Below are 103750 nucleotides of genomic sequence, written 5' to 3' on the forward strand. Positions count from 1 at the left end.
CACTAAAATAAAGCACTCGGTCTAGTATTCATTGCTTACACATGTTTCTGTCTATTATACATTGTTTGCATATGTTGAAACGCCACACTAGACTCCCTAAGTATGTATACCACATCCAATTACTAGGTGTCAATAAAAAGAAGATCAAAATATGATTAACCTGCATGTTATAGCATGGAAAAGAATCCCAGTTCACATTCGTATCTACCATGGCAGTTAAGCTATAGAAATATGTAGAAACTCCCTAGGTGGGTAGTTAGGACTTTTAAAATGTCGATTTGTTCTACTTCTGTTCTCTTTTACAATAGTTCTTTTTTTGTGTGTGTGAAATAAAAATGATAAGAAAATCTAGGTGCCTCAGGTTGGAACTGAACACAACTTCTTTTCCGAGTTTTAAAGGAATGGAAACTCCCCCTCCCTGTAGCTCCCCTTAAAAGAATTCATGGGGCTGCCATGAATTAAAGTCTCAAGATGGAGGGGTTAGAGGTATTTTCACTTTCCCAAGTACTTTTGTCTTTTTTGAGACATGGTCTTGTGTAGCCCAAGCTGGCCTAAAGCAGTCTGTGTAACAAGTTCAGGGATGAATATGCTACTAGATATGGATTATGTAGTGCTGGGAACCATACACACCAGGCAAGTACTCCTCCAACTAAGGTACATCTGAAGTCCCATGTGCTTTAAAAAGGTCCCCAGTTCTCTGTGTCTGTCACTTTTCCAGCTGCTCTTCAACCCTATCGGTCTGATCTACAGTAGATGTTCAATATTCACAGCGTTAGGAGTGTGGTTGCAAGTAACAGAAAACTCAACGGATTGTGGTAGAAATAAGGTCCACCACCCTCTTTAAAGCAGGAAAGGAGTGGGGGGTTTATGCAGTTTCCTTAGTGTGCCATAAAGAGGCAGGTTTCTCTGTCTTGTATTACATTTATAGTAAAGTCTTCCTCAAGGTCTCAGAATGACTGCCATATCTCCTGGCATTGTATCTTACCATAGTTCAATCAAGAAGTAGGGGAAAGTGGAAGGACACAAAAGTTTCCAGGACTTCCTTCATGTCCTAGGTCTCCCTTGGAACTTTGGCTTATACTTTATGGACTAGAACTCTGCTTCACTGGTACGCTGTCAAGCACTTTGCTTTTTAACCTCTGTAGTGTAGAAGTGGGAAGGAGAGGTGCTTGGAATAGTGACTGAATTTGCTAAAGCATTTATCAAAAACTTTGTTTAATTGAACTCTATTGTCTCATCCACACACTGTCCTGATACACTGTTACCCACCCTTTCCCCTCTTCCTTTAGCTACTTTCCTGGGGTAGGTGAGGTTGTGGTCTTGAAGAAATTCTTGTTTTATCTCTTATAAGAGGGCACCAGTTTCTTCTTCATTCCTGCTTGGTTCATGATCTCTTCTGAGTGTGACGGTCACTGTTTTTCTGCTTTCCACATGAACGTGTTCTTTGCACAACCTAACACCCTAATCCCTCCATCTCTAAATTCCAAGGTCAGTCACAAGGCCAGGCCCTCTACGAAGCCGTCTCCAGCCCTCTTTCCTCTCAGCCTGATACGTGGGGAGTATGACTCAAATGTTGTTACTTTCTTCGTGGAAGTTGAAACTAAATTATTGACAGTGGTACTATTTCCAAAACGACTGGTGCATTGCAGGTGCTCGAACTTGTAGTTCTCGCTAGTAATAGCTTATCTCCTAGATCGGATTCAATTCGTTGATGACAGGTTCTGAATCATCTTTTGAAAGCATACCAGGCCTGGCGAGGGCATTGCCCATATTAATGCTGCGCTCATGTAATACGGGGCTGGGCAAAGGAAGAGCTACAATGCTGTGATGTGAGACATTCCTTTAGCCTGAATGGTACCAACATTTCAGAGAAGCCCCTTACTCTTCTGCACTAAGAACAAACAGAAGCTAGATGGCTTCTACAGCCTGCAGCGGGATGAGGTAACTGCTCACTTTAGTCCTTCTTCTCCACTGGAGCCCGAAAGGGGGCGATGTGGGTAATCGCGCTTCGCGCGGCCCTCTGGGACGGCTGCGCACGCGCAGCTTCCGGCTCCAGGCTTCGAGATTTATTTGACGCTGTCCACTCGGTTCCATCAGAAGTCTCGGGTCAGACGCGCCGCGCAGGCGCAGTGGTCCCTTCGGCTGGGGAATTATTTGACGCCACCGCCCCTGGCAGTCGGAAGTTGCTTGAACGGAGCTCAGCCGGCCGGCCAAGCGACCGGTTTTCGTCGTCTCCTGGGCGCCCTGTGAGAGTCACTGACGGGTGGAAGGACTGACCGCCAGTGGAGGGCCGGCCGGGGCAGTGGCAGCGCGGGCCGGATGGCGCGGGTCGCGTGAGGCGGCAGGCCGAGTGCGGCCCGCGGTGCGCCCGCCCAGCGATGCGGGCCCCGCCCGTCGCCTCAGGTACGCGGCGGCCGGCGCGGTGCGGCCGGACCCTCCCCTCTCGCCGTGTTGTTTTTTTTTTTTTTTTCCCTCAGCAGCCACTGAGGCGGGGGCTCTCTCCACCTCCAGTGCTCCGGGGGCCGGGCGTTGGCAGGCGCATTCCTGGGCTCTGAAGTGGACGCACCGGGCGCGGGAGCACAGTCCTGGCCCGCGGCTTCTGCCGGGTGTGAGCGAACCCAGGAGGGTCGGACTGGCGGAGCGCTCCCCTTGGCTGCCTGGGGACAGGGGCGGGTCTGGAGTGGTGACCGCAAATCCGGGGAGAATGCGGTCCACTGAAGGGGCTGGTGGAGTTGCTGCCGTCCGGTGAGGATGCTCTTGCCCGGGGCACGGTGACGCTTGGAGAGTAAACAGCCACCCTCCTTAAGCGCTTGCAGTCCGCCAGGCCCAGGCCAGATGGGGAACTTCAACACCCTGCACGGCAGGACTGTTACCCCATTCTACGGACCAGGCAACCGAGGCCCGGAGCGCTCGGGCGCCTTTGGTGCCCAAGGTCATATAGCTGGGTAATTTGAACTCAGGCAGCCTTGACAGTCCAGTCCAGGTTCTTAACAATTAGGTCATTGGATCTCCAACTTTGATGCAAAGTGAGGTAAAATCACTTGGAGTTTTGAAAAGATTCCTGGTTCCATAGCACCCCAAACTAGTTAAGCCACCATGCCTAGAGGGTAGGGGGAGACAAATCCCGGTATCTTTCTAGTATTTGCCTTTCCGGAACTCCCCTAGTGGTTCTGGGGTATAGTAAGGTTTGGCAGTTGTGAGAGCGTGTAATCTCAGAGGTCCGAGTGTGTCTCTCCAGCTATGTGTGCAGGAGGATGCTTGTTAAAAGTGCGGATACCACTGGCAGAGATTCATATTGTCACTCCCTTCCCCCCAGCGCGCTCTTGTTCTATTGCTGGAACTCTCCATTTTTCTGCCTCAGCCTCCTGAGTGCTGGGATGGTATCTGTTGTCAGGAGAGAGCTTTTCCTTAGGTCCACTGACTACCACCCCTTTGATAGGTAGGCCTCCTTGAGGGTGAGATGTAATTAGGGATACTTAGTCAGCTGAGCTTTTAAAAAATGTATACATCCCTTGCAAAAACTGTTGGTTTGCAGTTTTCCTTAATATACAGCACTCGTGGTTTCTCTAGCCTCTGGACTTTTGCATGTACTATTCTTTCTTCAAGACTGTCCTCCGTGTTTTCTCAGCACCCTACCCAAATACATACACTTTCTCATACGCATCATTTCTGTCTGCTGCCTAGCTCTCAACCTTCCCTTCAAGAACCTTTGCCACCCGTGAACCCTGCCCACCTTTGCGTTATCGTAGAGTAGCTCACATATTTTATTTTTCTGTCTTGTAGTTCTAGCTCTTCTATAATGTTTAGATGTCAGGGACCATGTTTTATTGGAGTACTTTGACACAGAGGCTGACAAACCTTTTTTTTTTTTTTTTCTTTTTTTTGGAGCTGGGGACTGAACCCAGGGCCTTGCGCTTGCTAGGCAAGCACTCTACCGCTGAGCTAAATCCCCAACCCCTGACAAACCTTTTTTAAACACAGTGTTTAGTCCCTTTATGTCACAGACCTCATGCTGCAGAGACATCTGTTTTCTATTTTTGTAAAAGGTATTTGATGTTCTTAGCCTAAGGGTTTTTTTCCTTAGGAATACTCTGGGTAGATTTATTCATTTATTCAGCAGATGAATAAAATGTTGAATTCTTACCCGTGACAAGGTGCTGTGTGCAAGACTATGTTCTAGCAACATTGATTGGTTTAGCTGGGTGAGGTGGCACATACCTTTAATCCCTGCACTCAGGAGGTAGAAGCAGGTGGATTTCTGTGAGTTCAAAACCAGCCTGCCCTGCACAGTGAGTTAGTACCAGGATAGCCAGGGTTTCATACAGAGGCCTGTCAAAAAAACAAAACAAAACAAAACAAAAAAAAAACAAACCAAAAACCCCTCCACCCAACCAGTCAACACACACAAAACAAAACAAAAACATTGATAAATTTTCATGTTAACTTCCATATCAGACAATCAGTTCTATAGTGAGAGACTTTTTACTGCCATTGGGGTTTTGCATGTAGTCTTTCCTCATTGTGTAAAAGGAGTATTGATTGTCTAAATGTTATTGCCTTGTGAGTATGTATCAACACAAGCAGATGGGATAGCTCTCATTTACAGTTCATCCCATTTGACGGGAGACAGTAAAACTTTATATCAGAGCAACTGACAAACTAGATATAGTTTATTACATAATGTCTGAGCTGCCATTGCTGCCCATGCTTACCAATTTTTTTTTTTCTTTTTTCTTTTTTTTTTTTTTGGAGCTGGGGACCGAACCCAGGGCCTTGCGCTTGCTAGGCAAGCGCTCTACCACTGAGCTAAATCCCCAACCCCATGCTTACCAGTTTTAAAGGAAGTCAATGCAATAATTCAGACTGCTTTTGTTTTTAGTACCTCCCCTTTTTTTGTTAATTTATTTTTATGTGTATGGGCATTCTGATTGCGTGCATCTATGTGCACTCTTTGGGTGTCTGGTGCTTGCAGAGGCCAGAAGAAGGTACCACATCCTTTGGAACTGAAGTTACAGAGGGTTGTGAGCTTACATGCAGTCGCTGGAACTTAACATGGGTACTCTGCCAGAGCTGTCAATAAGTGCCCTTAACCACTGAGTCAGTTCTCTAGTTCTTTATTCTTGGTTATTCTTTTTTTTTTTTTTTTTTTTTTTTTTTTGGTTCTTTTTTTTCGGAGCTGGGGACCAAACCCAGGGCCTTGCGCTTCTTAGGTAAGCGCTCTACCACTGAGCTAAATCCCCAGCCCCTATTCTTGGTTATTCTTAAAGCCATAGTAGACTAATGAGATTAAATATTATAAGGTCATTATGAAGAAGTTTGTCGACAATGAAGATTCCCCCATTCCTGTCTTTTTATATTGGTACTGGGGGTTCAGTACAGAACCTTCTATACAAGTGTTGTACCACTGTGTCTTCATTCCCATTTTATTTGTGTGTGTGTGTGTGTGTGTGTGTGTGTGTGTGTGTTTCTTTTTTTTTTTCTGAATAGGGTTTCACTTTGTAGCCCTTGCTACATAACCTAGAAATGGTTATGTATCTCATGATGTCCTTGAACTCAGAAAGGTTTATATGTCTCTACCTCCTGAGGGATTAAAGGCATGTGTTACCATACATGGCTATATTTTTTATTTTGAAACAAAGTCATAAAAAGCTACCTGGGTTGACCTTGAACTTAGATTATAGCTTAAGCAGGCTTTCAACTTACGGTTCTCCTGGCTCAGCTTCCTAAGTAGATGGGATTGTAGGCCAGTACTAGCATGCCTAGATGAGTTATTTCTCCCTAGTTGAATGTCAAATATGTAGATTGAATAAGTACACATTTCATAAAGTAATTGTTACAGTATAATATTGTTAGAGGAAGATTCTCCTGTCTTATTCTTATATACGGTTTGCTTAGTTTTTAGACTAAGGCTAATAGAGAAGGTGATGGGATGAAAGGTGTTAAATTCAGCCTCTCGAGAAACTTGCCCTTGTTCTCTAATCAGATACGAACAGAGTATCCAGTTCTGGTCTTAGCATATGGAAGAAACTCAGTTTTTTTTAAGCTTGAAGGTTAAAGTTAAAGTCTTTAGTTGGCTTTAACGTCTCTAGTGTATGTGTGAAAATGTTCACATGTTCAGTTAGTGACCAAAGTCACAGTAACCTATGACTTTGGCAAGAATTCTGCCTGAATGGAGGGACCCGTCAGTATTGTTCTAGACATGTACAAAGGTCTTTTAGACAGATTGAGCGATTCTTGTGATATAAGATAAAGTTTTAAGCTGGCTGTTGTGCTCACACCTATAATCTCCGATAAGGCAGGCAGATTGGGACAAGTTTGAGGCCACCCTGAGGTGTATAGTGAGAGCCTGTCTTACCTCCTTTTCTAAAGATGTTTTAGAAGTAGTGTCTACACAGTTTAGTTTTAACTTTTTATAGATAACTCGTGCCTAAAGCTTCTAGTATACTCAGGACTGGAAAAACAGACCTTTTTCCTCTAGACTGTGTCCCTCATGTGACATTCTTTTGTTGGGAGACAATTGGGAAAGCTGAACTGTATAATCTGTATCTAAGTATGTAAGATTAGAACTGTAAGATTAGAACATTTGGTATGTGACGTCCATTTTGTTACAGAACTGGAGGTATTGAGTGTAGGATACAGCTTCTGAACTTAAGGAGTTCTGTAGCTAGGATTGTGATAAAAAGTATATAGTATCTTAAGCATCCCTGTGAAATAGAATTTTCTGTCATGTCCGATGAGTCCAGTACACTGTGTACTAGTTTTGTGTGCCTACTAAGCACTTTAAATGCAGTAAAGGAACTGAGTTCTAAATGTATAGTTAATGTATAGTTACCCATGCCAGTAGATATGACAGATACTAGGAATATCAGTTCCGAACAGTTGTGATAGTTCTGGCTGGGGGCTAGGAGTATATTTACATTTCTTTCATAGACTAGCAAAAACCATCTTTTTCTTTTCTTTTTTTTTAAATCTCTGGGAAGAAATGCAGGCAGAACTTGTCTCTCTCCTGTAATTCAAGAGCTTGATAGGACCCTTAGCAGTTACAGTCTAGTGCATAGGAGACACCATTTCCTCTCCTTTTTTTTTTTTTTTAAAGTGCCAGCTTGATGGATGTTTGCCTTGTGGAGTCATTAAGACCACAACAGAATTAAGAAATGTGGTCCTTTGGTCATAACATTATATGGATGAGTTCAGATGCACTTGTACTTTAAGATCTAATGACACTTTATTTATGTGGCACACTGCTACCCTTTACTGTTTTAACATATACCTTTGTATTTCCTGAAGTATGTTGTTAGACTGTTTATTTGAGCCTTCTCCTTCTCGAGTCACTCGAGATAAGCACTGAGGTGCTCACCTGGTTTTAGAAACAGGGAGACTGTGAAAGTAAACGTAGAGTGACTTGTCCAAGGTCATATGTGAGACACAGAGTCAGAAGCATTGGACCTTGAGGCGAGAGGTAGAGTTTCTTGTCCCAATGTTGCATTTACCTAATGTGACCCTGAACGAGTTGTAGTCTTATTTGTGTCCTTTCCTTTTTTTTTTTTTTCGAAGCTGGGGACCGAACCCAGGGCCTTGCGCTTGCTAGGCAAGTGCTCTACCACTGAGCCAAATCCCCAACCCCTTTGTGTCCTTTCTTAATGGCTAGTATGTCTTTCTAACTTAAACAGCCTAAGGTAGTTGTTGGAATAAAATGAAGTAACCTGTGAAAGTTCTTGGAAATTGGTCAGTAACAGTTACACAAAGGCACATTATTATCAAGTCAAGATCTCTGGTAGTTCTAATCTGCTGCCTTGTAGCTGATCACATCATTGATCATATTAAATGTTATTTTGTTATGATGTCTCATTGGTTTCTATCTTAATCATTATAAAACTTTCTCTTGGTCATTGTGTTCTGTTTATATCTGCATACCTAAATCCTAGGACAAACTGATAATACAGGTGTTTAATGATATTTGCTTAGTGATATAACCGATATCTAGATTTATTTCAGGAAGTTTGCAAACAATTGTTCTTATAGTGTGACTTGAAGCTCCTTGGGAATAGTTTGTTACTGTGGTACTCACTGTGTTTGCTGTATACAGTACATATGATGACTATTGTTTGAGTCAGTTGATGTGACTAATATTAGGTTGTGGCCTTTGTGGGCCACCACTGTATTGATTGTTTTGGTTATTGTTATTTAGACTGAACTTACATATGGAGTGCTTATGAGCTGTAAGCTGGTAAGCCTCACAAGGTCAAACAATGACAACCTTTAGAGAAGGTACTTGGAAAAGGGTCCATGTGGAGTAGAGAAGGAAACTAGGGATCAACTGGTGCACTTTATCTTGTTCCTCTAGTATTTACTTCTGGCACAACTCCCACAGCTGCACACTCTAATATCAGATCATGTATAGAGGTGCGGTGACAGTCTTGAACCCACATGAACCCCCGCATTATCTCTCCATTGGTATTTAGGAAGTGGATTTACTGACTTCTTCCCAGATGATTATTCAGGCCCTGTATTACACCCACTAGTTCTGACAGATAAGGTGTGTAGAATCTTCTGGAACATTGTACAGGGATGCTGGTGGTGTGATTGCATAAGGGGAGATGCATAGTACCTCTAAGTATATCTTCCTGGGAGGGTAGCTTCTGGTTTAATTTTCTGTATCCCATATCTGGGACTTTTTTTGTTGCAAAGTTTTAGTTCATGTGGACACAGTCTATTCCTAGTTTTCTGCTTTTATTTTTTAATTGTGTGAGTGTATGCTATTGTGCATGTTTGGTTAGAGGACAACTTGTAGGAGTCAGTTCTCTCCTTTCACCACGTGGATCCTGTGGGTTGAATTTAGGTCCTTAGCCTTGCTGAGTCATCTCACAGGCCTTGCCTCCAGTTTTTACTGAATTAATTATAATCCTGCCTTTCAAAGTCTTTCAAAATTGGGCATTGCTTATGTTTTAAAAATTATTTAAATTAATGGAAAAAAGTATTTTTTTCTTGAGTCAGGGTCTCACTTCAAGCCTGGAATTCACTATGTAGACCAGGCTGGCCTGAACTCACACAGATGGACCTGCTTCCACTTTCTCAGATTAAAAGCATATACCACCATGTCTGGCCTTTTTTCAAATAAAATTCTATTACTGTCTACAATATAATCTTTTCCCCGTTCTACTCTGAGCATCTTGTTCCAGATGTGGATTTGTTTTAAAACATTAGAAAAAGTGTGTGTGCGTGCGTGCGTGCGTGCGTGCGTGTGTGTCCGTCCATCCATCCGTCTGTCTGTCTGTCTGTTTGTCAGTGGTTGTATATGCTGTAGGCTGCAGGTACCCAGGGAGGCTAGAAGAGAGTATCAATGTCAGATTCCTAGAGATTGAGTTACAGGCAGTTGTGACCTGCTTAATATGGGTGCTTGGGTTTGAACTCAGGTCCCTTCGAAGAGTGGTAAGTGTTTTTACCCGCTGAGCCATTTCTCTAGTCCTGTTTATTTTTTTCTTATTTTTTAATTTTTTTTTTTAAATAGAAGGATCTTACTGTGTAGCCTATGGTAGGTTTGAACTTGCAGTCTTTGCCTTGGTTTTTGAAGTGTTAGAATTACAGGTGTGGGCCATTATACTCTGTTCCCTGTTCTTACTGTCTTTTTTTTTTTTTTTTTTTTTTTTTTTTGGAGCTGGGGACCGAACCCAGGGCCTTGCGCTTGCTAGGCAAGCGCTCTACCGCTGAGCTAAATCCCCAACCCCTCTTACTGTCTTTTATGGTTGACTTTCATTCCTATCTACCCCCTTTTCTTGTAATCAGTATCCAATTTGTATGCTCCATATCCTTCTTGTACCCTGAACCTACCAGGCTTTCAGTTCACTCTCTTTGTATCAAAAGTAGTCTTTTCCCTGAATTTTTATGGTTGCTTATAATTTTCACATCTTGTGCCTTAATGTCCCAGTTTGCATCATAGTTATTATGTGTTAAACTACAACCTAATTGAAAACAGGATGTGGATCTCTTAGTCATCTCCTTGGTGTTAACACTGTCTATTGTATGTAATAGATGGTTAATAACTATTGAATGAGTCAGCTTGGTGATCTCTTTCTTTTGTTTGTTTGTTTTTCTCTATAGGATTTCACTGGGTAGTCCTGGCTGTCTTGGAATTCACTCTGTAGACCTGGCTTGCCTCTCAAACTCACAGGGCTCTGGCTCTGAAGGGCTGGGATTCAAGATGTGCATAATCACAACCTGACTCAATTTGGTGGTTTCTATGAGTGACTGAATTGTCACAAGTAATCAGGATGCTGACATTTTTATTAATTCTCTGTCATGGAGATTAGCATAAATTTATTGCGTTAATTATAGTAATAGTACTACTTTCTTTCATCTTTCATAGTACCTCTTACCTTTCATCTTTATAATCTGAAGTCATACATGTTCGCCTAGTTGTTATTATGATATATATTTTGCTCCAGTTAATAGCAATCATTTATTGGTTCCTTACTATTAACTAGGACAAGCCCCAAATATACTTCTTAATTCTTTAATTCTCCCAACACCAGTGAAACAGGCTATTCTCCCTCGAGGTTTTGTTTTTGTTTTTGTTTTTACAGTTTTGGGTGCTCAGACACAGGGGACAAGTAACTTTTTAGGGACAGAGATAGCTTAGGTTAAGAGCACTTGGAGCTTTTATAGAGGAACCATATTTGGTTCTTAGCACCACAGAGCTGCCAACAACCATTTGTAATTCCAGTTTCAGAGGACTTGACACCCCTTTCTATCCTCTTTGGGCATTGCATGTACAAGCTGTATAGACAGACATACATGCAGGCAAAACAAACAAGCATATAAAACAAAAATAAATCTTTAAAAAAAAAATGACCTCATGTTCTAGCTTAAACCTACTGAATCAGAATTTCTAAAGTTGAGGCACAGGAAATTGCATTTTCCAGCCAAAATGTTATAGATAATTTTTATGTGTATATGAGATTTGATAGCTATTATAACTTTTTGAAATTAAAAAAATTGCCTTCTTAAAACTTTCATTCCAGCCAGGCATGGGAGTGCACACCTTTAGTCCCAGCACTCAGGAGGCAGAGGCAGGCAAATCTCTGTGAGTTCCAGACCAGCTTGGTCTACAAAGTGAGCCCAGGACAGCCAGGGCTTTTACACAGAGAAACCCAATCTAGATAAACAAAAATAACACCCCTCCCCCCAAAAAACACCTTTTGTTCCTTGTAATGATAATTTGTAATATCAATTTTAACTATTTTCTTTTAATATTTGGAGATGTAGTTTTATAATAACTTAGCTTGAAGTATATATAAAATTTGAAATATATATAATAGTATAACATTTTGGACATTCTTTAGTAAAACAGATGGGATATTTACTAAACTCTTTCCCTGCTGGTGCAGCAAACCTTGACATTCTCAAATATCTAATATGCAGTGTATGTAAGGAGTTGAGGTTCCCACTGAAGACTGAAATTACCTGTGGAGAACCTATGCATAACTATTGAGTAGTTGAATCTCTATAAGCAGATCAATAGAGTCTCAGAACAGGGAGGAGCTGCTTTTGGAGTCAAAATTTTAGCAAAAGGAAATATCTGGGCTGAACTCTGAAGGGTGAAACTTCATCAGATAGGTTAAAGTTACCAGTAGGAGTGGCAAAAACAGTTGTAGAGAGTTGGTGGAATTGGTAGACGAGCAGTTATCACTCGTCCTTTGAAGCTGTAACTTGGAGGCAGGGAGTCACAATGCTGTAAGCAAGTTTCAAGGCCTGGCATTGTGGCTCAGTGGTAGAGGAGTTGCCTAACATGTACAGAGCCCTGGGTTTGATCCCTAGCATAGTATGTAGACAATTTCAGTTAGATTTCTAGCAAGTTTTATTTATACATTTTTTTGAATTAGAGAAAACCCATACATTCTATATAAAAGGACAATGCCTAGAATAGCCAATAAATACTTTAAAATGAATGATGGGGAGATGTTCTTTGCAATTATAAAAGATTCTGTAAAGCTACTGGAATTGAATCATGTTATTGGCATAGTACATGACAAAATGTTACTTCAATTTAATGAGATAAGGATTTTTTAGATTGAAAATTCATACAATGTATTCTGATTATGGTTCCCCTCCCTCATCTTCCAGATCCTCCCTACCTCCTGATCCATCTAACTCCATGCCTTTATTTTCTTTCTTTCTTTCTTTTTTTTTTTTCTTTTCTATTTTTCGGAGCTGGGGACCGAACCCAGGGCCTTGCGCTTGCTAGGCAAGCGCTCTACCACTGAGCTAAATCCCCAACCCCTTTATTTTCTTTCTTTAGAAAACAAACAGACAAATAAAAAAGGGAAACACACCAGAATATAAAAGGCCAAAACAAAATGAGAAACCATAAGAAACACAGACACAAATAAAACCTATAAAACACAAAATCTTGCTTGTAATATACAAGCAGAAGACTAGTAGCATAAAAATGCCCAGTCATAGCAATGAGACAAAAACAATTCCACACAAACATCATTGGGTTGGATTTTGTTTTGGACATGGGGCCTACTGTTGAGTGTGGTTAATACACCTTGTGAGACTCCATTGGAGAACACTGGTTTTTCCATTACAAGCTGTTGATAGTTGGAGAGAGACACCCACTTCTGGTCAGTGTGCAGAGAGTGAGAATCTTTGGGGACACTCAGTTCTAAATGGGATGTCTTCATTAAATCCTCTCCTCATCATTTATAGAAGTAAATTCCAGATGAGCAAAAAGCTTGAGTGTGAAGAATGTTGAAGGAAAACCTCAGAGACTGTAGCACACATAAAGTTGCACTTAGCATCTTAGACACTCCATCTCACATTCACTTTGTCTTTGAAGGGGAAATGTCCTTATGTTGTGGGAGAGTCTGGCTCTGATTTTTCCTCTGTGTGTGTGTGTGTGTGTGTTGCGTGTATATTTGTGTGTGTGAGCTTTCTTTCCAGTACTGCTGTTTTAAATCTAGGGCCTTGAGCATGCTAGGCAAGTATTCTATCACTGATATATAGTCTCGGACTCTCCCTGTATTTAAAAAAATTTTTCTGAGACAGGTCTTGCTAAACTGTGTAGGCCAACCTTGAATTTACCCAGAAGCAGGGGAGCTCTGTAGTGAAGGTGCTCATACAACTACCTCTCAGGAGCTATCTTGTCACTTGATCTCACCATGAAGCCTTTAGGTAGCTCAGAACACTTAGAAATGTTTTAAAAATTACTTTTTAATTATACACTTTTGTGTGGGGTATGTATATAGGAATGCCAGTGTTGTGGAGGCCACCAGAGGGTTTACTTAGATTCCCTTGAAATGGAGTTATAAGAAGTGAGCCACCTGCTGAAAGTGTTGGTCCTCTGGAAGAGCAGCAAGCACTCCTAACCTTTGAGTCCTTCTAGTTACATCTTTTTTTTCTGAAACATGTTTTCTAGAATCAGTGTGTTGCTACCCATTTTATTATGCTGCCTAGTGTAAATCTTTTTTATTAGCAATAAACATAATTTAACATGTGTAACTGTTTTGTCTTTTCAGATGCCATTTGGATAGTACTTTAGTGGCACAATGTACTCTGAGTGGCGGTCACTACATTTGGTGATTCAGAATGATCAAGGCCATACCAGTGTGCTACACAGCTATCCAGAAAGTGTTGGACGAGAGGTGGCGAATGCAGTGGTCCGTCCTCTTGGGCAGGCATTAGGTACCTCTTCAGTGGCTGGTAGTGAGAGTTTGTTAAAAACTGACAAAGAAGTAAGTGTTTCTTCATTTCATTCTATTGTTTGAAAATATGCATTGATTACTAAAAAAACTTATTTAATGTGTACTTTTTAAAAAGTAATAAAAGTAGTTTTATTACGCTTAAGTCTGTATCTGTATATAGTCTGTGTGAGCATGTATGTATACATGGGTGCTTGTGAAAACCAGGGTTGTTGGATTCCTGTGCAGCTGGTGTTAGCAGCAGTTGTGACCCATCTGGCATGGTTGATAGGATTCAGACTTGGGTCCTCTGCGGAACACTGTGCATTGTTACAGTGTTGACTTTCTAATGATTGCTGCCCGATGTAGTAGTGAAAGTTCTGTTTTTATCTCATTTGCATTCTGTGCTGGGACTCGGGCCTATGGGAGATAAAAAGAAAGGGTTGTGCCGTTTTTGCTGCTACGGCTTCTCATTGGCCCCTTCCATGTGAGCTGACTGGTTGAGACAGAGAATCAAGTGTCAGACCCGTAAGTGCTAGGCTCAGTTTTCAGATTTCCTTTTCTGTTTCTGTTTGGAAGTCCCTGTCTTAGTTAGGTGATAAAACACCATAACCAAAAGCAGCTTGGGGAGGAAAGAGATTATTTAACTTGCATATCCAGAATCACAGTCCAAGGGAAGAACTCAAGCAGTGCAGGAACCTGGAGGCAGGAGCTGACGCAGAGGCCATAGAGGGGTGCTGCTTACTAGTATGCTCCTCATGACTTGCTCAGCCTGCTTTCTTAGACTACCAGCCTAGGGTAGCACCACCTACAATGAGTTGGGCCCTCCCCATCAGTAATTAAGAAAAAAATTTCAACTAAGGTTACCTCCTTGAAGATGACTATACCTTGTGTCAAGCTGACATAAAACTAGCTAGCATAGCCCCCTTCCCTGCTTATAGGTAGACACTGACTGAAAGCCTCACTTATGTCAGATTTTCCAAACTACACATATGTGCTGAGCTTGAGCTCTCCTGTGTCCCTTACTCTGCCTGTTATCTAGCCTAGCTTCCACGTTTAAGGGGGATACAGAACAACGATGCCCTTCTGGTTGTAAGCCAGGGTAGTTGGAATTGGGTTTGGAATTGCTGTTCCTAAATTTGCTGTTCAAAGGGTTTCTAGAATAACTTGTTTTGGAACTGGTGTTCTGTTCCTGGGGTCAGGGCAGTTAGTTGACATAAAACCTCAGTGGGAAGTTGTAAAGGAATCCTGAGAATGGCAGGATTCTGTGTAGGGTTAGAACTCTGTTTAAGAAAGGTCATGCTTTTTTTTTTTTTTTTTTTTTTGTAGCAGGGTTTCACTGTATCCCTGGCAGGCCTAGAATTCACTTTGCAGGCCATATTGGGCTTGAATTTACAGAGATCCTCTTGCCTCTGCCTCCCAAGTGCTGGGATTATAGGTGTGCCTTACCCTACTATTATTGTTATTATTATCATTGTTATTACTATTAAAGATAAGGTCTTATTCTATAGATCAGATTGACCTAGAGCTCACTCTGTAACCAGAATAGTGTCAAATTTGCAGTCATTCTCCTGTCTCAGCTTCTCAAGTGTTGGGATTACAGGGGTAAGCTGCTGTGTCTCGCTCTTCTTATTTTGATCATTCATGAAGCTTCAGATGTGACTGAAACTAAAGCCTACAGCCGCAGAGGCAGTTTGTTCATCCTCCCTTGCCCAAGGATCGCTAAAGGTTGAAGTCCCTCAGTCTTGGTAGTTTTCTCATTAAAGGACTACATAAGCCCTGACACCTTCTCTGGCTTTAGTTCTGATCTTTTGCTGCCTTTTCTCTAGATGAGATGGCATATACAGAGATAGAAAGTGACCTAGTAACGCCCTTGGTTATTGTCCTTATTGCCCTCAGAAGATTATGGGAAGGTACTTTGTTTTCAAGTTTTATTTATTATTGTTTATGTTGGGGGTGGGGGACAGGGATGCATGTGTGCCATGGTGCACATTCAGAGATTAGAGGACAAATTTTGGAAATCAGGTCTTTTCTTCTACTTCTGGTCCTTAGAATCAAACTCAGGCTATCAGATACATATCAGCAATGGTTTTACCCTTTGAGTCATCAAGGGTATTTTTCCTTTAGTACAATTATAATTTAGAACAATTTAGAACAATTTAACTGCTATGACATTATCCCAAAGATAACTTGTCTTTTTTCTTTCATCTAATAATGAGGGACCTATAGCTCCTTTAAGATTTCTTTTTTGGGCCTGGGGAGATGACTGTATAACTCGGGTTGCTTTGAACTTGAGGTCTTAGTTGGTAAAGTGTTGTGCAGTCCAGCTGTAATCCACCGTGGTCTACATAGAAAGTTCTAGGCCAGACAGAGCCACATAGCGGAATGCATGCAAAAACAGAAGCAAAAAAAAAAAAAAAAAAAAAATCAAAACAAACCAACCAACAAATAAACAAAATCCGTCAAAACAACCTAAAACAGTATAGTGGCATGTACTTCAGTCACTGTTATGCCAGCACTGGGCATAAAGAGACAGGAGGATTTCTGGGTCTCACAGCTAGCATAGCCCAATCACAAGCCCCAGGTCAGTGACACACATGTCTCAACAAGCAAGGTGGTCAGTACCTGAGCAGTGAAACCTAAGGTTGACCTCTGGCATCTACACACAGGCACAGGCACACATGCATGTACCCACGTGTACATGAACACATCCACACTCTCTTTTCTTGTGTGGCTTAACATGCAACATTTCCTGCTCTGAGTATGTCACAACCTCAGTGTGGTGACAGTTACTTGTTGCAACTAACCATTCATTTTCTACCTTTAGTTTTTTGTAGGTGTTTTTGAGCTAAAGTTTTTAAGCTTTGGCAGACGTAGGCAAGAGAATCCTGAGTGTCAGGACAGCTAGGACTATCTAACAAGACACTGTCTCAATTCCACATATCTTCTACCTCCAAAATTCAATATATGTATATATTTCATCAGATTCGTATCTAGCAAACCTTTAAAGTATTTTTGAATCCTAAATTCTTTTTTTATTAGATTTTTTTAAATTTACATTTCAAATGTTCCCTTTCCCAGTTTTTCCTGTCCATCCCATTGCCTCTCCCCCTTCTTCTTCTTCTTCTTTTTCTTTTTTTTTTTTTTTTTTTCTCGGAGCTGGTGACCGAACCCAGGGCCTTGCACTTGCTAGGTAAGCGCTCTACCACTGAGCTAAATCCCCAACCCCTCTCCCCCTTCTTCTATGACGGTGTTCCCCAATAACCCCTCCCTTCCCACCTCCCTACCCTAACATTCCCCATTCCCCTAAGGCGGGGTGCAGCCTTTGCAGGACCAAGGGCTTCTCCTCCTATTGGTGTCCAACCAGGCCATCCTCTGCTACATATGCAGGTGGAGCCATGGGTCAGTCCATGTGTACTTTTTGGGTAGTGATTTAGTCCCTGGGAGCTCTGGTTGGTTTGTAAGTCCTAAATTCTGTCCAACAAACTGACTATACTTTTTGTCTTTATGTTGTTTACAGATAATTGCCCGTTGTTGTTGTTGTTGTTGTTGTTATTGAGATAGGATCTTTGTGTTAGTTCAGGCCGTCTTAGGCTCATTGTGTAGCTCAGACTTTCTTGAACTTGAGATCTCCCCGCCTTAGCACTTGGGAGTGCTGGCAACATCAACCACGCCTGGCCTAAATAAAAGCTTTGGCAAGGTTGGCTGGTATATCTCAGTAGTTGAGTGCTTCCTTGTTGTGTTTAGCACTCTGGGTTTAATCCCTAGTACCACCAAATAGCAGCAGCAACAACATGAACTTGGTATGGCCTTTGGTAAGCCAGTACCCTTTCCCCAAATAATTTCAGAACCTTCATTCTGTTATTGTCTTGTGTGGTATTTGGGCCACTTATAAATCTGGCCATTCTATATCCTACAGACTGTTATGTCTTCATCTTTGTCCATTAGAATTTCTTGCCAAATTTCCTGTTAAAGATAAGATACCCTGATTCCAAAAACACCTGTTAGTGGTTTAGTGAGACATTTCAAAATTTGTGGTTGGAAAACTGGGTTCATGTTTCTCATTGAAAGACAAGGTTCATTTTCAGCTTCACTATGTATGAACCAATAGTGGACTGAATTACTGAAATATGCTAAGTTTTATTTTTCGGATGTACCCTCTCATTAGGGCTATGGTGATAGTGGCTTTTATGAAGGTACTTTTTAACCTGCAGTGACTGTACAATTGTCAGCTCTTATCATAATGAGCCTGCTAGAAAAGCTTATCTGGCTTGACTTAGTCTGTTTGAGCAGCCTGGTTCTCAGTGCTCACACAGCCCCTTTTATTATTAAATGTTTACTGATAATCTGCTTAGTATTTGCCCCAGAATTATATCTAGAATTCACATAAACATCTAGGCTTTGGTGTCTAGACTATAGCTTCACTTTTCTTTTCCAAATTGGGAGGTTTTTTTTCCCCTTTCTCTTAGTATCTTATTTCTTGTAGCACTTCAGTAAGTGGTCAGATGAAGTGTGACTAGATGCCTGGTTAAGACCTTTTCCATTCGGTCCCTCACCTCTGTGAGTTCTCACCTGTCCATTGTAGTGTAGTGGTTTTTTGTTTTGTTTTGTTTGTTTTTTGGCAGAGAAAACAAGTTATATAATAAGTTGAATGATTCATTTTCCTGTCATTTGTTCCTGTTTCATAATCTGAGAATGGAATATAATTGAAATGATTTCTTAAATGATACACATTTATATATGTAAATTGAGTAGAATAAAAATCCTGTATTTTCTTTTTTAAAGATGTATTTATTATATAGTTTTTATGTATATGGGTCTTTTATCTGTATGCACATTTATAAACCAGAAGAGAACATTGGATTCCATAGGACCATAGTTACAGATGGTTGTGAGCCACCATGTGGATGCTGGGAATTGAATTCAGGACTTCAGGAAGAGTAACCAGTGTTCTTAACTGCTGAGCCATTCCTCCAGCTCCTGCATTTCCTATTTTTCTATTTCCAATGTCTACAAGAAATTGAAAGGATCATTTTACAGAGTGAATGGTAATGATATCAAAGAGGTAAAACATACATAGGCATAATATTTAAAAATAATAAATTTAATTTCTTCTGAAATTTGCTTGTCAAAGGCAACATTGATATGTCTACAACATAGTAAGTATGTCTATATTAAATTTGATGTATATGTTGAGATGATCGTATCTTCAATTCTGGGCACTAAAAGATGTTGAATTTTAAATTAATCTAGTGAGATACAGATAAAGATCTATAGTCTTTTCGAATGTTTTCTTTTGCTTAGGTAAAATGGACCATGGAAGTAATTTGCTATGGACTGACCCTTCCATTGGATGGAGAGACTGTAAAATATTGTGTTGATGTATATACAGATTGGATTATGGCTTTGGTGTTGCCAAAAGATTCTATTCCATTACCAGTTATTAAAGAACCTAATTTATATATTCAAAGTATATTAAAACATCTACAAAATCTTTTCGTACCAAGGTAAGTTGGAACTAACTATCTGGTCATCATCAAGATCATAAAAAATAATATTTATAGTTACTTTATTAAGTATAAAAGCCGATTTTATTGTTAGTCCTTTGAACTTTATTCATTCACTTATGGGTTCTATAAAAATGAATAAAAGAGGTAGGCTTACGAGATCATGTAACGTTTACCAAGAGGTTTTTCTTCGTTTGTTTTTGAGTTTGATGGCATCTCACTGCATAGCCCAGACTGGTTATGAACTTGCCGTGTAGCCCATGTTGATCTAGACTCATTATCTTCCTGTTTTAGTTTTTTGAGTTCTGAAATTACAGTTGTGTAATCTTGGATTTAGCACAAGTTTTAAATAGATGTGTCTTTATTTTAAATACTTTTTGGCCTTGTTTCTGAGATGTTGGATATTAAAATTTGGTGATGGTGACATATTTCTTTTCCTGTTTAAACATTTTTTGGGGGTGGGGCTGGCCAGATGGCTCAGTGGGTAAAGGTGCTTGCCACCAAACCTGGTGTATTGCTGAATGAAGTCATGGCATTTGAGGAAATCGCGCTTTGGTTTTTACTTTTCTCTCTTGAAAAGTATGATTGTAAGTTGTTTTGCTGTTTGATAGTTTTTTCCTCGGGGTGTGGGGGGAGAAAGGGAGAGTGTGTGTGTATGTGTGTGTGTGTGTGTGTGCGCGCGTGTGTGTACACAGGTCAGTGAAGTCTGAAAGGCACTAATTCAAGTATTAGAGTTCTCTCGACCAGTGATAATATATGAAGACTAGGTGAATGTTTTCAATGCTTTATATTGGAACTTCTGATTTAATCTTCTGTTACTAGAAGTTTCAGTTTACAATTTTTAGATAGTCATCAAATTGTCATTAGCGCTTTCTTAATTAGTTGTGTTTACATAAACTGATTCTCAAAGTGGAGGAAACTGCTTTTATCTTTTGTTAGAGATTGAGTTAATATGATTTTCTCTTTTGCCCATTAGTTTATTTTTTTATAATTGAATGAAAAATGTATTATCTGTTGAAACTGATTGGAGTTTTAATTGCTTAGATATATTACATTATAAGAAATGCAGTATCTATCTTTTCTGGTCCCTGTGTACATGTCTCCTAAAGCAGTGCTCTGCTTTTTTTTTGTAAAAAGCTAGCTAATAAATGTTTCTCCTTAGATCTGTGTTAGAGCAGGAAAGCAGACATTACATTCCTACTACTAAATTAAGAAATAAGAATTTACTTACAAAGGCAGCTGGGGAGATGACTCAGCAGTTAAGAGCACTGGCTGATTTTCCCACAGGACCTGGGTTTGATTACCAGCACTTCATATGGTGGCTCACAACTATCTATATAACTCTAGTCCAAAGTATATCATGTGTTTTTCTGGAATCCATGGGCAAGGCACACACTTGGAACATAGACATACCTGCAGGCAGGATGCCAACATAAAAATTAAACAAACAAATAAACGAACAAATAGAGTGTTACTAAGGCAGGTGCTAGTCAAGTTCTCACAGGTTTACTAGTGCCCATTCTGAGGTTTTTCTGAAAACCACAGTCACTTTTGAGATGGAAGAAAATCTCATTTATTTTTTATATAAAGACTACCCTATTTCTTCTAGTTTTAGGAACTTGAATTCCGTTCTTGAATTTAGGCTTTTTGAGTGAGGCTAAGGAACCAGAGGATACCTGGAAAGAGTTGCCACTGTGGGGAGCATGCACTGTAATAGCCACCTCAAAAGAATGTCAGCTCCAGAGCTGATTTCATATATATACAGTTCTTTTTTCTTTGCTCTTCCTCGAGTAAGGCAGAACAGGCACATGCTTGAGCTGTGTGGCATTTTATGGATGGGCTTCAGCTCTAGATGGATGCAGGATGGACACCCCCCCTCCCTGTGTATGTCGTCCTGATCCATGCACACATGTAAATGTGCCCACATGCAGAGGTCAGAGGAGGAAATTGGGTGTCTTCCTCTATTGCTTTCTGCTTCACTCCCTTGAGACAGGGCTTTTTGTTGAACCAGAAGCTTGCCATTTCAGCTAAGCTGCCTGGGAGTTGAGCTTTTAGAACCCACCCAGCTCTACCCTACGATGCTGGGCTACAGGTACACACAGCCATGCCCAGCTTTTCTTTTCTTTCTTTTTTTTTTTTTTTTTGGTTCTTTTTTTTTTTTCGGAGTTGGGGACGAACCCAGGGCCTTGCGCTTCCTAGGCAAGCGCTCTACCACTGAGCTAAATCCCCAACCCCATGCCCAGCTTTTCATGTGAGTGCTAGGGATTTGAACTTAGGCCTTACATGTTTGTACAGCGAATGATCTAATCTATTAAGCCATTTCTCTGGCCCAGTTCTGACTTCTTGCGGGAACATTTAGTTGGTTGTGTGATTTGTCTGTAACTTTAGGGTAAGGTCCAGCTTTCTGGGTCATGACCCAGGTTTGAGGAGTGGAAATTCTAGGAGTAGATGATTTGCTGATATTACTTAAAATTCTCCAGCTTTTCATGTCAAGTCACAATTTATAGAAATTTGTCTTTATATTTTCTATCAGTATTGTGTTCGGTTTCTCATGGGAAATCTGGAGCCCATCTGACTAGTCGTTAAAACTGTCCTTTAAATTCTCAGGTTGTGCATCTTGGAAAGAGAGACAAGGGCTAGGTCCTGGATCTCTGGCTTTTTCTTCTACCCCTATTTTATTGAGTAGTCTTCTCTTAAGGAGCAAACATGTCTAAAGAGAATTTTGCAACTGTTGTTTGAGGAGTCCTTGGAGCCCTTTGGAATGCCTGTGTTTTTATTAGAGCAGTAGTAGCAGGTACTCCTCTCTGAGGAGATGTTCACATGCTCTTCCAAGTTTGGATTCACCATTGGGCCTCTAAACAGAGGATACCTTTGGGGTGACTGTGAATACTGTAAACACTTAATTCTTGTGAATGTATGTTTCAGAAAATTGAAAAAGAATATAAGGGCCTTTTCTGCTCCAGGGTGAAGAGCAGACGTGACTAGGCATGTACTCATGTATCGGGAACTGGTTGAATATCTGCTATTATATGTGGGACACATTTCAGAAAGGAAATCCAGAAGTGAAGTCTGCATTCTAGCTCTTCTGTTTCCTCACAGAAGATAATTTTTCACAGAAGAGGTGGATGGATATCTCAGGGTGCTGAACTAAGTAGTGGGGGAAATTAGCTGTAAAGTGGGTTTTGCTGTCCACTGGTGCTTAGGCAGTGTCACTGGACCACTGTTCTGCTTCAGTAAGTTTCCTGTTCTTTGGCTGTTGCTGTCTCTCTTCCAGGCCTGTCAGTGATATCTGTCTGTCTTCTTCAGACAGGAACAGGGCTCCAGTCAGATCCGACTGTGCTTACAAGTTCTGAGAGCCATTCAGAAACTGGCCCGTGAGTCATCCATCATGGCTCGAGAAACCTGGGAAGTCTTACTGTTGTTCCTTCTACAAATTAATGACATACTTCTGGCCCCACCAACTGTTCAAGGTTTGTTGATGAATTTTACCCATATATTTCTGATCTCCAAATACAGTTTACATTTAAATTTAGTGAATGATAGACTCTGGAAATTTAAAGTTCAGTAAGAATGTTGAGGGGTTGGGGATTTAGCTCAGTGGTAGAGCGCTTGCCTAGGAAGCGCAAGGCCCTGGGTTCGGTCCCCAGCTCCAAAAAAAAGAACCAAAAAAAAAAGAATGTTGAACAAACCAAAGTTAGCAAGTTTTAGGCTGGAAAGATACAATATGGGTTGGGGGCAGTGGCGCTGCCCTTTAATACCAGAGCTCAGGAGGTTCAAGACCTGCCTGTCTACAGAGTGAGTTCCAGGCCAGCTAGGGTGACATAGTAAGACTGCCTTAAAAAGAGGTTGGGGGTTGTGTATGTGTGTATGTTCGTGTGTCTTAAGTTATTTTACCTTTGGTGATTATTTTTGCTAACGTAGAAAAGTTAACTGTGAGCTTTTCCACCCATGCCCCACTTCCCAAGTAAGTTCTTGGAGGCTTATTTATTTATGACTTAATCTTTAGGCCATAAGCTTTGGCTTGTTCCCCACCTAGCTTATAACCTATTAAACCATTTATATTAGTCTCTATCTGTTACAAGACTCGTTACCTCCCCCCAGTTTCATGCTCAGAGTCTGGGTGATAAATCTCCCTCGCCTGACTATCTCAGAGTTTCTCCCCCCCCCCCCATCTATCTATCTCTGGTTGTCTCACCTTCTAATCCTCCGCTCATTAGATTTTTATTGATAGGTGATGCTTCTGCACAGTACATAAGAGATTGTCCCTACAGAGAAGAAACTTGTAATTAAGCATGTTGGAGAAGGATAGGAACAATAGTTTGTTTTGTGCAGTAGTATAGAACCTGTCTAGGAAGCATCAAATGCTAAATTAGACTCTATGGATAGTGTTCTGAATGGCAAAGTTGTTGTCAAAGTAGAGTCTCTAAAAACTGGATAGTGATGATATCTTGCTCTTGGAAACAACCCAGGGCCTTGCCCTTGGTAGGCAAACACTTAACCGAGACTGGGCTCCACCTCCAGCCCAGAAAACATCTTGTTTGGCAAATAAAACCTCCAAAGTCTTACGGTGTTTGATTTGGAAGTATGACATTCATTAGCAGCCCATAAAGAGCCTATATCTTTGTACAGTTTTACAGTGTATTTCAGAAGCCCGGCTTTGTACGTTAAAGCAGAGTATACATGAAGTATAAGTTGATAGTTGAGTCCCGGGGTTTGTTCTTATTTTCTATGTATTCTAGCATGCTTGTGTTGTCAGATAGATGCAATGCCCAAGGAAATGCCTGGAAGGAATCATGGAATTGTAATGTGGGAAAGGACCTGTGATAGGAATACAGCCTGGTGCTGACAATAGCTTGCACAGTCAAAGCACTTGACACATTGGTTCTCTGTTATTGGTTCCCCATGCTCGTGACTGATCTCAGCAGTCTGAATCTGGCAACCTCCCCCCCACCCCCCCACCCCCAGGCTCTTTATTATTGGACCTTTGATTTTGCTTATTTGATGTGCACATTTCAATTACTTTCCCTTCTAGTCCCAACTCTTATTTTCTTGAGCTGTGCATGTTCACTGCCCCTTCTGGTTTTGATTACACCAGACCAGACCAGACCAGACCAGACCAGACCAGACCAGACCAGTACTTTGACTAGAAGGATAACTTTGCCTTCTGTTTAAGGTTTGGGGCCTTACCTGGTACTAGTTCTTAGCTTTCTCTAAGTCCTTCTCCACTGAAGGGCAGCTTTAAGCACCTGAAGCATTTTGTGGCAGACTTTGGAGTCAGGAAGACCTGGGTATTTGTTCTGAGTTCTTTTTTATTAGCTAAGTAGAGTGGAAACATACTGACATTGGAAGTTCAGGGTTACCCTTTACAACTTAACTTCCAGGTTAACTTGAGTTACTTGGCAGGACAGTGTCTTTAAACAAAAACCTAATAGGTATTTATGAATATCTGTTCTGCAGAAATAAATGAGGATTATGTGGCACAGAAGTTGATTTATAGTGGTCACTCATTGTTGGCCTCCATCTTTTTCTTTCTTCCTGGTTGTCCCTAGCTAGAACCTGTACTAAATCTGTACTAAAACTGAGCAAGGCAGTTTGAAAATTTTCCAAAAGTGATTCTTGATGTTCTCTATGGTTCAATAAGTGTGCCAAAGTTAATTCTTTTCATTGCCTAGGTGGCATTGCTGAGAATCTAGCGGAGAAGCTGATTGGTGTTCTCTTTGAAGTTTGGTTACTAGCTTGTACCCGGTGCTTCCCAACACCTCCTTATTGGAAGACAGCCAAGGAGATGGTGGCTAACTGGAGGCACCACCCTGCAGTGGTGGAGCAGTGGAGCAAGGTCATCTGTGCACTGACCTCCAGGTAAGTCATTGACTTCCTCATCCATCTGACAGTGGGGCACCTCTAGTCTGGTTCTGTTTTTATGGGCTTCATGGAATATATTTGAAAAGTCTGGATCCATCGTTATTGTTCTTTATGGGCTGTGCCAGTTTAAAAGAAGCAAAGTCAGGGAGATGGTTCATGGTAGAGGTACAAGTTTGGGATAGTATTATTTACCTGTGTTTTTCGTTTGATGTTCAATTCATGTATTAATTTGTAAATAATTCTTGAGGTTGCATCTTAGTAACTTTATAGTCTTAAATTATTTAATAATTTTTATTTTGATAAAATATACTTTAGAAAAAATTTTGAAGGAATACTTTCTACAGTTTTATATATATTATGATTGTTTTATTAAAATAAGATCCCTAGATACAAAGTAATTGAGTCAAATGGCTTTGAAAAGTCTCAATACATATAGAATATTACTGTTAGGTAAATAAGTTGTTGAATTCAGTTAGCTGTTATGGTACATCATAAAAATGCACTGTATTCTAAATATACATACTAAATTCTGAACTTCATGTAAAGTTGTTATAAATAAATTATACCTTAGTTTTATTGAAGGATTTACAGTGGTGCCACTTTTTTAAAAAAAATAATAGGAAGTTGGGTGTAGTGGTACACACCTTTAATTCCAGAGTTCAGGAGGAGGGAGTAGGCAGAACTCTGAGTTTGAGGCCAGCCTGGTGTATGTAGTGAGATTATTGCCAGCCTGGTTTCATACTGAGTTCCATGCCAGCCAGCCAGAGCTACATGTTAAGACTGCCTCAAAATGGGTTGGGGATTTGGCTCAGTGGTAGAGCGCCTGCCTAGCAAGCTCAAGGCCCTGGGTTCGGTCCCCAGCTCCGAAAAAAAAAAAGACTGCCTCAAAACAAACACAAAAATTAAAACCATCCAACCAAACAAAACAACAGAAAAGAAACAATGTATATGTAACAAAATACATAACTTATTACTTGCAAGATATATAAATAAGCTAACATAATTAGTTTGAATATTTTTACAAAACTTTTTTAAAAAATCTGGAAATCCCTTGCAGTTTATTGTTTTTGCAAATCAGAGTTTTCATATAGCTTCTTTTTTACTTAGGTAAGGTGTTGCAGGATGTTTGATCACACTGTGAACTCTGAGACTGTGTTGTTTACTGGAAAAACCTGTTACTAGGGCTGGAGAGATGGCTCAGTGGTTAAGAGCACTGCCTGCTCTTCCAGAGGTCCTGAGTTCAAATCCCAGCAACCACATGGTGGCTCACAACCATCTGTAATGAGATCCGATCCCCTCTTCTGGTGTGTCTGAAGACAGCAACATTATACTCATATACATTAAAAATAAATAAGAAATAAATCTTTAAAAAAAAACAAAAAAAAAAACAAAAATAAAAACCTGTTACTAGTTGTGGTGAGGCTCAGCTTTAGCACACACCTTTAATTCCTCTGACTGGAATACAGACATGTCCTTAGTATGCGCCTTTAATCCAAATAGTGAAAGTAGTTAGTGTGTAGAAAGAAGCACCCGTGTTTGCAAGTGATGTTTAATTGTGTGGCAGACAAAGTGATGAATCAGAGAAAGATTTGACAGACTAGGATATGTCCAGTTCTCATGAGAATAGAGAAAAAAGAGAGGCTACTTAAGAGAGAGCAGCGTGGAGAGAGGAGACAGTTTTACAGGGACAGTTGTTTAGAGGCAGGTAGCAGAGAGAGAGAGAGAACAAGCTAGTCACAGGTGAAGACAGAACAAGCCAGAGAGTGAGAATGAGCCAGATTAGAATATATTGCCAAGGATAGGATGATGACAAGTAGAATGATTCAGTGAGAAACAGAGAAGCCAGATTGAGCTATGTAATAGTAAATAATTAAAAAATGGTATAGGGCACCATCTCATGCTAGCGCTGGCACCAGCGGGCCACATGGCCCCAGCAGTCTCATTCAGCCAGCCAGACTCAGCAGACCCTCTGGCCCAGAGCTCTCAAATCATCTCCATCAGACTTGCTAAGTTCCCTTGGGAGGTTGCTTCCACACCAGCCCCATAGTCATAATTCCCAGTATGTTGGTAAAAACAAAACTCTAGAAGCTTGTAATTTATCAATCATATTTATATCAGTAAATTCTCACTCCACAAAATGTCCACACAATAAGCTCAGAGCCAATTGATATTGATATAAACTGCCTACTCAGAAAAGACAAATTATCCTATAATAATCCTTCCCTTATAAGCTATTTATACCTCTTATAGGATTAGGGTGGGGTCATCCTCCTCCACCTTCTCTTCCCCTCTTCCTCTTCCTCCTCTTCTTCCTCCTCTTCTCTTCTTCCTCCTCCTTCTTCCTCTCTCTCTCTCTCTCTCTCTCTCTCTCTCCCTCTCTTTTCCTCCCTCTCGCTTCCCCTCTCTGTCTTCCCCTCTCTCACTCTCTTCCCCTCTCTCCCCTCTCCAAAACTCTGTGCCTGCCTTACTTTGTCACTGCCCAATCACAGGCCTTGCCTTATCTTGCGCCTGCCCTCATCTGCATATAGACATCAATCCACAGAACCAGTCCAGACTGCAGGTGACTTTTAAGCCAAAACAACTGAGTTGACCATCCAGAATTCAAGAAGGAGTGACCTTATTCAGTAGTAAGTCTTGGAGGCCGAAAACATTCTAGACCTAGATAAGATTGTTCAGAAGCTGCAAGCTTCTAGGACTAGGCCTCAGTAAAAAGACTGAGTGATATGCCTTAGAGATGATAATTAGAGCAGGAGAACGAAAGTTACTTTTCCGTTAAAGCATGTGTAATCTATTTTCTTAAATAACGCTTGAATGTATGTTTAGTTTGTTAATAATGGACTTGGTAGGTAGACCTGGTGGTAAAGACTAATCTTTATTAGTCAGGAGAAACAGAAGTTCATAGCCACCCTCTGCAACTTAGATCTTTTTTCAGAATAAAAAGTTAAAATGGACTGGGATATATCTCACTGTCTTGAATGTGTGAGGCCTAGGTGCAGCCCTCAATACCATCAAAAGAGAAGACAACCTGAAAGAAAGAAGTGAACTTAGTGGTGTGTGGTGTTTGCTTTCCAGATTGCTCCGCTTTACATACGGTCCTTCATTTCCTCCATTTAAAGTTCCCGATGAAGATGCCAACCTGATCCCTCCAGAAATGGACAATGAGTGTATTGCACAAACATGGTTTCGATTTTTACACATGCTAAGGTATTGTCATTTTATTCATGGCAAGCACCATACTCTGTTTCTGCTGGAATGCAGCATGTGTGCTAAGCACAGTCCACTGGAAGGTGCTGAATTTGAACAGCATGCGCGTCTGCATCGTGCACCTCCTGTTCTCTCCATTCCAGGATGCTCCAGTTGTCCTCAGCTGGTTTGGCCATCCTTTCTAAGAACTTGTTTTCTTGCTTGTTACTGTATCTTTGATGATGTGATCTCTCCCAGGACTTTGTCATATTCTTTGGGGATTTGAGCTCCTTTCTCTGTCATCAGTCTACTAGCCATTTCATTGGCTCAATAAAATGAAATTTTTAGAAAAGGAACCCCTACAAAATATAAGAAATGGTTCTCAGGATCTACTTTTAAAATTAAAAAGAATTATTTTTATGTATGTGTATGTGTATCTCTGGGTGTGAGTGGATGCTGTGCATTTGGGTGCCCTTAAGTGGCAAAAGAGAGCATCATATCCACGAGATTGGAATTAAAGGAGGTTGTGAATCACTGGATGTGGATGTTGGGATTCTGTATTCTGGAAGAGCAGGGTGCACTCTTAACCACTTAGTTATCTCTCCAGCTCCATTTAGACATTTTTTTTTTTTAAAGATTTATTTATTTATTATATATAAGTACACTGTAGCTGTCTTCAGATACACCAGAAGAGGGCATCGGATCTCTTTACAGATGGTTGTGAGCCACCATGTGGTTGCTGGGAATTGAACTCATGACCTCTGGAAGAGCAGTCGGGTGCTCTTAACCGCTGAGCCATCTCTCCAGCCCCATTTAGACATTTTTATTTGGTGCTAGAAAGTGCATTTGAATTTAAGCATGTAGTTTACCACTTAGACATACTCTCCTCCTTTAATGGTTTATTATTTGAGACAAAGCTTTGCCATGTAGCTCAGACTAGCCTTGAACCTACTGTCTTAGTTTCCTTAGTACTGGAATTGAGCCATTGTGCTCAGTTACCCCAAAGTCCCTCTTTTAAGAGTCTTACATAGCTGACAAATGTTTTTTTTCACAAAATTTGCATATTTTTTATATCATTATTTGTAAGTATTGCTAAGATAGTGGGAATCTTTGTTATTCCTATATTCTTATATGAGGCGGGAAGATCACAAGTTTAAGCCCAGTATGGGCTGTGTAATAAGTTTCATGCTAGTCTATAACCTCAGTGTAAGACTTTTGTTTACAAAATTTTTTTTAAATTAAAATATTGTTGCCTAATGTTTTCATTTTTTCATTCCTAATTAATCTCTTAGGCTTTAATCTTTGTTCTTGGGATAATAATGGTGTTAGTCAGAGTTTGTTAAATTATAAATACTAGAAACCTGACTAAGCAAATGTGTGCTCTATGTGTGTGCTCTGTGTGTGTGTGTGTGTGCTCTGTGTGTGTGCTCTGTGTATGTGTGTGTGCTCTGTGTGTGTGTGTGTGCGCGCATACCAAGACCCACACACACACACCCCTGCCTCCCACCTCCCCCCACACACACTATTGCCACCAGTGTGAGGGAGGTTACAGTGAATCCATGGAGAACCCTCATTAAACTTTAAGAAGCAGTTGGGGAAAGATCAAGCCTTGAATTGTTGTTGAACCAAGAACACTTGATCTTCCCTAGCTCAGCTCCTTCCTTCTCTTGTACATACATACTATCTCTCTGGTAGACTGTTTCCTGTTTCTTATTTCCTTTCAGGACTTTCAGGACTGTGTGATTTAGTGGCATGAACAGCTGTGAACAACATTGGCTCTTTTAAGTTACTGGGGCTTTCCCTCAAAAGAGATATATTAGGCCAAATAATTTTTGTTAATTAGGCTAAAATGGTTATGGATTTTCTCACAGAAATTTGTATGGATTCTTTTTGGATAAATTTTATGTTTTTATTTAAGTGAGCTGTGGGTGGGTCAGAAGCAGGACTATGAGGATTACTCAGAAGGGGCAACTCTGTCCATTGGCAAATTTCCTGGGAAGAGAGCTGAATGTGATGTGTAATATAAACAGAATCTGGTCTAGTATGGTAGCTTCATCTTTTTTCCTGGAAAACAACAAGGCTCCCATTGATTTTTTTTTTTTTTTTTTTGACTAATGCTAGTCTCAAATGTTGTCCTTGTACTTGTTGGTAAGTCTGTACATAGATAAATGTTTATATTAAAATTTTCTTCATGAAACTCTTGTTAACTTTATTTTTCTATTTTTTGGTTCCAAACATTAAAAAAATTTTTTTATTCTTTTCCTCCTCCTCCTTTTATTGGGGGTGGGGTGGGACTGGGTTTCTCTGTGTAACAGCTTTGTAAACCAGGTTGGCCTGAACTCATTGAGATTTGCCTGTCTCTTCCTCCTGAGAACTGGGATTTAAAGGCATAAGCCATGATGCTGGGTGAAAATATTCTTTAAAAATCAAACTTTTAGTCTAGCTTGATTCTCATTCTATGAGGAAAGTAGGTTTTTTTGTCTTTGTTTTTGTTTTTTTGTTTTTTGTTTTCTTTGTTTTGTTTTTCAAAGAAGAGAAGAAGAGCAGTCTGGGTATGATGGCTCCCACCTTTAACCCAGCACTTGGGAAGAGGAGGCAGGGGAGGCAGAGTCTAGGAGGCAGGCAGAATTGGATATCTATGAGTTCTAGGCCAGCATGGTCTGCATAGCCAGTTCCAGACTAGCCTGGGCTACGTAATGAGACCCTGTCTCAACAAACACAAACAAAAAAAAACATAGTATTAAATTCTCAAAAGAATTAATCAAACCATTATTAAAAAGGCAAATGAACAAATAAACATGCAGGCCTATAGAGAAACATCCATGTTTGAGTCCCTAGTTTATCAAATAAAGTCATTCTCCTCCACATTAAAGACACAGGCACAAGCAGTCCTATTCTTTTTCGTTGTTGCTTTGTTTGTTTGTTTGTTTGTTTTTGAGACAGTGTCTCTCTAGATACTCTCAGTTGTCTGGAATTAACTCACTGTGGAGACCAGACTGGCCTGAAAGTCAGAGGGATCTGCCTGCCTCTGCCCATTGAAAGATGGGACTGAAGGAAGGTGTGTGCTACCATCAGGGATAGTCCTAATTCTTAAATTGCATTTCATGAATTTTTGTATTGCTATAGACATCTCTAAGTGTATAATCAATTCTTTTTCCTTTTCAATAGTAATCCTGTGGATTTGAGTAACCCAGCCGTTATAAGCTCAACCCCCAAGTTTCAGGAACAGTTCTTGAATGTGAGCGGGATGCCACAGGAGCTCAGCCAGTATCCCTGCCTTAAACATCTGCCTCAGATATTCTTCCGTGCCATGCGTGGAATCAGCTGTTTGGTGGATGCATTCTTAGGTGAATTTTGTGTATGTTTCTTAGATGTTTGAAGAGCTGTGGGTAGATAGTCTATAGTTTAATGCTGGAGCCTCATAGGGAAGCCCAGAGAAAGGAACAAACTTGGTAGCCTATGGAAAATTATTTTCAGCAAATAGTGATAGCTAGAATGTTACTGTCTTTCTGTAAATCAAACAAAAATACCAGGAAAAAGGCAGTAACCTAGTAGATAGATGGAGACATTTTACACATAATTTGTGAAACAGATTGCAAATTGTAAAACTCATTCCAAAAGTTACCCATGAAATTAGTTTAAATTGCTCTAGCAACTGTTTTCATGGATATCATTGGTAAACTGTACCTTTTTAGTTTTTCATATGTAATATACATGAAAAGTCAAAATATTTTTAATCTCTTAAAGAAGAGTGATATTTAATAGCTGTTATTTTCTAAAATAATTGTTATGTATATGTGTTAAATGTATCACACAATTGTATGTTTTTCCTCTGTCACAAATTTGTTTTTTGGATGGTGGATAAGTACATAAAAATATATTTGATAGTGAAAATGAAAAATAGAGTGAGAGGCTGAATGGTCATTGAAATGTACAGACTTTAGTTTCTGGGTAATTCTTAGGTTTTGCTTGTTTTGTTTTGTTTTTGTTGTTTAAGTTTCTCTATGTAGCCCTGGCTGTCCTGGAACTCACTCTGTAGACCAGGCTGACCTTTAACTCACAGAGATCTGCCTGCCTCTGCCTCCTGAGTGCTAGGATTAAAAGCATGGGCCACCACCACCCCATGGTGTGTGTTGTCATAGTGTGTTTATTTGCCAGTTTTTAAATGATAAAGTTTATTAAAACGTTTAAAAAATAGGAAAACAAGTTAATAGAGTTGTTCTGATTAGATTGCTGCCACACAACTGTCTTGAGTTCTTCATGGTTAATCATTTGTTTTCACAGGCCAGACAGTTGGCTACTCCATTAATTTCCTGTCAGGGATCAAGACCCTTCTATGGCTGTCCATTTTGTTTTGCACTGCCTTATACATATATAGGGTTCTAGCAGCTTTGTCCAGGAGTCAGGAAGGACTGGGAAGCCCGCTTGTCTTTTGTAAGGTTTCTTGGGAGGTGTATCCAGTCGTAGTCTGCTTCTCTAAGCTTAGAACATGGCCACACCTTGTTACAAGGGAAGCTTGAAAACAGACATTTCTTCTGGCTTCCTATCCAACTGAAATAGGTTCTGTTACTTAGGAAGAAAGGCTAAGTGGATCATGGGGCAGCTTTGTTTTTCTTAAACAAAACTTTTGTTTTTTAAAAGGCATTTCTCGACCTCGATCAGACAGTGCTCCCCCAACACCCGTGAATAGATTAAGTATGCCCCAGAGTGCTGCTGTGAACACCACACCACCACATAACCGGAGGCACCGGGCTGTTACTGTGAACAAGGCCACAATGAAGACAAGTACAGTAAGAGCACTCAGCATTGTTGTTTTGCTTTATGGGGGTTAACTTTTAAAATCTTACAACTTTAACTTTCTCTAACTTTTCATGTCTGTGGACACTTGTATTTTTCTGGTAGGTTACTACTGCTCACACCTCTAAAGTCCAACACCAGGCATCTTCCACTTCTCCTCTGTCAAGTCCAAATCAGACTAGTTCAGAACCCAGGCCTCTGCCTGCCCCTCGAAGACCAAAGGTTAACAGCATCTTGAATCTCTTTGGATCGTGGTTATTTGACGCAGCATTTGTTCATTGTAAACTCCATAATGGAATAAACAGAGACAGCAGCATGACTGGTAAATATGCCCAGGAACATGTACTCATTACCCCTTTTCTGTTTCTTTCTTTTTAATCTTTCCTACCTGCAAGATTAATACAGATCTTGAAAAGCACCCTGTTTCTAACCAAGCAATATGTTGTGCTTAACCCCTTCCAGCTGAACTAGTAGAATTGTGTTAAGATTTCTTATCTATCCTTTCAATGTGTATTTTATGAAGCTTGGCCCTTTGTCTGGTGGTATTAGGGACACTTCAGGTTAGCCACTTTCTGTTGAATCAAATTCTGTTTTGTAGGTGACCTGGAAATTCTCTTTATGTCAGCCAGGATGATAATAGATATATGAATAATTAATGATTTTGAGTGAAAATTTACTCATTGAAATGTTTTCTTAGGTTTTTCGCAGCCATTTAATCATCGGTACATGTGAATATCAGGAATATTCTGCTTGCTTCATGGTAGACTTTAACATTTCAGGTTTTAGTTTAGAGAAAATATGATCTGCCTTGTAGCTCCGTAAGACTTGTAAAACATTAACAAGCCAACCCCAGTATCTTTATTAGAGTTTACTATAGAATGAAACTGTCTAAATGAAATTGAATTTGTCATCTTACCAGTATGCTTGTGCCAGATGGATGGTGAGGTAGTGCAGGATGTTTTGATTGGTTATCATCTGTCCTGCGCAGTTGAATGATAATAATGGCTGGCATTTATTGAGTTACTGTTAGTATGTGCCAGGTATCATGTTTTTGTATTAATGAGTGTATTAGTTGTTTTCTGAAAAGTACTATTCTACAGGCACTGGAGACAGACTGAGGTAAAAAGATGTCTGATAGTATTACTTTCTGATAGTTTTATTTTCCAGGAAGAGTGTTGAATCCAGAGATAAAGTCAACAATGTTCATAAGGAATTCTTTTTTTTCTCAGAAGCTCATTTACACCTGGGTGTATGCCTATGAATAGTTTATAAGTGTAATTATTTTGGATGTTCTTATGAATCTTTTAAATGACTTAGAAAAGATTTTTAAGTATGAAGATGTTATGGGATATGAGGCTGCATGAGTGAGTTAGAAATTCTTTTGCTTGCTTTAGTTTGTTCAAATTCAGTCACTTTATATTTTACCATTTCCTCATTATAGTTTTATACATGAGCTTGAGTAAGTGAAGATTTTAAAAACCATTCATGGGTATATTTTCACTATGTTATGTGCCATGTATTTGAGTTTTTTGAACCATGTTTATTAATTTATATGCTTTTGTCCAGAGTCAGTCAGCCATTTATTTATTTATTTTGATAAGGTATAATTCTTGCAACATAAACTAACTGTTGAGAGGCTGTTGGCCTTGACATCTTTGAATCTAGCATGGCTTAGTCTGCTGCTTTGTGGAAGGCTTGTATAATGAGAATCTAGAGCTTTCTCTCTGGAGAGTTTGTAACAGCTTGGCTCACTGCACTAGAAAACAACCAGAGTTCCAGTGACAAATGAGCAGCACAGCACTTCCTTCATTCTTACCCTTCTGCTTGCTTCCGAGATGAGAGATGTTCCTCCTGGCTGTGTCCAGAGGTGCTAAAGGCTGTTACATTACCCAGGAGATTCGAGGTGTCCGCATAGTCAAAGTGGACTTAGAGTGCTCTCGGGTGCCTCCAGAAGTCTTGGATGGGAGGTGCAGGCTGGGGTGTCACGTTTTCTAAGTACTGGCTGCCATCAAGGGATTCTGCCATGCGGTTCACCTTTAACTCAACTATTTGCTTCTTTGAATTGTTAGCTTTCAGTTTACCTCATGCACTGTGCTTTGTAAAAGTGACATTGAGCTGGGAAGGGTTAATAAACTAAAAACCTTAATGCACGTTATGGCCAGTTCAAAACCTCAATTCTTTGTAGCTGTGTAATTTTCTTTGTTCATTGTTTTGCATGATACAAAAATCATAATTTCGGACCTGAATGCACAATTTCCTATGTTTTTGAATTAGCTTGTGGTATCGTAAAGCTTTAAATCTAACTTTGAAAAAGCTAAAAAGCTTCTTAATTTATTGTAAATTTCACCATCTTTAAAGTATTTTTATAATTACTGCTGTCCTTTGATTTGTTTCCATTTATTTCTATTATCTTGCAGCATCTTTTATCCAAATTCTTCTTTCTTATAAATCTTGTAAGTAGGAACCAGAAGCTTCTCCTTAATTGCAGTCATGTTTTTATTTTTTTCCATAATTCCATTAAAATTTTTGATTGTCATTGTCTATTGTAGTTTTTGCACTTGGGAAGAAAACTATTTTTTCTGTGTTTTGAATGGGGAAGATTGTTGGCAAAAGCAAATTAATCTGCCTGAATCAATCCCATTATTTCTGTATACTAGTCTGGTCATGTCATGAATTCCAGGACTTTGCACTAACTGTGTTTTGGCTTTTTTTTTTTTTTTTAATTTTTTTTTTTTTAGCTTTAAGCTTATTTTTATACAGATTTAGTGTTTGATTTGTATGCATTCTGCATGGAGTGTTTTCCAAATGTATTACTGCTGGATAGCTTATTCAGGACTAAAATGGCTCATGGGAAGTTGCATAAAGATTTATGCTTGACTCTGCATCTATTAAGCCTTCTATCATTACAATACAATTTAAATATTTTATGTAGAGTAATAAAAGATTTCAGAGTGATCTGTGTGCTATGAAATCTTTTGTTAAAAGCAACTTTCGAAGGGCTTCTGTTTTGTTGACAGCGAATGACCATGATAATCCTCCTTATCAACCCAATTTTCTGATTTATCAACCTCAAGTTTGCTGCTGTCTGTGGTTGTTAAAATTCATTCTCATTTGCTTGGTCGGGCAGCTCTTTGGTGTGTGTTTTGGAGCTGGGTGGGGTGTGGGAGTGCCCTCTTTGCCTTCCTTACTCAGTTCTTATCCTACCCTGTCATGTCATAAAGTACTCAGACTGGCATGCACTTGTCCCCTTAATTACTTTGTCCATTTGGATTAATTGTATAAATTTTGATTGCTACTTTTCTTCATGGGTAAGCATCATTCTCTAGAAGGAGGAAAAAAAAACCAGAAAATAAATAATAGAAAAGGCAAATTCTGTATATATCTGTATGCAGATGTATACAATTATAGTCCTCTGACCAGAGATTCAATGAAAAAAATAATTTTTGTAGAATCTGTTGACGATGTTATTGTAAATTAATTGCTATCTATTTCAAAGAAGATATCAGAGAGCCCTTTAAAAATAAATTACGATATAGTTGCTAAACAAAAGCATTATTGGATTCTATTGAAGTAGTTATGTAATGAAACCAGTATTTGATCTTTGTGTCCAGGGTCCCATGAGCCTATTTGGCACTTTGATAAAAGTAATAAAATGCTCCTTTTTTCTCCCCAGCCATTGCAACACAAGCTAGCATGGAGTTTCGACGGAAGGGTTCCCAAATGTCAACAGACACCATGGTTTCCAATCCTGTGTTTGATGCAAGTGAATTTCCTGATAACTATGAAGCAGGAAGAGCTGAGGCTTGTGGGACATTATGTAGAATTTTTTGTAGCAAGAAGACTGGAGAAGAGATTCTGCCAGCTTATTTATCCAGGTTTTAGAATTTTGTTGTTAATTTTTGCATTTATATCAGTTGATGGTGAAATACTATTGTGGCATGGCTTGGTAAGCTAAATCAATAAGCCACTGTTGGTCTGAAATGCTTGCCAGTGTCTTTATGTGATTGAAATCTGCTTGAATTCTTTTACCTGCTTCATCAGATCTGGTAAAGACTTAAGGTTCTATTCTAGAGCTATTGTTATTCTATCATTTGTAAGTTCTGGAGAGATTTGGAAGTACCACAATAATTCGTTAATAGATTTTTGAGACAATGTTAGGTTCTGTGTGCAGTCCAGAAATAAATCAGCTGTGAATTTTACTCCCAAGGAGTTTAATGACTGTGGTGAATAGATTGACCAAAATCACAGTGGTTCAATAGGAAGCGAAAGTTGGCAGGAGAGAGACATGATGGTTTTGAATGTTTGAAGGGAACAGCAGCCCGTACTTAGCCTACAGGGTTCGGGAAAGAGTTGTGGTATGTTATTAGATGTGTATACTGGATTTAGAAAGATGGGTAGGTAGTGTTCAGACTGTTGGAAGGTTGGATAGGAGTATCTTTTCCAAACCTCTGGCTTCCACCATCTGTAATTGCCTCTGCCATCCATCCAGCTGCTCAGACCACAACCTAGGCATTGTTTGCCTCTCCTCTTTCATCATGGGTTGATTATTCAACTCCTGCCTTGTAGCACTTAGCTCTCCTATTTGTCTCTTCACTCTGCTCTTACCATGACATTTCAGATGTGTTATGCTTTGGAAATTTATAATTCTTGGTTCTGCTTTGCTCCTCTTCACTGCTTGCTTGCGTGGTTGCTAAGGTGGGGTTACAATCGAGTAGAACACTGAGATACCTATATTGCTAGGTGTTTTGGAAAGAGGGAGCCAAGTCTGAGACACAAGTCATAGGAAAACATGGTATATACGAGTCAGAACAGTTCTAACCATAGGCTCTTATCTTTAAATCTGGTTTAAGTCAAAGTGAATAAATGATGAGTTGCTAGTGATACTTAATAAAGTTTAAGGTCAAGCAATACAGTAAGGCATAAAAAGTAGGAATCAGGAACTGGAAAGTGTTCACGGACCAGAACAACTCTCCTGCTTCCTGGGCCTCTGTCTCCAAGAACTGCTTCATTCTTCTCTGCAGATCATTTTCCTTCTACTTCAGTGCTTCTAAGCTCCTAATTGTCATAGCCTTTGTCTAGAAGTCCAGTGGGGTAAGTTAGCATCTCTGAAATGTGAGAGTCTTGGGAAAGAAGATCTGATTAACTAGGTGTCTGCCTCCCCTCTAGCTACACATAGCTGTGAAAGAAGGTCTCTGAGGGAGACCTCGGGCTGGCGAGTTATTTCAAATTGTATCAGCAGTTGGAAGGGAAAAGGTTATGGACGTGAGCTTTCTATCTAGTTCAGAAGACTGGGGGAGGGGTCATCTGACAAGCTCACAGCTTTGTGAGAGGACAAATGATGTATTTAAGTTTCAGTCTAGCATTTCAAGGACGTGTGGGCTATTTATTGAGAACTGCGTATTACATGCCCATTTAATTAAGTTCTGGATACGGAAGATGATTGAAATGAGTTGACTAGGCACTAGTGAGTGAGGAGATTTGCAAAGAAGGAAGAAGTGTCCTGTGCTGAGAAGAGTGGAGCAGTGTGCTTGCTCTTGAGTAGCCAGGCTGCGGGATGCTTAGTGACGTGGTTATAGTTGGAGGGTGTAGGAAAGGAAGACATGTTCAGGCAGATTCCTCAAGGGAATCTTAGTGTGATCTTCATACTATGACGAGCAGAGTTGCCTGGGGCTCCTTTCTCTCTAACCACTCAGAAGCAGTGAAGGAAGGGAAAAGATACAGACTCACTCCTGTTTCTTAGGATTGTGAATGCTACAACAATTTACTACTTTAGAATTTGACTCCACCAGTTAATTCCACTAGATAAATACCCAGACTTTGTTTTGGTGTGGGTATCTCATTTGTAGGCGCCTGTAATTTGATGTACAGAGTTAAAACTTTTTTAGAGGGTATAGTGGTCATGGGTTGTATGATTTGAGTTGCTAACTCCTAGTAGTTCCTTAGAGTCTGGAAACTAGAGTGCAGAGGGGACAGGGGCTTTTCAGATAACTGTGTAGAAAATGATAATAATTTGGAAACATTTGATCAGCAGTTTGTTTAAATTTTTTTTTCTTGCTTTCCTAGATTTTACATGCTTTTAATTCAAGGTTTGCAGATAAATGATTATGTATGCCATCCTGTCTTGGCCAGCGTTATTCTAAACTCCCCTCCTTTGTTCTGCTGTGACTTGAAAGGGATTGATGTTGTGGTTCCTTACTTTATTTCAGCTCTTGAAACCATTTTGCCTGACAGGTAAGTTGTCATTCTCTACTACTGTGTCAGTTGTCTAGCCCTTCCTCCAGTTTGCTAGTTTATCCTCTCTAGCTGTTTTCACAGCCCAGTGGGACCTAGGCTGCATTAAATTGAGTACAGAGCATTCACACACTCTCAGTCCCTGGGTACCTTCATCTCTCATATGCCCATGGGCTTACTGGATCCTTTCTGGCTTGGATCAGACCTGAAATCCTACTGTTATAAAGTATGCCTTAGATTTTCAGCTAATTCTAGCTTTAATTCAGTAAGTGTGTAACATAGCAGTTCTCATATATACAGTGCTTGGATTGTGGGAAAATGGTTATAGCATAGTATATGCTAAAGTAGCTAAAAATACTCTTTAGTTGAAAAATGCTAATAGTTTTTAAAAATTTTTTTTTTGGCAGAGAACTCTCAAAATTCAAAAGCTATGTAAATCCAACAGAATTGAGAAGATCATCCATTAATATCCTGCTTTCTTTGTTGCCCCTCCCTCATCATTTTGGCACAGTCAGATCTGAGGTAATGTTTCTTTAATTACTTCTTTTTCTGTCTCCTCCCCCTGACTGCCCCCTCCCCCCTTCATGATGCATGGTCTTGCTAGGTAGCTCAGTTTGTTGCAAACTTAAAACCCTTCTGTCTCAGCATCCTGCCAGGCATCATCATTAACATTCTTTTGTATTCTGTATTCTGGTTTTGTATGTTAATTTAAGTAAAACTGCACTTTTAACAAAATGGAGCGGAGCTTTTAAAAAGTGGTTTTCTAGCCCTGCATAGTTACACAAGCCTTTAATTCCAGCACTTGAAGGCAGAGGCAGGTGGAGCCTTTGTGAGTTTGAGGCTTTCCAGGGCTATATAGTGAGACCCTGTCTCAACATTAAGTAAATAAACAAATATTTAAAAATATACAATATCAACCAACCAGACACCCCAGCGCTCCCAGGGACTAAACCACCAACCAAAGAGTACACATGTGGTTCCAGCCACATATGTAGCAGATGGCGGCTTTGTCGGTCATCAGTGGGAGGAGAGGCCCTTGGTCCTGGGAAGGCTTGATGCCCCAGTGTAGGGGAATGCCAGGGTAGGGAGGCAGGAGGGAGTGGGTGGGTAGGTGGGGGAGCAGAGGGAGGGGGGATGAGATATGGGGTTTGCAGAGGGGAAACCAGGAAAGGGTATAACATTTGAAATGTAAATAAAGAAAATATCCCAAAAAAAAAAAAAAAAAGACAACCCCTCCCATTTATGTCATGGCTTACTGTTCATGTGTTATAGACTAATAATGTTAAATATTCTTTCTTTTTTTTCTCCAGGTGGTCCTAGAAGGAAAGTTTAGTAATGATGACAGCTCTTCTTATGATAAACCTATAACTTTTCTGTCCCTGAAGCTGAGACTTGTGAATATACTAATAGGTGCCTTGCAAACAGAAACGGACCCTAACAACACCCAAATGATACTAGGTTTGTGTCCAGACAGTTTTGTTTTGTGTTTTGGTAAGTGAAACCCAGGTACTAATGATCCTAGGCATGCTGTGGAGACAGGTGAGAGGAGCCAAGCCTAATGCCACTGTTACTATTCTGATTCAGAAGTGGAGGTGTCTTGGTTTTGTATTTTTGCTTTTTATAGAAGAAAATTTAAGGGGATCTGGCAAGATAATTCAGTGGTTAAAGATGCCTGCCACCAAGATGACACGGACCTGAATTTGATCCACAGGTCCCACAGGGTGAGAGGAGAGAACTGGGTCTTTTTAGCTGTCCTTTGACCTCCACACACATGCCATGGCATGCATGTAGCCTTTCTCTCCCCAAAGAGGCAAGTAAGCAAACAAATGTAGTAAACCATTTTTTTTTTTTTTTGTTCTTTTTTTCGGAGCTGGGGACCGAACCCAGGGCCTTGCGCTTCCTAGGCAAGCGCTCAACCACTGAGCCAAATCCCCAACCCGTAAACCATTTTTTTATTAAGAGTTAAGGCGATGAGGGTGAGCGTTTAGTCGTCTTGGTTATGCTTTTTTTCCCTCCCCTGTCCCGGCGTTTTTCCCTCTCTGCCCCTTTCCTTTCAGTACTGTACTGAGTGCTTGGGAGGTATGGCATGTTAATCAGTGAGAAGGTGGACTCCGTAGTAAATAAATGGTAAGTTGTCAGTTTGACAAGGAGCTGCAGGAACAGGGGATAACACACCTTTTCACGTTACTGTTGGTATGGCTATAGAAACAGAAAAAAGGTAAGAAAAACTAGAAGCGAGAGAATTCAGTTGTTTAAATTCTGTACTTGGGAATTGCACACAGTTTTACATGTTAGAAAAATATTTTAAACCAGAGAGAAAAACCAATAATGTTCACATGGAGGGATTGTCAGAAATAAAAGAATGCAAAAAGTTTAGTCCAGTCCAGGGGTTGGAGGGGTAGGATGGGTTGGTTGTGGGGGTAGGGGAACCATGGAGGCGGGCAGCAAGAAGTTCATTGGGTTAAGAGTGCTCACTGGGCTAAAGGTGCTTGCCTTATAAAACTAATGACCTGAGTTCCATACCTGGACCCTAACTTGGAAGGAGAGAACTGATTCCTGCACATTGTCCATGTACATATGCTGTGGCATGCACTTGTGTGCAACCAACCCTATCCCTATAAATGAAAGTATAAAAACTTGGAAGGCATATCAGAATATGGGGTTTTCTAAAGCATTGTTTGTTTTAACCTATCAACGTATTTATTTGTAATCTTTAGAGAATTTCAGGAATGCTTTACCAAAATTTCCCATTTCTTTCTTTTTTAGAGGGTGGGGAGGAGACACAGTATCTTGTCTATGTAACCCTGTACTTGCCTTGTAACCAAGGTGGCTTCGGCTGATAGCAGTTCTTCTGCCTCAGGCCTCTGAATGCCAGGGTTATGAGTCTGACCAATCCTGGCTCCGAATTGTACTCTCTGCCCTGTCTGAGCCATCGCACTGTAATTATATATCATGCCACTGCTTTGTTTCTTTTGCTGTTGCAGGGGCAATGTTAAATATTGTTCAAGATTCTGCACTTTTAGAAGCCCTTGGTTGCCAAATGGAAATGGTAAGAAGCTAACATAGTCTGTCATAGAATATCTGCTTCTGATTTATGTAAATTATATCCAGCAGTGCTGCAACCGAACCTAGAGCCTCAGTGCAAGCTGAACAAGCTGTCTGCCACCGAGCCGTGTCCTCAGCCCTTCGTCTTTAATTTTTGAAGCAGTGTCTCATGTAGCCCAGGCTAGTCTCAAACTGTGTATGAGGCTGAAGATAACCTTAAACTCTTGATCTTCCTGCCTCCACAGGTTTGCACTGTCACCCCTGGTTTTAAAGCCAATTTGTTTGCTTATACATTTCAGCTCATAGACTTAAAGGATCCTATTTTCAAACATCACATATATTGAGATTTTTCTTATTAGATCCTTGAGAAATCCTACATGAGAGAAACACCAGTTGGGATTATTTTGAAGTACCAGTCAACTAGTGTGAATATTCTAGGAAAGGCCTTTTTAGTTTCTGTTATTCCTAACAGATAGAGACTACCGGTAAGATGTGCTGTCCTGTTTGTTGTTCCTGTAGACTCTTTAGAAAGCTCCCAGATATGGACAGTATCCCCAAAGATACATGTTATACTTGTGGTACAGACTGGGCTATGGGGGAAATAATAAGGTATAATGTGTTAGCTGCTCTGGATACAAGTTCTGTATATGGGGAAGCGTACAAGGGTCTTTAACCAATGGGTTTATGTGCTCCTGGGTGTGTGGGAATTTAGTAATACTAATTATAGTATTTTATTGTTTGTACTTTGTCATGCAGCTACATTTAAAAGTTGCTCTTTTATGTGTGTTTATACCCAAATGGATGTGGCTTTTCATGTGTGTATAGATACATGCGTGGGTATGCGCTTGCTCGCTCATGTGTGTGTGTGTGTGTGTGTGTGTGTGTGTGTGTGTGTGTGTGTGTGTGTGTTAGGGTATGGGTGGGTGTGAGCATGGAGGTAAGAGGATATTACTTTGCCCTATTACCTAGAGACAACATCTTTTAATGAGCATGGAGCTAGACTGGCAGCCAGCAAGCCCAGCGGTGCGTCTGTTTAGACCCTCGCTCCCAGCACTGTTGTTTTAGGCATGTGGGTGGCCATGCTCAGCTTTAAGTATGTGTTAGGGATTTGCACTGAGGTTCTACTGTTGTGTAGTAAGTGTTCTTACCCATAGCCATCTCCCTAGGTCTTGCCTCCTCCTGGCATTTTTTTTATTTAAAGTAGGTTCTGGGGATCAAACTCAGGTCCTCATTGTGAGTGGCAAATATTTGTTGAGCTCATTTCCCAGGCCCATGTAGTCTTCATTTGAAGATTATATTCCTGTTCTGAAGTCTTGCTGTGACTGCACTTTAAGGTATTTTCCTTAGTGACTCGAAGTTATTATTAGTTAGAGAACTCTCGCATATGTAAAGGGTTCTAAGGTGACTCTTTGAAAACCAGCACAGGAGACCTCAGTATGGGTATTTATTTATAGTTATCAAACCCTGTGTATTCACAGTGATTTGAATCCCTTGTCTGTGTATCTGTGTATCATCAGTGCTAGTTAGCCTGTTAACTGTTTCAGTACTGGGGATGAACCTAGGGCCTCCTGCATGTGAGGCAAGTGCTGTACTCCTGAGCCACAGCCCCAACTCTTAACAGACTTGAATAATTACTTTTGATGCCTGTAAACTGTTCATCTTGGTTCATCTGTCCAGGGTGGTGGAGAAAACAACCTGAAGAGTCACAGTCGCACCAACAGTGGCATTAGTTCAGCAAGTGGAGGAAGCACAGAGCCTACAACCCCTGATAGTGAGAGACCTGCTCAAGCTCTCCTGAGGGATTATGGTAAGCTGTGCTTAAAACAGTCTGTTAGCACTTACACGTGTGTTAATTCTCAGAGTTAGGCAGACTAAATCAGGTAGGCAAAACTAAAACTTTTCAAGAATTGAAAACAAAAATAAAAATTCTGTCTACTTAGGTTTAGGTATAATAGAAGATGTTAGTCAAAAAGAACTAAGGAAAAAGTATTTACATGATTCTTTTTTTGTAGATCCGTTTTGTAATTTGTTAGATCTTACAGATGTTTATGATGAAAGGTCTGTGTTCTGCACCAGGCAGTGGTGATCCAGGCTCACATAAGAGTGGCCTTGCTTCAGAGCTCTCAGAACACTGGCAGAGATGGTCAGTGAGCCAAGAAATTGCAGCTGTGAGGGAAGAGATGGAGGTTGACTAGAGGAGACCCAGAGGAACATGTTTTTCCATGTTAAGACTTACTCAGATACTGTGTTGTTAGGCTCTTCAGTTACGAGAATAAAGAGACACTTTTTGCCCTGCTAAATACAGTACTTGTCCCCAAAGCATCTTGTGCAACCGTGCTCTTCACACTGAGCAAGTATTTTATGGACTTGGTGTGAACACTTTATAATGTTCTTATGCACAAGTGCTAATAGTGATTAAATCTATGAGTGTTTATTCCATGAGATTAGCATATCTAATTCCCTAGATGTGAGCTTGATTTTTTTTAGTCATCTGGAGAATTTTGAGCTGTGTCCATGGGGGACGCTTTCAATTGAAGTTTATGATACAGTACCATCAGCATGTCAAATTCATAGTCATCATGTGGATATTCAATACATGTAAATTGTTACTTCTTACGTAGACTTAGGCATTTTGTAGGTTGAAGTGTTCTTTCTCATACTTTCTAAGACATTTCAGAACTAAAGATAACTCTGCATACAGCATGTGTTGTATCTAAGTGTTTGAAGTGATTGTTTGTCCCAGCATTTTCAGCTGGTGTTAGTGAGCTCTGCTTGTTATGTCATATTTTTACTGAGAAATCCAGATTTGTGTTAGTGTCGCATGACTGTCTCTCTTTAATGATCATTCCTTTTTCTGTTGTCACTGCCCTCTTTCTGATAGGATCCACAGGTATAATGCCCCTAAAGCTTCCTTTATAATTAGAATTTATCATTGTTTAATTTCTTAGAATTCACTCTTTAAGTAATAATTACTTTAAATATAAAATTGAAGTCCAAGTAAAAACACTGGCTTGGTTATTTTACCTTTATAAAGGTGTTAAAGTAGTGGTAAAGAGCGAAATGTAAACGTGTTTGAAAGGCATTGCATGTGGGTTTTACTGCCTTAAACCCTGTCATTCAACAGATGCTTTAAAGTAATTCCTAGCCTCTGAGGCGGTTCTAAGGCTGAATTTTTGCCTCTGTAAAACTCTAGGAAATACTTGGATGCCTTTTCATTCTTCTTTTTGAAGATTAAACTCTAAGATACTTACTTAAGAATATAAGATGTCAATTTTCTTTATAAGGATTTTACTGAAATTGCCAAGTCCATAGTGTTCTTTGTTAAAATGTAGACTGGGAGCTAGAAGCTGCCCAGCCCCATGTGTGCCTTGTGCGCGGGCCGTCAGTCAGGCCTGGGGCTCAAGATGGTGGGTGGGGAGCATAGCTCTGTGTGGGTTCCCATTGTGTTCACTGTGGCTGCTGTGGTCTGTGCCTGGTGGAATGCTGTGCTTCTGTTACTAATGCTTAGTTGTTTTCCCTCCCTGTGGATGTGGCATTGGGTTATATCCTAGCTCTTAATACAGATTCAGCTGCTGGGCTCCTGATTCGCAGCATTCATCTCGTCACTCAGCGACTCAACTCCCAGTGGCGGCAAGATATGAGTATATCCTTGGCAGCTCTAGAGCTCCTCTCTGGCCTGGCAAAGGTGAGACAGCCTTTAATTTAGCCCAGTACACTTTTGTCATTTTTTCTTTTTTTTAATTTTGACACACACTCTTTCGTGTGGGTATTTTAGTGTTATCAGTGTACCTGCATATTTTACATTCAGAGTATACAAAATCAAGCCTCCAAGTGAAATTTGCAAAATGAAAAAATAGGTCAAAAGATAGGAGTCTTTCTGTTACGGTACAGAAAATATTTCAATACTGGCGATTATTTGCACATAGTAATAGTATATAGTGTATTTTTTGCTTTTATAAAGAGTTTATTATAAAGTATTTCTGTGATTACCATTTTCTGTTATCAGTACTAAGCAAAAATTGACTATATATTTATTTTTTCCTGTTATTTGAATTTTATGGAACTTTAGAAGTATGGGATCTTTGCCCGTACCTCTCTCTCTCTCTCTCTTGTTCTCTTTCTCTTAAATTTATGTAACATAAAACTGACAACTTTAAAGCACGTGATTCAGTGGCCGTTAGTCATATGCTGTGTAATACAGCTCACCAACTACATTCGCAATGTGGTTTCTGTCACCTCAGAAAGCCTCAAAGCAAGTGCTCTTCTGCCCACCCTTCCAACAACCACCTCCTCTAACAGCCACTAAGCTTTTGCTTCCTTGGGTCAGGGTCGTTCACATCAAGGGTTCAGGATGAAAGTCATGTTATGAGTGTCATTTCAAGAGTGCCTGTCCCCTTGATGTAATATTTTAGTTTACACAAGAGTGTCTCCCTTGATGTAATATTTTAGTTTCAGCCCCCTTTTATGGTTGCACAGCACTGGGCTGAATGTAATTATCGCTGCTTGCTTACCTGCTCATCAGTTGAGGGGTATTTAGACAGTTTCCATCCTCAGCTCTTACTATTAGAGTTGCTGTGGATGTATGTGTATTTATTTGGAATATCAGTTTCAGTTCTTTGGGATATATACTGAGGGATAAAATTCTTGGGTTTATGATAATTCTGTTTAGCTTTTGAAGAACTACAGATTGTTGTTCCTTAGCATCCAAGGGTTCCAAAATTTCTACATCCTTGCTAGTATCAGAATACCTTTTATTTAAAAATGGAAAAGAGGGGCTGGGGATTTAGCTCAGTGGTAGAGCGCTTACCTAGGAAGCGCAAGGCCCTGGGTTCGGTCCCCAGCTCCGAAAAAAAGAACCAAAAAAAAAAAAAAAAAATAAAAATGGAAAAGAATATTTTTCATATACCGGTTGGTGTTGTGAGGATTAGGTGAGCCGAAAGAATAAAATGCATTGTGGTCATGTAGTGATAAGTCACCACAGAGTGGTACTGTTTGAGATGATGACGCCTAGGTCTTTGTGTCAGAGCTGTTGTAGAAGCTATGAGAAACAAAATAGACAAATATATTGAGTAATATTGAGTGTGTTGTCAATACTACTTGGAACTTTACTCCAGAAATCCCCAAATATAATAGATATGTGAGGAGCAGTTACTGATATAGAATGTTAGGATAGCTCCCCAGGAGATACGGTGGACCATACAGAAAGTGAGGTGCTGCTCCCTGTGACTTGTAGTCCACTTTTGGTTTAAGATGAATTAGCTTGGATGGAGCATTGCTTGGACCATGTCCTCATGTACAATGGGCTAATACTACCTATTTCATAACTCTCTATAAAGATAAAATGATTAAAACAGTCTGGTGTTAGAACAGGGTTGAATGAATAGACCAGTTGTCTGTAATTGAGACTTCATTACCACAGTTTTGAAAAAGGTGCAGAGATAACTCTAAGGAGGAAGGTTAGTCTTTTTGACCAGTAGTACTAGTAGAAAACTTGGTTTCATACCTGTTTGGTGTATGGTAGGTATAAATATCAGCTAAAAATTGATTATAGACTTAAATGTAAAGTGTATTAGTCACTGTCTCATGCTGTGACAAAATACCCTGACAATATCAACTTAAGGGTGGAAGGGTTTATTTTGGCTCACAGTTCAAGGGTACAGTCCATTATGGCGGGGATGTCAAGGTGGCAGGAGCTTGAAGCAGCTAGTCACGTTGAGTCTACAGTCAGGAAGAAGAGAGCAGATGAATGCTTGTGCTCAGCTGGCTTCCTCCTTTTTATGCAGTCCAGGACCTAAACCCAGGGAATAGTGCCACTCTCCTTTAAGGTGAGTTTTCCTACCTCAATATCATTAGTTGTTAGGGAAATGTAATTAGATTCACATTGAAATACTTTTACATAATCATTAGAATGGCTAACATTGAGGACTAGGAGTATAGCTCAAGGCAAGAGTGCCTGTTAATTCAAATCCCCAGCATCTACTTAAAAAGAGCAGGCATGACCACAGGGACCTCAGAGTGGCAGGTAGAGAGAGATAGGCAGTTTTCAGGAGTTTACAAGTCTGTCAGCCTAGCTGAAACAGCAAGTTTTGGTTTTATGAAAGACCCCCATCTAAAGGGAATAATGTAGAAAGCGATAAGAGTAGTGGTTCTCAATCTGTGGGTTGTAACCCCTGTGGGGTCAAATGACCCTTTACAGGGGTTGCCTCAACCATAAGAATACACAGATATTTACATTATAGTTAACAACAGTAGCAAAGTTAAAGTTATGAAATAGCAACAAAAATAATGTTATGGTTGGGGGTCACTACAACATGAGGAACTGTATTAAAGGGTAATGAGAACCACTGTGTTAGAGGAAGACAGCCAGCAGTCCTCCTATGGCCTCTGCATATAGACTTATACACATACATATACACCACATATACACACATGAAAAAACAAAGACAGACTAAATTTAAAAAGACTTGACTTGTACCAAATGTTGATGAGGAGATAAGGAAAATGTTAATGAGAATGTTTCTTGTAATAACCACTTTGGAAGAAAGTTTGGCAAATCCTAAAAATTTAATCACATGGGCTGGAGAGAAATGGCTCAGCGGTTAAGAGCACTGGCTGCCCAGTGCCCACATGACAGCTTACAATTGTCTGTAACTCCAATTCCAGAGATCTGTCACCTTCACACAGACATACACCAACGCACATGAAGTAAAAATAAATTATACAAAGAAACCCTCCAAAACAAACAAACAACAACAAAGAAAACATTTAATCACATGACCTTATGACCTTGTCATTCCAGTTCCAGTATAAGAGAACATATCCATTCAATGACATGGATGTTCATAGCAACTATATTTCCACAGGATGGAAATAACCCAGATGTCCATTAAGAAGCTACTGGTTAGACAGATTGTTCTATATTCATGTACTAATACAGCTCAGTAAGAAAGGATCATTACAAAATAGATACATCTGGAAGTAATTAATATGCTAAATAGAGCAAAGAAGCTAGCCAGATAGCCCTTTAAAGTAGATACTGTAGAAGTTACATATACTTTAGAAAATATAGTCTGATCAGTTATGGTAGCAGAGAATGATAGCAGTTCCTCACAGAGGGGGACAAGAGGAGTGGGAGGAAGCTTACAAAGGTGCATGAGGAGATTTGGGGATGATATGCGTTTGTTATCTGATTGTACTTAACAGTTCTTTGAGGTTACATGTTTTGAAAATGTGTAACTTGCTGTAACTGATAATTGAACTTCTGGGCTGTTTCATTAGACTTTGTGTAGAGCAAAACCCATCACTGTGAGGTTGGGTTAGGGACCTTAAAGTATGCACGTGTTTTTTTTCTGGCCATTCCTGCATATTTTGCAATATGAGTAAGAGCATCCAAGAACTTGGGGTTTTAAGCTATGAACAACCATGCTTTGGGTTTGAGAGTACCACTTTTTTTGTTACATATAATGGTATATCTAGAATATTCTGTTCTAATATTTAAATAATATTTTTTAAAAAGGCCTCTTGTATATCACATTATCAGATAGGCACAGTCAGGGCAAATACTTGGTGTAGTGGTTCCTGACTGATTGGTTTTATTCCTTAAATGGACATGCTTAGGTGAAGGTGATGGTTGACTTGGGAGACCGGAAGCGTGCCATCAGTTCTGTGTGCAGTTATATCGTATACCAGTGCAGTCGGCCAGCTCCTCTTCACTCCCGGGATCTGCACTCCATGATAGTGGCAGCATTTCAGTGTCTCTGTGTCTGGCTGACAGAGCACCCTGATATGCTGGATGAAAAGGTGAGCTTACTTAGTCTTGAAACATTAAGCAGGAAGCTGGATGTTGAGAAAATACCTTTGAAAAGAGAATATCCGAATTTAAATACAGAATCACATACTTTGAATTTACTTGTTTGTTTTTAATAGGACACTTAACTCTTTTGAGGAAAACTTGAAAACTGTCATCATGCTTAGATTTGCTTCCAAATAATCCCATAGAGAAATTCTTCATGAAGAGAAGACCTTGCTTAATTTATCTGAACCAGCAAGATCTCTTTTATAAAAAAAAATATTTTCACTAATATTTGTAAAATTTCATACTGTGTATTTTGGACATTCTTGTCTTTTCTCCAAATTCTACCCTCTATTCTCACTTTCTTACCTACACAATTTTGAGTGTTTTTTCCTTCTGTTGAGTCTTTGTGTTTCCTAGCTACTATTGAGAATGGGGCCTACCCTGGATTGTAGTCAACCTACCAGTGATCACGGCATTGAAGAAAGTTGATTCTACCTGTTGTCATACATGAGCACACATACCAGTAGCTCCCTAACTAGTGGTAATAGTTTTGGCCCGTTTTTACCATCTCCATGCTGGAATTTTATTTAGCTTGAGCCTTCTACACTGTGTACACTTTCACAGTTGTTATGAGCATAACTGTTGGGTCTGGAAAATTACTTTTTTTGATAGTGTGGCAGACTGGAGATAGCTATTGAAGCTATTTGGTTTCCTATTGTCAAACAAAGAAAGACACCTAACTGTGACTCTGGAATGCTAGTGGAACAGCTTGGCTATAAAGTAACTTTCATGGAAACATTGTATTCCTCACAGGTTTCTACACTTTTAGGTGGACTCAGATATCTGGTCTGTTTTCTCTGCCACTGTACCTTATAGGGAAGCAGGCGGAATGAGCTAGGAACATAACAGTAAAGCCTTTTCAGGGTCCCTGGATATTTATAGGGATCTTCATAAGTAATATTGTTGATAAAATCTGAATTAGTTTCAGTGTGGCTTTTAAAGTTATGATATCAGAAATTGTTTACGGGACTAAACTTGTAGCTAAGTTTAATAGAATGCCTACTTAGTGTTTGATCTCTAACACTCAGTTTGATCTCTAACACAACATAAACCAGCTGTGATGGGGCTCATTCATAATTTCAGGTGCTTGGGAGGTAGAAGAAGAGGGACCATAAGTTCCAGGTCATCCCTGACTATATAATGAGTTAGAGGCGAGCCTGGGCTCCATGAAACTGTTACATAAAAACAATTTTAAAAAGAAATTATTTAAGATGTCTGTCATTGGAGTTGGGGATGGTGTCACGTGCCTATAATCCTACCATTTAAGCAGAGGCAGAGGGTTCTAGGATCAAGGCCAGCTTGGGTGGCATAGTGAGTTTGAGACTCTTCAAAAGAATAAGTAATTCTCCTTGATATATTAGGTAATCTGATGTCTCTTACACCACCTAGGTTTGACTGAATTACTTCTGAATCTGTTTTACTTAGCTTTCTAGGGTTTATGACCGTCCACGTTAATTATGTGAGCTCTGCAACTACTAAAATTAAAACCTGTCTTCAATTTCCTTTGAACATATAAATTTCTTTTAAAAGAAATTTAATGGAGGTTTAAGTTTATTATGTTATAATACAAACACATATCTGTTAACGAGCATTAGAAACTGGAGCTCCACCTCCAAAACATAACCACGGTTATGGCTTCCTTGTCTTTTGGTTTTTTTTTTTCGGAGCTGGGGACTGAACCCAGGGCCTTGCGCTTCGTAGGTAAGCGCTCTACCACTGAGCTAAATCCCCAGCCCCTCTTGTCTTCTTTTAAGTAAAACTCACCCGGGGTTGACGAGATGGCTCAGCACATACAACTTCTTGTCTAATGACTTAGGTTTGATCTCTGAATCCCAAATGGTAGGAGTTGAGAACCAGCTTCCAAAAGCTGTTCTCTGACCCTGGCTTGTACACAAACACACATATTTTTTTCTTAAATAAAATAATGTATTTGAAATATTTTTAAAAATCATTCTGTCTTTTCCTGCTTCTAGGATTGCCTTAAGGAAGTCCTAGAGATTGTAGAACTGGGTATCTCAGGAAGCAAATCCAAGAACAGTGAGCAAGAAGTCAAGTACAAAGGCGACAAGGAGCCGAACCCTGCGTCCATGAGGGTAAAGGACGCCGCAGAAGCCACGTTAACATGGTATGGAGGAGCTGCTGGAGACTGAGTTGTAACAGACAGGGCCGCAGTGGCCTCTGCTGCTTTGTCTTCCTTGTTCAGCACAAAGTAACTCAGCCCCTGAGGGGTGCTGCATCTCCAGACACAGAATGGAAAGGAATAATTCTTTTTGTACTCAGCAACAGGAAACCAGAGAGTTGGGGTGTTTGTCTTTCTACCCTGGCTGATACTCATTCAGGTCAGGTCATGTTAGCGCCAGGAGTCACTTGGAGCTAACTTCATCCCTTTCTTTGATGGCTTAGCCTAGAGCTGAGCTGTGTCACAGCGTCAGATCTGCTGCCCAGTGATTACATCTTTATACTATATTCAGTTAAGATTTTTTTTTTAACTCCGTTGTAAAAGCTTGGTAATGAATCATATAGATAAGTTAGATTCAGCTATTACCACGAATACCATTCTAGTACAGTCGGGAAGATGAACTAGAAATGCAAAGTTCTTCAGTATCAGGTGGATGGTTAGTGCCCCCCAAGAAGAGATACAAACATGTCAGAGAGCTGGGAGGAGACAGTGAGTCCTTTGAGATAAAATGAGAGCAAAGGAACATGCTTAGGGGTCACTGCCCCAGCCTGAGGACGGGGAGCGCTGCCCCAGCCTGAGGACGGGGAGCACTGCCCCAGCCTGAGGACGGGGGTCACTGCCCCAGCCTGAGGACGGGGGTCACTGCCCCAGCCTGAGGACGGGGAGCACTGCCCCAGCCTGAGGACGGGGGTCACTGCCCCAGCCTGAGGACGGGGAGCGCTGCCCCAGCTTGAGGACGGGGAGCGCTGCCCCAGCCTGAGGACGGGGAGCGCTGCCCCAGCCTGAGGACGGGGAGCGCTGCCCCAGCCTGAGGACGGGGAGCACTGCCCCAGCCTGAGGACGGGGAGCACTTGAACTGTGAGCAGCGCTGTGGGCAATTAAGACCGCATGTCACGTGGAAACACGAGGTTCTGTCCTTGAGAGAATGGCAGGAAGAGTTGAGGAAGTCCCTTGTGCCTGCTGGATTGGGGACCGGAAAGATTGTGTTTAGGCACATCTACAGTTTGAAAGGACTGAATAAGTAGAGATTACATAGATTCACAGAATTTGTAAAAATATGGTTGATGTGAGGAAATGGGTGAATGAGAACCTTGAGAAACAACCGCAAGAAGGAAGTGTCGGGTTACTAAGGGCTGGCTTGAAGACCTGTGTGTAAGCAGCCCAAGATCCTCATATCTGTGTGAGCGCAGTGCCCTTTGCTTTTTGGGTTGTATTCAGATTAGTTGGATTTGTTTCTGTTCTTCTTGGACTTAGGTGATGATTTTCAGAAGGATACTTGCTTTTGTTTAGAGCTGTGCATTGTGTTAATAGCTAGACTCTCAGTACCTTCGTTGAGGTCTAGCTAGAAAACTGGTGAAGTATGTGCTTGTACAACATCTGGGCTGGTGTAGTCATAAAGTGCCACAGAACTGAACTTGCTCTGTACCAGGAAGAGGAAGAAGGGGAGATAAGCAGGGAGTTCTTCGTGCTGCAAGAAGTTTGTTTTCCTCCAGCCTGATTGTTCCTATGAGAGCTTAGTTGCTGTCGAGGACTGACTGTGTGCTGGGGTCTTTCTCCCTCAGACTGTAGCTATCCGAATGGCTTTTTCTTCATTTTCTGCTTTCTTGTCTCTGTTCACAAGTCCATCATGAAGTCTTTAGTTTACACTTTTCAGCAGAACTCATCCAGGAGGGACATGCACCCTTTGTCACTGTTGCTGCTGTTTTTTTTTTTTTTTTTTTTTTTTGGTTCTTTTTTTTCCCGGAGCTGGGGACCGAACCCAGGGCCTTGCGCTTTCTAGGTAAGCGCTCTACCACTGAGCTAAATCCCCAGCCCCTGTTGCTGCTGTTTTTAATCACATCACTAGTTGTGTGTGTGTGTGTGTGTGTGTGTGTGTGTGTGTGTGTGTGTGTGTGTGTGTGTTTTGTTTTGTTTTTTGAGTGTTTTGGTTTTGGTTTTTTGTTTGTTTGTTTGTTTTGTTTTGTTTTTTGGGGAGGGTTGTTTTTTGAGGCAGGGCTTCAGTGTATAGCCCTGTCTGTCCTCTAGCTCACTAAATAGAGAAGGCCAGCCTTGGACTCACAGAGATCCACCTGCCTCTGTCTCCCGAGCACTGGGATTAAAGGCATGCACCACTGTGCCCAGCCGTCGGCTTTTTCTCTGATGTATAGCTGTCATTCCTCATGAGGCCATCAACAGAGTCCCATAGACCGTCTTTGTAAGGTCTTCCCACTATCCCCTGAAGCCCCAGGCAGTGTTCTGTAGTAGATGATCTCACTTTTTGCCTGATTTTTGTTTCCAGTCTCTTAACTCTTCCTGTTTGTCTTGTATTCTGTGGCTAAACTCATCATCCTTAAACATTATTTCATCCTACTGTTTGAGTGATGAAAAGCCTTGTTTCCTGTGAAGTCTGAGTTCCAGTGGAGGGTCAGGGAGGTGATCCGATTTCTCCCCACCATTGCTTTTGAGCCCCGCCTTGCCGAAGCTAGGCCACTTGTAGTGGTGAACTGGGCATGCTCATACTTGCTTATATAGTTCTCTTGCATCTCAGGCACCAACATAGACTGTCCATGCTCACAGTAAATCTAGCTACTTGTAGGTGCCTCCTCTATTACTCTGTTTTTGGAAGTTTTGCACAACTCTTTTTACTATTTCTGTACTCACTGATCTGTCTCACACAGTGTGGGCGTCCATACTGTCACAGTCATACTGAGTTTATTTGGTACATGCCAGTCTGTCTTTGATAACTTTTACAATGTACATATTAACTGTTTGGGTTTTTTGACCTTAACATACAAGAATAAATCCAGAAGTCATTTCAGTGGTTCCCTCTGCTAAGGTATATTTCTTTACTAAATGCTTAGCTTTCAGTTGTGGTTTAGAGTCTAGTCCCCTAAGCTTTCCTACTTTGTTTTAATTATTAAAAGCTTGGTATTCTGTATCAAACTAAAAATCTCTCATGTTAAACTTATTCTCCTCCACTCTTGCTCAGACTTTTGGTAGTTAAATCCGTTCTGCAGGCAGCAGCAGTACACAGGGACAGTGTGTGTGTAGCTCTGTTTCTCTAATTCCTTCATGTGGCTTTCATAGTGCATGGATTGAGTGTCTTTATTATCCTGTCACTCGATGGTTTAGCTTTGACCATGTCTCGCTCTCAGGTGTTAACCAGTGCAGTGTTCTCTGTGAGGTCTGACTGTTTTACAAACAGTGTACTTGAGCAGCAGCTGCTGGGAGACGGCAGCAAGACTTGCAACACTGAGAGTCTCATCAAGTTAACTGGACTCTTCCAGTTTTTTTTCATGTTTTCTTTTCATGTTATTCTCACCCTATGCTTATTTGTTTGGGACTGTTTAAATTCCTTTTTGTAAGATATTCCGCATTATCTGTAGTCTGTTTAAATCCCGACCTTTACTCTGTTATATGATTTTTGCAGATTAAGTTCTATTCTGTTGTGGGTTTTTGGGTGGGTTTGTTCGTTTTCTTAATTATTTTGTCGCCCGTCTCATTATGTAGCTCTAGTTGTCCCAGAACTCACTGTGTAGAGCGAGTTATCTCAGAGATGACTTTTGAGAGTCTTTTCTCTCTCCTCCGTGTGAGCTTCAGGGAACCCAGTTTTGGTTGTTGGGACCGACAGCAGTAGTTTTGTACCTGCCGAGCCAGCTTACTGGCTCCTGTTTATTTTTGAGGCAGGGTCTCACTTTTTAGCCCAGGCTGGCCTCAGATTTATAGCAGTCCTCTTGCCTCACCTTCCTAGGTGTTGCTGTTACAGGCATGAACAAGTTTTATGGGCTTGTTCTGTATGTTCTTATCAGAATACTGCTTATAGAAAGCAGAGGTTGAACCTCAGAGCATACCAAGAGAAACTTCCAGAAGTTCACAGGATTTTTAATCTTTAGCTACAGGTTTAATTTTAAAGATGTTTGCTCACCATTCCATCTAGTCAGTTCCATGAGGAGAAGAATGTGCTGAGGCTGGTAATGACTTCACCTGAGTGACCTAATCCTTGCGGCAGCCTATGGGATAGCATTGGACAGGGACAGGCAAGCTCGCCTGGTCTGTGTGCTTCGTGACATCTGTGTTTGCTCTGTGGGAGAAAGCCAAGGCTGTATTTTCTCAGTACTAGGCTCTAGGATGTCTCCTGTTTCTCAGAGTCTTAGAGTGCCAAACTTACTGAGGGGTTCTCTTGTTCTTAAATTGAGGCAGTACTTCTAGGAGGAGTGGAAACTGCAAGTCAACAGTGCCTTCCATCTCAGAGACCTTAGACCACACAAGCTAGAGATTGAATGATAAAGATGGCATTGAGGCTGGAGGTGGCTCAGAGGGTAAGAACACTTGTTACACAAGCACAAGTACCTGGGTTCAGGTCTCCAGTGATAATAATAAAAATGACAATAATGATAGTACCTAATTCATATGGTTATTATGAAACTATATGAGAAATATGTATAAAGTGCCTAGCCTAGTACTTGATACTTAGTGAGAGCTAGGTGAGTTTTAATTTCTTGCATAGATGCAGAAATCTTTCTTCCCTCACTTTATGTATAAGCGTATACATACCCTCTATATACATACACACAAACATTTCTGAATGGTAAGTCTTGATCAGTAGAAGTCTGCTTTATGAAAGCATTTCGTGTTATATGTTTATTTATGATAGTTTTTTTTGAGATTTAACTCTTGAAGTTCCTTACTTGAAATGAGGATATATCTTTTCCTTGGACATTTAGGAGGAAGGCAGCAGGCTTTGGGTTTTGGCCTCTTAACAATCATTTAGCTCTTTGGTTTTAAGTTTCCTTATCTGAAAAGTGAGGAGGTCTGGCTGATTTTTATGTCCTTTTCTAGATCTAACATATTTTGGCTATTCTATTATAATCCTGAAACTTGGAGCACACAAGCACAGTTGTAAATGTGTCTTTAGGAGCTTCCTGATTTGGAACTGCAGTCAGCCGTATTCCCTGGGTAACAGAGAGGAAATTTGCTTGCAGTGGTTGTTGGGAGGAAGCAGGACTGGGCAGGTGGAGGGACAAAGATGCTGGACAGTGAAGGTAGAGTTGCAACCAGTGCTCAAGCTGACTTGACCTTAAGAGTTCTTTCTTATTGGGCGGGAATTGGGACCTAGGACCCTTGTACTAACCTGTAAATATGGCCTGTCCTAGAAAGAAGCAGTGGTCCTGGGTGAGGCATTCATGACCGAGGGCAGTTCCTAGGCCAGTTGAAAGCTGTGATTGCTGTTACCCTCCCCAGGAGAGTGGCTTTCCTTATTAGGGTGCAGGTTCTACCCAGCATCCCACAGGGAGTAAATCTGGCTGACTTATGAAGAGGAAGCATAGCTGTATCAGTAAATTCAGAGAGGCAGAAGGATACAGAGATCTAAGAGGTACAGTTAGATTTTCTGTGGGAATTAATTGTTTTTTTCCATCCTTTGTAGTATCATGCAGTTGCTTGGCGCATTTCCTTCCCCCAGCGGTCCTGCCTCTCCTTGTAGCCTGGTGAATGAGACCACTCTGATCAAATACTCCAGGCTGCCAACCATAAACAAGCATAGTTTCCGGTACTTTGTTTTGGATAACAGCGTCATCCTGGCAATGCTGGAGCAGCCGCTTGGAAACGAGCAGAGTAAGTTGTAGCACTCTTAGGTTTCTCTCCTGCTCAAACCGTGTGTTCTCCGTTCTTTCAGGGAAGCAAAGACTGTGAGTTCTAAGTAACTATTTGTCAAAAAGATTTTTTTTTTTGGTTCTTTTTTTCGGAGCTGGGGACCGAACCCAGGGCCTTGCGCTTCCTAGGCAAGCGCTCTACCACTGAGCTAAATCCCCAGCCCTGTCAAAAAGATTTAAAGGTATAGGATAACCACCAGAGAAACTGAGGTCAGAAAATAGAATGTGCATATGAAGTAGAACTGTTTAAAGATTCTTTATGTAGGTCTAAAATATCATAGTGTGTCAGACTTTTATATAAAGCTTACTTAGTGAGATATTTTATATTTATAATTTATAAAAATTATTATCACACTTCCTTTCCGTGTGAAGTTTGGATCCTGCCCCTCTCCTTCCTTTGCCCTGACCCATCATTGTTGTGTTTCATTACTACTCACACAGGGAGAGATTTGAGAAGTAGTCTTTGCTTCCTCCTGCTGTTACTTCCTTACATGATTAGTCTCTGTGACTCTTGAATCTTTCCTTTATCCCTCCCAGTGCATCCAGAGGGAGGGCCTTATTAATTTCTTGCACTGATTTGTTGCATTTTCTTTCTACCTGGTCTGATACCCCTTTGGTAGTGTAACATCTTGCTTGCCCTTACCACCTCCTTCCTCACCATACTGCTTGCTCCCCCTTAGCATGTAGACGTGGTCTGCTGAGAACACTCGACTGATTGTTCACTGACAAGACATACACAGAAGACATACAGTTATGAGGCTCACCAAGGGTGTGTGGTTTGCCTTCGGTAACATGAGACAAATATAACTAGGATTCAAATTCAGGTTTTCCAAACAATACTATTTTCTGTTGTTGTCCCACCACAGTAGGACTTCCTCAGTGACTAAAGACACATGCAAAAGTAACCAGAGTCTTTGAGTCCTGTACAACTTGTGTTGACTATAAGCAAGATGTCATAATTCTACAAAAGGAGAGAGCCAGCCCTGATTGCAGTACGATACCATCACATATTTCTGTCCTGTTCCTCGTAGGTTTACTGGCATTACTGTGAGATAGAATGGCACCATTCATCACTGGGCAGTTACCTTCCTTATCCCAGAGCTAAGGCTTGCCTGGCCTTTTCTTCCTGCTGCCTACTTTTCATTATCCCCACACTAAGCCATCTGTGAGCAGCCTGCAAAGTCCTAGTGCCCTTTCAGGCCTTCTGGTTCTCTTGCAAGTTTTTTTTTTTTTTTTTTTTTTTTTTTAAAAAAGGATTGCCATACTCTTGTTCCAAGTAAATTTACTGCATAGATCATCTACCCCAAAAAACCAAAAAACCAAAACCAAAATGAAAACAAAGAACAAAAATAAAGCAATTTTACACAATTATAAAGATATTTTATTTATTGAGATAGTTAATAACAGAAGAAATGAGAGCATTCGAACCAGTTTTAATTCCCATACCTGAGACTAACTGGCCTTTTAAATACACCTCCATCCCTGAACATCTGCTGGGAGGACACAGTGCCTGCCTACAGTATATACACCATAGGAGCCCCATCTGAACAAGTGTCATGTCAACACTGCAGATGTCCAACCTGTTTTCTGGGTGTTTAAGAGTGTTTGCCTTGATAAATACCATCTTACCGAACTATGTATCGAGGGATGCAAGGATGTTAGAAGAGTTAGAAGAGTGCTTGGTACAGAGTGGGGTACTGGTACTCAGGCTACTTAACTGTGGCATTGCGATTCAGGAGGCACTGAGCTAGGACTTTAATCATGAGGTGCCCTGCAGGTGATAGCAGGTTGTATATTACATGGTTGTTATCTGGAGTAAAACTTTTACACATACACTTTATTCTAGATGACTTTTTCCCCTCTGTCACTGTGCTGGTCCGGGGAATGTCTGGAAGACTCGCGTGGGCTCAGCAGCTTTGCCTTTTACCCAGAGGAGCAAAAGCAAACCAGAAGGTACATGAGAAGTTACCGTGTGTGAGTGAGTACATATACATGCGGTTGTGTGTGCATCCGTGTGTGGGCGATTTAAAGTCATAATATTCTAACAGAAAGTCCCAGGTTACATGAATGTTTCCGGTCCCTAGCCGGGTCCTCTGTCACTTAATTTATTTTTGAGTCATCTTAGGAACTTAGAATTCCAGGTCTACTGAACTCCTCACAGGAACCTTTAAAGTAAGGAGAGTTGGCAAAGCTCTCCTGCTGATCCTGATGCTCAGTTGGGATAAGGACTGCTGGTCTAAACCGTCTCAGACAGTCTGTGCAACTTTAAAGTCAGATGCATACTGGACATCAGAGAAGCTTGGATAGACCTTTGAGAGGTTTAACATTGTTTTGCATGATTCGTTCTGTATAATTGCTAATGTGCTATAAAATTTACTGTATTATTATTATTATTATTTTGGTTCTTTTTTTTCGGAGCTGGGGACTGAACCCAGGGCCTTGCGCTTCCTAGGTAAGCGCTCTACCACTGAGCTAAATCCCCAGCCCCTTTTTTTAACATTTAAAATTATGGGGCTATTACTTACTTGTTGGAAAATTCAGATAAAAAAGAGGAAATGTTAAATCACCTTTAGTCACTTTTCAGAGGGAACTAGACAGTTTGTTAGACTGATAATACTAATAATTTTACTCAGTTTCTTCAAATCACTTTTCTTTCTGTATAAGGTTAATAGCTTAAGGAAATATGCGTTTGGTATAGTACTTTGTAAATTATTACTTTTAAAGAATTTACTTATGTTACTAAAATTATTTTTAAATATTATAATGAAATTCCTCATCATTTGGCTTCTCTCCAAATTTAACACCTGAGATGTATCTGTTCGTGAGCTGAGCAGATTGCATTCTATTAGTAGCTCTGTAAGACTCAAGGGAGGGCAGAATAAGGAAGGAACTGAATTCTTTGAAGGTTCAGTGAGTGCAGTGTACATATTAGGGTAGTGTGTTGGGGTGGTGCAGATCTGGATTTGGGGTCATACTCTTAATTAAGCCAGCTAAGGTTCTGATCAAACACACTTTCTAGACATCCATGGAGTGACTTGAGAGGAAGTTTGGGTCTTTGTTCTTTTGTTTGTTAATTTGTTTTGTACTGGGGGTAAAGCCTAGGGCAACAGGGCAGAGCCTGGTAGGGCAGGGCCTGGTAGGGCAGTGCCTGGTAGGGCAAGCCTTTAGTCCTGGAGCACTCAGGAGGCAGAGGCAGGCGTAGCTCAGTGAGTTTGAGTCAAACCTGTCGTACAGAGTTCTGGGACAGCCATGGCTACACAGAGAAACCCTGTCTCAAAAAACAGAGCAAAAATCCTAGGACAATGTAGATATTAAGAAGTTTGAGTCTTAAAACTTTAAACTGCCTTAATCATTAACTTAAGAGTTGTGTGTGGGGCTGGAGAGATGGCTCAGAGGTTAAGGACACTGACTGTGCTTCCAGAGGTCCAGAGTTCTGATTAAAGCAGACCAGGAAACGGAGAGAAGACGCATCATTAGCAGTTGTTGTTGGAGATGTGCAATGCCCATAATTTCATTTGTGCTATTTTAACAGCTCTTTGTGCCTGAACCTCGCCCAGTTCCTAAAAATGATGTTGGATTTAAATATTCTGTGAAACATCGGCCATTTCCTGAAGAGGTGGACAAGATCCCTTTTGTAAAAGCAGACTTGAGCATTCCAGATTTACACGAAATTGTCACTGAAGAAGTAAGACAAGTTACTGTTCACTCCTTCTGAAAGGATAGATGCGAACATTCTTAGGGGGTAAATGGTCAGACATTGCCTTTCGTATAGGGAGGAGGGGAAGAAGGTGTGATTACCATCAGGAGGCTGGCATGTCAAAGGATGGCTGTGTAGATTTGGGCCAGTTGTTAAGAACTAAACATCTTTTAGAGACAGGCTGCCTGGGCTGTTGACAAAAGGTGTGATAACATGATCAAAATCGGATAGTAAAGGTAGATATTCAGATAGTGTAAGAAGTGGGGTTGGGATTGGAGAGGGAAATACAACCCTTGAAAGGAGCTAACATCTGAATCTCAGAACGTTTGCTCATGCATGGTTGTATTATTAAACCAGGTTGTTTAGAGATATCATGATGCATGACGGGGTGAAACTGTAATGTAGAGTTGATCAGAAGGTAAGGAATCCATATGGGTAAGTACTTTAAAAAGATAGGTACTGCAGGGCGAGGATAACCATCTGGGAGTCAAGTGAGAAAACAGCTCAGAGCAGAGATAACAGGAGACAAAAAAGCAATTGATTATGTCCTGGGGAAGAATTTTGGGGTATAGGTCTGAAAGACCCTCAGACAGAGGAGACTCTCGCTCCAGTCCTGAGGACACCCACCACCCTACAAACACATGGGACTCAGTCTTGATGTAAAAACAAGAGGTTTACTTTGGGATACTAATGCATTGGAGCTCGACATGGTCCTCACGCAGGAGGGATGTGAAGAGCCTGGAACAACAGAAATGTACAGCTTAAATAGTCATTTAAGATTACACAGTTTCATTAGCTCAGCTGTTTCAGTCCCAAGGATAACTAGGCAGATGTTTTTCGTCCTGGAGTTCCTGGGACAAGGCTGTAACCATATCAACACAGCCATTTCAGTACCAAGGACACCTGATTTGATATGTTTTCCTATCCTGGGGTTCCCAGGACAAGGACCAAGGATATCTCCAGATGTTTCTCTCCTGGAGTTCCCAGGACAAGACTATAGCTATGCCAGCACAGCTATGTCAGTACCAAGGACATCTAACTTGATATAGATTTTCTCATCTTAGGGCACAATCTATAGTGGTCAGTCAGCTTCCTGGAGATGTTTCCTGTCTTGTAATTGCCCTGCAGTAAATATGATCTATACCATCTGTTCTTATGGTTGGGCAGCTTCCTAGAGAGTGGGTGGGAATGTGCTTTCTGTACTTTCTGATCTATTGTCTAACATCTAGGGGCTAAGCAAGGGCCAGCTTAAAAGATTCTCATTCTTAAGAAATGGCTGCACTAATATCAAACGGGGATCCTTCGGGTCTAACTTTGAACTGTGTTGGCTTATGCTCTATGTTTAACTAAGACAGCAGTTAATCAGCAGAACTTACCATTTTCTTTGTTGTGTTTTGCTTTATTTTTGTTTTAAAATGGAAAGAAACTTCATTTTGGGGAAATGCTTTAAAAGTACCTGTCTTATTTCAGTTAGAAGAGAGGCATGAAAAGTTAAGAAGTGGGATGGCACAACAGATCGCTTACGAGATGCACCTGGAACAGCAGAGCGAGGGAGAATTGCAGAAGCGAAGCTTCCCTGACCCTGTCACGGACTGTAAGCCCCCACCTCCTGCCCAGGAATTCCAGACAGCCCGCCTTTTCCTTTCTCACTTTGGATTTTTGTCCTTAGAGGCATTGAAGGTAATTTTTAGAAATCTCTATGAATAAATATATCTACAAGCTAACCATCAGTTGATGATATCTATAAACTTTTGTCAAAATGAAGAAAGGTTTAAAACTAATGAACAAACAAAAAAACCAAGCTTCTATCCTGTTATCTGCTTTCAAGTCAGTGGGATTCTGGGCTGCTTTTGTGGGTTCAGTATGGGCTCCAGGACAGTGCACCCATGAAGGGATTGCTTCCGTGGTAAGCTGAGCTTGGAATTGGTTCTTTTCATTTTTTCATTTAAAAGAATGAAGTTAATTCTGTAGTAAAATTTTTCATTTATTATGTATCTGGGCTTCGGTTTGTGGTTCTAAGAATTGAATACGCATGCTAGGCAAAGCACCCTACCAGTGAGCCACATCCTCAGCCCCAGATCTGCAGTATTCCACCCCAAGCCACACACTCTTATGTTACACAGTTGGTAAGATTAGCTGGTCATGGTGACTCGTGCTTAAGTGGAGACAAAAAAGTTCAAGACCAGCCTGGTCTACATAGTGAGATCCTGTCTTTAAAAGGGGAGGGCCCTATACCCTAGTGTTATAGGTAGGTAGGTAGATAGGTAGATAACTTGCCTGAAAAGTACCACAGACCTGGACATGTGTCATTTAATTTTTTAGGAAAGCAGAAAGATGTTGCTAATTGATTTGGATTGCAGCATATAGAGAGAATATATTTTATACTGTAGAAATTATTTTGAGATGTGGAATGTAAGCATAAAACCTCTTAAAATGGAAAATGAAAGAACCTGATACGATAGTGCACGCCTTTAGTCCTACGCTTGAGAGGCAGACACAGGAAGACAGATCTCTTGAGTTAGAAACCAGCCTGGTCTACAGCGTGGGTTCCAAGCTGGCCAGGGTTCATAGCGAGGCCCTGTCTCTAAATAAATAAATGCAGAGTGAAAGACCAGAGAATGGGAATAATAGGTGCAGAAGATAACAAGGAAGGCACAGAACAAAGATCTAGCCTACAGTGATTAATGATGTTCCTGGTAGGTAAGTTACATAGCAGACACGTAAATCGAAATATCCGGGATGAAAATTACTTCATCCTTCACTAGTCTTGTTCCTGAGACTGCAGGGTGTGTCTCTTTTTAAATTAATTTATTTGTTCACTTTACATCCCAGTCAGTTTCCCCCTCCCCTGTTAGTGCTCACCCCCTTCTCTGAGAAGGGTGACACACCCCTGGGGTATGGCCAGCCTAGTCTACATAGTTGAGTTGTGGCCTAACAAAGACTACATAATGAGATCCTATCTCAAAAATAAACAAATACATATATACACACTACCCAAGGAATGTGAAAATACCCCAGCCGCCACTGAAATAGTAACACAAATTACATTTACCCTGAAAAACTTTGTACAAGAGCTACAGAAAGAAACAAGGAAAATCACAAGTACGTGAACACTGCTCACGTGGCATCTGCAGCATGCAGCACTCACAGTTCCTCATCCACAATTCAAAGTAAAAGTAGAAAACTAGGAGGTCTGACTATATTTCAAGAAAATTCACTGAATGGCAAAAATCTGAGCATACCTTTACTCCCAGCATTTGGGAAGCCAAGATAGGTGGATCTCTTAAGTTCAAGGCAGAGCTTAGGTTCAAAGCTTAAGAACAGAGAGAGTTCCAGATCAGACAAAGATCTATAATAACTCCCCATCCCTGAAAAACAAAACCAAAAAAATCCATCCTGAATTGTCATTGGGACTATTTGTAATCTTCTACTGTGACTTCCGTTTTATATCAGGAAGATAATGTCTGTGGTCAGTATTTCCCAACTCTTAATAAATCAAATTAACATGTCAAGTTCAGAATCCCCCTGTGTGAAAAAGGGTGATTCTTAGCACCCCTGAAAGTGGCTTTCCTAAAACAACAAAAACAAATACCACTGCCAACAAAACCTTGTTTTGTTAAAATTTTGTTTGACAAGATCAAAGAAGATTAGTGATTAGAAGAAAAATGAAGCAAAAATACAATTCATTTATCTATTGTGTGTGTGTGTGTGTGTGTGTGTGTGTGTGTGTGTGTGTGTGTGTGTTCTGTTTTAATGTAACCCAGAATTGGGCATCGGATCCCATTACAGATGGTTGTGAGCCACCATGTGGTTGCTGGGAATTAAACTCAGGACCTCTGGAAGAGCAGTCAGTGCTCTTAACCACTGAGCCATCTCTCCAGCTCCCAAAATGCATTTAAGTTAATGGATTTTTTATCTTTCAAGAGTTTATAGAGTAGCCAAGCAAGAAGCGTGGGAGGAGGGGTGGAGGGGTCCAACTACTCTGTAGACCAGGTTGGTCCAGCTTCCAGACTTTCTGTGGTAGTGACTTCCATTGACGTGGTGTGTTTACTACAGCAGATAAGCATATAGCTGTGGATTATTAACTGGAGTTTCTAATCTGCATTACAGTTCATTATTGCAACAGGCTAGTAAGTTCTGACAAATTGTATGAGACATGCCCACCATTGCAGGATTTAAAAAATACTACGTTACTTGTGTGTGTATCCATGTATGGACACATGCATGTTCTGTGTGCAGAGTTCCCACCGCCACCACAGATCCCTGTAAACACTGGTCTTTGTGCTATTTCTGTGTTGTTGTACCTGTTCCCTAATGGTATATGTTTAGAGTCGTGTACAACACAGTCTCACACTGTTATTTTTCCACTTAGCAACAGGGAACTTAAAATTCGTGCATGCCTTTTTTTAGGACTTAATACGTCATTTATTTTTATTAATAAGCAGTTTGTTTATCCATTTACCTATTGAAATACATCTTGGGTTCCTGTACATGTTGGCAGTTATGACTGAAGCCGTTATATAAACATCCATCATTTTCTGTGGTTATGTTTTTCTTGTACTGGGAAAAATACCAAGGTGTACAGTTGCTGCATTGTATTGAAGACAGTATGTTGGCAAGAAACTGTCACTTATCTTCCAAAGTAACTGTACTGTATTGTGTCTGTATTAGCAATGGATAAGTTTTTAAAATACATTTTTTTAAAAGTTCTGAAGGTCCTGGAAAGATGGCTCAGCTTTTAAGAACACCGTCTGCTCTTAGAGAAGATACAGATTAAATTCACAGCACCCTTGTGGCGCCTAACAACTATCTGTAGCTCCAGCCCCATAGGAGGATCCTATGTCCTCTTCTGGCCTCTGTGGGCACCATATATACACGCAGAGAAAACAGCCACATGTTGTTGCAGTCTACAAAGCATTATATTCTAGAGAAAAAAGTCCTCCGACTACATATACACTATTACCTCAGTTGTCTGAAGCAAATAAAGTAACTTGCAGTATGAGAGTCCCAAGTGCTGCTTTATGACTGGAGTACTGCAGTGATAACAATTGCTCCTTTGTCTTTGTGTGACAGGAACCTGCAAATAGTCGCCTACCTCCTCACCTTATTGCACTCGATTCTACCATACCTGGGTTTTTTGATGACATTGGGTATCTGGATCTCTTGCCATGCCGGCCTTTTGACACAGTTTTTATTTTCTATATGAAACCAGGTCAGAAAACAAACCAAGAGGTAAGGATTCTGAACTTTCCTCCTCCTCCTTCTTTCTCTGCTATAAACATAAAGTTGTCATGTCAGCTGTTTGTATTTGTACTTGCCGTGAGAATTTTATATGGATGCTTTGGCTTGTTTCATTTAGAAACTGAGTGCTGGTAACTCTGAGCCCAGTGTCCTGAGCCTTCCTACCACCAAGAAGCATGGCTAGAGGAGGAGTCATCATGGATTCCTTTTTCCTGAGGAATTCATACCCATGAGGCAGGCAGAGGAAACTAAACCACCTGAAGGTTAGCTACAGGGGGCCAGAACTGGGCCTCAAGCTTCAGAGTAGGACACGAGTCTTAAATGCTTGCTGCCCGTCTTCCTGGGGCTCCTGCCAGACAGACGTGAGCAGCAGGCTTCCTTACAGGTAGCCTGACAGTAAGCTATTTCAGTTGAGCTAAAGCATAAGATATGATGAAGTAAGAAAGGCACGGTTGGATGTGGGTAACAGAAAAGACAACAGGAGCATTGATGGAATGTGTGATATGAGAATGAAGAGCTGAGAGGAATGATGGGAAACGAGATTGAAACATGGACTAGACAGTGGCTGTGACTAGGAGAGGGTCAAAGGAAGGTGTTACAGTGTTGTGGCTGAGTGTGATCTTGGAATTGCCCTATCATTAATCTGTCATTAAATTAACATACCTATAGAAACTTCCTGAAGTGACAGAATGTTTCCATAAAAGCACTGTCTCAGATTGTGTATCAGTGAGCTGCTGATAAGAAAGTCCTCATTTCTGTTACTGACTCAGCACACCCTAAGTTCCTCCTTTCTGTTAGGCTCCAGGATTACAGGCAAACAGTATCTAAAAGGCAGTATCACTATCTAAAGGGAAGGCAGACTTGGAAGACAAACTGATAACAGAATGTGTTAATGGGGTATTAATTGTGCCTTAGGAGCCCGAGAGACCTAACCTGATCTTAAGGTTCTGAGACAAGGCCATTTCATCAGTGTGAGCGTACATTCCCCAGAGGTAAAAAGAGCATTATTGCATCCTCATGAAATTCATCAGGGCACCGGTATGCTTAGAGGTTTCGAGAAGGGAAGATGGTGGCAGCCAGAAATGAGACTTTGTCCTTTAGTTTGTTAGAATCCGAGTAAAATCAGATTAGTAAGATTAGGGTGTTGCTCACATGAAAGTATGGGGCAAGTTTTCTCCTAACTGTAAAAGACACAGGCCCTGAGGCACTTCCAAATCTATTCAGTTTTCTTGGGCTTCTGGGAGCTGAGCCATGAAGTTTTCTGAACACTTCTTGAGAATATTTGAAACCTCTCCCTAGCCAGTGGAGATTAATTTCTGGCTGCTTAGCAGGTGAGCTTCAAGGTAAATTCGAATCACTGCTTCGTGATTAAATTTTCAGAAGTTAACTACTACAGTTGTCTCATCTAGTCAGGCTGCAGGAAGATGGAAAGTTCAAGGAGAGCCGGGTTATAGAATGAGACCCTGTCTCCTAACTCACGTGAGATGGCGCCTCCGGTAAAGGAGCCACTGCTAGCCACATCTGGTGGTCTGAATTGGATCTCTAGAGCCACGTGAAGGAGAAAACTCACTCCCAGAGTTGTGTTCTGATCTCCACATGCTATGGCAATGTGCATGCTCTCACACTCCTTTTTTGGTCTCTGGCTGTCTCTCACATGTTAGAAAGACAGCCAAATAAATAATGTTTAAAAAGAACTTGAGAGCTATGGGTGGATAAAACAAATATACTTCTAGAGACTGATAGCTGTAATTTCCTTTTTTTTTTTTCAGGCATGCAGGGTTTTGCCATCAAATAACATCACATAAATGACTAGAGATTTATAGACTGGCTGCTTCACTCATTTGAGTGGAGCCTTTAAAATCATGATTTTTAAGATTTTGCTTTTGCTAACACTGTAGGCCTGGGGCAAGCTAAGAGAGTCTTATTTTTAGAAAGTTCTCCATATGGTTTTGGCACACTGTCCCTGTCTTCTTTTTGTTTCCATTTGGAAAGGAATTCCATATTTTCCTTCCTGTAGAACTGAGTGGTTAAGAGCAGCTGTTTCTTTTGTTGTGGGAGCTACCCGGTGTATTTCAGACCACTGAGCAGCATCTTTGATTTTGGGTCCCAGCATTGTTCTATCACTGTGTCTTAGTTTCTTTTCCAGTTACTGTGATAAGATACTCTGACAGAACCAAGGTAGGGGAAAGGGCTTATTTAGTTTATCATTCCAGATCCCTTATGTCAGAGAAACCAGGCAGGAGCTATGAGGAGCTGCTCACATCACACCCCATACTCAGGGAGAGCATGCAGGCTTGTATTCAACTCCCTTTCTTTCTTCTTTACATCATCAGTCCAGAATTGAGCCCATGAATGGAACTACCTGCATTCAAGGTGGTTCTTCCCACCTCAGTTAACTCAGTTAAGAAAATGCCTTATTGGGGGATGGTGATGCATGCACACCTTTAATCCCGGCAATCAGGAGGCAGAAGCAGACACATCACTTGTGAGTTCAAAGCTAGCCTGATCTACATAGTGAATTCCAGGACAGCCAGGGCTATATAGTGAGAAGATGGATGGACAGACAGACGGACGGGTGACAGAAGAGAAAGGGAGGGGGAGAGGGAGGGGAGGAGGTGGGGAAGGAAAGAAGGAAAAGAAAGAACCCTCACGGACATGCCCATAGATACCCTCATCTAGACAGTCCCAGATCGTGTCAAGTTGACAGTAAATACTAACCATCATACTGTGACAGCCAAAATATCTCCAGACTTACTGTTACCTGGAGGTCAAAATGGCCTCCAGGTGAGAATGATTGCTTAAAAATTTCCCATGTTTTCATATCTATTTGTATGTTTGTACTCATCCACACGCCATGGTATGTAAGTGGAGGTCAGAGGGCAACTTGTGGGAGTCAGTTTTCTCCTTCCACTGTTATATGTGGGATTCTGGGATCAAATTCACACTATCAGGTTTAGTAACAAGCTCCCTTACCACTGAGCCATTTCGCCAGCCCCCAAAACTACTGTTTAAAATGAGGGTTTGTCTTCTCTGTGGACAATTGAAGAAGAGAGAAACTTCTGGTTACTTTGTTTTTCTATACTGCCTATATTCTCTCCTTTGCACTAAGGAAAGGGTGTTTTCATGTTTATTAATTATACCTAATCTTTAATGATTTGTACTAGGCTTGTAGTTTTATACATTTGTCAAGGTTGTGAGCACACCCCTGTTTAACATCTCATCAAACAGGTTTGGCTCAATAATTGTTTGGCCAGAGGGAGAGTTTAGGATTTTGTTTAAATCATGCCCTATGGTCTTCAACCATCATTAACCCCTCTTTGCTCCAGAGGCAAGGGCCAGCCAGCCAACCAGCCAACTCTAGAACATGCATTTTTCACTATGGTGATACATCCCTAAATTCATGCTCAACTCTGGACCTTGATTTGTCAGAAGCTTCAAAATTCATCAGTCTTCAGGTGTGTTTATTTTAGTATATCCTTGTATTACCTTCATAACTCATGCTTGCTGTGTATTTCAGATTTTAAAGAATGTGGAATCTTCCAGAAATGTTCAGCCACATTTCCTAGAATTTTTGCTCTCGCTGGGCTGGTCAGTAGATGTGGGGAGACACCCCGGTTGGACGGGACATGTGTCCACCAGCTGGTCAATTAATAGTTGTGATGATGGTGAAGGGTCTGAACAAGGTAAAGCTTGGAATAGCTGTTTGCTGTTTTCTTGTTTGGTCATTCTTGCCCCTCCTTCCCCTTTCCTGTGAACCTTTAGTGTTTTAAACAGATGATCTCAAGGGGAAGTCTCCTTTCCTCAATGCTAATCTTTTTGGGGTCATGTTGGGGTTTGTATATTTTCTTTCTTTTTTAATTTATGTCTTTTATGTGGGAGGTTTGAGGAAGGAGGGATATGTATGTGCTCGTGGATGTAGAGGGCAGCCTGGGGAGTGTTCACTCTTTGCTCTGTATGAGTGCAGGTGGAAACTCAGGTCCCTGGGCTTGGAGGCAAGAGCCTTTACCTACAGAACCATCTTGCCACCCCTAGTTTGTCTAGTTTTATAGATGTTTCCTGTGTGTGTGAAAGATGTAATGATAGAGTAAGCCAATACAAAATTAACTACTTAATTATTACTGTGCTGTGTTGCTTTTTGTACGTGAAGAAACAAATACAGCTTCCTGTAAAAATACTTTTTTTTTTTTTTTTTGGTTCTTTTTTTCGGAGCTGGGGACCGAACCCAGGGCCTTGCGCTTCCTAGGTAAGCGCTCTACCACTGAGCTAAATCCCCAGACCCGTAAAAATACTTTTAATCTATCTAATAAACAACAGTTTCTTTCTTCTTCTTTATTTATCTATTTATTTATTTTTTTCTGTTTTGGTTGGGGAGCGTGTTTCAAGACAGGGTTTCTCTGTGTAACAGCTCTGGCTGTCCTGGAACTTGTTAGGTGAAGCAGGATGGCTTTGAACTCAGAGATCACCTTGTGTATCAGGCTAACCTGTGCTCCCAGGTGCTAGAAACAAGAATCTTTGATAGTCACCCGTCTCCGGCTCCTCCCCATCTCCACACACCTGAGAATAACTAGAATAACAAAGAGCGGCACAGATTAGCGCTTGAGGCAGAGTCTTAAGTGTTCTGGGCTCCTGAGGTCTGAGGTTATTCTCAGCTCAAGACCATGCTGTCTTATAGTTCCTTCAGCACCGGTGTGACCTGACCTCTAGTTTCTAATTTTTACTCAAGTTGGAAGAAAATATTTTGGGATATACCATAATTTTAATTTCTATGTACCCATGAAACATATGCTGGATTATATGTAAACCTTAAGTTTCTATAAGCAGAATTGATAAAAGATATGCACAGTTTTCACTTTTATAAATATGCCATCGAGCATAGTGGAGTTTTTGTATATATGGTGCTGGGAATTGAACTTTATGGCCTGACATGTGCTAGGTAAACTCTACCACTGAATAGATTTTTTTCTATACCACTTTATAAATAAGTCTTTTAAGTGCTTATGGTTTTAAGAAACAGAAACTCTGAATGAAACTGACTGAGATTTTTATTAATTTTATATGTATTATTATTGGCTATGTGTGGTTGCTCATATCTTTAATCCCAGCATTTGGGAGGCAGAAGCAAGTGGATTTCTGAGTTCAAGCCTAGCCCGTTGGTATAGAGAGTTAGCCAGGGATACATAGTTAAGACCTTGTCTTAAAAGAAAAAGTGTATGTATATATACAATACATGTGTGTATGTGGCAGGTGTGTGCATAGCGCACTACACATGTAGGTACAGAGGACAATTCTCCCCTTCCACCTTCACATGGAGTCTAGGGATTAAGCTCAGTTTTTCAGGCCTTGCAAGCACTTTTACCCACTAAACCAATGCCACTGGCCCCGGCCTAAGTTTTGAAGATCATTTATTTCTCCTATGGAACAAGACATTCCAGAGTGGTTAAGTTTGTGTGTGTGTGTGTGTGTGTGTGTGTGTGTGTGTGTGTGTGTGTGCGCGCGCGTCATCAGCACCCTTACTTTTTTTGCAGTTTTCTTTTAGATCTGTTCTCTGCATTCTTGCTTTCTGCCTACTTGCCTTCTCTCACAGGAAAAAAAGGCTGGTTCTGACTTTGCACCACACTAGCCAGAAGAAGAGAAGTAGCTGGGCCGGAGTCCCTTTTCTCCCTAAACCCTGACTCTGATAAAGAGGATGTATTTAGAGTTAGTCCACCTATGCTTATCTTCAGGCCTGCCCCACAGTGGAGACAGGCAGAGTAGATGTTGGAGCAGTGACCATAATAGATGCGGGTGCCTCCCTAGAGTTTCAGCTGGGGCCCATGTCTAGTTTTGTAAGTAGAATGTTACTAGAACTTAGCCATACTCCATTTATGTTGTATATAATTGCTCTGGTCCTACAGTGCTAGAAGTGGATAGTTGTAGCAGAGACATACTGCCTGCAGAGCATCAAGGATTAATATCTGGTTCTTGGCAGAAAACGTGTGTGAACCTCTGCTCTAAACTTCTTATGTACGACATCTTTACCAGCATGAAGTCATGTAATGTTAGGTAAAATGATAGGAAAGTAAGCATGTTTTTATATATTTCCTTTCCTGGAAATCTGTGCAACATCCTGTGAAGGTCCTGATCTTTTATATCACATTGGTTTTGAATGTGCATTTTAACTGAGACTTGGAGTAGTTAGGGGTGTTTTAATTCATTCTTTCTGGTGTAGAGCAGATGCTTCCCTTGTATGTTTTTACATCACTGACTGTCGGAGAAGGGAGAGCAGCTCAGCTGAGGAGCAGTAGAGAGTCCAGGTCTACTCTAGAATATTTTACAAACTGGGGAATTATGATCCAAAATTACCATAAGGACACTTAGTCAACACTCATGGTTTGTTCTTCTCACCTACAAATTGGTTCTTGTTAAAAAATGTTATTGCTTTATAAAGTGGCTAGATTTCATGAACAAGAAGATGGATGTGCCCAACTTTCTGAAGTAGTGATATGTTGTTTCTTATTTGTAGATGAAGTAACTTCCTCTGAAGATGTTGGGGCTAGCATTTTCAATGGGCAGAAGAAGGTGCTGTATTATGCTGATGCCCTAACGGAAATAGCTTTTGTGGTTCCTTCTCCTGTGGAGTCATTGAGTAAGAACATGTTTTGCACAGTGCTGTTTTACCATCTGTTCACTCCTTGGTGTGTTGTTATGCATTGGAGGAGATTTTGAAGTCCCAGAGGCATTATTTAGCTTCTAAGCAAAGCTGCTATAACTGTAAATATGCACACTGTGAAGTTCGGTCATCACTTAGCCTTCTGTAGTGTGTGAGTTACTTTTCTGGTTCTATTACTAGTTTATTCTAAAACATGGTTTCAGAAGTTTCAGGCCATCAGATGGAATAGACGTGGTGGAGTGGCATAGTCCCTGGTAGTGGGAACTTAGACAGCTTCTTACATCACTGCAAGCTAGGAAGTGGGAACCAGGGCCAGAACCAGCAGTCAGGCCTCAACCTCAAAGGTCACTTCCCAGTGACCTATTTCTGCTACCTGTACCACTTCCTAAAGCTTTTATGGTCTACGCATAGCACCAATAACTGGAAAGGAAAGAAGTACTTAAAATATGAACCTATAAGGAATTTCTCAGATACAACTTTAATACTCTGTATATAGCCCCAGTGGCTTGAAGCTGTCTCATAATACATAATTCATCAGTCCAACTCTCAAAGAGTTGCCACAACTCTAACAGTTTCCACAGCGCTCAAAGCTGCCAAGTCTCTCTCTCAGACTCAAGATAGCTGTCACCTGCAAGCCCCTGTCAAATAAAAAGAAGGTCAAAAACATCTGATACAGAATGGCACAGAGTAAAGCATTTACTTTCCAAAACCAGGGAGTAAGAAAATAGCTAAGAAAGATGGGACTGAAGCAAAACTAAAGCCCGGAAATCCAAATGTTATTCTGTAACTGTGTCTCTGGCAATCTGGGAACATTGTTATGTGATATGAACTCATAACAGACCTGAACATCCTGTCCCTGTGCCCTTTGGAGTTATAATGCACTGTCAGGCCCATCTTGGTTTAATTCCACTCCACCTACAGCTTTCTTTGACAATAGGGCGTTAACGTCTCTGACACATTGTAATCTCCATCACAACTTTGGTTTCATCATTAACATCTTCACACACAGCCTGCTCTGAGCCTTCTTGCAAAGTTTCCACCCCATGACACACTACCTGCCTCACAGGCTTTTTTTCTTTTTGGTAGAGGGTGGGAGGAGTTTTGATATGGGTTTCTTTGTAGCTCTGGCTGTGATAGAACTCACTCTGTAGACCAGGCTGACCTCAGACTCACAGAGATCCACCTGCCTCTACATCTTGAGTGCTGGGATTAAAGACATGTACCACCATGCCCAGCTTAGTCCTTTTATTTAATGTCAGCCTCGTTGAGTTTTTTTTTTTTTTTTTTTTTTTTGGTTCTTTTTTTCGGAGCTGGGGACCGAACCCAGGGCCTTGCGCTTCCTAGGTAAGCGCTCTACCACTGAGCTAAATCCCCAGCCCCTCGTTGAGTTTTTTAAAACACAGATAAAATGTAGATAAATTCTTTTGTCAGTCCCTAGTAAAATCATTGTCTGAAACTCAATGAGTAGTCTTTACTGTCTGAATCTCTGTTGGCATGTCTTGTCCTAATAGAACTGCCCATTAAGCTCTGCTTACAGCATTCTAGAGCTTCTCTGGCCTACATCTCCACACATCCCCCTGCTGATCAGTTCTGACGGCCTATAAACACATGGTTGAGTATGGTCACAGAAGCAACTTCACTTCCTTGGTACCAGTTTTCTTTAATAGTTACTTTTGTGTTTGACCCAGTTTGCTTTCTATGGCTATGATATAACACCAAGTCCAACTTGGGATGGAAAAGGTTTAATACGCCTTAAAGATTAAAGTCTATCGTCAAGGAGAGCAAGGGCAGGCACTCAAGCAGGAGCCTGGAGTCAGAAGCTAAATTAGCAGAAACCATCAAGGGGCACTGCTTACTACTCAGTCCCAGGCTCCTGTTCAGCTACATTTATTAGAGGGCCCTGGCCTATCTGTGAAGTAGTAACATTCACAGTGGGTTGGGCTCTCCTGCATCAATTAGTAGTTAAAAAATAGCCCGAAAGACATACCCACAGGCCTTCATTTGAGGCTCCCTCTTCCCAGGTATGTCAAGTTGACAAAACTAGACAGTGTTGGTTACCAAAATATCTGACAGAAATAGGGATGAAAGGTCTGTTTTGGTTGATGGTTTTAGAAGTTTTCATCCTCATTGTAATAATGCCATGGCAGAATGCCTAGTCCATAGCTGTGGTAGCATATGGCAGTGACTTCTCACCGTGGCAGACAAGAAAGTGGATGCCAGGGTCAGAATCAATGGCTAGGTATTTACTTCACAGGACCTTTCCCAGTGCCTTGTCTCCCAGGCTCTACCCACTAAGGCTCCCCAGATCCCCAGAGTAGTGCCACCAGCTAGAGAAGAAGTATTCAAAGTAGGAGCCTGTGAAGGCAGTTTCATATTGAAAACACAGCAGGACATACTTAAAAGAGAAGTGGGGTAATGTTAATTCTGCCCTCCCTTTTTTTGGCTATCACATTTTCATGTGTATATGTTGTACTGTGTCTATATTTCTCCACTAGCCTTTTGCACACCCCTCTGTATATACATTGTTAAATTGAAATTCAGCATGAAAGAAAACATGCTCTAGCTTACCTATCATCCCCCCTGCTCCAGTTGTTCCCTTTCACGTCAGGCTTATTCCTCTCCCTTCTTCCTTCTTATCAGATATTTTATGTATATCTAGATTGCATATATGAAAAAACGAGAGGTTTGTCTTTCATGGTCATTTTATTGGGCACTGATCTCCTGTTTGATCCAATTTCCAGCATTTGACATATTTTTTTTTTTTTTTGGTTCTTTTTTTCGGAGCTGGGGACCGAACCCAGGGCCTTGCGCTTCCTAGGTAAGCGCTCTACCACTGAGCTAAATCCCCAGCCCCGACATATTTTTTTCTTTATGTGCTCATCTAATGAATCTTTGAGTAAAATCCCACTTCAACCCTAGATTTGTCTTTTCATCTAGCGTAACTGAGTACAGGCTGTGGTCAATTCTTTCACAATGGTGAGTAAAGCCTTCCTACCTTTAGATGTGAGAGTCTTTACTTGGAACCCCATATAAACCTAGAGCTAGAGGCTCTCAGGGTGCTACCATGCTCACCTGTAGACATAGGCAGAAAATCTTGAGCAGCCCAGAAAAGATGGCACTGTGTTTGCAGATTGAGTATGAATACTCTTTCTTAATCTAAACTCACGAGCGTATTTTGCTTAAAATATTGGTGTGGCCTGGAGAGTTGGTTCAGCAGTTAAGACCACTTGTTCTTCCAGAAGACCCAGCTTCAGTTCTGAGCACCCATGCTGAGTGGCTCAATCACCTATAACTCTAGTTCTAGATCCCACAGCCTTTTATAGGTGTGCACACCCCACACACACACTTAAATACATTTGAAAACTATTGGTCTTTTGCAGATTAATCTCATTTTTTGTCTGGGTAGACAGTAAGTGGAAAAATCACCTTCACAAGTGTGAGATACGATACATCACACTTGATGGCCTCATCTCCACAGTAAATACGTTTGCTGTGTATAGCTTAGCAGCTTCTCTACCTTTGTACTTGCCCCTATTACACTGTAGGTGCCTATGATTTTCACGCTCTGTATTATTTTTGTTTCTAGTAGAATGAACTTTACGTGATCAGTATCATAGTATTTATTTGCCTTCCCTTCAAAGCTGTGGTCTGCCTCCTTATTCCAGAGATTAAGGCCCAGCTGTCTCTGTAGGCCGAGTACCTGCCTGGTTTCTCTGCTTGAGTAACCTGCACTAGCAAGTCTTCGGAGACCTAGAGGCTTTGGCTCACACTGTGGTTCCCACAATTGAGTCTTAGCCTACGATCATGATATATGCCTAATGCCACTTCCATTGCATGCTCTGACTCAACCTCTGTTGATATTTATTTATTCTTTCTTTTTTCTTTTTTTTTTTTCTCTTTTTTTCTGAGCTGGGGACCGAACCCAGGGCCTTGCGCTTGCTAGGCAAGTGCTCTACCACTGAGCTAAATCCCCAAGCCCCTCTGTTGATATTTATATTCTGGGGCCAGAAGGACAGCTCTGGTTTAGAGTATTTGTTACTCTTCCAGATGATCCAGGTTTGACTTCCTATACCTACATGGTAGCCTACAACCATCTGTAACTCCAGTCCCAGGAATCCAGTGCCCTTTTATGACTTTCTTGGGTACCAAGCATATATGTGATGTGTTTACACACGGGCTGCCAAACCATTTGTTTACATAAAATAAATGTTTGTATTTTTCTGGGGGTTTTGCTCATTTGTTTAGCTTTTACTGCTACCAAATTGTTCTTTAAATTCAGACTAGGTCCTTTGGGTGTCTCAATGTCTACTTAAATGGGTTTTTTGATTGAGTATATAATATAAATATTTCAAAAAATAACTGATAGCTTTGAATTTATTTCTGGTCTTACCTCAGTTATTCTGTAGAGCAGGAGATGACAAACTATAGTGCACAAGACAAATCCAGCCAATAAATTTATGGCTTTTAAAAAAATTTAAAGTGTTTCTCTTAGATGTATGAATATTTTGCTTGCAGATATGTGTGTGCATGACATGCATGCCGTTGGTGCCAATGAAGGCTAGAAGAGGGCAGGGGATTCCCTGGAACTGAAGTTACAGATGGTTATAAGCCACCATGTGTATGGTCCCCTACAATAGCAGCCATTGCTCTAAGCTGCTGAGCTGTCTTTCCAGCACCAACCTTTTACATTTTTTTCAAGTTATAAATAAGATGCAAAGAAGAGTATTCTGCAAAGACCTCTATGAGCAGCTAATTCTGTAATAAGGTCCCCTGCTCCTTCACAGGATGTCTGTTGGACTTGCTGTGGACACGGTGCTTTGTTTAAGTTACTTAGGGTAGTTAGACTTCTGCTCCAGAAAAGTAGCGGATTCTTATAATCTTTTTTCTTTACCTTGTAGCTGATTCATTGGAAAGTAACATCTCAGACCAAGATAGTGACTCAAATATGGATCTTATGCCGGGAATTCTGAAGCAGCCACCCCTGACGCTTGAGTTGGTCCCCAATCACACAGACAGTCTTAATTCCTCACAAAGGGTAAGTTGTTTTATTGACTTGCTGAAAACTTTGTGAAGTGACAGTAGTTGTAGAATCACATCTGAAAGTTTCTTAGTTTTTTCAAAGCAGAGGTATAAGTATAGCAAGAATACTGATTCATTAACTTAAGTGTTTTAAAATGAATTACTGAATTTTTTCATTCTTTTTTTTAAAAAAAAGATTTATTTATTTATTATATATGAGTACACTGTAGCTGTCTTCCAGCACACCAGAAGAAGGCATCAGATCTCATTACAGATGGTTGAGCTGGGATTACAGATGTGGTTGCTGGGAATTGAACTCAGGACCTCTGGAAGAACAGTCAGTGCTCTTAACCACTGAGCCATCTCTCCAGCCCATTTTTCATTTTCTAATCTATATAAATAGTTGGTTCTGAGACATCGTTTTCCTTGTTTTAACATTCTGATGCCATGGTTGGTTCTCTTGCTCACTCCTGTTTAAGTGGAGGCTTTTCTTTGTCCTTAATAATATCCACTGAGCAGACTTTCCCATCATTCAGCTAAGAACTGACTGTATAATGGTGACAGATTCCGGAGGCTCTAAGGACTGCAGCTCTCCCTTGGCTGTTGCTTTGCTTTCAGCCATTTTGTGACCCAGATTCAACTCTGATCTAAAAACACTAAAAGGAAAATTGCAGACATAAGCAATAAGTAAGTTTAAAATACTGTAACATCCTAGAAAACTTGGAAAAGCTGCCTCTTCCAACCTAGAATGTTGATCGTCCTTTTGTTCAGTGTCTGTCAGTGTACTGTGTGTGCTGCCCCATACTCACTTTATTGGTTTGTGTCATGAAATGTAGAGCTGCGATGCCTACGTTGTCACAGTGCTTTACTGTATCTTTCGTGAGGCATCGCTTCACATTACATCATCCCAGGAAGAGGAATGAATGCAGCATGGAAAGGGTTCTTGAGGGAAGAGACAAGTTTATATAGGCTTTTATTAAAGTACATTGTAAATTGTCCTGTTTTATTGCTGTCGTTAAGACATTTATTTCAAGGGTGTTTTGTTGGTTTTTTTTTTCCTTGTAGTTGTGCACTTGAAAAAGAATACTATAGGATTGGGTAGTGACTGGTTTCAAAATCTTTTGAGTGTGCCCCTGTGGGTAAGGAGGCTGCTGGGCATAGTTACATCTGTGGAGTGTGGCACGTGGCTCCTACTGCATAGGGGAGGCTTTTGCTTGTATATTTCTTATTAGTGGATGCTATTTCTTTACTGTGTTTCCCCTTTAGTCTTTATTGAAAAATGACCAAGTGATAACAAGAGTACATGAGAATACTGTAAGAATGGGAAGATTGATTTAGAACAAATAATAAAAACGACAAAGTGTAAACCCAGCCACAGTCATTCTTATATATGATTGTAATTTGGTTCCTTCTACAGTAAAAATTACTACTCCCTCTCCTCTCTGTCCCCAGTACTGGGGGAATTAAGCTTAGAGACTCACTCGTGTTAGCCAAATGTTTCCTCACTATATCAGCACTCCTCTTTATTTTTAGTTTGAGACAGGATCTCACTAAGTTGCCCTGGCTGACTAGAACACATTCTGCAGCACAGGCAAGCCTTGAGCCTCCTGTTCTCCTGCCTCAGCGGCATCCCTAGCTATAGCTATAAAGATTATTTTTAGCATAGGTAAACATGCTTAATTTGGTAAAAATACCAAGTTATATGACTCCTAAATGTGGACTGAGTTTAAACTTCATAAGGTTAAAAGGCCTCACAGAACATGATTTGAAAGGAATGCAGAGTGCAGACATTATCTTGATTCTCATAATTCTGAATGTTAACATAGTTATTCTTTTATACCCAGAGAATGACAGCTCTTAAAGCATCTTGTTTTTTTTTTTGTTTTGTTTTTTTTTCTCGGAGCTGGGGACCGAACCCAGGGCCTTGCGCTTCCTAGGCAAGCGCTCTACCACTGAGCTAAATCCCCAGCCCTTGCATCTTGTTTTTTTAATCACATATTCTTTTCAGACAGGGGAAAAAAAAAACCCCAAAAAAACCAACCCTAAAGTTTAACACTTGCTGGTGAGGAGAAAGCCAGCAAACCCTAAACAGAAGTGAGCCTCAAACAACATAATAAAGCACACCGAGTAAAATAGTAGCCAGTGTCCTGTCTACATGCTATGCACTCTTTTGAACACTTTCCTCTAAGGTGAATGAGAGTGCCAAGATGTTTGCTCTTTCTTCTGCCTCTTCTTGGAGAAATGGGGGTCCAATTGAAAAATAAGGCAAGGAAAAAAGTAAAATACACAGAAATTGGGAAGCAAAGAATAAAGCTGTATTTGCCAGTGGCATGACTATGTATATAGGAAACGTTAAGGAATCTGTTTAAGTCCGTTGGAATCATTAAGTGAGCATAGCAGGACTGCAGGAAAGAGTGCCACCATGTTGACCAAGATTTGAAGGTGACTCCCAGTGACCCTTGCTTTTTTATTGTCTTCCTCATGCGTATGATAAGACCTGTGACTATGAAGAAGAAAGTCACTAATCCCTTAGTAATGGTCTATGGTAAGAGAGAATCACGTGAAATCCTAAAGAACTCAGAAAATGACTGCAAGTATATTCAAAGATGCTGGGTATGGTGGTGCCCTCCTTAACCCTGGCACCCGGGAGGCAGAGGAGGCAGATCTCCGTGAGTTCATGCTCTGCCAGGGATGCACAGTGAGACCCTGTCTTAGAGAGGGGAAGAAAACAAACAAACAAACAAACAAATAAATATATAAGAAAGACACAAATTCCTGAATGAATTCTAAGAAAACAGGAGAACAAACAAACAGAAGAGAGCTGAATGAAATGAGAAAGCTCATACAGGAGCCAGTGACATGGCACAGTGACATGGCACAGGGTAAGAATATTTGTCATCACACCTGACAACCTGAGTTTGATTACTGCAACTTACATGGTGAAAAAAGAAAAACTGTTTCCACAAGTCGTCCTCTGTCCTCAACATACATGCTGTGTGTAGCATGTACATAAAAAATATGTAAAAACTTTAAATTAAGACAGTCAATACAGGCTATGAAAGAGCAACTCAATAATGAGAAATACTGAAGAACAAGCAAATTGAAGTTCAGGAATTGAAAGACAGTAAGTTGAATGGAAGGTTCATGGGAAACCTCATGAATGGAAGTGAGTGATCGGGGAGGAGAGCATATCAGAACTTGAAAACGAGGTAGGGAAGTTGGGACAATTGAACACGGACAAAGACTAAGTTAGTAAGAAAACAAGAGCAGTACTTTCAAGATGTTTGTGATACTGTGGAGGCCAGATCCAAGAATTCTGGGCATAGGGAAACAGAATTTTCATTCTAAAGACAGAAAGACTTGATAAATTCATCCTAAAGACTGACTTTACCATTTCAGTAAAATCAGACCATTTCCCAAAACTAGGGGGAAAGATGCCAGTTCTGATACAGGAAGCACATAGAATGTGAGAGTAGAGAAGAACCCCCACATCCCAGCACGACTAAATCACTACACCAAACAAAGAAAACAGGCTGGGCTAGGAAGGCGGCTCGGTGGACACAGTTGTGCCTAGAGCACTGAGTGCAATGAACCATCCATGTTACAGCCAGGAATGGCATGTGCTTGCAGTTCCAGCACTGGGGAGAAAGGCAGTTCTCAGGCTCACTGGCATGCCTGCTAGCCTACTTTGTGAGTTCCAGTCAATGTAAGACCCTGTTGAAGGTAACGAGTCAATCCCAGTTGGTGGTTCACAGTCAGTTACACATGTCCCCTTCTCACTACTGCACTTGACTTGTTTAAAAACCTGTCTTTATAATAGAGCATGGACAGCACCAGGGAACAGCACCCACGGTTGACTCTGGTCTTCACATGTGCACACAAATGAAACATGCATGTGTACACACACAAAGAAAATATTGAAAGCATCAAGAAAGAAATACCAAGTCATGTATAAAGGCAGATACATGAGAGAAAATTTCTTCAACAGAATTTTTTTTTTTTACAGATTTTTGTTTTTTATTTTTGAGATTATAACATAGTTAGGTCATTTCTCCCTTTTCTTTCCTCCCTCCAAATCTTCCCATATACCCCTTCTCTTTTTCAAATTAATGGCCTCTTTTTTTCCCCCAGCTGACCCGTTTCATCCTCAACAGAAACTTTTAAAACCTTAAAACTGTGAGAGATAACGTATTTTGTAAGGCCCTTGTAAATCCAGACTACTACCCTCAGCAAATCAATCATAATTGAAAAAGAAGATTTCTGTGATATGGCTAAAAGAACTCATGACCACTAGGCTAGCTCCATAGAGATAACAAAGGGAGTCCTTTGGACTAAATAGGAATCAAAATAAATCTGTGAGGATATAGAAGCAAGCAAACCCTTTTAGTTAAGCAAGGGAGAAGTAGGAAAACACCATTCTAAGACCAACCGAAAAGAAAACAAAGAATTAAAAAAAATGAAATTCAGAAAATTATCAGGACATGCCTTAAAAATACATATTACACAGAAAATCTAGAAAACATGGACAATTTTCTGGGTATAGAGGCATATCAAAATTAAATCAAAGTGATATCATTTTAATATACTTATAACAAGCAACACTGTTGAAGTACTTATTTAAGGAAAGAAAAGACAAAGAACATAGATAGAGAGAGAGAGAGAGAGAGAGAGAGAGAGAGAGAGAGAGAGATTTCCTAAAAAATACTGAGCTTGACTGCTGAGTTCTGCTGACTTCCAAAGGGCTACCACAGGAAAAGGTTGAGGCACTTTTGGGTTTTTCTGAAACCAATGTCCAGTACCAAAACAAGATACAGACATAACAAAAAGAAGATTATAGATCAAGCTACGTAACTAAAAATTCTCAACTAAATATTTGCATGTTGAAATCAAGAGTATTGAAAAGATCACGATCAAGTTGTCTTTATTCTAGAGATTTAGCTATGTTCAAATACAGAAATCATCAGTAAGGGGCTAGAGAGACGGCTCAGCCGTTAAGAGCACTGACCGCTCTTCCAGAGGTCCTGAGTTCAATTCTCAGAAACCACATGGTGGCTCACAACCATCTGTAATGGGAGCTGATGCCCTCTTCTGGTGTGTCTGAAGACACACATTGTACTCATATAAGTAAAATGAATAAGTCTTAAAAAAAAAAACAAACCTGAAAGAAATCATCAATAAATGTAGTAATATACCACATGTTTTCTCTAGGATAGATACCAGATGATCATCTCAATTGATTTGAAGGTTTTTTTTTTTTTTTTTTTTTTGGTTCTTTTTTTCGGAGCTGGGGACCGAACCCAGGGCCTTGCGCTTCCTAGGTAAGCGCTCTACCACTGAGCTAAATCCCCAGCCCCTGATTTGAAGGTTTTATGACAAGATCTGAATCCCTTCATGATAAAAGCCCTGAAGAGGGGCTAGAGAGATGGCTTAGTGGGCAAACAAAGCAATTACTGTTTGGTTCCCAACATCTCTGTTGGGTACCTCACAATTACATATCACCCCAGCTCCAGGGGATCCTGTGCCCTCTTCCGGCCCTCCTTGGGCACCCACACATGAACATACACAGATAAAATAAGACAGATAATCCTAATGGCCACTAACTGAGGAATGGTTAAACAGTGAAATTTCAAGCATAGTAAGAAGTGCACCCTTATATAAATAATGATTTAAAGACACATACCAAAAATAGTTCATTAAAAACAAGCCGGTTGAGTGGCAGAGAAGACAAGTGTGTATGAGCTTTTTCTAAAGAGCAGGGAACTCTTGTCTATTTTGCAGACAGCATGAGGGCAATTAGATATAAATTACTATTGGAACACCTATCTAGAAGCTGGGAATAACTTCCCAGTGTTGCATTTTAGAGACTAAGATCTCCAGACAAAGTGGTGGTATTTCAAGCTTCTAAGCAGAGATACTGAAGAACTATTTGGCAAATTTATTTCACACTTTCTTCCCAAAGTGACTTTGGTGACATAAATACATCACTAATCATCTTGATAAATGTCCAGTCAGGTCATTTAAAACAACAATAACGGGCTGGAGAGATGGCTCAGCGGTTAAGAGAACCCGACTGCTCTCCTAGAGGTCCTGAGTTCAATTCCCAGCAACCATATGGTGGCTCACAACCATCTGTAAAGAGATCCGATGCCCTCTTCTAGTGTGTCTGAAGACAGCTACAGTGTACTTACATATAATAAATGAATAAATCTTTAAAAAAAAAAACAACAATAACAACAATAAAAATCATTCTTTCTGCTCTTCTCTTCATGTAGCTCAGTCCCAGTTCCAGAATGAAGAAGCTGCCTCAGGGTCGCCCTGTGCCCCCCCTTGGACCTGAGACAAGAGTGTCTGTAGTCTGGGTGGAACGCTATGATGATATAGGTACTGTATGAGAAAAGGGTTTTTCTGAGTGAAATGCTAAGGAGACAGTGACTTGCCACGGGTCTGGAAAGGGTGGATGTGGCAGTTTGATGTTCATAAGCCTGAGTTCCTATCCCAGCCTCCATTCAGTTTCACGAAGCCTGTTAACTGGGTGTACTTGTGGTCCTCATTTCTAGTTGTGAGCTGTTCTGTTGGTCTCTTGGTGTTCCCAGTACGACCCGGAGCTCTGGGCCACCTTTTCTGTGTGCACAGGTGATCTCATTTGTGTACAATAGCTTCCTTTGTCCTTAAAAGTTCTGTCATGGATAAGTTTCTTGGGGTTTTGTGTAAGCAATGTTGGAACCTCAGAAGTACATGCTTAGCCTAGAACCCTGTCCATCTCAGAGTTCATAAGAAAGTGTCATGGCTGCTTGTGACCAAGCCCTCACAGTGACAGATGAGATTCTCTAAAAGCTCCTCTGCTTTAGGCGAGCTCAGCCAAAGCAGATTGTGAAAGACATTGTCTTTGCTGGGAGTCATGGGACTCTGCACTGTGGTGTAGCACAGACTCTGTACTTCTCTGAATGTGGGGAAACGAGGTGGGTGTAACTGAACTGTTTTCTTCCAGAAAACTTTCCGCTCTCAGATCTGATGACAGAGATCAGCACTGGTGTGGAAACTACTGCAAATAGTAGCACTTCTCTGAGGTATGTTCTCTTCCTTGCATGGGGTTATTAGCATGTCTGTTTTTATCTGTTGGTTACAACTCAATGAAATATTTAGAATGAACAGTGGTTAAAGGCAAAAAGGACCTAGCAAGCGCAAGGCCCTGGGTTCGGTCCCAGCCCTGAAAAAAAGAAAAGAGGGAAAAAAAAGGCAAAAAGGAAAGGACCTGGAGCTGGAGAGACAGATAGCTCAGTGGTTAAGAACACTTATTCTTGCAGAGGATACAGGCTGTTTCCAGACCCCGACATGGTGGCTCACAACTGCCTATAACCCCAGTTCCAGAGGATCCACCACCCTCCTCTGACCTCTGAAGACACCAGGCACGCATTCCCATGTGTACATGCTGGTGAAATACTCATATAAATAAAAATAAGCAAAATAACATTTTTAAATAAAGAGTCAAAGAAAGAGCTAGCAGGACGGCGTGCGTAAGGCCTTATTTCCATGTTCGAGCATTTGCTAGACCAGCAGATACAGCTGTTAGCTGTCCACTGCTCTCCAGTGTCCAGGCTTTCCACAGTCACGGAGAGAGGGAAAAACCAGCATGGGCTACACAGAAAGACTCTCAGAAAAAAAGTAAAAGTAAAAATTTACTTTGTTGAAGTATGATTGTTATACAGAAAGTTGAACATATTTAGTATTTAGTGTGTTAAATCTGCTAAGTTTGGAGGTATATACATATGAAACCATCGCTACAGAATATTCCATAAACATACATATCACCTTCAGAAGCCGCCTGCCACCCGTATAACTATCATTTAACTACAACCACTGCCACTGCCACTGCCACTGCCACTGCCACTACTACTATTTGCTCTGTCCTCAGGTTTTTAATTACAGTATAGCTTTACTCTGTACAGTGGACAGTTGACATCTAGGACTTACTCTGTACAACTGAAATTTTGTATTCTTTTAATAAAAACCTTTCCATTTTGTCTTTAAGCACTGTGTACTCTAAGACTTTATTTTCTATTCTTCAGATAAATGCTACAGTGAAGAATTTGTTTTCTTACACGTGACTTTATTCTCTTAGCATACTGTTTCCCAGATTTATCCCAACCCCTGTCTTGTGAAAAAAAATTATATAGAGAGTTCCAGAATTGGGCTTTCACTGTTCCTGACTGTACTCTGGCCTCTGCCTTGACAGTGTAACAGCCACACATCTGCTCCTGCAACAAGGGTCTGAGCAAAAGTCCCGTAGTTGGCCTCCAGATGTTTAAACCTCTGTAATTCATTTGCCTGGCTGTTCTGCCCCATATCTTGGAAGTGGCTGTCTAAGAATAAATTTTCAGACTCTCTTTGTTATTTAAAAAGCCTAACCCCAGGAATAAGTGCTTGTGGCTGCAGCAGCATGGCTTCCCCTCAAGAAGAGTGTTCTGAGCAGGCTCTGCTCAGACTTTGCTGACAACAGGTTCCCAGGCACTGGTGTGTGTTCTTACACCACATAGGAAAGTCTCTTGTGTGTCTGAACTAAAAAGACTTTCTTTTCTAAGATCTACAACTCTTGAAAAAGAAGTCCCAGTAATCTTCATTCACCCTTTAAACACTGGATTGTTCCGGATAAAAATCCAAGGAGCCACTGGAAAATTTAACATGGTCATACCTCTGGTTGATGGGATGATAGTCAGCCGGCGAGCACTGGGTAAGGGCTTTGTGGGTGCTGGAGGGCTAGGTCCCTTGCTCTCTTCTTTTCCCCACACCTTTAATTTTTATTCTTTGGCAATCTCATTCATTCACATATATATTTCCTTATTTCTCTTCTTATTACTGAAGCCCTGCCCCAACTTTCTTTCATGGTGTGTGTGTGTGTGTGTGTGTGTGTGTGTGTGTGTGTTAAATAGGGCTCCCTGTATGGGTGTACGTTAGGAGGTCACTGGAGCATAAGATGTCAGTGAGTACACCATACCTTGCTTTCTTTCATAAAGCACAAATAAGTAAAAGTAAGGAAATGATTTTATTGCTTAATAGTACCTGCACATGCTGCTGCCCTTAGAGAAGGGGTGGGGACCATATCGTCATCTGTTTCAGCTTTAATCTAGCGATACAAATGATCCTTCACTAACTGCCAGGATTAGAAGAGGAAACCAGTTGTTCTGCTGCAGAGGACAGGGCTCTACAAGAGCAGACTTTGACTCCAGAATCCGGATAATGTCTCTAGTAATTTTGTCTTGATGTCTTGTTTGTTTCTTGTTTGTGGGAAATTAAAGGATTGCAGTGAAAGAACTAGAGCACTCAGGAAATGGGTCTCCTGAACACAGTTCACCTGGCACCTTACTGACAGTTATTCTGATCTCTGTTTCAAGGCTTTCTGGTGAGGCAGACAGTAATAAACATATGTAGAAGAAAGAGACTGGAGAGTGATTCCTACAGTCCACCTCATGTCCGTCGGAAACAGAAAATCACTGACATTGTCAACAAGTATCGGAATAAGCAGTTGGAGCCAGAGTTTTATACTGCCCTTTTCCAGGAGGTTGGACTCAAGAACTGCAGTTCTTAGAAGGCAGTTTGCCCAGGTCAGTGAACTCCAGGGTGGGCTCCAACATCAAAGCAAGACAGTCCTGTAAAAATAAAAGCTGATCACTCCCAAGAGCTCACTGTTGAATCACCAGAAGAAAGACGCTGTGAAGCGACTGGCGTGAAGCCCAGCTCTCCAGTGATGGACCCTGCACAGTCACACTCCTGCTGAAAACAGCCACAAGCATCTTAGCCATAAACTTTCTTTTAAAAGTGACAATTTTAGTAAAATACCAGCCTTTTGAGGAAAAAGGCTTTTATGCACCAGTTAAATACACGCATTGATAGTGTCAACACGTTTGCAAGTTAGAAACTGAAGATAGTTTTATACCTCGCTTTTTAGGAGGGTGTATTCAAAATTAAAATCTGTCTCAGAATCTTCCAGAACTTTTTAGGCTCAAGTTGACACTGTGGAGAAGGAAGGCTCCATCGTTGTCCTCATGTGTGAATTCATTTGTCACCCTGTCACACTGACATAGGGTGAAATATAAATGAGTTTTGTTCAGATAAAAAGTCTGACATTAAAAAATTTCCTATTTTCTCTCCATATTTAAGCAAGTTGTCCCTTTCATCGCTGTGGAGACCTGTCACATGGCTCAGCTTCTTAGCAGACATGAGGAACGGAGGCACAGCCGTGTTCTCTGAGGGGTATGAGTCATGTTTGTGGTTAGAGGCTGTGAGAGAACAGCGGAGCCTCCTTCTCCGGTGCTGTTCAGTTTAATGGCATGGTGATAGGTTAGACATGGCTCCTCCATAAACACCAGAAATGTGAGTTCACAGCAGGGACTGAAAATTATTTGGCTTTATTAATCATTGACTTCAGGACCAAGTGCAAGCTGCAGTAGTTGACGAAGGGTTCTGATCTGTGGAGCAGGAAGTAGTGTCCCACTCAGCTCTTTGGAGAGCACCTAGCCCACAATCCACAGAACTTAGTGCCACCTCCTTAAGTGGCTGCTGCTCTTTGGTTTCTGGCCATAGCCAGCTGAAGGCACAAGTTGCTGCCAGGACTCTGGAACATTTCTGTCACGTCACTGCTGCTTTTCTGCCAGGGACAAAGCTTAGGAGGCAGCCAGAACCAATTTGTTTTAGATGAACCCTGTTATAGTGCTTGGTATATACCTGTTTTATGTTCTCCATCAGTAAGAGGTTTTTGTCTTAGAAAACAAGTGACATTTATAGTCCAAAGAGAAATAATCAGACTTGAAGGGGGTGTTCCTACTGGCTCTGTCTGTGTTGTCATTACATTGTAGATGAGGACTCCACTGTTTGGTTTAACGTTTATCTCTTTTCTTTGGCCGTCAGGGGCAGTGTGGGCTTGTTTTGTGCAGGTTCCTCCATTCTAGACACGTGTGCTCTGCCGTCCCAGAACAAGGACCATGGCTGTAGCAGTCCTTGGTCTGAAGTTTGCCACCACCCTTTTTTTTTCTCAGCTCAGGTACAGACACCCACCCCCATCTTCCTTGTCCCTTAGCATCCTTTCTTGTCCTCTTCCTCCCCTCTGAGTCCAGTTCCCATTTGAGGAATATAGCCTTCTGTCTTTGATTATTCCCTTTGAAGTCAGGCAATAATCTCATGTTTCCAGGTGATTTCCTGAGGTGGAGAATGGTGAAAATTAGTGAGTTTTACCCTAAAAATATTCTAGTAACTCAGCAAGAATAGGTGAAATTGAGCAACTTTGGGTCTGACACTGCATGGGGAAAGCGGGTCTTGTTCTGTCCAAGGTGAATAAAGAATTTAAATACACACATGCAACTTCTAACATTCCAGAGGGTACAAATAATTGATAAAGATGGACTTCCTTGGTGTGATTCTTCTGAAAACCTTTTGTTTGGATGTGTTTAAAATGATATCAGAAAAGTAACATTTGGGATATGTGTGTTAGGGTGGGCTTAATTGTCCTTTCCCCTTCAGTTGGCTCTAATTTCTGATAACTCTGTAATTCTGATTATTTTGATAAAAGAACAACCATAGCAGATGCAGTTTGAAATCTGGGGCATGCAGTGGTTCCCCAAGGGAAGAGGGCTGCCCCCCACTCCAAGAAGCCCTGGTGTACACAGCAAACAGAACTTGGAATGCACCCCCCTCACTGGTTACTTCTGCTCCACACACCATCTCCCCAGCAAAAGACTGGGGAAGAAGAGCCTTGAGCCTTTGCAGAGGTGTTTGGAGTCCTGTTCACTGAGTTCACCCTCCTGCCTGCACTAAGATCACTTTGAACAGAGTCATGTAAGAGAAACATACACTTAGTACCTAATAATATTCTCAGTAGTTCACTTGATAGATTTGAACCATAGGTTCAGAAACTTTGGGGGAAAACTGGGACCAGTCTGGACGGGGCTTAAACTATTCAGTTGCTGTACTTGGATACTCAGGCACCTTCCAACAGGAAAACATTTCCCAAGGGTATTTAGGCTGGTGGCCCATTTTGTTCACTTTTGAAGCTGGGCGTAAGGGTAGACATGGGGGTGGGGCTTCTACTTTTGCCAACAACACAGGAAACGGGGCTCTTCAGTCCTCACAGCCACTTTTCCCTTTTGTGTAGGGTTTCTTCCTTAGGCCTTGAGAAGCATGATTAAATGGTAGGGCAGCCGTCCTCGGCCATCCTGAGACATGTACCATGCACATGTGTACACGAGTATCTCCCCTTCCAGCACCTCCATTTTAGGTCAGCTCCACCTGTGGACTCACATAAAAACATCCGCAGTGTAACTGGCCTTCTCCGTGTCTGACCCACAGGGAGAAGGACAGTCGGGAAGCCCATGAGCTAGGGAAGAACCAGGTTCTGTGGGCTGACATTACAGTGCTGAGGTCTCCAGGGTGTTTATTCCTATTAAAAAGTGGAACTTCCCACATATAGTCGGCCTTGGTTACGGCTGGGTAGCCAACTGCCTTGGAGGTTATGTGGCACTCTCCTGGAAGCAGTTGTCCTTTAGCATTCAAAGCCTGTTCAGACCAGATCTTCTGTGCTGACAGTGACCATTAGCATCCGCCCATGTGTTCCTAGCACTTCCTGACAGCCCCTCTTCCTGAGGGGTCCACCTGGAGAGGGGAGACACTGATGTCACGGCTGGCAGAGCCATGCACTGCAGAAGGTTTGCTCTGAGTAGTCACCTAGTCCTTCAGACAGGCTTTTCTAATGGTGAAGGAAAAGGTAAAATTTGGGATTCCACAGTGCCTTGCATACATTAGGCGCCCAATACCTATTTGTTGAAGCAAATCAAGTTCTTTGTTCCCACAGTGACCAAGGCATCTTCCTCCTCCGAAGGGCTTGGCGGTTGTGGCTAAAAACTAAGCATCATTATTTGCTCGAGACCATATTTACAATTTGTATGAATTTCGGTATATTGCCAAGATGGGATCTTTTTCCTATTGTATTTTCTGTAAATATTTCTGCCACTGACTTGTAAAGTAAAGAGATGTAAATATGAAGGTGTGCCTGTGTCCCTTGCTGCCTCTGTTGGGTCTGTGTCAGCCTGGGAAGGAGGTGCAGAGCTGTTCCTGTTTATGCCGGTCCTTTGTCCACAAGAAACCCACAAGATATTGAATGTACTACACGCAGTCAATTAAATTTTAAGGAGCTTCTTATCTAATAACTTGGTGTGTGCTTTTGGTTACAGGCCCTGGGGCTGGCCCTGGCAGGGGCACTCAAGTCATACTCTCCAGGAGTCTGCTCAATTTTAACTGATCTAGGTTTTCACTGGTTTTTTAGTTTTCCCCAAATACTCAAAAGTAGGCTAATTTTAAGGGAAAAATATACGATCTTGTGATACCTGCAGGAACATGGAGCATTTATACACAAAAGGCCAGAGCTGTGGGATGAGTAAGTCTTGGCGGTTTTTGCCTGCAGAGAAAACTGACAGACCAGGACACTTCAAGGGATGGAAGGCACAGATGTCACCCCCATGCCCCCTCGATGCTCCTTTGCACAGGTTGGCTGCAGAGGGTTTTACAGGGAACATGTTGGGGCCACGAACCTGGGGCATAAGTGATAGGGCTGGCCAGCCTTGGAATCAGGTAAAAGCTGTTGGAATGTGTGCCTCCACCCAGAGCCACCCGACCTACGCGTGCTGTCCTGCTGCATCTGAACTGCCTGGGACCCAGAGCTGCCTTCTGCATTTCCTTACACCAGCACTACTTGGAAGCCACGGGACCTCCAGCCAGGCCCATTGGCCAAAGAAGCTGACTTTGATGGCCTCATTTTGGTGTCTGAGAAGGTGCCATAGCCAAAGTAGTATTCAGGTTTTTCCGTCTGACACAGCTTCTAACCCAACACCTAGAAATCCCAGCCTGCATCATCTACACCCTGCCTGTGTGCTGCTCTTTGATGCATGTTTGAATACTATTTGCCCAGACCCCTCCTGTGGATCCATCCCCTAGTGGGGCTGAAATTCCCCATAAACAACCAAGTCAAGTTTCAGCTCTTCTGTCCTGCCCTGGTTCTCCTTCCCCATAGATCGGTGCCTCCCCCCCCCCTCCAGCCCCCCCCCATCCCATCCCTAACATCCAACTTCAGCTTCCCTCTCTAGAGCTACTCTGACTTCAACCTGTGCTTTTCATCTGCGAGATGCTGTCTTCTCCCAAGTCCAGTGTGCCTCTCCTCAGTTCTGATGCCCCCTCAGGGATGTAGCCTCCTCTGTAGATGAGGATGAGCCTAGGAACTGGCATGTTTGGTACCCAAGTTCATTGTGGGTCCCAGGTTCTGCTTCTCTTCACCAATTCACAGGCAGGGCAAAGTCCAGGACAGGGATTGCATTTCCCTGAGGCATTAGCTCACAGCTGGAAGGAGAAGGGGGTCTGGAATGCTGTGGTTCCCAATTTGCTCTTTCAGGGTACCTGGGTGCCACTAGGAGAGGAAGTCAGGTGGGGTGGGAGGACATCTATTGGAGTGAGCACCACTGCACAGCCAGACCTGAAGGGGAGAGCTGCCCCATCTGAACAGGATCTGATCCAACTGGGAGCGAGTATCACAGCTCTTAGGTGAAGGCCTTACCCGTGGAGCTATAGTGAAGCAGCCCTCTGAGACAATCTAAGCTTGTTCATGTTTTTTTGTTTTTTTTTTTTTTCGGAGCTGGGGACCGAACCCAGGGCCTTGCGGTTGCTAGGCAAGTGCTCTATCACTGAGCCAAATCCCCAACCCCTGTTCATGTTTCTTTATGTGAACGAATATGCTTTATTCAGAGTGAACCAGGAATTCTATAGTTTCGGGGAAGGGTGTGAGAATATCCAGGAAGGGAAGGTCATTTGCTGAAAGCCAAGACTATTGAGATACCTCATTAGCGTGGAGAGGTATTCTAGGTGCTGCATTACGACTGACTGACTGCCTGTGGGCCTCTCAGTTGAGGGTTGTGTTCCAGAGCAGGTACTAGAGGCTGGCAGCAGACAGCTCAGAGCTCTGAGATTCCCAGTGTTTGAGCATGCTCCACGTCACCATATCACCGGTTCTTAAAGCTCGGTCCACAAGCCCTACAGGCATGTTTAATGTACCTCCCTGCCCCACCCATCTTTTGAAGCTTGTGTACCAGACCATCTATATTACAGACTCCTACTGATGATCCCCAGTGCCTACTTCCTGCCACGTGTTTTAGTAAATACTTGAGTAGATGACTAACAGGCCAGGTCAGAGGTGGACGGCGTTCATCTTGCCCACTGAGGTGAGGAGACAAGCTTTTAAAAGTCCCTCAACTAAAGCTCCTAATAAGGATAAATGGGAAACTTCAAAGTGAATTACTGTTAAAGTTTTAAATGGCTGCACAGCGAGTGGCCTGACAGATTTAGCCTGCGAAGTTGGTTTGTATGGAGCCCAAGGTGTTTCCTCCTCAGTCTCTACCTTACAAAGCGACACAGGTGCTCTTGCTGAATTTAGCTGTTTCAGCAATTCCAGCTAGCCAGCTTGGCTCTAGGGTTCCCTGCACTGCACCCTACTTTATATGGAATCTGGAGACCCCAACTCTGGGCCCCATACTTGTGGAGCAGGTGTTTTACACCTCGACCCTCCCCCCAATCTCCTGTTTTGAACTTGGGAGACTCCACACCGCCCATCTGCAAAACAGCCAGACTTGCACTGCTGTGAGGGCTGACCGTGTGACAATGCTGGACCTGTCTTTCCTGCAGTACAACTGTTGCAGGAGCTATCCAGCCTCTTACCTCCCAGCACTGAACTCCCCCCATGCCCTATAGTCCTCTGTCCCATGAGCTTGGCAACATATATATGTATGTGCTACTGGGAGGGAAGACTCAGGGACTTGGCTGGCTCCTGGCCACACTCTAACCACGAGTATGCAAGTACCTTACATGGGCTGATGTTTGTCCTGTCTGTTTTTCTGATTTTAGAATTACTCAGTTTGCTTTCATAAGAAGGTCAAAGGCTCACATGAGCCCAGTGACTGCTGGGTCAGGCCAGCCCTGGCCATCCTCCTGAGAAGCCTGGGCCTCTCCAAGCCAGAATGTCTTCCAGCCAGCCCCACTCAGCTTCCTCCCCTATAGGCTGTCTCTGCCTGAGGACACTGGGACTTCCTTGTTACATCACACACCCTGTAAGTCACAATCGAGCTGAAAGCAGAGCCTGGCCAAGCCAGGGCCTCAGGGGCAGCCCTCCCGCTGAATCCAGGAGGCCCTGCAGGGCCACAGGTACACAATGAAGTACCCTCTGGTGCCGCTGGTCAACGACCTCACACTCTCTTTCCTGGTTTTCTGGCTCTGCCTGCCCGTGAGTTTGCTGCTGTTTTTGATGATCGTCTGGTTACACTTCTTACTTAGTCAAGGTGAGCTGGTTTAGGCTGGACTCTCTCATTTTGGAGCTGGGCAGGGGCCTAGTCAGAATAAAGTTCCCTGTTACAATTACAGAAGGGAGGTTTACACAGCATTTTAAGCACAGTTCAACTGTCAGGAAAAGGTTATTTATTCCTTCCTCTTTCCTTCTATTTTTGTTTGCTTTTTTGAGATATTATCTTACCAGATAGCACTGACTGTCCCGGAACTCACTATGTAGGGTCTTGAACTCAGGTCCCCCTGCTTCTGCCTCCTGAGTGCTAGGAGTAAAGATATGTACCACCATGCTTACTCCCGATAGAGCCCCTTGTTTGAAGCAGTATGCTTGTGTTTGCAGCCCCTCGGGGCCCCTGCTAGTGCATAGGTAGGCTGCTGAATTTGGAAAAGGGGCCTCTTTCTGTGCAAAAGACAGAGCAGAGACTGGACTGGCTCTCAGCTTCACTCAGACCCTTCCCTGCATGCTTTTGTAAACAACTTGCCCGGCAGAGCACAGCAGCCTTTGCTGTTTTGGGGGGCACTCACATACTGTCCCGTTTGTTTGTTTTTTGTTTGTTTGGGTGTTTTTTTTGGCCAGACCAAACTCAGAGATGAGCTGGTCTTCTCTGAGATACGAGATGGTGGAAGCTTGCTGACAATGATCTGAAAAGTAGCAAGAGTAGACAAAGCACTGGTTCTCAACCTGTGGCTCGAGACCTCTTTGGAAAGTCAAACGACCCTTTTACAGGGGTCATGTATCAGATATTTACATTACGATTCACAACAGTAGCAAAATTATAGTTTCAGCATTCGGAAAATTGAGAACCACTGAGCTATAGGCCCAGACAAAACTGGCCATGAAAGAGGCTAGTGGGTAAGTAAGGTGGGATACGGTAAGGGGCATTCTGTCTCTATAAATACCTCCCCTTAACCCAGAGGCTTTTTTTTTCTCTGCTTCTTGAATCTGTGACCTTAGCCTGACTGGGCACCAGTGTACAGAGCGTGCTGCCAGCTCTGGTCACAAGTCACTGAAGCAACGTGAGCAGCACCCTGCAGTGGCCTGCCTTGATCCGCCTTGTGTGAGCCTCAAATGGTCTCCTGTTTCCTGGCAAGAGCCTCAAAGGGCCTTAGGTTTCTGAAAAACATGTTTTTAAGCTTATTCAAGTCACTTTCAGGGTGAGTGAGAGCCCTCCCTTGGGGCCCAGCCCTGGCATTAGGCCTGGCAGGGACAGGGCTCAAATGCTTGTGTGCTGACTGCGGAAGCTGTCTCCGACCTGGGGTATAAGTTGGTAGAATGCCTGAATAGCATGCAGGAAGCCATGGGCTGGAGCTTCAGCACTGCATAAACCAGCAGGGTATCACACATGTGTAATCCCAGCACTCCGGAGGGTAAAGATGAGGGGGATCAGGCCGTTCTTAGCTATGTAGCAAATTTGAAGTCTGGGATATGAAACTCTCTCAAAAACAAAACCCTATGTATCCCCCAGTATCCATCATCTTCCTTGTTTACAGTAAAGTTATACTGAATGTGTGTCCCATACCATCTTCCTCCAATCCCGAGGATAACCCTATGAAGCAATCCTAACTGTCCAGTTGGGGAAACTGAGGCTTGGAAAGGTGAAGCAACCTGCCCAAGGTCAGCCTATGAAGAGTTATCAGTGCGAACTTCAAATCCTTGTGCTACATCAATTAGCCCTGTGGCTTTAGGGCAGGGCTGCCTGAGCCTCAGTTTCCTCACAAGTGAATATAATCATAACCCGCAGTGCGCGTGCGCGCACACACACACACACACACACACACACACACACACACACACCACATCTTTCAGACAGAAGACACTTTACCAGGTCTAGAGCTCTTGTTGCAGGAACACAAGGATCTGAGCACACAGCACACAGTAGGTGCTTGTAGGCTCAGAGTCAGCTGAGTTGGTGGTGGTTTTGTCACCATGGAGGGAGGATAAGAGTGGCTTTGGGTGGCATCTCTGGAGAAGACATCTTACCTCCACCTTTGGAATGAGCCCTTTGCTCTTTGGGGACCGTTCAGAGGTGGTGGGCGGCACTCTGCCATCATTGTCTCCTAACTCCACCACACAAGCTGAAAGACAAGGACGTCAATCAGTCAGTCATTGGCTTCTGGTGTGGTCCTGAGTGTCTGGACCAGGTCTCCTGTGAAATGAAGTGCGGTGGAGTCATGCAGGCTTCTCCTGATAGATGTGTGTGCTTTCAGGAGTTCCTGCATTCACACGTGTGATCACCACCAGGCAGGAGAAAGTACAGATGTTTACTAATGAGTAGCCCAGAAGATGGTAATACCTCCAGGTGGTCCCCAGCCCTCTAGAGGCTCCACTTCCTGCAGTTTCTACAGATTTCCCACAATCCTGTGCAGGACATTTCTCATTCAGACTGCTGCAATGGGGCATCCATGCACCTCCTGGGTCCTTCTGTTTGTAGTAGGTGGATATGGCCACTGTCTCCAAGAGAATCTTATTTCTAGGTCCCTCCTTGTTCTCTATCCAAGGCCATGAAGTCTTAGAGCTAGCCCCAACCCCCAGCTTCTGGTCTCCTAAGGGGCCACATGAACCCCAGGCCTGGCGGATGTCTCTTCTGCAGCTGGGGAGCACTACAGGCTGTACCCACCCCAGAAGCTTTGTCTCTGGTCTCCACAGATTCAAAGGAAGATGATTCGGATTTATGCTTCAACTGGGAGCCTTGGAGCAAAGGACCATCTGAGTCTGGCTGTGAGGGGACATTTTCTGGCCAGGAGGACAGGCACCACTGGTGAGCCTGCTCTACCAGGTAAGGCCTTCGCTAGGGATAGGAGATATAAGAAGTCCCTGAGCAGCACAAGGCCTCGGCAGCTGCCCTTGGAGCAGGCTGCCGTGCTGTATGGACACCCTGTGCCTTGGCCTTGCTGAAGAGCTCTGTCCTGCCATGATCTCTACGGTTTCAGGGAGTTGACCTGACTGGTGCAGCAAGGGTGTGAAGAAAGGACAAACACATGACATAGACAAGCTTGGATGGGATGATCTGGGCTTTCAGAGCATGTTTAGTACGGACAGTTGAATAGGGAGGCAGGGTTTATAGTGTACATCTGGACGAGGATGGTCTGTAGAATACAATTGGACGAGGAGGCAGGGCCCATGGTGTGCAGCTGGATGAGGGGGCGGGGCCATGGTGTGCAGCTGGATGAGGAGGCGGGGCCATGGTGTGCAGCTGGATGATAAGGCGGGGCCATGGTGTACAGCTGGATGAAGGGGTGGGGCCATGGTGTACAACTGAATGAGGGGGCGGGGCCATGGTGTGCAGCTGGATGAGGGGGCGGGGCCATGGTGTGCAGCTGGATGAAGGGGCGGGGCCATGGTGTACAGCTGGAGGAGGAGGCAGCAACTATGATATTCAGCTGGATGAAGAGGAAGGTTTAGCTAAACTCATAGGTGCAGTCTCTGTAATGGAGTAGTCTTCAGGCCATAAAAATCTAGGGGAAGAAAGCTATGGACATTTTCTGCCTGCTAAAGGAAGACTTTGCCATCCCTCTGAGCCCCGCCTCAGTGGGTGCACTCCCGTGGGTCTGTGGCATCAGGGTCCTTTATATGGTTGTGTTGCTGACAATGCACTGTCACAGTTTCACCAACATGGGCCCCTGATGGGCAGCTGCCTGCCTGGTGTGTGGAGGACTGTCACCTCTGCCAGGAGGAGTTTCCTTACAAAGCCACACCCCTTCTGATCTCACCTCAGGGCCTTTAGCTGTGACCTCCAGTTCTCTCTGCTAGATGCTTCCTTCCTCACACAGCTGTTGGATACCCCTTCTTACCTCCCAAGACTTGTTCAAATGTCGCTTGGTCAGGGGTTTCCCCCAGTATTAAATTTACAGTGCCTCTGCCCAGGCCCCTGACTGCACCACTTTCCTTTGGTGGCTATTAACCACCTTCCAGAAACCTAGATAATGGGGGATCCAAACACCCAAACCCCTAGCTGTCACACAGTGGGGGAGTTGCACGCACATTGGCTGAAGCCCAGGACACCAGTCATCATCCTTGGTTGGTCCTGGGATGTGCAGAGCGTCCTTCCCACACGCTCACCGTGAAAGCTGTGGCAAGATGTTCTCACCTTCACATATATGTGGGAACTTGAGGCAGCACCCACAGGAGCAGTCTTGGAACCCATTCCATTGGGTTACTGCCATCTCCAGCCAGTGACCTCCCCCACAAATGTGTGTCGTCACTCTCATCTTTCTCTGAGCTCTGTCATCTGCCCGTTTAAGCTCCCCGTGTCCAGAGTGAAGGAAATTCTCCATTTCCACTGCCGCCCCACAAAGCAAAGCCCAATGGCCCCGTTCCCTCCTCCCTCCTCCCTCCTCCAGCCACCACTTTAGGGCTCAGCCTCCAGGTTCCTTCACATCCAGTCATGGCAGCAGGTCCTGGTGACCGTGTCTCCAACCTCTGCTGGGCCCACATCTCTGCGAAGTGTGGGCAAGCACCATACTTTCAGTCTCCCCGGAGGGAGGGGATAGGCCTGAGAAATGGGGCCCCTTACTGAGCCCTCACTGAGCCTCACGATCCTTGCTCAACCTTTCGGGGTCACAGCCTCACCAAGTGAGAGGCATTCCCCTGGGAAAAATTCACATGTAAATGTGTGCTCGAAATCACACAAGGCCTCACCGTCAGAAGCCTCTGTGTTTGATATGACTCCTTGCTACGGCTGTATTCATTCATTCATTCAGTTTTGTGTCTTAGTAGTGCTAGGGTTTGAACCCAGAGTCTCAGGCATACTAGGCAAGCTCTGTACCATCAAGTCACATCCCAATCCAAAGGATCCTGTCCGTCTACAGAGAGCCCTTCCCAAACCACCATTGCTCTGCCTCTTATCCTTCACCCTGACATCATTTCTAGCCCAAGCCCCACGTGTTTATGGCTTGTTTATCTAGGTGTCATCTGGGCCTAAGTGGATGGAGGGAAGAGAACACTGGCGACCAAGGAGCCTTCCTGGGACCTCCAGTTGTCAGACCTGCCAAGCCTCTTGCGAAACCATCCATTCTCCATCATCACAGATGACCTGGGCCTGGAAGAGCCAGGCCCAAGCAGCCTTTGGGGGCCAGCTGGCAAGTTCAACACACAGGAGGTATTGCGTACCTATTAAAGAAATGGGGGTGCTCTTGTGCCCTGACAAAGCTTCCGATGTCCGTTCATTCACCGTGACTCTGCCAGCCCTGTGTCCGCTGGCAAGGACAAGCACTCTGAGCTTTGAGCGTCACACTTAGCTTAGACTACAGTGTGAACGTCCACAGTGCATCTTGTGGCCCCCTTACCACAGGAGCATTTATGAGTAGTAACGAGGTGAACCACACTCTCCTCAGTGCTTCATCTGGGACTGTTGTTAGTAAGAACTCTATGAGGTTATCTTGGTTAACTTATCTCTGAGTTACAAAGAGGGAAATGGAGGCATAGCAGCTGAGTAACTTTGCCAAGTCACGATGGAGGAGCAGGGAGTCAAACCCACCCCCAGTAGTCAAGTGCTGACCCACCGTGTTCTTCCTCTCCAGGTGGGGATGTGGGGACAGTGGTGAGAGATTAATACACACACACATACACACACACACACACACACACACACACACACACACACACACACACACACAGAGAGAGACTGATGTCTCTAAGTAGCTCTGGCCTGGAGCTCACTCTGTAGACCATATTGGCCTCCAACTCACAGAGATCCGCCTGCCTCTGACTCCAGAGTCCTGGGATTAAAGGCCTGTGTCACTGGGCCTGGCTGCATTTTAAGGTCCTGGGCCTTGGAAAACTACCCAAGTGTCCTGCAGCCCTTCTGGTTACCCCAAGGCAACCAGAAGATGGTCGGTGGGAGGGGACAGACCTAGGTACCATCTGATAACACTTTGCCCCTCCTTAGCATCCTGCTGGTCACCCCAAAGACCGAAGTTCTCCCAGGGAGAAGACAGAGCCTGACTTGCTAACCCGAGGCTATTCGCTATTGCTCCTGCTGTCCTGTCAGAGCGACTCACCCACAGCACCCATCAGAACACCCTCCCCATCTCCCTAACAAGCGATCTGTGGCTCCCTGTGCTCCTGGCTGAAGTCTCAGCTCTTCATCCAGTGTAGCCCTGAGCTTTGGGATCTGAGCCCAGCTGATGCTGCTGAGTGGGAGCTTTTCTCCTCCCAGTGGATGTGACGGCTATGGCTGTACTTCCCCCTCAAGCCTGCCTGTGTGGAAATGTTCCAGAAGGTTCAGAGCACGGTATAGTGTGCATGATACAACCCCACTGTGCACCTTGCAGAAGTTCCCAAGCTTTCCACGGAGGGTGGCGCGAACTGTGTGTGAGAAGGCTGTGTTTCTCTAGCCTCTGTGCATCCCCCAACACACAGGCACACATAGACTCAAACACACACCCCATGTTCTCACATGTACACACTCACAGGCACTCTTCATGTTCTCACATGCACACACACTCATATGCACACACACAAAGCATGATGGGGCTGGGCTTCCTTTGGTAATGATCCCCGTTCAGCTGGAGCTGCCCCTTGGCTTTGCCTGCAGTCTTCTCCATAAACCCTGGTACAAGCAACCCCAGCAGCAGCTCAGGGGTCAAAGCCCAGCTTCCTGCAGTCCAGCCCCCAGATCATTGCCCCAACCTGACTGGAAGCACATGGGCTGGACCCTGAGGGAAATCGGGAGCAGGCAGATCCTCCTGCCCCTCCTTGGACTGGTGGGAGAAGACATGGTTATCTGAACCTCTGATGCAGCCTATGTCCCAGTCAGATGTTGAAGATGGTCACCATCATAACGTGGGTCCCTGGGTCCTTCTGACAGCATCTAGGTCCCATGCTCCTTGTCACACCGACAGTCATACCCTCTGACTTTCCACTCTGAACTTCAGGTTACAGACCAGGTTTCCTGCCCCTCAGCACCCCCCCATCTCCCCCTACCATTGCTTTGAACCTTATGTCCTCATCTTCAGAGCCAACACAGTCCCCTCTAGGGACCCATCGTGCAGGGAACAAGCAGGCAGTATCTCTGAGTGGCAGAAGGTGCCAGTGTGAGGAGAGTGCTCTGCAGGCTGACCCTACTGAAGGCTATGTGTCACAGTCCCCCCGTGGACTCCCCAACATCTGGTGGCTGTGACTGGCTTCCTCGGCCTGAGGCAATGCCATCAAACCTGTCTTCACACAGTCTCCTTGGATATCTGTTTGCCACAGATTTGCCATCTGTGTCAGGACCCCGCTCACGTTGACCTGGGCCTGCTCTGATGGCTGGTTTTTGTTTGATTTCCTTTGTCAGAAACACCCTGTGTCCACATACAGTCACATTCTCGTGTCCTGGGGGTTAGGACTTTAATATCTGCATGGGAGGATACCCAAGCAAGCTCTGAGGGCAGAGCTTGGCTTTGCAAGTGGCCTGTACATTTTCATTTAAAAAAAAAAAAAGTCAGGGGTTTTGAGAGATGGCTCAGTGGTTAAGAGCACTGGCTGTCCTTCCAAAGGTCCTAAGTTCAATTCCCAGCAACCACATAGTGACTTACAACCATCTCTAATGGGATCTGTTGCCCTCTTCTGGCACATACCATATATTCACACAGAACACTCACATAGAAATAAATTAAATTTAAAAACAGGCCCCTGGAAATGAGGGGTGCTGTGTCTCATGGGGCAATTAAAGCGTTTGCTGTGGGTTTCTCTGAGTCCTTACCATCAGCTCTCAGAACCTTCGATGCTTAATTTAAATGAGAAAGCCGTGAACCAGAGCCATTAAGGCATTGGCCAGAAGTCACAGAGCTTAGTGGGAAAGCTGAGGGTGGCCCTCAGGATGAGGCATCAGTATACTGTACAGGGTGGGACAGCATTGTCTTAACTAATATGCTGTATGGTGGGCACAGAGATATGGAACAGATTCTGAGTCTGGAACATGGTCTCTGGGGCCTCCTGGTGTGAGACACACAGGAGTTCAGTGGGAAGAAGGTTGTCCAGATCTCAGGTTGCCGAGGGAGGTGTTGGCAGGCTGCCAGGTGTGGGGCCCACGGGTCTGAGTCACCACTGTGACCTAGCCGGCCTGGCCGATACTCCCGTGACAGGGACATGGGGCTGAGGAATGTTGCCAGGGGTGCTGAGGTGGGGCACACTCCCACCTCCAGGCTTCATTCTGAAGACACACAATTCTCCAGGAAGCTGGGAGGTGGCACTTCCTGCCAAAGGATCAAAGTCTCTCGAGGAGGGAGATCCTCACAGGAGGATCAGGGCTGATTGGTCACTCTTGCTTTCTCCCGGCAGCTGCCTCTGTGGCTAATCATTTAGTCGGGCCCTGGCTTCCTCACCTGCCTCTCATTTCTGCATCCATTCGCTATTCCCCAGTGGCTCGATGATTTATCACTTCACCCAGGCCTGCTGTCTCCCTTCCCCCACAGTGATACTCTTCCCTCACCCGTCCATCTATCCGTCCATCAGCCACCTGTCCTATCCTCTCTCTTAATGGTTCTCCTGAGTATCCCTCCCAGCCATTTTCTTAAGACGTGTGTGTGTGTGTGTGTGTGTGTGTGTGTGTGTGTGTGTGTGTGTGTGTGTACATATGTACACCATGTGTGGGCAGGTGCTCAAACTGGCCAGAAGAGGGCATTGGATTCCCTGGGACTGGAATTGAAGGTGTTTGTGGGCCAATCAATGTGAACGTTGGAACTACAAATCTAACCCACAGAAGAGCAGAAGTTCTCTTAACCAATGCACATCTCCCCAACCCCTTATTCAGTCATTTTCTCGTCTGTCCATCCATCTGTCCGTCTGTTCACACGTGTGTCCTGCCCACCCGCCGATGCACCCATTCT

General features: G+C 42.2%; 2 protein-coding genes across 8 annotated transcripts; both read left to right on the top strand.

Moving 5' to 3' along the window:
- The first annotated feature begins 2135 nt into the window (after window positions 1–2135).
- Ralgapb (Ral GTPase activating protein non-catalytic subunit beta) lies at window positions 2136–91767 on the top strand. Of its 7 annotated transcripts, none has more exons than XM_006235416.5 (31): window positions 2145–2403; window positions 13518–13733; window positions 18984–19186; window positions 22493–22656; window positions 24859–25045; window positions 28121–28252; window positions 31400–31578; window positions 32873–33021; window positions 33134–33350; window positions 35446–35481; window positions 36702–36903; window positions 39092–39259; window positions 39667–39781; window positions 40570–40717; window positions 42244–42308; window positions 43982–44111; window positions 45856–45989; window positions 49922–50104; window positions 52133–52284; window positions 57743–57930; window positions 59815–59921; window positions 61501–61653; window positions 63136–63345; window positions 66739–66897; window positions 70424–70589; window positions 73409–73531; window positions 78454–78590; window positions 84847–84955; window positions 85563–85641; window positions 87154–87302; window positions 87964–91603. In XM_006235416.5, exons 2-31 carry the CDS (start codon window positions 13548–13550, stop codon window positions 88155–88157), a joined length of 4524 nt encoding a protein of 1507 aa, XP_006235478.2. In that variant the 5' UTR covers window positions 2145–2403; window positions 13518–13547; the 3' UTR covers window positions 88158–91603. The 7 variants fall into 7 exon arrangements, with proteins under 7 accessions (XP_006235482.2, XP_006235478.2, XP_006235480.2 ...); XM_006235418.5 differs by having other exon boundaries at window positions 45868–45989; XM_063284185.1 differs by lacking the exon at window positions 2145–2403 and adding an exon at window positions 2548–2745.
- Window positions 91768–94754: 2987 nt separating this feature from the next.
- Window positions 94755–100088, top strand: Adig (adipogenin). Its single transcript, NM_001402283.1, has 3 exons — window positions 94755–94935; window positions 97587–97716; window positions 99845–100088. The coding sequence occupies exons 1-2, from the start codon at window positions 94809–94811 to the stop codon at window positions 97700–97702; spliced, it is 243 nt and encodes an 80-aa protein (NP_001389212.1). The 5' UTR covers window positions 94755–94808; the 3' UTR covers window positions 97703–97716; window positions 99845–100088.
- The last annotated feature ends 3662 nt before the right edge of the window (window positions 100089–103750 follow it).

Source organism: Rattus norvegicus, chromosome 3 (genome assembly GCF_036323735.1).
Source record: "Rattus norvegicus strain BN/NHsdMcwi chromosome 3, GRCr8, whole genome shotgun sequence".
NCBI classification, from domain to species: Eukaryota; Metazoa; Chordata; class Mammalia; order Rodentia; family Muridae; genus Rattus; species Rattus norvegicus.

Bases quoted from the DNA above. Each gene is read 5' to 3' on its own strand.
- Ralgapb (XM_006235416.5), top strand. From the start codon at position 13,548: ATGTACTCTGAGTGGCGGTCACTACATTTGGTGATTCAGAATGATCAA. The intron at 44,112-45,855 runs GTAAGCTGTGCT...GTTATATCCTAG, and splicing joins AGCTCTCCTGAGGGATTATG to CTCTTAATACAGATTCAGCT. The intron at 70,590-73,408 runs GTAAAGCTTGGA...TCTTATTTGTAG, and splicing joins TGGTGAAGGGTCTGAACAAG to ATGAAGTAACTTCCTCTGAA.
- Adig (NM_001402283.1), top strand. From the start codon at position 94,809: ATGAAGTACCCTCTGGTGCCGCTGGTCAACGACCTCACACTCTCTTTC. The intron at 94,936-97,586 runs GTGAGCTGGTTT...TGGTCTCCACAG, and splicing joins ACACTTCTTACTTAGTCAAG to ATTCAAAGGAAGATGATTCG.